Source organism: Kogia breviceps, chromosome 2 (genome assembly GCF_026419965.1).
Source record: "Kogia breviceps isolate mKogBre1 chromosome 2, mKogBre1 haplotype 1, whole genome shotgun sequence".
NCBI classification, from domain to species: domain Eukaryota; kingdom Metazoa; phylum Chordata; class Mammalia; order Artiodactyla; family Physeteridae; genus Kogia; species Kogia breviceps.
Genome location: NC_081311.1, coordinates 84,701,036 through 84,844,233, shown reverse-complemented (window position 1 = coordinate 84,844,233; position 143,198 = coordinate 84,701,036). Strand labels below are relative to the sequence as shown.

At 45.4% G+C, this 143,198-nt stretch overlaps 3 protein-coding genes and 1 long non-coding RNA gene across 12 annotated transcripts; 1 reads left to right on the top strand and 3 right to left on the bottom strand.

Annotated features, from left to right (window-relative positions):
- Window positions 1-28,378: 28,378 nt before the first annotated feature.
- Window positions 28,379-31,691, bottom strand: LOC131750866 (acidic leucine-rich nuclear phosphoprotein 32 family member E-like). Of its 3 annotated transcripts, none has more exons than XM_059053900.2 (2): window positions 31,310-31,691; window positions 28,379-31,159 (listed from the first exon to the last, which is right to left on the bottom strand). In XM_059053900.2, the coding sequence occupies exons 1-2, from the start codon at window positions 31,361-31,363 to the stop codon at window positions 30,566-30,568; spliced, it is 648 nt and encodes a 215-aa protein (XP_058909883.1). In that variant the 5' UTR covers window positions 31,364-31,691; the 3' UTR covers window positions 28,379-30,565. The 3 variants fall into 3 exon arrangements, with proteins under 3 accessions (XP_058909883.1, XP_058909882.1, XP_058909884.1); XM_059053901.2 differs by having other exon boundaries at window positions 30,615-30,880; window positions 31,038-31,691; XM_059053899.2 differs by having other exon boundaries at window positions 28,381-31,691.
- A 6,401-nt stretch (window positions 31,692-38,092) lies between these two features.
- On the bottom strand, window positions 38,093-45,970 carry LOC136793575 (uncharacterized). 4 transcript variants are annotated; one of them, XR_010839043.1, is made up of 4 exons: window positions 45,941-45,970; window positions 43,010-43,136; window positions 38,562-38,764; window positions 38,093-38,345 (listed from the first exon to the last, which is right to left on the bottom strand). It is a non-coding gene; the product is annotated as an uncharacterized lncRNA (long non-coding RNA). The 4 variants fall into 4 exon arrangements; XR_010839042.1 differs by lacking the exon at window positions 45,941-45,970 and adding an exon at window positions 45,225-45,657; XR_010839041.1 differs by lacking the exon at window positions 45,941-45,970 and adding an exon at window positions 44,208-44,317.
- RAB4A (RAB4A, member RAS oncogene family) lies at window positions 45,869-95,082 on the top strand. 2 transcript variants are annotated; one of them, XM_059053906.2, is made up of 8 exons: window positions 45,869-46,192; window positions 75,181-75,261; window positions 77,367-77,481; window positions 82,287-82,349; window positions 83,458-83,612; window positions 85,001-85,096; window positions 88,731-88,865; window positions 94,711-95,082. In XM_059053906.2, exons 1-7 carry the CDS (start codon window positions 46,162-46,164, stop codon window positions 88,844-88,846), a joined length of 657 nt encoding a protein of 218 aa, XP_058909889.1. In that variant the 5' UTR covers window positions 45,869-46,161; the 3' UTR covers window positions 88,847-88,865; window positions 94,711-95,082. The 2 variants fall into 2 exon arrangements, with proteins under 2 accessions (XP_058909889.1, XP_058909893.1); XM_059053910.2 differs by lacking the exon at window positions 88,731-88,865 and having other exon boundaries at window positions 45,989-46,192.
- Window positions 95,083-110,602: 15,520 nt separating this feature from the next.
- Window positions 110,603-129,380, bottom strand: CCSAP (centriole, cilia and spindle associated protein). 3 transcript variants are annotated; one of them, XM_059053897.2, is made up of 4 exons: window positions 129,247-129,380; window positions 128,022-128,453; window positions 116,134-116,402; window positions 110,603-114,384 (listed from the first exon to the last, which is right to left on the bottom strand). In XM_059053897.2, exons 2-4 carry the CDS (start codon window positions 128,401-128,403, stop codon window positions 114,208-114,210), a joined length of 828 nt encoding a protein of 275 aa, XP_058909880.2. In that variant the 5' UTR covers window positions 128,404-128,453; window positions 129,247-129,380; the 3' UTR covers window positions 110,603-114,207. The 3 variants fall into 3 exon arrangements, 2 of the variants coding, with proteins under 2 accessions (XP_058909880.2, XP_066881852.1); XR_010839040.1 differs by lacking the exon at window positions 129,247-129,380 and adding an exon at window positions 114,506-114,591 and having other exon boundaries at window positions 114,304-114,384; window positions 128,022-128,507; XM_067025751.1 differs by lacking the exons at window positions 128,022-128,453; window positions 129,247-129,380 and adding an exon at window positions 117,357-118,549.
- Between the last annotated feature and the right edge of the window lie 13,818 nt (window positions 129,381-143,198).

Below are 143,198 nucleotides of genomic sequence, written 5' to 3'. Positions count from 1 at the left end.
AATATGTACAAAACCTCTAGGAGAAAAGCTATGAAAAATGATGGAAAATTGAGTCAGAGAGAGGTTGATTAACCTACCTGAGTTCACACAGCTTATACTGGGGAAGGAAGGATATGAAACTAGGGAGCCCGGTTCTGACATCCATGTTATAACTGCCATGCTAGGCTGTCTTGCTGGTGAGGTTTGCTGGCATCTGGGTCCAAGGTACTGAAGATTTATACATATCCACTGCTCTCTACTGAATCTAAGATGTTAAGTATGACAGCTGGGAAGGACACCTGGGTTCATTGAGCCCTGCACTCCCACTTAATAGATGAGGGGGCCAAGGCCCCAGGAAGGGGCTTCCCTAGGTCACTAAGGAAGCCTCAGATCAATCTTAAACCTGGAAAGAGCACATATGCTTTTAGAGTGCCTGCAGCACTAACTACACCCTCATATTGGTGAGAATGGGCTTGGCCATACTGTCCAAACCACAGACCCTGAAATCTCAGGGGCTTACTGCAACAATCCACTTCTTGATCTCGTATGGTCTGACGTGGGCTGGACAGAGGGTGAAGCTCCTCTGTGCAGGGAGGAGGCTGCTTTGGGGGTTCACATCCCCAGAACATCTCAACACATGACCCTGGGATTCCCCATCCCCATCCCGACCTGAAGAAGGTCCAGCAGGTGATGCAAGGGTTGGTGCAACTTTGAATCAAGTTAGAAGCTCTCATTATTATGCAGGCCTGGACATTATAATCACCTCGTTGAGACGGAGTTTTGTGATCAGGAGTCACCAAAGGACCTTTGATTCTCTGAGAGAAACTAGAGAAGCTCGGGGCCTATGTAGGTGCAGAGGTGCTTTGCACGAGGCTTGGGAGACCAGGTTGGGAGGCACCAACCTTCCGTGGCCCAGGAAGACCTTTAGCCTTCATGTGGTTGTATGCTGTTGAATATCGACAGAGATGAGATATCATTACCGCAATGAGTTAGGACCGCCATCTCTGTCCACTCTGTCTTGGAGCAGGTGGCTGCAGAATGGGCTCCTATGTCCCTGAGTCAGCCATAGGACTGGCTGTAAGATATTCCTGGGAGCCGATCATCACCAGACACAAGCAGGAACTGATTACACACTGAAGTGACTACAAACCACTAAACCCAAATTGGATGAGTCCCAGCTCTCAGCAGGGTCCCAAAATAAACAGTCTAAACCCTGCCACGTGAGTGAGCAATGTGGTAAGGGGCCTACAATGTATTTTCAAACACAGGGAAGAGACACCAGAACACAAAAAATGCAAAATGTTTATTAAAAGCTTATTAAAACTTAAATTTGCCATTATAACTGCCACTGAAAGCTGTTTTGGAACATAATTACAGATTTCTGATGTGCATGTATATGAAAGAGATTTTCTTTTTTCATCTTTAAATATATCTACTCAAAAACTGAGGGAAAATCCAGATACAAATTGATGAAATAGGAAACAAAAGTGACAAATAGAAGTAAAGAAATTGTACTGACATTGAGCAAATTACAGCCAAAAGAAATTTCAGAACATACCCAAAACAGTCATTAAATAAGAAGAAATCAATTTCTGGTAGAAGTAATGGATTATAATGAATAGGCTCTTCTACTGTTTGATAAATCAACTAGTGAAGAGAAGTGAATCAGAGAATTCACTGGAACAATATTTAAATTTTTTGCTGAGTTGACAAAAATACTGTCATCCATGTAAATGACATAAAACCCCGGATACACCAACATTACTGGAGCTGAAAAATTAGCAGCATAACTGACAAATTAGTTAATGAGAAGAGCACTCAACATTAGTCACTAGCATGGGAAAACTTGAATTGACCAGTGATAGAGAAATAATTTATCCCATGAATAAATATTAATGGGAAGACGTAAAAAACTAGTTTCTAATGATTAAAACTCCTGCCCAATGTTTCTTATTCACTGGCAATAGGAAAATTCAGTAAGGAGACTGAATTTTAATTGAATATACAGAAATAATTAACTTGATATCCTTCAACATATACTAATCACAGTGAGTTACAAGACATATTAAAGAGTAATTTACAATAGAAAAAAGAAAAATTACTTGGGAAAAAAGCTCAAGAACTAGGAAAAAAATCTCTATAAAAAATTAAAATGTTACTGTAGGACACACACAAAAATAACCTGAGCAAATAGAAAAGCCTATCATATTCTTAGACTGGGAAACATCATACATGTCATTTCTCCCTAACCTACTATATAAATAAATAGCCCATAAGTTAACAATCCCTAATAAAATACTAACAAGATTGTTTAGATAAATTGATCCTAAGGATCAAACGCAGAAATAAGCAAGCAAAGCCGTCTGGACCTTTTCTGAAAAAGAAGGGTGATGATAGGTGAGCCCAGGTAGATATTGACATGGTGTAGTTAATCATTGGAATAGCGTGGTACCGATGAAAAGTAGGCAGATAAATAGGACAGAATTAAAAGTCCATAAGTAAACCCAAGCATAAATGAAAATGTAGTGTGTGAAAAGGACAGCACTTCCAACCAGTATAGTTAGGTATGACGTTGGGACAACCAGACAACCGTCTATGGAAAAATGAAGTGGAATTCACACTTCATGTCTTACATCATGTTTCCCTGCCCCAGGATGCCATCCCCGCTACTTGTGGATTCAGCTGCACGTCCCCATCTCTCTCCACTCTCCCGCATGGACCCCTGAGTACGGGCCTGTCTGCTGTCTCCCCTCTCCCTGGGCCCGGACCCTGCGCCCCTGTGGACAGATGGACACCCAGGAGGGGACGGGACTGGGACAAGCCCGGGGCCCTGAAGACATGTCACCATCCGGATGGTCCTGCCTGACCTCTGCGCCTGAGAGGGCAGTGTGTCTTCTGCAGGCCAGGGGCCTGGTTCCCGGGGCTCCAGGACAGACAGACGCGATTGTGCCCCGGAAAGCTGGGCTCCAAGCACCCAGCTGAGCTCACTTTAAACCACACGCTCTCATGAGTGGGATCCCAGGAGTGAGCCTCCAGTTTCCCCCCGGTGAATGATGCAGCCTCCAGCCTCCTGCTCAGGATCCAAGCGAGAGTCTGAAACCGCTGATTTCTCCGTTTCTTCCCACACCGGAAAGGCAGACGCTCTGCTGCCCGCTTCCCACCCCACCAGCCACCAGTCCCAACCCCGTAAGCCCTCTGCCTCTGTCTTTCTTTCCCCTCCCACTCCTGCCACTGTCGCTGGTTTTCTCATCTTTCTACTTCAAGACCAGAGCATTTGGATTTGCTACGAAAATATGCTTTTCCTGGCGGTTGCTTAGACCAGTAAAGATGGAGAGGGGCCAGGACCTGGGGCGAGTATCCAGTTCTGGCTGCCAGTTACCATGACCAGTGCTCCGCCCCTGTCAGGGAGCCTCTGATCAGGAGCCCTCACAGGGACCACACAGGCCTGGACCGGGTTTCCAGGGAGAGAGACATCAGACCTCAGGCTTCAGGCCAGAAGCGGGGGCATGGTGGGAGGGTTGAGATATGTGCTAACACAGTCACGGTTCTGGAAAGTTTTGCAGTGTAAGATTCTTTATATTTTTTCTTTAAAAAAGCCACTCAGATTTTATAAGCTACCACCCTATGAAACTGGTATTCATTCCTGTATAGACAGATAATACGTGTGTGTGCCTGCAGTAGGAGATACAGATAAACGATGCATAGGTACATAGACATGTACAGTATATAATAATAGTGTCCTCCAATGAGTTCTTTTAGGGAGAATCCAAATTTAAATAAAAACCATTACTTTGGAAAAGAATATAAAAGGAATGTATATATATATATATGCGTGTATATATATAACTGAATAACTTCGTTGTACAGCAGAAAATAACACAACATTGTAAATAAACTATACTTCAGCTTTTACATTTTTTAAAAGTTAAAAAAAACATTACTTTGACATTTCTGTTTGTTTTCAAGTAGGTGGGTGAGGTTCTATCAAGCTGACCAAACCATGGCTACTAAAGACCTGTGCTGAATCTTTTAAGCAAAATTCCAGATTGAAGGAAGTGTTTTATTCTTTCTCTCTCTCTCTCTCTCTCTCTTTTTGTTTTTAAGATTACTGGATTCTTTCTGGTTTTCTAATCCAAAAATCACTTCCCTGGCTTTCTCTTTACCAGACACAGGCCATGTGGTATAGAAATCTGTAGCAAAATGCATGGCCTTTGGCTGAAGCAGCAGAGGGCACCGTAGAACGACCCCAAGGCCGACCTGAGGACCAGCACCCAGAATGCACTGGGGGTCCCCTCTTACCCCTCCTCCAGATGTTACAGTCAGGGAAGAAATACCCCTCAAGCCAGCCACCTTCCCATCTAAGCTCACATTCGTTCTTTCCTTTTCTTCGATACACAGCCTCATTCAAGAATATAAAGACCATTTTTCATCTTACTAGTTATTCCATTTTAAATACTCTAAATAAATTGGCCAAGTGTTAAATACAGTCATTTTCCAACTTTTCCATAATAAATCAAAGAAAAACCTTGTGCTTACTCACCATACCTCTTCTTAGAAGTTCATGGGACATAAGCAGGATATTCTCATTGCGCCTCTGTTTCTAGAAACAGCCTGTGTTTTCTAGGCCAGGTAATAAAACCAGCAAGGTTGTGGGAACCCAGGCAAGAAAAGGACTCTAAGAAGTGACACAGAGAGGATTCCCCATTCTGGGGTGCCCTAAAAGCCACACTACTCCCCTTGAAAACCTCAAAGCTTAACACAACCCCGAGCCCCTCAGGGCCTTTCCAGAGCAGAGGTGAATCCGCCATTCCTGCCCAAAGCACACCCTTGGAGTTGGGGCCAGTGATCTGGGAGGTGACAGCTAGGCATCTGGTGGGCTTCTGAGAAAGTGATCACTTACTCTGCTCCCACAGAATGAGAAGCAAAACCTGAAACACCCAAAGCAGCTCTGTTTTACTGAGCCAAGACTTCATACGTGCTTTTCATACATTCTCTCATCTAATCCACAAAAATAAAATTCTGGAGGGCTGTTATGAAACAAAAAAGACACAGACAATAAAAAGTGTTGTCAAGGATGTACAGAAACTGGGACCCTTGTGCACTGCTGGTTAGAATGTAAAATGGTGCAGCCACTATGGGAAACCACATGACGGCTTCTCAAATAATTAAAGATAGAATTACCGTATGACCTATAGGGAGTCCGCTCCCGGGCATATACTCAAAAGAACTGGAAGCAGGGACTTGAACAGATATTTGTACCCTTGTGTTCATAGTGGCATTATTCACAATAGTCAAAAGAGGGAAATAACCAGATTAATGGATAAACAAAACATCGTATATACACACAATGGACCGTTATTCACCTTTTCAATGGAGGGAGATTCTGACACCTACTATAGCACGGATGAACCTTGAGGACATTAAGCTAAAGGACATACGCCAGTCACCAAAGGACAAATAATGGATGATTCCACTCATATAAGGTACCCAGAGGGGTCAAATTCAGAGACAGACAGTAGAATGGTGGTTCCCAGATGCTGGGGGAGGAGAATGGGAGTTAGTGTTTAATGGGGACAGAGTCTCGGTTTTCCAAGATGAAAGGAGTTCTAGGGACGGAGTGTGGTGATAGCTACTCAACATTATGAATGTGTTCAATCCTGTTGAGCAGTGTACCTCAAATGGCTAAGACGGTACATTTTTTGTTGTATATATTTTACAGCAATAAGAACAAAATCCTGGGCTTCCCTGGTGGCGCAGTGGTTGAGAGTCCGCCGGCCTTTGCAGGGGACACGGGTTCGTGCCCCGGTCCGGGAGGATCCCACGTGCTGCGGAGCGGCTGGGCCCGTGAGCCGTGGCCGCTGAGCCTGTGCGTCCGGAGCCTGTGCTCCACGACGGGAGAGGCCACAATGGTGAGAGGCCCGTGTACCGCAAGAACAAAAAAGAACAAAATCCTAAGAGTGAGGTGCTATTATTTTGCAGATGTAGCAACTGAGGCACAGAGACGGTGCGGTAAGTAGGAGGTACAGCCAGGATCCCCAGCACGCAGGCTGACTCGGAGGTCTGGGACCCAGCACTAACATCAGCCATTGGCCATGGACACCGACCACTGATCATGTACTTGGTAAGAAAAGTAAAAATAATAAATAAAAATATCCACCCTTGCTCCGGGCAATCAGGGGTCCAAGTGGCCTGAGGCTGTTGACGTGGTCTTCCCAGGGTGGCTGGTTCCAGAGACCAGCTCTCCACCCTATCAGTTATAATGTTGTCTTACTCTACACCAGGAATGGCATTTGACCCCAGAACTTACAAAGCAGGAGTAAATTCAAGTAATTCTTCAGTCAATTCCCTGATTTCCCATACTTCGGTCAAGTCATTCCCAACGTGGTCCCTCCTCACACACAGCTGTGCCAGCCCCTCGGGCAGTCACGGAAGGTGCCGTGTGGGTTGTTTGCCAGGGTCATCTCGAGGCTATTGAGACTTGCTCATCTCCAGAAGGTCACCCAGCACTTGGTGGCTTGATCAGTTTCCCTGATTGAGGGACAGGTGGCCGGGACCCCACCTGGTCACACCTCCCAGCCACGCACCTGTCTTTCCAGGTCTCAGTACTGGCTCTCCCCGCCCTCATTCCTGACGGAGGAAGGGGCCAGGGGCTGCACGTCTGCAAGCCAGCCCCTCACTCCTGCCCCAGGGCCAGAGCACAGGCAGCTGATGTCAGCTGTGGAGCTTAAAACCCAATGAAAGAGGGAAGGAGTCAAGCAGAGAACCTGAAAAGTAAACATTACAAAACCTCCAAAACCAGAAGGTCAGAGGCGCATTATCCGTGGGGACGGGCCAGCTATTTGCTCTTCCTCTGGACGGTGTGATGTGTATTTAACTGGAGGAGAGAGCATGACCTGATCATGTGTGTGTGCATGTGTGAGCGTGTGTATGCATGTGTGTGCGCGTGTGAGAGTGTGTGCGCGTGCACGTGTGTGTGTGTGTGTGCGCGCGCATAGACACATGGAAGCCAGGAGGGCTGGGGGCCTCTGTAGCCACGCAGAACACCCACTCTTTGTGTCACAGGCGGGCCAGCGCTCCAAGGCCTGTGACTGAACACGGGTCCAGTCATGTTTCCAGAAAGAAAAGAAGGAGGGGCATGAATCACCCTGTTAAATGCCTGCTCTAACTGGGCGGATGGAGGTCATTGGCTTTAAACATTTTAAGCAACAACTCACGGTAAGAAACACGTTTTGCTGTAGCCCCACGTGCACATACACACACTTCATAAAAACAATGCTCGCCCTTACTACAAGTGAGGTACTCTGATATTTTCTATTCTTATTTTTATACTGAATTTTTCATTGAGGTGTAACACACCATAATAAAGTGCACAAATCTCAAATGGAGAGCTTGAGGATTTTGTAGGGCTGCCAATCTTTTTTTTTATACATAGCTTTATTGAGATATGGTTTACATGTCACAAAATTCACCCGAAGTGTACAACTCAATAGTTTTTAGTATATTTTCAGAGTTGTGCAACCGTCACCATAATCTAACTTTAGAACTTTTAGAATTTTAGAATTTTCATCAGCTCAAAGAGAAAACTCACACTTAATATCTATTCTATTTTATTTATTTATTTTTGTAACGCTAGTCACAACTCACCAAATTTATTTCATTAGTGGGTCACAACTGCAGGTGATAAAACCAGTGTCAGACGTTTTACTGAAATATCTCATTTACTCCTCACAAGAGCCCTGAAAGACAGGTACCACTGTGCCCATGTCGCAAGAGAACCGAGGGGCAGAGTATCACAGGAATTCCAAGCTTCCAGCACTCACTAGGGACAAAGTAAGATGTCAAAGTAAGACGTCAAGGCCAGTTCGCAGGCTCATGAGAGCTGCTGTCCATTCCTGAAGGACCGGAGGGCAAACCAGCACCCTCCCCCATCACAGGGAGATACTGGACTTGGTCAGCAGGGTGACCTACTGCCCAAAACATATCACAATCAGAAAGGTTGCCTGACAAGCTAAATTCAAACTCCATTGACGCAGAACTCTGCGATGGCCTTCATAACCTGAGCGGGGCCCGGTGACGCTTACTACAGTGGGATTTGGGAGATGAGCTTAAGAAGCAAACTAATAACATAAAAAAAGCCTTCAGGGATGTTGCTGCCTCAAATTCCTTAAACAGATAGCAGACGCCATGTTTCAGAAGCTGCAATCCATAAAAGGTGTATCTATTTTTATAGCATTAAACTATTATTACCAGTAAAATTTAGAGCAGTTTCAATCAGACATAGGTTGAAAAATCCTCCAGAACGACTGGTGTACAATATGTTGTGAATAAGTACAAAGGACAAGTTCACATCCTCTCTTATTACCCAACCCCTCACCAGTGGGAGGATATGGGGTCTGAGGGATGGGGGGTGGGGAGCATGTACGTGTGAGTGTGTGTTTGCATGTGTGTGTGTTTGTGTGTGTGTGTTTGCATGTGTGTGTTTGCATATGTGTGTGTATTTGCATGTGTGTGTGTTTGCATGTGTGTGTGTGTGTGTTGAAGAAAAAGGGAGCACTCAATCCTCACCTCCACCCCAAATGACCCAGAAACTGGAGATGTGAAGCAACAGACAGAAACATTGCAGCCCAAGATGGTGCCACGACAAGAGTTATGTGGACACAGATGCCACATACTTGCCCACTGGCCTCAGGAGAGGCTCAGCCAAACACCAGGGGAAAGGAAAACCCAGAGGGCCTGGGTTCTGGATCTCTGACAAACTGAGCCAACCTAAGGTAATCAAGGCAGAGAGCTGAGGGGCAGGAGACAGGCTGGGGGTGGGGGGGAATGGTGCCGGCCAGCCTCCACTGCTCATATCAGAGCATTAATGAGCGTATCTTATCCTCTACCCTTGGGGCAGTAGAGGAGAGTGGAGGTCATTAGGGGAAGGAAGGTGTGTTAAAATGAGCTTTCCCAGGGCTTCCCTGGTGGCGCAGTGGTTAAGTATCCTCCTGCCGATGCAGGGGACGTGGGTTCTATCCCTGGTCCGGGAAGACCCCACATGCTGCAGAGCAGCTAAGCCCGTGAGCCACAGCTACTGAGCCTGCGCTCTAGAGCCCGTGTGCCACAACAAATGAAGCCTGTGCGCCTAGAGCCCGTGCTCCGCAACAAGAGAAGCCACCGCAATGAGAAGCCCGTGAACCACAATGAACAGTAGCCCCTGCTCGCCACAACTATAGAAAGCCCGCGCGCAGCAACGAAGACCCAACACAGCCAAAAATCAATTAGCTAATTTTTTTTTAATGTCAAGAAAGTACATAAGTACCTGCAAGAAAGAGGGAAAATAGTATTTAAAACCCACACTGTGGCCACTTCAGCCTTCCAGTATGAGGAAAGTAAATTTTTTAAAAAATAGAGTTTCCCCCTTCCACGCTAGCCCTATCCTGCTTCTAGATACCCATAAGTAACTAAACTGGGTTCCCTTTGGAGATCTCAGCATCTTGTTCCATAAGTGGAGCTCCTTCATCCATTCAACGAGCATTTATGAGCACTTTGTTCTGGGACAGAGGGCACGGAGCTGTTTCACTGTCCCCTAGAGACTCTCCACTGGTCTTCAGGGTAGTATTAAAGATGCTGGTGCACAAACAGCGTGAGAGCCTGCAAGCCCTGCTCCCACCCGGCACACAGCTGTGCCCGGAACTCCCCATCGCACCCGGGTCCAGAGTCCCGCAGAAGAGCAGGGGTGAGACGGGTGCAGGGCTGTGGAGGGAGCGTCTGGCCAGAGCGGGATCCAACTGGCTCACTGCAGCCATGTGCTCGGCTCATCACACACCGATGGCATGTGGCGCTTGACATCCCGTTGCTCTGGGATGGGACTGACATCTGTTTCACGGCCCCCGTGGCCAGGAGGGTTCCTGCTGTAAGACGCAGTGCGGGGTCAAAGGGCACAGCCTGATTCCATAAAACAGGACAGAGCTGGTCTTGGCAGGTTTGGGCTTCCCTTCCCCCAGAGGAGGGGACACTGACACTGCACTGCAGGCAGAGGGGGGCACCCAGAGTCCTTAGGACCCTCAGATCCAGGTGTCTCTACGGCCGGATATCCAAAGGATATGGGTTCTTTGAACTTCTCAAAGGTCTGGAAGAAAGCCTGGCTTTTCACAAGCTCTGCCGCAGGCTGTGTGTGGAGGGGCAGCCGATTAGAGGCAGAGGTCAGCGAGCTGCCATTCGGCTGGCCCTGCTCCTGAGGCCGGGCCATTGGGCGGAGCAGGGGCTCCCAGACAGAGGCAGGAAGCCATTGCCAGGAGCCCTCTTTGGGGACTCGTCCGCCTCTGACGCCCTCCCTGCCGTCCTCTGGTGGATGAAGGCCCAGCCCGGCTGCCCTTCACTGGGCACTGTGAGATGCCCAGGCGAGGCAGCACCGGCTCGGGGGCTTGGGGGAGATGGCACGGCCTTCCTTCCTGGTGCCCTGTCACCCGAGAGCCACACAGCTCTTTTGCAGGGACCTCATCTGAGATGGATGTCTTATGTGCCATGTTCCACGGGGTGGCCAGGGTGGGCGCCCTCGGATGCAGGACTTTCAGTTTCGAGCTACGATCAGCGCAAGTTGGTCATGTACCCACAGGGACCTCATCCCCCCACAGAGAGATCCAGGGCTTCAAATGGAAACAAACTAAACCTACCCTTGGTCAGAAAGCTTCAAGACCAGCCCCCCAGCTGCAGGGCAGCCCTGGCCTCACTTGGGTTTAGAGGACAGGACGCTTGGAGACTTCCAGACCTGTCCCAAAGCAAACCACCAGCGTCGACCCAGACCTGAAAGGTTCCCCGAGCCATGCCGAGCCTGGACGCTGTGCCTGACCCTCCTCTGACCCAACTGCCACCACCAGGCTCCTGGTGCCGTCCAGCTGCCCTGCTCCTAGCTGCCTGGCTGCCCAGGCCTGAGGAGGATGGATGACCCACTCACGGCCAGTGCTGTGCACCGGGCCGTACGGATCGCTCTCCTGGGGTTAGACTCTTGTGACATCCCCTCTTCCTGGCAGGGTGGGGTGGGGATGGGAAGAAGCTTATGGCTAATTTTGCCTTCCAAGTGACCAAGAGCCCAGAAGAGGTCTGCAGAACGCCGCTGAGAGGTGAAGCGAGAGCTGGAAGGGGTTACCTGGCCTTCCTTTCAGCACTCTGGCGGCTCGCCCCCTCCTCTAGGCCGTCTGGCCCTGTGGGATGGGCCGGGGGCTTCAGCATTACTGCAGGCGGCAGCCCTAAGCCTCACGCACAGGCAGAGGGAGAAGAGCCCTGGGAGAGGAAAAGGAGGTGAGGGGCCAGGAGAGAAGAGATCAGCGCCAACGGTCCGGCCCAGAAATCACCCTGGTGACTGAGATCTCTGCCAGCCACCCAGCGACTCCAACAGCTTGTCCCGCCCCTCCAGGGCCACCTCCCCAGTACCTAGGGGGCTGCAGCCCGAGGAAGCAGAGGCGAGAAGCCTCATCACGGGGCCGTCTGCCTGCAGAACTCTCAACAGCTACAACACACAGCCTTCCGCCTCCACAGCTCTGCATGCACAGGTGCGCGGCGGGGCCCCGAGCCAAGGGAGGGTCCAGTTCCCCCGCAGCGGGTGGGCTGGTGCCTCGGGACCCCGCCCCGGCCTGGAGCTGGGATCGGCCGCTCAGCGCCCCCTGCCGGCCCCGCCGAGCGCCGCGCACGCGGGCAGGAGCCGGGGCTCCGCGAGGACGCTCGCGAAGAAGCAAGGACAGCCGTGCTCCAGACGGCTGTGGGCTTGGAAAGCAGGGGAACGGTTCAAACGAGCGTTGATCCTAAGCCGCGAATGACCTTTCAGAGTGAAAAGTCTCGAAGGCAGGTGGACTGTGTCCCCGCAGTCTGAATTCAGGACACAAAAGACCAGAAATGACATCTAATCCTTGACTAAAAATAAAACAACAGTAAAAACCATACATCGATGGACAGGAAATGTCAACAGAAAGAGAATTTGGTCACTTTCTTGGGCCAGGTACTGTTCTAGGGCTTTGCCTTTGCTGTCCCAACCTGCACAGAGCTCCTGTGCAACGAGGCTGCTCGCAATTAATTCAGCAGCTGCAGGAGGGGGGCACAAGGGTGGGAAGCAACTTGTGCGAGGCCAGAGTGGCAGGGCAGGGCAGACACAGGGGTAGGGGCCCTGTGGGCAGAGCGCCTGCTTAGGGAGCGTTGGCCCCCGGGAGTGCAGAGACCGCGACCCCACCCCAGCTGTGCGGGGACAATGACCCCGCCCTGGATGCCAGCCCAGAGCGGCTGGTCTTATCTGTCTGCTGCTCCTTCCTGTTCTTAGTCCCCTGGTGACCAAAACCCAACCAGCCAACAAAGCGCGTGTGAATCCACAGCCAGGTGGCCGAAGTCCACCACAGCAGACAGGAAGCCCCAGATCCCCTCCCAGAAGGAGCCTTCCTGCCCCTGCGCCCTGAAGCCCAGGGAGGGGGTGAGCTGAGGACCCCCGGGCAGGCAGGGCAACTTTACTGCCGTCAGTGCCTTTAGGGGTTCAGGATTCGTCCTCGAGGTGCAGGGTCACCCGAATCTCCCTCTTTGGCTCCTAAGGGTGGCTGCTGCCAGGTCTTCTTCCCCACTTGATTTTCTACTAAGAAATGAAGTTGTGCCTACCTGCCTAGCAGGAGAGGTCAGTGAGTTCAGGGGGCAAAGTTCAGCCCAGCTGCCCTGAGCCCAGCTCTCCATGCTGCGAGGAGGGAGAACAGGTGACCTGGGTGGAAACTATGACAGGGAACACGTTTAAACCTTCAAACTGACAGCACCTGGGGACCCTGGCCGGGTTTCAGCCTGTCCTCTGCTCTTGGGGAAGGGAGAGGGCTGACCTTCGACGTGTCCCCATCTTACTCAAGGGCAGAGCAGAGCTTTGACAGCTCGCTGGGGCACAGCCATGCCAGGCCGTGCCAGGGACATGCCGGGAACAAAGCACAAAGGGGAAGGAAGGAACAAACCGGGCTTGTCCCCGGTTCAGAGAGTGCCGCTGTGTTTATCCAACAGGACAGAACTGTTGCATTAAAGACACATCACCACGACCACCAGCGTCAAATCCTCCCCGACCAGACCCTGAACGCCAGCCCGGGCCCAGGACTCTGGGCTGGTTCCTCTAGGGGCTGCAGGAGGGCAGGCGGCCTGGGCAGTGCCCACCGACCCGAGGACTCGCCTCCTGTCCCCTGTGAGAGCAGAGCAGGCAGGGGGCCTCCAGAGACCAGCTGGAAGAGAGTCTGCGGGGGTTGTACTGGTTTATGGGGGCCTTTCAGGGCCAGAGTGACACCGTCCACCCACAATCTACCTACTGCCAGTTCATATTCTCTGGGCTTTAAACCATGGTAACAGCCCTGCAGGAGCTATGAGCGCTTGGGGCTTCCAGGACCAGCTGGGCTGCTCGCCACCTGGAGGGGGGGCGCGATTGCACTGCGCTCCTTTCCCCCACCGGCTCAAAACCACACCCGGCTCCTTTCTCTCGGGCCTCCACTCAGGCAGATAATCAGCAGAGCAAGGGCCTTCTTTTCACCGACTTAGAAGCTTCCTCAACAGAAATAAAAATACAGAAGCTAGAAAAAAATGATTGACACGACAACTCACACTTACCTCGTATTACTAGTAAGCTTCAAAGCAAACACCTGCTACTGTCAACAGCGCAAATGCTAAAGCACTCGGATGGATGGCTGAGTTCTTTCTTTAAACAGATTCTACCAAACCACTTCAGTCTTGCTGGGCTGGAGAAATTTCTGACTGCCCAGGGAATCTGAGTGCCCACCCCAGCTTTCAATGCCAGACCAAACCTTTGAAGCCTACGGCCTCTTGTAAGAAAAAGAAATAAAAACGACAGCACGCTAGCAAACCTATTTGTTCTTGAGGATGCCACGATAGCTCGCTCTCCATATGGTAGCTAGAGTCAAGAGCATGAAAAACGAAGCAGGCAGAAGCAGAAATTAGGCAGGAAATGAAAACCAGGCTATCTAGCAACTGGAGGAAATCTTTAGGAAGCGATGTGACACGGAAAAGGGAAATGGGTGGGTGATTTCTTCTCTGAGATCAGAACTGCATTCCCCAGCTAAAGTTTAAGGCGAGCCATGCAATTACCAGACAGCCAGCAGGTGTCAATTATGCTCCCACTATGTGCTTGCCATTGTGTTTGGAATTAGAGGTTGTCTCTGAGATGATCTAGGCTCTTCTAGAAAAAGAAATCCAGCATTATAAATCTAAATCATCCAGAGATGCCCATGGAGCCCTTCCTGTCCTGCTTCTTCCAACAGAAGAGATTCTCTTTCTGACACAGGGAGGCCGGGGATGAGCTGTGATCCATCAATTCAACTCAAGTGAGTCGCTCAGGAGCCCGGGACTCACCTCGCTACCCCCAACTTGCTTTAAGTTGAATGGACTGTCACATTGCTGTTTTCTCCAAACCTCCAAACAGGAGATGAGGGCTGTGATTTCCTTCAAAGGGTACAGTGGGCACCAACACCTCCCGTAAAACGCGCTGCTTGAGGAAAGGTTCTAAGTGCGCAGCCCCTGATAGCCGCCTGGGGAGTTTGGTTTTTGAATTTTATTCTCTTATGATCAAAGTGGCGATTGGAAAGGGGGACATTGTAAAATGGGGCTCTGATGAGGACTCTCTGAATTTATATTCCAGCTGGCGAAAAACACACCTGAGTCATTGATAAACTCCACAATTCTATGATTCTACTAGCAATTGGAATGAATAAGAGACACATCATACCAAGAATAGTGAGATGAGCAACTACAGACAGCATGGGACCCAGATGAAGCAGAGGTCAGGGTGGGCAGGGATGAGCTTGGCCTTCTTGCTGGGGGACTGGGCTGACTTCAGACAAGAAAAGGCAAAGGCATCACTGTCATGGCACCATGGGCAAAGACGGGAAGTGAACATGAAACCAACAGGTTTCTGAGGATGTGCAATCTGCCCAGCAGGCGGGGAACGTTCACTGGAGGAGGAGACGGAGGATGAGGTCATCAGTTGTACGGGGGTCATTGGGGACCTATGAGGGGGAATCAAGATATTGAAATCAGTCTTCTACAAAGATTCATCAGGTATCAAAGGGTAGAAAGGATAGGAGAAAAGACAGAAGAGAGACAGAGAAAGTCTCTAGGAAGCCCGCACTGTAAGGTAAGAGCCCCTGGACAACAGAAAAGGCAAGACTCAGTGTCCAGGTGACCACGGAAGGCAGAGGGGTGGTGGAGACCTGTGGAGATGGTGAGCTCTGTGTTTCCAGCTAACTCGGTAGCACTGCCGTCGAAGCTTCTCTAGATGCCACCATGGTCACATTCAAATTCTGCCTTCAAATCAGAGTCTGATCCTGCAAGTTGGGGCCTCTCTGGGGGCTGTTTTCATAAGGAAAAATTTCAAGTGTCCTCATAGAGACCCCAAACAATCAGGGTTCAAGGTAGACATGGATTTCTCTCTCCTGTTATCGTCCACACATGATGGTCTCCACGTGATGGCCCGTGGCCCGTACGGCAGCCGCCCACGTCTCAGACCAGGTCCCGCCTCCCCAGTCACTCTGCCATCCCTGTGGTGTCTCCTTGCTGGCGTTCCCCAAACTCGCTGCTCCCCCCTCCATGGTCTGGGCGGCAGGATGGAAGAAGGGACGGAAGGAGAGAGCACCCCTTCCTTTTAAGGCAATGACCTAGAAGTTGCACCTAATAATCTCACTCACAGCCCTTTGGCCAGAGCCCAGTGTGTCGCCACACCCAGGGGCAGGGAACCTGGAAGGTGGAGTCGGGGTGCAGGGCAGCCCAGGTGAAAATCCCATCACTGTGAAAGAAGAAACAGATGGCCGTTGGGGGGTTGCCTGCAGCGTCTGTTGCAAAAGCACTTCACCTAAAGTAATAAACCAGACCTTTCTGAGCAGTGTGGAAAGAAGGGTTCCAAGAAAATGATGGAACCATTAACAGAAACAAGAGGAATGAGGAGTCAGCAAGTCAAGTGAGACGATTAAGTCATGTGGGGATGTTGTTTGTTTGTTTGTTTTACTGAAGTTGAGTTACAATGCTGTGTTAGTTTCTGGCGTGCGGCAAAGTGATTCACTTATACATACATTCTTTTTCACATTTTTTCCATTATAGTTTATTGCAAGACATTGAGTAGAGTTCCCCGTGCTATACAGTAGGTCCTTGTGGTTTATCTGTTTTATGTGTAGTAGTGTATACATATTAATCCCAAACTCCTAACTTATCCCTCCCCCCACTGCACCTTTGGTAACCATAGTTTGTTTTCTCTGTTTGTAAGTCTATGTTTTATAAATAAGTTCATTTGTATCATATTTTAGATTCCACATATAAGTGATATCATATGATATTTGTCTTTCTCTGTCTTACTTCACTTAGTATGATCATCTCTAGGTCCATCCATGTTGCTGCAAATGGCATTATTTCATTCTTTTTTATGGCTGAGTAATATTCCATTCTATATATGTACCACATCTTCTTTACCCATTCATCTGTCCGTGGACCTTTAGGTTGTTTCCATGTCTTGGCTACGGTGAATGGTGCTGCTATGAACATTGGTGTGCACGTATCTTTTCTAATTAGTTTTCGTCTTTTCTGGATATATGCCCAGGAGTGGGATTGCTGCATCACATGGCAACTCTAGTTTTAGTTTTTTAAGCAACCTCCGTACTGTTCTCCACAGTGGCTGCACCATTTACATTCCCACCACCAGTGTAGGAGGGTTTGCTTTTCTCCACATCTCTCGTGGGGATGTTTTCATGAGCCTCCCGAGGGGCACGGCTCCTCCATTTAGAGAACAGGCCCTGGAGCTCAGGGGAGAGGATGGGTTCGAAGACCCAGGTGACAGTCATGATGGCAGAGACCAGGAATGCCCTCCCTGGGACTGAGAGATGGGCCTTATCTGGGCCTGTCCAGCGGGCTCACAGTACTGTGGGCAAGTTCCTAGATTGTCTCCAAAATGACTCTGTAAATCCCACTCTCTGTTGGTGTTGCTAATTCCCAGTGGCACTTTTGATTAACCTTGGGGGAAAAAAAGGTCTGTATTTGAACCCTTGATTGACAATGACTTCTCATTACTAAGCAAGCTGGCACTTTCTTGATGCCAGTCCCTTGTCGCATGTGTGCACCCTGCTGGGGAGGAGAGGCAAAGACAAGAAGAACAAAAGCACTGAGAATTTTCAAGCCACCTACCGCAGCGCCAGCTGCCTTTTCTTTGGCAGTTGCCAGCATTTTTAAGCATCCGGAGTGTTTCATTCCCCACTGCTCAGTCATCCATTTTTAAAGTTGTTTGCGTCAATAAGTAGGATCGGGGTCAAGTGGATGGGTACCAGCACCTTCACCTGGTGGCAGAAATGGATCTCTGGCCGGTAGGAGTGAAGTTGGCTCCAGAATATAAAGTGGTCCCCTGTTCCAGGCTGCTTGGCAAAGTTCTAGCTAAACTAGGGAGCCAGCAGCCCACCCCTCCGGAAGACAGATGTAAATGTCAAATGCTGAAGAAATGTGGCAAATGTGGCCAAAGCGGGGACGGAGGCAGTGTTCCAACCCACAAATCTGCAGAAGGCTCTCAAAAATCACAACTGTAAGAGCACTATTTTGTCTGGTGACACTCCACACATCAAAAGATAAAGTTTTATATTGAATAATTTATGTCCTGGAGCAAGATCAGCAATGTCACACCGGATGTTTAGATTTACATGGGGTGCAGGGTAAACCAATAGTAAATGAAGTCCAGGCGATGCTTAACAGTTTGGGTTTCCTGCCAGCCAGCGAGGTACAGTTAGCAGAGAAGTGAAGTCATGCCCACTTTTAATAGTTTTGTGAACTAATGAGGCAAATGTAACAAAGAGGCACCTGATGCCTTTGCTTCCAGCACAGAAGGAAACTAATATTTATAGAGTACATAGTGCATTTAGGACACTTTATATATCATAAGGGTTGGATTTTGTTATTCCTACTCTACAGATGGGGAGCCTGAAGTTCTGAGAGGTTAAGTCACTCACCCAAGGTCACACAGCTAGTAAGCTCTGTGGCCAAGATACGAGCCCAAGTCAGTCTTCACACTGTAACTTACATGTGAAGAAAGGAGGTTTAAGAACAATCCATGTTGAATTGATTTCAGCTTAATATTGATGCCATGTCATTTTAATAGAGCAGAATAAGACAAAACTTATGAGTCAGGTATTGGATACCATTTTCTAGGATGAATGAGAAGTGGTTAAAAAAAAAAAAACACTGCCAAAAAGAAATGTGCAGCATAGACACGAAGAAGAATTCTTTATAGGTAGTAGAAAAGGATGAAAATCATCATAAAGGGACTATACCCAGAATTTTTTATAGAAAGTGTTGTATAAAATCTTGAACATACAGTGTTTCCATGAAATGTAATAGCTATAGATTAAAAAGATTAAAATATCTATTTTAAAACTAAACTAGCTGGAGAGGGTGTGGAGAAAAGGGAAACCTCTTGCACTGTCGGTGGGAATGTAAATTGATACAGCCACTATGGAGAACAGTATGGAGGTTCCTTAAAGAACTAAAAATAGAATTACCATATGACCCAACAATCCCACTACTGTGAATATACCCAGAGAAAACCATAATTCAAAAAGAGATATGCACCCCAAAGTTCATTGCAGCACTATTTACAATAGCCAGGTCATGGAAGCAACCTAAATGCCCATCGATAGATGAATGGATCAAGAAGATGAGGTATATATATACAATGGAATATTATTCAGCCATAAAAAGGAACGAAATTGCATCATTTGTAGAGATGTGGATGGACCTAGAGACTGTCATACAGAGTGAAGTAAGTCAGAAAGAGAAAAATAAATATTGTATATTAATGCCTATATGTGGAATCTAGAAAAATGGTACAGATGAACTGGTTTGGAAGGCAGAAATAGAGACACAGATGTAGAGATCAAACGTATGGACACCAAGGGGGGAAAGCAGGAGCCGGTGGGGGGGGGATGAATTGGGAGATTGGAATTGACATAAATACACTAATATGTATAAAATAGATAACTAATAAGAACCTGCTGTATTAAAAAAAAAGAAAAAAGAAGAAAAACAAAAAACAAGAGAAAAAAGAAAAAATAGTAATAAAAATAAACTAAATGAGAACAGAAAAAGTAAAAACATTATATGTGGCATCAAATTAGCTTCTTCAAAGATATATGAAACCTACCGGAATGCTTAAAATTCGAGGACTGAAAATACCAAAAGTCAGTAAAGGTCTAAAGCAGCTGAGCTTTCAGACACCGCTTGGTTGGAGGTTAAACTGGGCTTTTTTGAAAACTGTTTAGCATTATCTACTAAAGCTAAACATACACCTACTCTCTGGCCCAATAATTCCACTCCCAGGTAAATACCCAACACAAAGCAAGTGCGTGTGTCTGCCAGACACCTGGGCACCCGTGGCCAATAACTGGATACAACACAAATGCTTCAGTAGGTGGATATATCCAATCTCTTGGCTTTAAGGTCATCCATGATTTCCTACTGTTTTACTGATCCAACTTTATCCTCCGTTCCTTTTACTTAAAAGCTCACAGTTCCAAAAAGGCAAAGTACCTCAATAGCAGACCCGCACTGGGGACGGTAGGGAAATGGCGTGAATACGTTGGGACTTGTGCAGTCAGGACAGCCCGGGTCAGAGGATGAAGGATAGAGAACAAGACTTGGGAGTCACACTACTATATCCAAAATAGATAACTAATAAGAACCTACGCTATAGCACAAGGAACTCCACTCAATACTCTGTAATGACCTACATGGGAAAAGAATCTAAAAAAGAGTGGAGAGATGTACATGTATAACTGAGTCGCTTTGCTGTACAGCAGAAAGTAACACAACGTTGTAAATCAACTCTACTCCAATAAAATTTTTTTAAAAGGCTTGGGAGTCAGAGACAGAAAATTCACTACCCTGGGAAGGTTTGCCTGTGCTTACATTTCAAAGGGTAATAAAACCTGGATACACTCACTTCCATTCCAAAGGGCTATAGTAATCCAGGGACACCAGTGTTTTGATTTAAAGAAGGAAGCAATTCACCAAAGGGCTAATAAGCATATTAAAATGTCCAAGCTCATCAATACTCAAAGAAAAATGCAACAAAACCTGGTACCATTTTTTGCTTATCAATTTAGCAAAGAGTTTTTAAAGGTTTTAATATCAAGTGTTGGTAAAGGTGGAGGTAAGCCTTCTCACACGGGGTGAGCCAAAGATGTGTCGGTAATAAGTCATTAAATACCTGAATTCACACACACGCCTTGTCCTCTTTTTTATCACCATAACACAATAGTTTCTATGAAATACACTCCAGGTTCCAAAAAAACTGACTTATTAGCAACTTTTAGAAGCTAACATACATGTAAATTGGGAACTGCCCATTTACAACTACTGGCAATTTGGGATTCAGGATTCCTGGAGGAAAGCTGCCCTCAAAGTTTCCACCGCCCATGACCACCTCTTGCTACTGGTCCCGTGGCTGTAAAGTAGATCCATGCTGCGTTCCTCGATGGAAACAACTGATTGCAACAATGATGATGTCACGTGACCCCTTCGGGGCTGCTGTCTCGGGAGGGCTTGTGCCCTGGCCAGCAAAGCCTGCCCTAAGGTCACCGCCTGTCTCTGCCCACCTGCAGGGCTGTGACATTCACCCCCAACTGCAGCTCTCTGAGACCCCCCCCCACCTCCCCTGAGGGGCTCCTGCAGGACCACTCACCCACGTGAAAACAATGAAATTTTTCTTTTTTCTCCAAAGAAGGTGAATGTGGGAAGGAAAGGTGGATAGCGGTGTGAAGTGAAAAGGGCCGGAGACCAGAGGTCTGTGACTGGGAGGCTCTGCTCACTGCAGGTGTCTGGCCTGGTCCTGTGCCTTCAGCACATAGGTTGTATTCTTCCCAGTTGACTGTTAGTTAGCTGATCAAACCTCGGATCTTAATTTCTGTCATTGTTTGAGAATGAATAAACCTATACCTACCCATCACTAGCCTAAGAAAACCCCATTTTCTCCAAAGAAGAAAGGGAGTAATTTTTCGGTTCCTGAAGAAGGAATCCCTGAGGCCCCCCTAGGTGTGAACATGTCTCCCACATCTGGTTGACAAGGGCTCATGAAGAGGAGAGCCCAGGTCAAATCAGGGCCCAGGAACAGGCCTCTAGACCCCGGGGGCCAGCAAACTATGGCCCAAAGGCCTCTCTGAAAATAAAGTTTATCAACACACAGACGCCCTCATTTGTTGGCTATTGTCTATGGCTGCTTTACCCGCTACAAAGGCAGAGTGAAGTGCTACAAAGACAGAGGCCATGCAGCCTGCAAAGTCTAAAATATTTACTGCCTGGCCCTTTACAGAAAAAGTGTGCCAACCCCTGCTCTAGGCAGTGGAGCCATCCTTTGCCCCAGGCACAGTCCCCAAAGAGCTGCCCCAGCACCCACATCAGTTTAGGGGAGAAACCAGTGTGAGAGAGCCAAAGACAATTGAAGATCTTCAGTAAAAGAGAAGGCATCTCAAAAAAGTACATAAATTCATAAGCATATATAATTAGATATACAAAATTATGGTCCTACTGTAAAGTTTTCACCAGGACCTAAATCGAGTACATCTGTTACAAGCCAGCAGCCATCATAAAGACTATAGTAAGAATAACAAGCCACCTTAGTTTCTAGAGTGACTCCTTGTATCAAGTTCAGAACACTGCCTTCTACTTTTTCATCCACTGTCACAGCATATACAAGAGCTGTTAGACTTCGTTCACAGATGAGAAAGCAGATTAAGCTACAACAAAATTGGAATTGAGGTTTCTTAACTTCAGATAACGCTATAGTTTTTCATTTAATAAGACTTTTTGTGAGTGAATGGGGGTATAATTAATGATTACGTTCAGGCAACAGGTATAAACCATAACTGTCCCCAGCACACAATTATTCTCACTTAAAAAACTGTAGTCCAGAGAGAAACTGGAATAAGGAAACTTCAGTGTATATGATTTTCAGCAAATCAAATACCACCAACCAATTTCTTGGGACTTTGGAATGTAGAAAACAGAAAAAAGAGGTGGTGATTCAGAAACCTCACAGGCCCAGAATCCTAGGAAATGTCTAAGCTGCCCAGTTCCAGGCTGGGGCCACAAAGCAATTAGCCCATCAACTTGGCACTGGAACTTCCAAAGCAGGAAGACTTCTAAGGAGGAAAGTGGGGGAGGCCAGGGAAGGGAAGCAATATCTGTTAGCCAGAGGCACTCTGAAATCCAGCAGCAGGGTGAGGAAGGAGGCAGGTCCACAGCTGCAAGCTTATATTCTTGGGGGTCAGGTGGTACCGGCCTTTGTTGGCTATTTATCTTTGTATCTCTTCCTGTCACACAGGAGACATCCCATAAATGTTTGATGAATGTACAATTGGTTGAATATATTTCCTTGAAAGGGACTTAAGCAATAGAATTACCAGGTTCAATATTGGAACAGCATTTGTAGTCATACACCAAGGCTTCAGAAGCCTCCACAACTTGTACGATGATGGAGGTGGTAGAGGTGATGGTGGTGGAGGTGGTAGAGGTGATGGTGATAGAGGTGGTAAAGGTGATGGAGGTGGTGATGAAGGTGGTAGAGGTGATGGTGATAGAGGTTGTAAAGGTGATGGAGGTGGTGATGGAGGTGGTAGAGATGACAGTGATAGAGGTGGTAAAGGTGATGGAGGTGGTGATGGAGGTGGTAGAGGTGACGGTGATGGAGGTGGTAGAGGTGACGGTGGTGGAGGTGGTAGAGGTGATGGTGGTGGAGCTGGTAGAGGGGGTGATGGTGCTGGTGATGGATAATTTGAAACAGTCTAACATACATGCAGTTGGAGTTCCAGAAGGAGTGAAGAGAAAGAATAAGATGGAAGAAATATCTAAAGACATGATGCCCAAGAATTTCTAAAATGATTGAAGAACCTCAGATCCAAGAAGCTCAGAGAACCGCAGGCAGGATCAACACAAAGAAAAATACACCTGACACATCATAGTCAAACTGCTGGAAATGAAAGCAAGCCTTTCTGTGTCCCCTGTTTCTTATTTGCAGGAAAAAGGCTTCAGACTCCTAGACCTCCCTGAATACCAAAAGGAAGATCCAAACAGTTACTAATCAAGGATTTAAGGGGAAGCAGGAACAAAAGAGGAATAGTCAAGAAACAATAGTGCAGCAATTAAAGCAGGATCCTGGTTCCTCTTCAAGGAATATACATAACAACATCTTTGAGTTCTTCTCCAGGAACTAAGGCCCTCACCCAGGTGAAGGATGGTAACTTCAGGCTGAGCACAAGATTCCTGGAGCCCCACCCTGTTACCTCATTAACAACCAATCAGAAGAAAGTCACATACCCTACAGCCTTCACCCCAAATTCTGCCTATAAAAACCTCTCTGAAAAGCATCAGGGAGTTCAGGTTTTTTTGAGTATGAGCCACCCATTCACCTTCCTCAGCCCTGCAATAAACCTTTCTCTGCTCCAAACTCGATGTTTCAGTTTCTTTGGCCTCACTGTGCATCAGGCACATGAACTTGCATTCGGTAACAAAAACTCAAAGATAAAGAACAAAATTGTGAAGGCAGCTAGGGAAAACAGTTACTTATATAAGGTAAGAAATGATAAAAATTATAGCTGCCTTCCTGAGAAACTATGGAAGCCAGAAGACAAAGTGTAACAGGGAAGGGCAAAATCTGACTCCATGTTGGATCTGTTTCTTTTACTTTAACATTTGCTTTTTATTGCTTTTGTTATTATAATCACTAAAAGGTTGCTGTTGGGCTTCCCTGGTGGCGCAGTGGTTGAGAGTCCGCCTGCTGATGCAGGGGATGCGGGTTTGTGCCCCGGTCCGGGAAGATCCCACATGCCGTGGAGTGTCTAGGCCCGTGAGCCATGGCCGCTGAGCCTGTGAGTCCAGAGCCTGTGCTCCGCAACGGGAGAAGCCACAGCAGTGAGAGGCCCGCGTACAGCAAAAAAAAAGAAAAAAAAAGGTTGCTGTCTATAGCAGTAAGCATACATGATGGCCTGCCACAGGGAACCCAGCCCACCTGTGAATGGCTGCAGAAAAGAAGAAATTAACACATCCCCTCCCTGATGCAGGCCAAGCAAGGAGATATCTTGCAAGATTAATGGCCTTTTTACTTTACTTCCTCACCTCCTCCCCCTCTCTGTTCTATAAGAGAAACTGGCACGCAGACCCCAATAAGATGGTTATTGGGGACACTAGTCCTCCATCTTCTCGGTCTGCCGGCTTTCTGAATAAATTCATATTCCTTGCTTCACCACCTTGCCTGTCATGCAGTAAGCAGAGTGAGCTTGGACTTGGTACCAAGATGAAATACATCTTTACAAGAATGAAAGAAAAAGCTTATCAACCTAGAATTCTATACCAAGCAAAATGTCTTTCAAACATGAAGGCAAATTAAAGATTTTTTTCAGACAAACAAAGGCTGAGATGATGTATTATTAGCATACCTGCTGTATAAGAAATGCTAAATTTCTTCAGGCAGAAGGAAAATGATACCAAAGGGAATTTGGGATCTCAAGGGAAAAAAAGAAAAAGTAAGAAGAGTGACAGATAGGGTAAATATGTGGGTAATTTTTTTTAATCTTCTTCTTTAAGACATAAGTTTTGACTATTTAAAGCAGGGGTTACAAACTATAGCCTACAGGTCAAAACCTGTCTGCTGCCTGTTCTTGTACATAAAGTTTTATTGGAAAACAGTCATGCTCATTTATTTACTTCTTACGGTTGCTTTTGTGCTACAATGGCAGGATTAGATAGTTGCAATAGAGACTATACAGCCCTCAAAGCGTAAAATATTTACTATCTGGCTCTTTACAGAAAAAGTTTGCCAACCCTGGTCTAAAGCAAAAAAACTCCAAAGGATTATGGGATTTATAACATATGTGGACATAAAATACATAGAAATAATAGCAGAAATGATGAAAGGCAGAAATGGACTGTTGTATGATTCTTATTGTAGGCCCTAAAGAAACCACCAAAGAATAATAATAAAACAAACCCTTGGAAACTGTGTGAGATAATATTTGTTGTTTCAAACTGCTATATCCTGGGGTAAATTGTTGCACAGCAACATGACTAATGCAAAAGAAAGAAAGGAGACAGCCTGAGGGCTGCAGGTGGGGATTATTTTCTTTTGTCTTCACTTCAGATTCGCTTCCTCGCCCCACCCCCCAGCACCTTGCCTGTGCTCAGGGACAAGACTGAGGGGAGAAAGAAACTCAGTGAACCCACGTAGGGAGGCCTGGGGGGACGCGTCTCAACACAATCATGAGCCCCACCTGCTGGAAACAGGAGCCCAGGTCCTAACATTTGAGGTTGTCAGGGTAGGGAGGTCACTCATTCATTCAGCAGCGTGTACTGAGCACAGGGCAGTCAGTGCCAAGCTGACCCCTGGAGATACAGGAAGAACAGCAGACCCAGGGCCTCTTGTGACATTTCCAGGCCAGCGCATGGAAGTCCCGGACCTCTCCCGTGTCTAGTCATGAGCACGCAACAATCCACAGACTGGGGTGCTGTTCCAGATTTCAGGATGGGCGTCTCAGCTGCTGGCTGCCTCCTGGTTCAAACAGGGCTCCACAGCAGTAGAAGGGCGAGCGTGTTTTATTTTCTAGATCAGGACTTGATCACAGTATCTTTGGAGGCAGAGACATGTCCAAGGACTTGATGGGAGGAACCAGCAGGAAACAACCCAGCACGCGGGCTACTGGCTGCTCACTCTCCCCACCACAGCACCCTGGGGTCCACACAGGCCCAGGCGCTCGTCTCCTGGAGAAGAGACCCCTCCCTGGCCCCGCTCGGGTCCACACACCTATCCCTTTGTGCTCCAGTTCAGCTGCCAGGGCGCGAAGAGTATGCTGAGCCCAGACACTGGCGGGGACGTGACAGGACGTGACCGCCCGCCTGGCACCAGAATTCAGGCCACCCCCTCTGCCCGTTAGCATCAGATCAGCGTCAAGACAAGGCTCAGTCTTGCTGAGTAAATGCTGGGCAGCCTCATGTCCGGCCCCAGCTTCTCCCACCGGCTCTGGCCTCGTTGATTCCAAGTCTACCCCCATCACCCTGCCCCCTTCACTCTCTCCCTCCAGCCTCTCCCCAGTTCCTTCCCCACTTGCACGTGGCCCTTGGCTTCAGTTCTGCATGTGCTCACCCGGCCGCTCACCAATCACGTGGGCCGTCGCATCTCCCGGCGTGTTGGTTGGCAGCTCCCCACCAGGGAGCGTTACACTCCAGAGGATGGAGGGCCACCACGGTTCCAGGGAGGATCTCGAGGTTGCCCAAGAGCCCAGGGGATGAGCAGGTGGCGATGCAGTATCTTCTGAACCATGAGAGCTGATCTCGTCACCCACGCCAGGACCCACGGGTGGAGACCAGAAATGTGGGCATTGCTGTGAAGGGGTCTGTGTACCTCAGACAGCCCTTCACTGATGTTGTAGGACAGCGACAGAGGAGCGGAACTCCTTGTTGCTCCTCGGATAAGAGAAGCACCTCTCTATTTCTTAGTAGTGACAGACATTGAGAGACACAGGAAGGGAAGTCTCTGGCATGCCCGTTCCCTCCCACAAATCTTCAGTCTCCTGGAGGCAGCTCTTGCCACCACGCACAACCAGAGGATATTATTGGGAAGTCCTAGTAACTGTCTGCAGTAACTGTCACACAGGGATTTCTGCCGTCATCCCTTATGATAAACGGAGCTTCCTATCAAAAAGTTATACACACCTCAATGTTCATAGCAGCACTGCTCACAATAGCCAAGATGTGGAAACAACCTGAATGTCCATTAACAGATCAATGGATACAGAAGATGTGGTACATACATACAATGGAATATTACTCAGCCATAAAAAAGAATGAAATAATGCCTTTTCCAGCAACATGAATGGACCTAGAGATTATCATACTAGTGAAGTAAGTCAGAAAGAGAAAGACAAATGCCACATGATATCACTTAGATGTGGAATCTAAAATATGACATGAACGTATCTATGAAACAGAAACAGACTCACAGACATAGAGAACAGACTTGTGGTTGCCAAGGTGGAGGGAGGGGGAGAGAGGGAAGGACTGGGAGTTCAGGGTGAGCAGATGCAAACTATTACATAGAGAACAGATAAACAACAAGGTCCTACTGTAGAGCACAGGGAACTATATTCAATATCCTGTGATAAACCACAGTGGAAATGAATATTTTAAAAGAATGTATATATAATATGTATAACCAAATCACTTTGCTGTACAGCAGAAATTAACACAACATTGTAAATCAAAAAATTTAGAACAAGCAGAGCTTCCTATAGGCAAGTTCATGTGTTCTAACAGTCAAGTCACTTGCACAAAGCACTACAGTATACATCCCTCTACTCCTTTTCTTCAAGCTTCTTAAAACTACATCAGGACCAGCTTCTGTAGCCCATGCATTCAGTTAGTCAAAATGATTTGTTCAGCCCATCGATTCCTGAGAGTTCAGGTTTTACGAACAGGAGTCAACAGACATTGGGCTATGGCAGCTCAGGATAAGAGCCAACCTGCCAAGTGACCTGGAACTTGGTGGGTTTGTAGGGCTCCCTCACCCCCATCTGTGAAGCAGGCAGAAATCAAGCCGAGTTTGGGGACAACACTGTCCTCCAGTCCAGGCTGTGGGGCTGCCTTACAGATGAGGGACCTCAGCAGCGGGGTCAGACCTCCCTCAGCAGCCACTCAGGCAAATCCAGACGGAACACCAAGAAATTAGAGGGGAAACGAAGTGCTTTTCTTCACCAAAGTGCAGCATTAAAGTTTTAGTGTATCCATTCCAAAAGCAAAAAGTATAGCGATGATCTATTCTGTGTCTGGCATTGCTGGGTGCCAGAACTGCAGAAAAGAGTACCCTGGATTACAGCCCTGAAGGAACTGACTCTCTGCCTGGGATGAGCATTACAGGACTACCAAAGACTAGGGACACCTGTTTTGTAGGGCAGAGGACATTTAAGCTGGACTTTGAAGGATGCATAGGAGTTTGCCAGGAATAGAAAAGGGCAGCAAAGCCCTGGAGAGGTGATCAGGTGTGGCAGGTTTGGGGATTTGAGTGGAGTAATCAGAATATAATGGGGGTTGGTATCACATGAGGTGGGAAAGGGAAGGGCCAGATTATGACAATTTTATGCACCGTGCTAAGAAGCTTGTGTTTCACCTTTTTTTGATAGCCTGGCATTTAGTCTGATCACAAAATAAAGATCTCCTGACGCTTCACTAGAGCTTTGCTTCTAAGCTTCATCTGTTCTCTTAAGGATGAAAAGTGGCTTTCTTCACTCATTTCTTTCTTTTTTTTTTTTTTTTTTTTAACAACAAATCTTCAATTTATTTGAAGCAATTCAGTTTCAAAAACTTTAAGTTACAGCAGTCACAGAAAAAAAAACACGCAACAGTCAGAAATAATAAAAGAATAATCAGGAGTACTGCATTTTTTTGTTTGTTTTTAACACTGTCATGGCTTTATTCAAAACACAGTTGCACAAAAGTATTAACTTCAAAGTTTTTAAGGAGGGTTTTGAGGAATTCAACACACTATATACATACTGCCATACAAAGAGCATTAAAATAGGACCAAAAACTTCTACAAAATATAAAACCCACCCTTACTTATTTGCATGAAAATACCACCCACAAAGCTAAGTAAGTCTTAAAAAGTTTTTTGGAGGCTCTAAGTGTTGTTTTCAAACCAAAGAACTCTCATTTTGATTGCACAATAAGATGATTGATAAGAAAGTCAATATATAGATTTAACTTTTAAAATAAGTATTTTATAATCTGGCATACTACGTAATGAGAACCCTTAACAGACTAAAACAGGGCATTATAATTGTTAAAAAGGAGTAAAATGTTAGCCTTTTGGAGATTCCAATCCCCCCACTAAACTTATCCCAACAGTTTTATTTCAGTCAGTTATGCAACTTTTTTAGTTTATCCACAAATAACTTCATCATTTTTTACTTTAAAACCCCAAGTCATACTTTTAAACCAAAAAAGAAGCAATACTATATTCAGTAATTTAAATGTGTCCCAGTATGAAAGTATAACTTCAATTAATTTGCTGATACTAACTTTTTAAAAACTTACAAATATTCAAAACAAAGGGGAAAAAATTTTTAGATAGCCAAGGTTAAGAAAGCAATTGCCTTGAACATGGAGCCTCCACAACAAAAAAAGATGTACTTGCCTACTCATAATATTATATTTAGTAGCTGTATAAGGAAACACAGTTACCCCAAATATTTTTCTATTTTTAATGGACATCCACCTGAAACCAAATCTTAATTTTAATACTGATTTAGTTTCAAATATTTTTCCAACTGTCCAGTATATTTCAATTAAATGCTATATCTGGTAATGCTTTAAAACTGTAGAAAGAATAATTAAAGGTTCTACTCAGGAAAATTAGAAATACTTTGCAGAGTGGTATCTAAATCATTTGGGAAGCTAATCTGATTTGAATGTTTCATTAATTATCAACAGGCAATTGTTCTGACTTTTGAGGAACACACATGCTGCTTCCAAGAGCCTCCTCTGCTTCTTTTCTTTCTTCATCCTAATACAGTCTGTACATCTTGTCAAGAAAGAGATTTACAGTAAGCAGAGTCTGTTGCATAAAACTGTATTGATAATAATATTCGTATTTCAGAAAATACTCAATTTCTTTCACTTAGCTTGTTTAAAGCTAAGACAGGTCTGAAAAGGTGGTTGAGGTATAAGACAAAGCCATCTTGGGTATCCATAAGTTTCCCAACTCTTTTTTGAGAAGAGGGGAGTGAAACAAGAAAGGGAGGTGATCATAAAAGAATCACTGAGAGGAAAACAAAGAATGCACACTTAAAACAAAACAAAATAACAACCGTTGGCAGGTCATGATCTTCGATTTAAGAAGAAAGGGCTCTCCTACATGTCTCTGAACTCAGTATAAGCAATTTTTCCTTGAAAACTAAAATCTTCTTAGTCACCTGGCTTAAAAGGTTTTAGAAGCCTTCACAAAAGCCATCAACTATATTGTTGAATAGAACCTTTACTATTCTGCTCCTACTTTCCAAGCTACTCATGTGACAAAAAAGCACCCAAATACCCTCAGCCAAAAAAAAAGTCACTGCCTTCAAACTAAAGATCTCTGGGTTGCCTCTAAAAAAATAACCAACTTATCATTCAAGAGACTATTTTCATTCCAGATTCCAGCCAACTGTGATTTCAGTTAATTTATAAATAACTTTAAAACCCTATGAATGAAATGCACCATATTACACCTGTGTAAAAGCAATCATGTTTTAATTATGCTAAAAATGACTAACACAGTGAGCTTTAATTAGAAAAATTAAGATTCTAAATAAATTGCTAGGGAATTTCACAATGGGGTCAATGAAAATTTGTCTCTACATACAATATGATCATTAACAGACTAGTTAATCTTATTTGGAATGGTAAGGCAAAAATAGTAAAACCACACTTTTCCTATAAAAAGTTACATATTATCTTCTGTAGGGATAGCTATCGTACATGAAGAAACAAAGAAGACGTGATCACTCTATTGCACACCCAGGAACATTAGGGAATCTGGTCTTAGAATGATCTAGTCATCTTCTTCCTCACCATCATCTTCAGCATCTCGTTTCCTCTTTTCCCCACGAAGACCTTCTTCTTCCTCTTCTTCTTCTTCTTCCCCTTCTTCAACATAGTCATCATCATCTTCTTCATCCTGAATTTCTTCTTTCATTAAGTATGAGAGGCCCACCTCCTCTTCTCCCTCTCCCAGTTCTGAGCCTGCTTCATCTTCATCCTCATCCTCATCCTCGTCCTCCTCTTCTTCCTCTTCCTCATATCCTTCAGGTGGACCAGCTTCATCTTCCTCTTCCTCTTCATCATCTTCATCTCCATCTTCATCATCCTCTTCTTCTGAGTCTGGTGCTTCATTATCCTCCTGGTCAAATCCATCTAAGTACGTGATTTGCTGTAGCAGTTCAAAAATACTTTCTCTATAATCTTCCAGGTTTGTGATCTCACAGTTAAACAAGTCAAGACTCTTCAAATTTTTAAGATTTTGCAGAGCTTCTACTGTACTGAGATCTTTGATTTTGTTTCCACTCAAATTGAGGTAGGTAAGGTTTGGACATTTCTCTGCCAGGACTTCCAAGCCTCCAGAAATTATATTGTCACTAAGTTCCAACTTTCGAAGTTTATTTAAGCTGGGCAGCCGGGCCAGTGAACTTAGTTCCACATTAGCCATACTCAGAAACTCTAGTTTTTTAAAAGTATCATTCAGGCCCTCAATTTCCCCATTGACACAGAAGCAATTATCAAGGACCAACTCTGTCACCTCCTCCGGGGCTCTGTCCCTTAACTCCAGGTTAATCCTCTTCTTCATCTCCATGTCCTCCTCCTGCTCTTCTGCTACTACTCTCCTCCCTTACCTTTTCCTGCCTTTCCCACTACCCCCCAACCCTAAAATTTTAAAAGGTTTGGAAATGAATGAAAAGAAACGCAAATATAAACGCCCACCACCACCACCAGATAGGTGTGGGGGAGAAAGAAGGGAACAGCAAATGGAGTCCAAGGAGTTGGGACTCTAACTCAGCTGCCCCCACCTCCTTGTCCACACACTCGCGCGCGCACTCACACGCACACACATACACACACCCGCAGTTCCTTCCCCTTCAATGGCTGCTCGGAGACTGAGCCTCCATGACACGGCACCGCCAACCCCCTGGCTTACACTCCCACTCATTTCTTTACTTTCATTTTTCATTTTTTTTAACCTCTAGCGAAGGTGAGAGGTTTTATACAAATCTGAATGCTCATGGCTATTGTTATGCAGGGGAAGCCCAAAGGCACTGCAAAACACAGCAGAGAGGCCAGTTTCCTGGGGACAAAAGGAACTGTGTTAGATCTGACCGTGGGGCTCTGGCACCAGGGGCAGCTGGGAGGGAGATAAAAGTGCAGAGTCAGAAACTGAGCTGAAATCGACACTAATAGCAGCAGGGAGCCCAGCGGCACGGTCTCCACAACGTGTCTCCCACGATGCAGAGGCTATACATCCACTCAATGCACAGCAGGTAATGCCGTGCTTCACAACCCCCTTCCTCTCCCTCTCTCCACTCACCGGCACGGCTGTAATACCAGCTGTATATACGGCAGCCTCCACATTGTGTTCCTCTGACCTGACCTCACCTGACTCGTGCTTCCACCTACCTACTCGGCATCCCCACTCACACTTGATAGATCCTGGTCTCCACATCCCTCGTGAGGCAGATTCTATCTCCCAAAGGTAAGCACCAGGATATTCTCCATTCCCTACGCTCCTCTACAATGCGATGCTGACACCCTCCCACGGATAGCCGGGTCCGTGTCCCCTCCCCTTGAACCTGGCCGACCTTTGTGACCCCCTCAAGCGGTAGAGGACAGCAGAAATGAGCTGAAGGACTTCTGGGGCTGGGGCCCAACATGCCACGTGCTTCCAACCTTGTCTGGGGAGCCTCAGTCTTGGAGCCCAGCCCCCAGGATGCATGGGGGAGGTGCGACGTGGGGTTTCTGGCCGAAGGTCTCAGCTGAGGGTCCTGCCGACAGCCAGTATCAACAGCAGGCACATGCACAGGGCCTCAGATGGTCCAGCCAGCGTGTGAGCCGCAGCGACCACTAGGTCCCCTCTGAGCTCTGCCCACGCAGCAGACTCGTGAGCACAACTGACTTTGGGACGGCCTGTCCCTCAGTGAGAGACAGCTGGAACCTCCAACCTGCTCCCCCCTCAGGCTCCCTTTCTCAGATAATAGAACCGTCCTTTACCCCACAGCTCAGGCCAGTACCAGATGCACTGTTGGCTCACTTCTCACGTCTCAGATCCAGATCCAGTCGATTCTACCTTCAAAATACACCCAGGGTCCATCCACTTCCCATTACTTCATTGCCCCACCCCCAAGCCTCCATCATCTCGGGGGTTGGTGGCAATAGCCCCTGCTCTCCAGCACGCGGGGCCACCCTCCCTTCTTCCACCGTACATATCACTCCTGGCATACTCCACATTTACTTATTAACTCCCTCGAGTTCTGTCTGGAGACAGGAGGCAGGAACGTGGCTTTGTCCACTGCTGCAGCCCCAGGAACAGAACGGAGCCCGGAATTGGTGGGCATACGGCGAATGTTTGCTAAGCAGGTGAATGAACAGAGCCAGCAGGAAAGGGGCGCTGTCAGCACAGATGTGAGTGAATCAGAGGAGCCCACCTCTGTGTCCGCCTCCTTAGCTCAGACTTTTTTTTTTTTTTTTTACTGGACAACACAACCCAAACTGACTTCTTTCTAATATGTGGCCTTGGATCAGCCATATCTCAGCTCCAAGATTTCCCTTTTCTCCAAAATGGGAATGCTAAACCCGGTCCTTGCAGAGGGGCCTTTGAAGGCTGAGCAAGAGTATGAAAGTCCCCGCCACAGAGAAGACACTCAGTGTGATGTTAGCATTCTTGTTGTTGTTAAAAGTAAATTGGGGTCAGATTAGGATGTGCTGAGGGGTTTTATCCTGGGGCAGTGGGAGTCATGAAAGGATTTTAAACAGGAAGTTACACAATTAGATTTGTGTTTCACAGAGATCGCTGTGGACCTTGAAGCCTCCTGAAACTCTCTCTAGGACATTCTGTGTACACGGATTAAGTACCTCACTGGAGGGAGGGTCCATAGGTCTCTTTAGGTCTCAGTGAGTTTGCAGGCCCATAAAGGTCAAGAACCACTGGGAAGGGAAGAAGATGGTGAGGTAGGCAGGAGGGTGCAGTGGGACAGATGAGGAGGTGCCATGTCATGAAAACACTCAAGCAGACCTCTGAAGAGGACTGTAGTGAGGCCCTGAGGCCTCTGGCCAGCAGCCACGTGAGCCAACATCCTGGAAGTGTGCCCTCGGCCCCAGTCTAAACTTCAGATGGTGCAGCCTCACAAGAGACCCCAGACCAGAAGCACCTAGTTAAACTGCTCCCGGTTCCTGAGCCACAGAAACTGTATGCAGTAATACACAGTTATTGCATTCAGGCCCTAGTTCTGGTGTAAGTTGTCACAGAGCGATAAATGACAGATTCCTTTACCTCTGCTGGGCATCACTGCCTTTGGCTCGTTTGATAATCCAGTTTCCATGATATTCTCCTTTATGATACTTCCCTACATGGACCAAGGCAAACTGACATCAGAGCCTAGCTCTTAGCCTCTGCACTGCACGACCTCCCAGCTCCCCTCGCATAATAATGTAACACTTGCACAGAGCTCTACAGCTTACAAAATGCAGCATCACACTTCATCCTCATTGCAACCCTGGGGTCAGGAAACACTTTTGCATTTCTCCATTTCCTAGTTTAAAACAATGAGGCTCAAAGAAACTGAAGTGATTTGCCCGAGGTCACAGAGGTGGTGCGTGGTAGCCGGAATTCAAAAAGGTCTTCTGACTCCAAAGCCCCGCCTCTCTCTATTAGTTTGCTGGGGCTGCCGTACTGAAATAGGGCAAGTGGAGTGACTGAAAACAGTAGAAATGTATTCGCTCACAGATCCAGAGGCTGGAAGTCCAAAATCAAGGAGTCGGCAAAGTCCTTCTGGAAGCCCTGAGGGGAAATGTGCCCCACACCCTCCCCCAGCTCGTGGTGTTGGAGGCAGTCTTGACCACAAGTCCCCTGGTTTGTGGCTGCACCATCTAATCTCTGCTGCATCCTCACGTGGCCTTCTCTCCTGGTGTGTCTCTCTCCTCTTCTTATAAGGGCAGCAATGTTATTGGATTAAGAGCCCACCCTGAAGACCTGATCTTAACTTCTTAGTTACATCTGCAAAGATCCTGTGTTCAAATGAGGTCCCATTCACAGGTACCAGGAGTTAGGTCTTCATCATATCTTTTGGTGGGGGGACACAAATTAACCCAGAAAACCTTCATAAATTACATTCTTTCCTAGTAGACAATCCATAGACAATGATACAACTGGGCCTAAACTGGGAATTCCTGGGATTGTCCTTGCTTTGCCCCCAAGTGCAGCCCGGGGCTAGTGCAGCCTGGGAGAGTCCACAAAGTGCCCACCAGGGGGCACCACTTGACCAGACAATAACTCCCAAATACCTATGGGTTTATTAAATTCCTTCATGAATTGTTTCTCAAGTTTATTTCTTAAATTATGATCTTCAAATTTGCTGGTCCAGAGAGATTCAAGGATTTACTGGTTTTCCAATCACAGATTTCCGAGCAGCTTTGAAACTCATTGCACCCACGCTTGCAGCCATGGACTTGGAGCCACCCTGCGCTGGTAGGTTTTTCAGGCAGACAGTGGGTCTCCTCGGTCCTTAAACTGGGCACTCCCTTGGGATAAGCTCAGTTAGAGGAGCCAGGAGCCCCCACTGATTCTGAGATTCAAGTGCACAGAAAAATGCATGGAGGAGTAGGGTGGCTGTCCCTCCAGGACTGGCTCAAGCTCCTATCTCGCTAAGGTAATTTCAACTCTCAGCAAAGTTGCCCAAGAGAAGTCTGCTTTGGCCACCACTTCCCCGTGGGCCCCGTCTCTCTATCCTCCTTCCTGCTCAGACACATGTGCCACAAAGTTGCCCCCAGACCCACTGCACATTGGTTCCCAGAGAGCCCTCAAGTTCCAAGACCACGTCTCCCACAAACGAAATCTCCAGTTCCCTGAGGGTCCTTAGTTATGAAAGGTCCCTGTTTACTCACACGCAAAGTGAAACCCACAGAAGCAGCTTCAGAATAAGCATCCCTGGGTCCTGGGCCCGGGTGGCTCACCCATGCTGGGAATGCTGGTGGGCAGCCTCCGCACAGACTGGGGGCTCCCCTGGGACGCCGCAGAGACTCATCATCATCTCCGTGGCCGTCGGTACTGTTTCCACACAGGTGGTACCAGCTTTCACTCATCCCACGCACACCTGGGGGCCTCTGAGAAGTGCTCCAGCGCTCCGACTGGGTCAGAGGCTCCAGACTCCCTGCCAGGCTGACACTGAGCCATCGCTCAATCATGGGGTCAGGAGAGTAAAAGAAAGAAAGAAACCGAAGAGATTGGGCTTTAAGAAGGAAATGGACCATCTCAGACCTCAACAGAGGGGATCAGGGAAAGTCCCGAGTCAAGAGCCTCCTGAGAAAGATGAGAGAGTGAGGAGGGGGCCCTGCAACCCACCCGGTCGCCCCGGCTTTGACGGCTGGTGTTGGCTGCATCCCTGGAGAGAAGCTCTGCTGACTCGGGCAGTGGTGGGGAGCCCTGATGGGGAGGGAGCAGTCCCCAACATGGATAGCTTGAACTTTAGCCCATGGTGGATTTCCAACCTGTCTATACCTCTAACCAGAGGACTAGCTCCCAGCAAGACGTCCTCACTGCCAGACACAAAGGCCCCGACACTCACCGCATTTAACCTTCCATTCAGCCTCTGCTGCCCTCCATTCCATGTCCCAGAGGCAGTCGGTGCCTGAGTCCTTTAGCAACGAAGCGCTACCCACCCCAGCCCACATCAGGATTCCTCACGTGTGGGGACCACCTGCATCAGAAGCCTGAGATGCTTGTTAAAAAAAAATGCAGATCCCTTGGGCTTCCCTGGTGGTGCAGTGGTTGAGAGTCCGCCTGCCGATGCAGGGGACGCGGGTTCAAGCCCCGGTCCGGGAAGATCCCACGTGCCGCGGAGCGGCTGGGCCCGTGAGCCATGGCCGCTGAGCCTGCGCGTCCGGAGCCTGTGCTCTGCGACGGGAGAGGCCACAGCAGTGAGAGGCCCGCGTACCGCAAAAAAAAATAAAAATAAAATGCAGATCCCTGGGCCCTGACCCAGGATCGGTGAATCAGACCCTCTGGGGATGGGACCAGAGTCTGTGCTTCTGCCAGTCTCCCAGGGGTTCACAGACTCTGCAGAAGCCTGGTCTGCACATCGGAGAAGAGAGCGGGACCTGTACTGACACACAGCATTGCTGTACTGTATTTACGGCTCTGTGGAGCATTTGGGTGATTAGAAGTGTTATTCATGGGTTGAATGGTGACCCCCCACACTCGTATGTTGAAGTCCTAACACCAGGTCCTCAGAAACTGACCTTCTATTGAGGATCAGGACTGTTGCAGATGTAATTGGTTAAGATGAGGTCGTTAGGATCATGAGGACTTAATCCAATGTGACTGGTGTCCTTATAAAAAGGGGAAATTAAAACACACAGACAGACAAAGGGAGAAGACCACGTGAACATGAAGGCAGAGATCACGGGGGTGCCAGGGACCACCAGAAGCTGAGAGCAGCGGAAACAGACCCCCCTTCCCAGCCTCAGAGGGAGCCAGCCCTGCCCACACCTTGATCTTGGCCGAGTTGCCTCCAAAGCTGGGGACAGTAAATGTCTGCTGTCTAAGCCCCCTGCTCTGTGGTCCTTTATTACAATAGAAATGGTATTGGCTACAGTTTGGGTCCAAGTAAAGATGTGGAGACCAACAGAAAGGACAGAGTTTGGAGGAGGGAAAGCAGGCTGGAAATAGAGGATATGGTGGGTGTCCTCACAGTAGAAAAACCCACCCCAATCTCATGGAACATATTATATTTTCCCACGGGAAAACCAGTAATCTTCTATCAGAACTTAAAAATTAGCCTAGAGAATATTTAGAAAGAGCATGAAAGAGCTTTTGGGGTGACATGAAGGTTCTATATCATGATGGTTGTGGTTGGTTTTTTACACAACTGTGTAAAATTTGTCAAAACTCATTGAATTGTACACAAAATTGATGACTTTTGTTGCATGTAAATTATAACTCAGTAAAACGGATTAAAGTGAAAAATCAGCCCAGGAAAGAAATTTCTGGTTAATTTTGTTTGGTGGTGATTAGAGAGAAAATTCAAGAAAAAAAAAAAAAAAAAAAACACTTGTTTGTGCAAACCATCTTTTAAACAAGAAACCAGGCTAAAAGTAGGCCATTTGATTTGAAACACAATATGGAAAAGAAATAGAAAAATAGAAGAAAGATAATTCTATAGCATTTTTATCAAAAATGAAAACACATGTATTATAATATCCTCAGGCAGATAGTTAATCTGATATGGAAAATATAATAAAAAGAAAACAAAACCGAGAAAATTTTCTTCTCCTTTTTAAAAATATTTATTTATTTATTTTAGGCGGCATTGGGTCTTCGTTGCTACACGTGGGCTTTCTCTAGTTGCGGCGAGCGGGGGCTACTCTTTGTTGCAGTGCGCGGGCTTATTGCGGTGGCTTCTCTTGTTGCAGAGCACGGGCTGTAGAGCGCAGGCTCAGTAGCTGTGGCGCACGGGCTTAGTTGCTCTGCAGCACGTGGGATCTTCCTGGACCAGGGCTCGAACCCGTGTCTCCTGGATTGGCAGGTGGATTCTTAACCACTGCACCACCAAGGAAGCCCCAGTCTTCTTCTTCCAAATTAAGAACAAAAATTCAAAGAACTCGTGAGTAATCCCTGAATACAAATGCTGTTAAATGCAGAAATAAGCAGAGAAGCGTTCCTATTAGAACTAATGGACGGTTCACTGGTAAGTTTCAAATTACAGTATGAAGGCGGGGAATGACCACATCACTGAAGTGTACCCGTAGCTCCAGCCTCGACTGAACACTGTGCACTGTGTACTCACATTGAGCATTTGCAGTATGTTCCGCACACGTAAACAAGTCCATGTGCTTTTAGAGGAGGTCCAAAGCCTGGAGCTTGGTCATGGAGAACAGGATGTTAACTGCAGCGTTGGTTTCTATCTCACAACCGGAAGTGCTTCCACTCACATCTCTGCACATTCAGCACTGTGGTGCCCGAGAGAACCCGGGTTTGGTGCGTCCTCAGCTGTAAAGGAGGGTGAGGGGAGCTACCTGGGCAGGTGTTGTGAGGGTCAAGGGAAGGGACAGAAAGCACCCAGACAGGCCATCGGTTTTCTTAGGTTCCCCTACTTTAAACAATCTAATGCCTTTTCAAGTCACACCTCTGTGTTTTGGATGTTTTTATACTGCATTTTTTTCTCTTACATATTATAGATAAAAAGGACACATGCCTAGTTGAGTTTGGCTTTAGAGAAAAATCCCAACATTGAGACATACTAGCAGTGAGAACTGGGGCAAAATATGTAATCCATCTAGACCTTTGTTTCCTAATCTACAAAATGAGATAATACCTACCTTATGAGTTTGTTGTGAGGACTAGGTTTTATAATACATGTAAAGCACTTAGCACTATACCTAATGTTTAATTAAGTCTCAGTAAATAGTATTAGATTATACTTTTAAATGGCTTTATTACAGCCTTTCCACAATTACATGGTGGCATATGAAACTACTGACTTTTAAATTTCCCATAAATCAACAAGTTTAAAATTAAGTTTATTATATTAAACTAAATCCAAATTAATAAAGAGCTGCTGAGTTTTATTTCAGTCATTCCTCCTTCAACAGCTACTTAATTATTGAGGGTTTTGTATGTGCCCAATACAATTTTAGGCATGAGGTCAGAGCAGGGTAGAAGACAGATAGATACCTCCCCTTTCCTTACAGAGCTTACAGCCTAGAGGGGAGCAGATAATATACTAATAAATGATGTACGGGGTAGATGCTGGGGGGACCAAAGGAGGAGGTGTGTGAAAGGCTGGGGAGGAGAGGGATCACTATTTGATGTCTGCAAGGGAGGGCCTCATGGATGAGGTGACATACAAGCAGAAAACATGGAGGCTCTGGGGGTACAAGCCACAGAGACGTCTGGGCAGGAGCATTCCAGGCAGAGGAAAGAAGACGTGCAAAGCCCCAGAGGCCAGAGCCTGCTTGGTGTGTTCAAGACACAAGAAAGCCTATGTGATCAGAGCCATGAGACTAGTGGGGTGGGGGGTGGGGGGAGGAGAGCATCAGAGGAGAGACAGAGCCCTGGGAAGTGATGAGAGGAAGGGTTCTGAGCAGAGCGTGGCCACCCACCCCCCCCCCCCCCATCCCTGGCTGCTTCAAAGGATTGTTCTTTTTGTTTTTATCTACATTTTAATAGGTTCCCTCCAGCAGCTGTGGGAGAGCAGACAGCAGGGAGGCCAGGATAGATGCAGGGAGGCCAGTTAGGGGCACGTGGGTGAGGGGGCAGCACAGAGGACAAAGGTGATTCTGAAGGTTGAGCCAGGGGGGACTTGCTGAGGGCCAGAAACACGGACACGAGTGACAGAGGGAAGCTGCTGACTCCGAGGTTTTGTCCTGAGCAAACTGCCATTTGCTGAGATAGGAGAGCCTGCAGAGGGTACAGGTTTGCTGAGAACTTTGGATGTTTGGGTTTTATTTGGTGAGTATTAAGAAACCTAACAGGTGTTCAAGTAAGAGATATCAAGTAAGCGATTGTATACAGAAGCCCAGGCAAGAAGGAGATCTGGCAGCATCAACTTTACCAGACATTTAAAGCCCTGTGACTGGATGAGATCAATAATGAGGAAGTGAGTGAGGATAAGAGATCACAGCCTGAGGAGGAAGCAGCACCCCTGAGCTGGGCAGACAGAGTGCGAGTCCTTGGGCCCAGTGAGGAGGGGGCAGAGCTGTGCAGAGAGGGGGTCAGAGCCTCCAGGGATCCCTTCATCTATGGACCCACACAGGCCTGCGAGGAAGCTACCTGGGGCCAGGGGAAGGGTCAGCTGCGGAGAGTGGAGGGGAGAATCCCCAGCACCCACCCAGGGCCCAGGAGAGCGCTTAAGTCCAGAACCACAGTGGGTCCTCAAGTTCAAGGACACTGGGTGGAGTCGTCAGAAGGGGTTGGCCTCAGTAATGGGGCAAAATGCTGCTCTGGGCCCCCCACAAAAGCTTAAAAACAGGACCTGAAAGCATCAAACTCTTTCCAAATAGCTTAACTGTATCCCAGAACAAAGTGCAACAATACTTACATATATAAACAAAGTAAACTTCTCAATGTCTGGCATCCAATCAAAAATTATCTGGCATGGAAAGCATTACTCATAACAAGGAGAAAAGCCAATCAATAGAAACTGCTTCAGAAATGACTCAGATGATAAAATTAGTAGAAAATGACATGAATACCATTATTAAAACACATTCCATAGGTTCAAGATGCCAGAGGTGAGACCAAGCACTGAACATGGTACACACACACCAAGGTGAACTTCTAGAGATAAAACTACAATATGTGAAATGGAAAATACACTGGATGAGGTTAACAGCGGATGAAATACTGCAGGAAAGATTAGTGAGTTTAAAAGCAGGGCAATAGAAATTATCCAAAATGAAACACTGAAAGAAAGACTGGCCAGAAATGGAACAGAGTAGCCGTTAACTGTGGACAAATTCAAGCACCTGATACACATGTGATGCAGTTACCAAGGCAGAAGAGAGGGGAGGGGCAGAAAGACTATCTTAAGAAATAATGGCTGGAAAAATTCCAAATCTGATAAAAACTATAAACTCACACACACACACACACACACACACACACACACACACACACACAAAAACAAAACAAAGAAATGTAATGAAACTGGAGGACAAAAACCATGAAGAAAACCACACCAAGGCACATCATAGCACATCATAATCAAACTGCTTAAATCAGAGATAAAGATAAAATCTTAAGAGCAGGCAGTGATACTCCAATAAAGATGTTTAAAAAAAAAAAAAAAAAGAGCAGGCAGTGATAAAAAGACACCGTGCATACAAAGGAATAAAGCGAAGAATGACCGCAGACTTCTGATCAAAACCAACATAAGCCAGAAAACATTTTATTAGGGGTAAAAAAAACACATTAATTTAGAAATCGAAACAGCAAAAATATCATTCAAAAACAGAGATAAAAAAAGATTTTTTTAGATATACAAGAGCTGAAAGAATTCATCACCCACAGAACTGTGCTTCAAGATCCGCTGAGGGAAGTCCTTCAGGCAAAAGGGAAATGACAGCAAGTGCATTCACACCAAGGGCTGAAGAGTCCTAGATATGCTACCTATGGGCTTAATATGAGATGTTGGGTCTTATTGTTTAAACCTATTGAAAAGGGAATTTGCTGGAAAATGTGCTAAAAACATACAGTGGAATATACAGGAAGGAGATTCTGACACGTGCTTCAACATGGCTGAATCTGAAGGACATGACGCTCCGTGAAATAAGCCAGTCACCAAGGACAACCGTGTGACTGCATTCACGTGAGGTCCCCAGAGCAGTCAAGTTTACAGACCAAGAAATGGAATGGTGGTTGTAGGGGCCAGGGGGTGAGGGGAATGGGAGTGGAGGGTGCAGAGTTACATTTCCACAAGATGGAAAGAGTTCTGTGGATGGAGGGTGGTGATGGTTGTACAATGTGAATACAGGTGACCCTTGAACAGTGCAGGTTTCAAATGCGTGGGTCTAATTATACATGGATTTTTTTCCATAAATACACAGTGGACTCTCCATATTCATGGTTTTCGCATCCACAGATTCAGCCAACCATGGATTGAAACTTCTCTCTGTGGTTGGTTGAATCTGTGGCTGTGGAACTACGGAAACAGAGGGCCAACTGCACCATACCATCCTATCTAAGGGACTTGAGCATCCATGGATTCTGGTATCTGCAGGGGCTGCTGGGACCAATCCCCCACGGATACCAAGGGACTGAATGCCTCTGAACTGTACTCTTCAAGTCAGATGGTTGAGATGGTCAGTTTTATGTGTATTTTACCACAATTTTAAAAACAGAGGAAATTGCCTGCTTAAAGCAAAAATAATAACAGCATATATGGGGCATATGAGAAATATGGGGGTAGAAGATCCACAGCACCATGGGTGGGGAGAATGGTGGTGAGCTGCTAGGAATGGAAGGTGGACAGTGATGAGGTGAAGACCCTATTATAAACCCTAAAGCAACCACTCAGATAACCTCACAAGCAGTTATTCCTAATAAGCAAACAACAGGTAAAGTAGAATCATAAAAAAAAAAGCTGCTTCTGTCCACCTTAAAGGCCTGAAAGCAGTGACATCCCAGTAGTAGAGACCACAGGTATACACAGATGCCAGAAATTATCAAAGTGTGTGCTTTAAATGTCAGTTATACTTCAGCAAAGTTGTTTAAAATAAAAGCAGGATGAGCTACCTGCACAGGCGAGACCTCCTGGGCTGGGGGGATGTCACGTCTCTCCACGTAGCCCCTTCTCTCCTTCTGCAGCAGTAACGACATTGTGTGCTCTGACACTAGGTGTGGCCACGCCACTTGCTCTGTCCTGCAAAATGTCAATGAAAGTGACACCCGTGCACGTGGTGCCGTGTCCTCCTCCTGCCCAAGAGACAGCAGGAGCGTATGTGTAGCTGAGACTTGGGGCACCCTGGGTCTACCCATGCCAAGTGGAGCTGAGCCTCTGCCAGCATGAATGCAGCAGGCAGTCTGAGTGAGAGATGAACTGCACGTATGTCGGGACACCTTTGTTACTACAGCTAACTTAGCCCATTCTAACTGAGTACCCCGACAGCACACAGGTCCCATTACAGTGGAAGTTTTGCTTGGCACTAGAAGGCAAACCTGTCCATTAGCCTCCGAGGTCTCTTCCACCTTGAAGACATGAGTTACGTGTCACAAGTGTCAGCAGCCTGGGTGTCTAAGTAAGGTACCTTTTCAAGCCTCCACCGACCTGTGCAGAACTTGGTGCCTTCTCACAATATCACCCAGACATTTCTGAGTCCCCATATACTCAAACACAAGTCGGCTCCTGTTCTTCACCTCCTTCAGTTATCAAGGAAAATCACAGTGACACAGAGGACTGTGACCAGTGCCCCCCACCAAGACTGGCTGTGCCAAGAATGCCACGTCCCTTTGTTCCCAGTGTCTCCACTCCCCAGAATGTCAGGGTCATGCTGGATTCTCACCCCGAGCCCTTTCTAAGGCTCCCCTCCAGGGGACCAGGCCGCAATTCTAGGTCTGTCCCTGCATCTAGGAGCCCATCTGTCCCCACTGGTTCCTCCACAGAGATACCACTGCCCCTACCCATGTGGGCCTCTGCCAGTCCTGGGGAACAGGACTCCTTGTGAGGCTGGCAGCCCCTGAAGCTCCTAATCGCTCGTTAAATGTGACACACTGCCAGGGAGCAAAAAGGAAAGTACCAGGTGCTTCCAGGCCCCACTGACCTGAGGAGGAGTGGGCAAGACCTATTTTGGAAGAAACTCCCTTCATTTCCATTAGACAAATTTCCGATGTGCCTAGGATTTTGTAAGGCTCCCCTGAAGAGAAAGGAGAAAATAACTGGAGAGAACACAAATTAATTTTGCAGTAAGTTTCCCTTCCACACAATCAACAGTACCTCAGAATCAAAGCAGTCTCCAAGAATATTTAGGAGAAATGTATTTTCTCTCAAAGATCCAACGTTGCTGAGATGCAAATCATCTTTCACATTATTATTCAAAGAAGTTTGGCTCCTTCCAACCTCAGTTCTTGAGTACTTCCCTTTCAAGTTGTGATATTTGGCTTTATATTTGCAAACTAAAAGAAAAATGGCTTCTCTGGGTGGTTTTTCCAAAACAAATAGTCTTTTCCACAGGCCTATCTAAGCATTCGTTTTCCACAGTAAAGAAAACTGCTCTCAGCTTTGAAACAGTCAATTTCTGTTTCTATCACCCTGTCCAGGTTTCACAAATCATGCGGTCCAGTTTCGATAACTCAGTGATTCCTTTCTTATTATCCACAGAAGTTCCTGACAGGAAGAAAGCTTAGATGTAAAGAATGGGATCACTGTCTTTCTTCTGAAATAGCTCTAATCAGAGTCAGTCTGCTATACTCAGGAGTGTAAATCAAACCTAACCTGCAGAAAGCCAAATGAGAAAACAATAAAGTGTCCCAGCCACTGAACAAGGGATATATACAAAATAATTCCAGGAAACTACAGTTCTCACCACATTTCAGCATGGGGCCTCCTCTGTGATTTAGAAGCAAGGATATCTATTTTCTGCTAGCATCAGAGAGAAGAGTAAAATGCCGAGCCAGATAGCCTTTGGAGGGGAGTGGAAGATCTCAGGGAAGGTCTGATGCCAATTTGGAGGACAGAGCCAAATGGGCTTGAATAAAATGCGTTTCCTGGCATTTTCCCCACCATCCAAGTCACTTGGGAGCTTGGCCAGGGCATATTTTTAGTATTCTACTGTGTCTTTTTAACAAGGTTGGGTCTTATGAGATACCACGTGGCCCTGATCATGTTCCGATGGAGCAAAATCTCAACCAAAAATCTCTTCTCAGTAAATGTTTATCGCTGCATTTCCAACAGAAGGGGATTCTGAATTCAGTTGTGCTTCTTAAATCAAAATACTCAACCAACGACTCGTACCCGTAGAAATGCGTCCGCGGCTGAGAGCCCAGAGATGCTTCCTGCCCAAAGGCCACATTCCCTAAAGTGAGGTGCAGAGTGGCTGACGTCTAGTCTTCTGGGGACTTTTTGGAACCGGTTCTGTCAGTTTCCCCCAGGCGCCAGCTCGGCCCCAGCGGCGACGGCCCGGCAGGTCAGCCTGCCTCCCCGCACGCAGGGCTGGCCTCCAGCTGGACACCTGGAGCCACGCACGGCCTCCTAGTTACACATTCACCCCGTCCCCGGGTTGATCATTCCAGCGCGGAGGAAGTCTTTCCCCGGCCGAGCGCCCCAGATGACGACGACCACGCCTTTACCGAGGCGGCCAACCTGGCAAAGCGCGGCCTTCCTCGCCAGTGCGGGCACTTTGCCTCCTCTGCGCGAGAAAGGACCCCGCTGTCCCAGCCCTGTGCCCACCCCGTCACCCCAAGGCCTGCAGACCACCCGCCTCTCGCCGCTCCCCCGCGCCCCGCCCTCCCCGCGCGCCGCCCCGGCTCCTCGGCGCCCATCGGCCCTCCCCGCCCCGCCCTCCCCGTGTGCCGCACCCCCGCGCCCTGCCCTCCCCGCGCGCCGCCCCGGCTCCTCGGCGCCCATCAGCCCTCCCCGCCCTGGCCTCCCCGCGCGCACGCGCGACCACGGCGGGGGCCGGGCCTCGCGCCCCCTTCTCTCCTCCCCTGCCCCCTCCACCGCGTCCCTACCGGTCGGGGGGCGGGGCCGTGCGCCTGCGCGGAGCGGACAGTCTGGCGGGGCCGCAGCCGCAGGGTGGCAGGCGGTTGCCGTGGGGACCGCGGGCCCCTCCCTCCTCCGGTCCTCTGCTCCTGGCGTTCCCCACCAAGGCGCGGCCGACGACCCGGCTTCCCTGCCGCCGGCCCGGCGGAGCTGCAGACGGTGCCCCGCGAGAGGCGGAGCCGCTCCCAAGATGTCGCAGACGGCCATGTCCGAGACCTACGGTATGAGGCGGGGGCGCGGGCCGGGGCGCGGTGGGCCCGGGCTTGCGGGCCGGGGTGGGGTGGGCGCGGGCGGCGGGGCGCGGATCCGAGTGCCGGGGCGCCGGCCGGCCAAGTGTGGCCAGTTTACGTGATCTGCTTCTCCGAGGGTCCTCTTGCTGGTTGTCCGCGTTCACGCCGGTGGGGTTTCCCTTTCTTAGTCTATCAGTAGTCAGGGTTTGGGAAGCCAGTTGGAGACTCGGCTCATCTGCGATATTGTCCCTAGCAAGGGATGTGAAGGACTTGAGGCGACGCCTGCAGTGGAGTGGGCTCCTCGGCTATTGCACTCTGAGCTTTCCTAGATTGGAAGTCTTCCTTTGCACTGAAATTACAAGGACTTACCGATAGGCAAGTTCATCCATTTCTGTTTCCAGAGACTTTTCAGGCTGCGTGATGGCTCTTTATAAATGTGTCTTTTTAAGACCATAAGCACCTCCGAAGCACAGCCCAGTCTTCTTGATCTTTGCTTCCTCTGTAGCACCCACGCCTGAAGGCACCCAACAGAGATTTTTTTTTTAATAAACGAAAGCCTTCCCAATTCATAAACTGTGTGTTTGTTTTTGTTTTTGTCCTGCGTGGTAAAAATAAGCAACATAGTACACTTCTGCTTTGTATCAAGGTTGATGAGGTGTTCACCAGTCTGGAATCACTCTCAGATGTGTGCATTCTCAGATTAAGTCTGATTTGGATTTTACAGTCCCAGGGAGGGGCTCAAGTTCAAAACCAATCAGCCATGTCTCCTCCGTGTGTGCTGGCATGTTGCCACCTTTCCCATCAACAGATAGGTGTGGGCCGGCGTGGTTTCCAATACTACAAGGTACCCACCGGCACTGCTCTGCTCTCAGGGAGTTTACAGTCCAGGGGGGGATACAGTGTTAATCCAGGTATGATACTAATGAATGTTAAAAACTTCAGGCAGGAGTTCTGAAGGAATGTGGTCTCTGAAAGTATGTTAGAAAGAAACCGGACCCAGATCCGGGCCAGGGAGGCATTAACCAGTGTGCACATACCCAGGCCGTGAGGGATCCAGGGTCCCTATAAGAGGAGTGTGGTTGAGGGCCCTTGGCCCCTGGGCATTTGCTTCACCTTCAGCCACTCCTGTGACTGGTACCTGCCCTGTTCTTGGTAACACTGGGAGCAGGATGTTTGTTCCTAGAAGGCTTAGGAAGTCCAACAGGACGTCCCTGGCTTGTAAGGATCAGTGTCGTGGGAGCTTCTGATGCTACAGCACCTGTCACATCCACGTGGCCTGCCTCTGTCTGTAGAGAACCACAGTCAGATTTCCTAAAGAAAATCCATTTCTCCAGCAAGTTTTGGTTATGCTTTTTCTTTTTCTTTATTTTCAAGTGCCCCTTTCCCCACACTTTGTTTTTTCCTCTGACCCGGAGAAGGAGCACATGGGAGGGGCAGAAAGTCCAAGTAAGAAACCAAGTGGAGTTATGAGTTAGGAGGAATATGGGAAGACAGAGATTTTGTTATTCAGTTGTCTCATATGAAACGATAACCTTGGTAAAATCTGGCATCTCCACTTCAGACAGAGCTCGTCAAGCGTCACAGGTTAACTGATCAGATTCTGTTCATCAGGCTATGACCTTTAGTGTTATTATTTCATGGTACCTTCCAAATATGTTTTTTACTTTTTTTTTTTTTTTTTTTTTTTTTTTGCGGTACGCGGGCCTCTCTCACCGCTGTGGCCTCTCCTGTTGCGGAGCGCAGGCTCAGTGGCCACGGCTCACGGGCCCAGCCGCTCCGCGGCATGTTGGATCTTCCCGGACCGGGGCACGAACCCGTGTCCCCTGCATCGGCAGGCGGACTCTCAACAACTGCGCCACCAGGGAAGCCCTGTTTTTTACTTTTAACTAACTGAATTTAATCCTTCCCTCTAATAGAAGAAACTCATAGAAAATTACATAGAAAATTAGTTTAGGAACAGCAAGTGTGGCACTTGAAAGTGCCAACCCCAAATAAAAGTCACCCAAAACCAAGTCCTAAGCTATCACCTTCACTTATCATTGGTAGATTGGCACAGCATTGGTTCCCAAAAGGAAAACAGTCAGGTTCCCTGCTTCTGGACGTTCACCTATTAGGTAGCTGGTAAAGGAATGTTTGCCTAATCTTTAAAACTCCTTTGTACTCTGTGCTCATTTTCTCTCTTCTGGAAAAGCAGTCTCTGTAGCTTGACAGGTATATGATGAAAAATAAAGAACCACTGCTTACCAGTATGCTGTTAATGAGCTCTGTCTACCTGCCTTTTCGCTTATTAAAGCAGTATTTCAGCTGCCAGTAACTGAATAGTGTTCAGTATTTTGCTTCTCTGAAAGCACCAACCACACGAATAACATATGTTATGTAATACTTTACTTAATGTTGTAATACAACATTGAAACCTCGAACACATAGGTTTCTGATTGAAATCCTACCTCGGAATATCCCTAAACCGAAACAGTGTTTCCCAGACATTGTTAGATCCACAGCATTCTTAACGCTCTGGCCACTTAGTATGGCTTGGGGCTTCCCAAGGAGCTCCAGATTGGCTGATCACAAATTGGCTTTAATTTCTGATCCCAAGATTTGTGAGACAAAACGAACGAATCGAATAGGTAGTATCAAGCAATGATGTTCAGAAAAGAGCTGAGAAGCGTTAAGTGGTATAGAACAGCGGTCCCCAACCTTTTTGGCACCAGGGACCAGTTTTGTGGAAGACAGTTGTTCCATGGACGAGGGGGCAGGGAGGGCTCAGGCGGTAATGCCAGCGACGGGGGGCTATGGGAAGCGGCGGATGAAGCTTTGTTTGCCGCCTCTCACTTCCTGCTGTGCCGCCCAGTTCCCAACAGGCCACGGACGGTAACGGTCCACAGCCCTGGGGTTGGGGACCCCTGGTGTAGAAGATGCTAGAAATTTAAAAAAAAAAAAAAAAAGTAAGGGCTGAGGCAGTTTGAGAGTGAGGAAAAGTCTAAGCTAAATCTCTCTACACACTGGACTTTATGCATTCTACAGTGACAACAATTTATGAAGCCAGAACACAAATTGTTGGTCATATACTAGTTTTATTATTGATACAGTATACTCAATATTTTTAGTTTGTGCTTTATTTTGAAAGTATTACAGCATTTGACGTATAACTTTGAGAATTATCAGGACATGTTCTTTTTAGAATGTTATCACTATAGGCTGCTGCGGGTTGAATTGTGTCCCCTAAAAGGTGTGTTCGGGTCTTAAGCCCGGGCAACCTGTGGATGTGACTGTATTTGAAAATAGGGTCTTTACTGATGTCATCAGGTTCAGATGAGGTCATGTTGGATTAGGGTGAGCTCTCATTCAAAGACTGGCATCCTTATAAGTTGAGAGGAATTTGACAGAGACACATGGAGGCAAAATGTGATGTAAAGACAGGCTGAAGTCGAAGTGATGTGACTACAAGCCCAGGAGCACCAAGGATGGCCGGCAGCCACCAGAAGCTAGGAAGAGGCAAGGAGGGGTCCTTCCCTGGCATCCTCAGAGAGAGCCTGGCCCTGCCAGCACCTTGACTTTGGACTTCTAACCTAGAACTACGAGACTACCAAATAAGCCATCCAGTTGGGGGCATTTTGTTACAGCAGCCATAGGAAACTAATACAAAGGCGTTGGTAGCCAACATATGTATGATTCAGGGAGAAATTCAGGCTTGATAAAGCAAAGTGGAGTGAGGAGGACGTTCTAGGCAAAGGAAATAATGTCTTCAGAGTCATCTGGTTCCAATGAAGTATAAAAAAAAAAAAAAAAAAAACCTGCTGTTAGGGAAATCACCTAAATTGCCATTATTGTATTTTGTTAGACAGGGCATGTAAAAAATGTCAACAAAGGAAGCATATAACATCAGAATAAAGGACATTTCTCTAAATTGAATACATTTATCATTTTAATTCTTTTTCTCACCATTGAAAATTGGTAAACAAGAACCAAAGTTTGGGGTATACTACAACCGTGGTTCTCAACTGCATGTGCCCCGAGCCCCCTGGTGTGTTAAGATGTAGATTCTGGTTTTGCATATTCACTTCTGCACCTGCCCAGCTCCCAGGCTGTGCATGCACTGTTGGTCCAAGGACCACAACTGCATATCAGGACACTTCTGTACAATGCCTCCAGGCCATAGAACTTTGAAAATAGTGTTCTTTGGAAAATCAGAAGTTTATGAGAATTTTTCATGGTCATTTGAACTATAAAGCATTCCAGTCCTTGCCTGTCATTTGCCTTTCTCTGAAGTCTCCCAAATATTTCTAGCCACATCAGTCCCTCAAGCTAAATATCTTGTTTTCAACTCCCTACCTACCTATTGCATGTGGATGGCCTGGAGGTAGCCTGCCCCATGTCCCAAACCCAACTAATTACCCATTGCTATTCCCCAGGTACCCATTTGCCTAAGAGATGATCTTTGCTCTGAATATTTTTTTGGTATGAGAAGAAAGCTGAAATTTCTTTGATTTTTTTTTTCTTCTAAACCATCTGTTAGAGATTGCTCAGACTGATGTAATAGATTTTTCCCCCATTTCTAATAAATTCATTAAAATACTCGCCAGTGGAAATAGTTTGAGGGAAAACCTTTGATTCCTCTGTGTCCTGTAGCACTTGTCTTTGGACATCACAGCTTTCTCTGCCAGTCTCATCTTGGTAATGGACTGAGTTCCATGTGTTTAAAGAAGGCTTTTGCTTCTCTGTAGCTGTGAGTATGAATCAAAAGCTACAATGATGTGCGGGATACTATTGTTTAAAGGCGGATCAAGCAAGGCAGATGTAAAGGATAGGGTACTACAGCACAACACATAAGTCAAACGAACACTGTCTGTGTACAGATTGTCTTCCTTTGTAATCCCCACTAAGCTTTCTAAACAAAAAGTTTACATTGAGAGAGATTTGGCCAATAAATAAATCCCTGATGATGGCGGATGTGATACCTTGGGGAATCATGCTTGACTGCTCTGCCACAGCTACATGCAGCCCTACACTACTCAGAACAGTAACTGCTTATATGACAACACTTAGTGACCTTGGCCTTCTAATTCTTTCTATTTCTCTTATATGCTGTGTTCTGGGCAGTTAAGAAGTCTTAAAAAGCAGCTAATATTTAGAAATGGTGAGGAGGGACACCATTCATAAAGTATTGATACTTTATGAATGAGACGATGTATTTTAGAGGGAGGTTTGTCATTTTTCAAATGTGAATTTTTAATCTTCCAGAAGAGACTGCGGACTTAAAAACACAGCATCTTTCCCTCCTTTGTTGTAATTTAAAATACTGTTAGGTGCCATGCGCTTGCTTCGTTACAGAAGTTTCTCTGGTTCACTTGCTTACACGGGTTATGATCGGAAGTCCTCATAAAATAAACACCCAGCTTTGCTGCCTGTGGGGGCTGGCAGATCCCTTTTGCAATTCAGTCAACTCTTGATGGTGGCAAAGCACATCTCTCAAGACTAGAGCGTAAGCTCTTTGAAAGCAGGGCACTGCTTGCATGACTTTCTGTCCCCCGTGCTGTGACCAGCCCCTGGGAACGCTGAACGAGCCTTCACTTTGATTCCACTGGGGAGGTGGTATGTTTTCCTCTCAGTTACAGGATGTGAAGCAAAATGCCAGGAGGCATAGAAAAGCTGACTGGAAGGTGTAGTTTAATTCTTTTCTTTATGGTAGCAGTCTACCAGTTTTTTACATTGTATGTAATATAAATGCAATTCTAATTAAAACCTCTCCAAAGAGGTCACACAGGCATCCTTTTTTGAGAATGGACTTCCCTTGGGAAGTCACATCTGAAATCAGCTCCCAGCAGTTGGAGTTGAGGGCTGCAGAGGCACCATTGCTTTGCTTCTGGGGCAGTGCCCAGTTGAACGTGACCGCAGCTGCAGAGAGAACATGATGGTCATACGGCAGCTGGCCGGCCTGCAGGTACGAGAGCCCAGAGGCAGGCCTTAGTGTGTCCATCAGGCGCTTCAGGGAGGCTGGCGCCCTGCCCTGGGGCACCCGGGCAGACTTCTGCCCAACCTGGGGACAGACACCAGGTGACCGGAATCTGTGTTCACCAAACATTCAAATGCCCGGCCCTTGGTGGTTATTAAATACATTCGTTGAATGCGCTCACCTGGTTCTAAATCCATGTTCACTTAACCACCTTCTGGTTATAAATCGACTCTACGTGATCAAAACTAAAATTTTTTAGAAATTATGCTTAAAGGAAAATTTCTGTTCAGTAGATGCTAGATTGCTAGCTCTTTTGGTCATTTTCTCAGGTGGAAGGGTTCCAACTGCAAGTGGCATAGGTGATATGAAAATGTATATATATTTTTCATTTTATTTTATTTTATTTTTTTTTTTTTTGCGGTACGCAGGCCTCTCACTGTTGTGGCCTCTCCCGTTGCGGAGCACAGGCTCCGGACGCGCAGGCTCAGCGGCCACGGCGCACGGGCCCAGCCGCTCCGCGGCACGTGGGATCCTCCCGGACCGGGGCACGAACCCGCGTCCCCTGCATCGGCAGGCGGACTCTCAACCACTGCGCTACCAGGGAAGCCCTATATTTTTCATTTTAGAGTACTTTATTCAAGGATTGGTCTGTTGGAATTCATTCTAGTGCACTCTTCTTGTTGAGTTTGAACATGTATCTTTGAAAATAGCTATAGATGAGTTTTCAGGGCTGGTTGATTCAGAAGCTCAGCCATGTCAGCAAGGACCTAAATTTTTTTGTTTAACATCTTTATTGGAGTATAACTGTTTTACAATGGTGTGTTAGTTTCTGCTTTACAACAGAGTGAATTAGTTATACATATACACATGTTCCCATATCTCTTCCCTCTTGCGTCTCCCTCCCTCCCACCCTCCCTATCCCACCCCTCTAGGTGAGCAAGGACCTAAATTTTTAACATCTCTCTCCTCTGGCTGTATTATCCTCATCCCCTGAGTCATATAACGGCCACTCTTTGTAATCTGGGTACCCTTCCTTGTTTACATCCATAGAAAAGAGGAGTGCTTTCCCATGTTTATGAAATAAAGTCCACGATCCCCATCTGATTGGGCCAGGTTAGGTCAAGTGCCTGCCCTGGACCAGTGACAGGCAGGGCAATGCCTTGCTCTCTTTAGCTGAAACCTGTGTTTCTAATCCAGCCTCAGGAAGGGAGGAGGGGCCTGGGAATCGGTTTATAAAAAGAGCGTCTGTCCTGGAGTTCTGGGGTCCTGCTTCCCGGGGTTACTGTGGCTCCTTGGGGGAAGGCTGCTAGGCAGACAGCATCCACCGCAGCAGCGCCTCCTCGTGTGCAAACAATGTCAGCCGCGGTTCGGTTTGAACTCGTTTCTTCCAGTTAGCGATCTTCCTGAAGTAGAGGACAGACTTAGATGTCCCTTGTCCAGTGGGGGCGACCCAGCAGAGTTGTGGAAAGAGCACGGACCTCCGCCGTGGGCGAGCAGAGATGGGAACCCCTGATCTTCTTAGGAAGAGTGAAATTCCTCTTGTTATTTTGCAGACACAATATACTTGCCTTTGATCTTAGCTCTCATTGTCTTTGTGAAGCTGATAAAAATATTTGGTGTTTTGAAGACTAACATTTACCTTCAGAACCACTTTGCCTGCACTAATACTTGGGGGGAGGGAGCGGGGAATGGAAGTCAATTATTTGGTGGCCATTGCTATTTCCCCACTTTTCATAAGTTAGCACCTTGAGTAATTTTGTCATAAATTTGTACGTAAACTAGGATACTGTACCTGTCACATACCTTTATAAAAATGAAGTCCTTACTTTGGATTGTCTTTTTAATATTAAAATCCGTAGGGACCTTCATAGCCTAGACATTGATAAAACTTTGTTGGTGAAATTGATATTAAAGTGTGTTTTGTTATTGCCTAAATAAGTTCAATAAATGTTCACAACTACAAAGGCATTATGAGTTAAAAGTGACCTTCTCTGCATTTCTTCCGGTGTGTATCATTTAGTAACAAAGTTAATTTTCCCTAGTGACATTTCCCAAGAACAGAACAGTGTTATTTCTAGCTGTTAAGTGACTAAAGAGGCTTTCAGGTCAATATCCTTGAATGAGATTCTTCTGGTATTGACCTATTACTCTGTTTCCATTGTACCAGGAAATCTTTCCTTACTGAGAAACCATTGGTGTGTCAGCCTGAATTATAACCCTCATCTCTGAATTATAACACTAATCTCAATATCTTTAAATGAGGTTTTTCTGGTATTGACCTATTATTCTGTTTCCATTGTACCAGGAAATCTTTCCTTATCGAGAAACCATCGGTGTGTCAGCCTGAATTATAACCCTAATCTCTAGATGAAGGGTGAAGTTAGAATAATCTACACAAGGTAGATTTGTATTCAGTGTCTAATCCTCACCAGGACAGGGTAAGGTAAACACTGGGGCGCACTTCGGATGAGGAAACTCTCTGAGAGGCTAGGTGTGTGCTCAGGGTCCCAGAACTAGGGTGGTGGGGCTCAAGGGTAATCAAGCCCTTTCTCTCCTTTCCTTTTCCAAACAGAAATCTTTCTCCTCCCTTTAGTCTCTGGTCAGTGATGACCCCCTGGATATCATTGCTCTAGTGCATGTGCTAGACAAACACTGGATGTTTGATACGAGTCAGAATCTATCTCTAACTCAGGACACATTTGGGAGGTGGGCGCGGAAGCCTGTACCTTCTCAACTAATGCCGGAGACCTTTCCCATTCCCAGGGGTGCTTTCATTTCTGTGTAATCTCTAAAATTGCAGATACTATTACCGTACTCGAGGCTTGCTCCAGAGTTGTAGTTCAGAAAGACACGTTTTCTGTATGAATCCTCAAATACAAAAATAACTGTTCAACATTTCTCTTTTTATTACCCTAGTTGGAGTGTTCTCTGAAACATTTTGACAAACAACTTGCCCTTATTTCTTCATATAATTTTATTCTCTCGTATACCTCAGATTTAACATTCTACTCTTTAAAGTATTCAAACTTGTTTCCTGGTTAAGGATAATTGTTTTTTTATTAGGTCTCTTCGTCTCTGTCTGCTTCACTGGCTGCCAACTTCCTTTTCTGGGTAGTTTCTGCTTTAAGAGAAGAATTCCTTTTTTTTTTTTTTTTCATATTATTACATCAAGTAGGTATCACCTAAGAACTTGCGGCTTTGATGCTGGGTCGCTGGCCAGACTCACTCACCTGCGAAGGAACCTCAGGCCCCCGGTGGGTCTGACCCACATAAGCGTGTCCGCACGGTCTCAGGGCCTGTCCGTGACCTTGAGCAGCCCTTGGGGTCTGTGCTGGGAATGCTAAACCCACGATGTCACAGCCCCTCTCTGCCGTCATGTAACCCAGGCTCAGGCAAAGCCCCAGCGCTGCTGCCAAGAGGCAGGCTGCTTGCCGTCTGTCCCATGCCATCCACAGGTCACCACTCTCCTGCCACCCAGACCGGCCACCTCGCCTGAGCCAACGCTTGATTCCTCCTGCCCAGTAAACCAGCACTGTTTCTTTTGGAAGTACTACATGTCATCTGAAGTTCTGTGTGGTACTTTGTCCTCCTTGTTGCTGTTCCCTGGTGTCCTCAGGGCTGTTCCTTACCCCCCAAGATCCCCTGGTCTGGGGTCCCGCTCTCCACTACAGCTCCTCGTGCACCCTGGGCCACGGCAGGGTCCCCGCTTGGATTCTCCGTTCCTTGATGTCATTGCCTGTCCCCTTCAACTCCTTCTCTTCTGCCCCCACCCCGAGGCACTCACGTCCCCGGCTGCTCTCTGGACCTTGTCGTCACACGCCCCGTCCTGATCACCTTCACCCACTCTTCCCCGTAGGGGCTCTGGGCTCCCGGCCCCTCCAGCCCCCTCTTTTCGGGGGATGAGCTGTGCCGCGCACGGCCTTTCCATCACCTGTTCCTCCCTCAGCTGCGCTCCCGCTGCGACCCCGGCCCTGGTTCCCCACCGTCGGCCCTGCCCGCTGCCCTGCGGACAAAGCCCTTCTCCGACTGAGATCTCTGCATCCGGCTGGGTGCGCGGGCTGCCCGCCACCCTTCCCTCTCTCCTGGCCGGTCGCTTTTCCTCTGCATCTGCTGTTTTAAACCTTCATTGATCTCCAGCCCTAAGCTCACCTCCACTAGGTGGCAGGAAGAGAAAGGTGCCGCGCTGAGGAGGCTCCCTGCCCTCCCGCCCCTCCCCCAGCCTGTCTTCACCTCCAGGCCTCACCTTAGCCCCGGTCCTGCTGGCTCAAGAAAGGAGGTCTCTGTCGCGGCGGAGACTAAGCCCTGCCTCCTGCCTCACACCCCATCTCTCAAGCCTTAGGGTCGTGTGTCCCCAGTCATCCCTTTTCTCCTGGTCCCTTCCCCCGCTGCCGGCATCCACACTGCACTCTCCCCTCACTGACCTGGCCCTTCTTTCCAGCCCAGCCAAGCTTCTGGGCGGAGCTGCCAGCGCTCTTTATCTGCAGCCTCGCGTGCCCCGTCTTTCGGCAGCCCACGCCCGGCCCCAGCTCCCGTGACCTGGTTCACCCCGGGGTGCTGGGGGTTGACCTTACCGAGCTTCCGTTCACAGCACTTAGAGGAGCCACCTGCCTAGATCTCCTCCATGGTCAAGGGCGTTTGAAGTGTGGTCTCTGAATCTATACCCACAACATGGATACGTCCTCAGAGCCTTCAGGCTTTCTTACCTCGGTTGTTGGTATCACTGACCAGCTGGTCCCTAAGCCGGAAACCCAGGACCCCTTCTCAGATGACCCACTGTCCCAGCGCCTTTTCTGCCAGGAAGTGGAATACTTGGAACGAATCCTGCAGTCAAGGCCGTCAGCCACCTTTGCTTCCTTTCTGACCCCCGGAAACCTTAAAAGCAGAACCAGTGCTTGGAGAAACAAGGAAGGCAGAGGTCATCTGGTCTACCCAGTATGACTGAATTTTCTCGAAGGCTGAAGGTCCGTGGTGGGGCAGATGTGCGGGGCTGTTAGTGCCCCTTCCTGGCCTCGTGCCCGGTTCCCCGTCACCCGTTATTGTCCCTGTAGCCACAGTCATACTGTAGCACGTGCTACCGATCTGCTGTGGTCCGGGAAATTGGAGGTCGCTTGAAGTGAGTGTAAAAACAAGTCAGTACGATGTGAGAGAGTGGCAGGGACATATACACACCACCAAATGTAAATTAGATAGCTAGTGGGAAGCTGCCACATAGCACAGGGAGATCAGCTCTGTGCTTTGTGACCACCTAGAGGGGTGGGATAGGGAGGGTAGGAGAGAGGGTGATGCAAGAGGGAAGAGATATGGGAACATATGTATATGTATAACCGATTCACTTTGTTGTAAAGGAGAAACTAACACACTATTGTAAAATAGTTATACTCAAATAAAGATGTTTAAAAAAAAAAAAAAAGTCAGTAGGTTCCAAATGAGGTTTCCCCCATGGGGTTAATCCTTTGGCTTTGTGTTATAGCTCCTTCAGTGGAGGCCATGTTTTCCTGATCCAATTTTGTCCGTGTTCCTCAATGACTGACTTTTGCCCAAGACTGGTTTCTAATTATTCAGTACCTTTCCTGTTACTTCATTTAACATTTCTCATGCAAAATGAAAAATACATTAGTAGTGTATATCCCTTTTAGGCTTTCTGTTTGGGGATATGGTCTTTCCCCCACCCTCAAGCTTGGCTCATTCTGAGGAAACCCTCATAATTATCGTAAGTTGGTTGCAAAACATTTCTTTGCGATTTTGAGCAAAGTGGCTTCCACTCTAATAAAACGACATCAGAGCCAACGGAGGCAGGCGTGAGTTTTAGCTCACAACTCGTTATCTTATACAAGCTAGGGGTGTGCCCTACACACCCCTCCATAAATCACTCTGTAACATGCCTAGTTACCTGCTCCTGGTCAGCCTTTTCTGTAGCTGTTAAGCACTGTACACTTGTCATATAAAACATGCATGATATGCAATGTGTATGTCATCCAACTTCCAGCAAGGAAAGAGGGGGAAAAAAAACCCAAAACCACAGATCGTAAAAACAAAAGAAATCAGTAAAGCCAGCGAGCACACTTTCTACCGGACCCATGGATATGGGCCTCGTGAGTGAAAGCCTCACTGCTGTGAAAAACCAGCCAACCTCACGCCCTGAGGAGAGAGTGCCAGGTTTTGTACATGACGCCACTCAGCTCCGAGGAAGCCTGTGAAATCCAGATCCCCTCGTCAACAGGAGTTTAATGGAAACTCTCTGTAAGTTGGATCCTTGTCGCCTACAGGGAGTAAGTCAGTGCCCGTTGTGGTGCTTGGTCGTGTTTGTGTCAACCAAACACATGTATCTCCAGACAGAAGATAACAGGACACACAGCCTCGCATCTCACCTGCCGGTCCCTCCCTCTGGGTACCACGTCCTTCTTGAAGCACACCCTTAGGTGGGCCTTTCGGTGTGGGATGTGCAGAGTCAACTTACAGAGTCACTGTCTGATAATACCGCCTATTCTTTTATTTTTTTATAGAACTTTTTATTTTGAGATCATGATAGATTCATAGGTTTAAGAAAAAATGGAGATCTCAGAGACCCTTTCCCCTGTTGCCCGCAGTGGGAACATTGTAAAACAGTCTTAAGATAACCAGGATTTTGATGTTGCCATGGCTACCGATACAGATCACTTCCATCAGCACAAAGATCTCTCCTGCACCCTTTAAAGGCACATACTCTTCCTCCCTGCCCCCACCCCTCCCTAGGCCCTGGCGACCGCTCCTCTGTTCATCTGTTTCAGGAGTGTTCTGTAAGTGGAATCATGCAGTGTGTAATCTTTGGGGATTGACTTTTTCACACAGCAGAATTCTCTGGAGATCCATCCAGCTTATCGCATGTGTGAACGGTTCACTCCTTTTTATTGCTGAGTACTGTTCCTTGGTCTGAATATACTAATTTGTTGAACCAGTCACCTGTTGAAGAACCTCTGGGTTCTTTTCCAGGTTTTAGCGATTACAAATAAAGCTGCTACAGACATTCATGTACAGGGTTTTGTGTGAACATAAGTCTTCATTTTTCTGGGATAAATGCCTGGAAGTGCACTTGCTGAGTCATCTGGTGGTTGATTGTCTAGTTGTTTTGAGAAACTGTCAAGCTATTTTCCAGTTCACTGTACCATTTTATATTTCTACCAGCAATGTATGAGTGATCTGCGCGTCCTGGCCAGCATTTGGTGTTGTCACTACTTTTTATTTTAGCCTTTCTGTTAATGTGTAGTGATACCTTATTATGGTTTTATTTACGTTTTTCTAGTTATTGGCTAATGACCTTAAACATATTTTCATGTGTTTATTTGCCATTTGTATCTCCTTTTCAGTGAAATGCCTCTTCATGTCTTATGCCCACTTTCTAATTGGGTTGTTTGATTTTTTAATTCATTAATTAATTATTGAATTATAGTTGATTTACAATATTGTATTAGTTTCAGGTATATAGAAAAGTGATTGATTTATATATTTTTTCAGATTATTTTCCATTATATGTTATTACAAGATATTGAATATAGTTCCCTGTGCTATAGAGTAAATCCTAGTGGCTTATCTATTTTACGTATAGTAGTTTGTATCTGTTAAGCCCCACTTCCTAATTTATCCCTCTCCCTACCTCTTTCCCCTTTGGTAACCATAAGTTTGCTTCCTATGTCTGTGAGCCTGTCTCTGTTTTGTATATAGAGCCATTTGTACTATTCTTTAGGGTCCGCATACAAGTGATATCACAATAATATTTGTCTGACTTACTTCACTAAGTGTAACATTCTCTGTGTTGCTGCAAATGGCAATATTTCATTCTTTTTTATGGCTGAGGAATATTCTGTTGTACATATACACCACATCTTCTTAATCCAGTTGTCTGTTCATGGGCACTTGGGTTGCTTCCATATCATGGCTATTGTACATAATGCTTCCATGAACATTGGGGTGCATGTATCTTTTCAAATTAGAATTTTTTTGTCTTTTCTGGATGTATACCCAGGAGTGGGATGGCTGGATCATATGGTAGCCCTATTTTTAGTTTTAGAGGAACCCCCATACTTTTTTCCATAGTGGCTGCAAAGATTTACATTCCCGTCAACAGTGTAGGAGGGTTCCATTTTCTCCATACCCTCTCCAGCATTTGTTATTTGTAGACTTTTTTTTTTTTTTTTTTTTTTTTTTTTGGTAGTATGCGGGCCTCTCACTCTTGTGGCCTCTCCTGTTGCAGAGCACAGGCTCCGGACACGCAGGCCCAGCGGCCATGGCTCACGGGCCCAGCCGCTCCGCGGCACGTGGGATCTTCCCGGACCGGGGCACAAACCCGTGTCCCCTGCATCGGCAGGCGGACTCTCAACCACTGCGCCACCAGGGAAGCCCCTAGACTTTTTTTTATAACATCTTTATTGGAATATAATTGCTTTACAGTGGTATATTAGTTTCTGCTGTATAACAAAGTGAATCAGTTATACATATACATATGTCCCCATATCTCTTCCCTCTTGCGTCTCCCTCCCTCCCACTCTCCCTATCGCACCCCTCTAGGTGGTCACAAAGCACCGAGCTGATCTCCCTGTGCTATGAGGCTGCTTCCCACTAGCTATCTAATTTACATTTGGTAGTGTATATATGTCCATGCCACTCTCTCACTTTGTCCCAGCTTACCCTTCCCCCTCCCCGTATCCTCAAGTCCATTCTCTAGTAGGTCTGCATCTTTATTCCCATCATGGCCCTAGGTTCTTCTGACTAGTTTTCTTTTTGTTTTTTTTCCATATATATGTGTTAGCATATGGTATTTGTTCTTCTCTTTCTGACTTACTTCACTCTGTATGACAGACTCCAGGTCCATCCACCTCATTACAAATAACTCAGTTTCGTTCCTTTTTATGGCTGAGTAATATTCCACTGTATATATGTGCCACATCTTCTTTATCCATTCATCTGTTGATGGACACTTCGATTGCTTCCATGTCCTGGCTATTGTAAAAAAGAGGTGCAGTGAACATTTTGGTACATGACTCTTTTTGAATTATGGTTTTATCAGGGTATATGCCCAGTAGTGGGATGGCTGGGTTGTATGGTAGTTCTATTCGTAGTTTTTTAATGAACCTCCATACTGTTCTCCGTAGTGGCTGTATCACTTTACATTCCCACCAACAGTGCAAGAGGGTTCCCTTTTCTCCACACCCTCTCCAGCATTTATTGTTTGTAGATTTTTTTTATGATGACCATTCTGACCGGTGTGAGATGATATCTCATTGTAGTTTTGATTTGCATTACTCTAATGATTAATGATGTCGAGCATTCTTTCATGTGTTTGTTGGCAAGCTGTCTGTCTTCTTTGGAGAAATGCCTATTTAGGTCTTCTGCTCATTTTTAGATTGGGTTGTTTGGGGTTTTTTGTTATTGAGCTGCATGAGCTGCTTGTAAATTTCGGAGATTAATCCTTTGTCAGTTGCTTCATTTGCAACTATTTTCTCCCATTCTGAGGGTTGTCTTTTTGTCTTGTTTGTGGTTTCCTTTGCTGTGCAAAAGCTTTTAAGTTTCATTAGGTCCCATTTGTTTCTTTTTGTTTTTATTTCCATTTCTCTAGGAGGTGGGTCAAAAAGGATCTTGCTGTGATATATGTCATAGAGTGTTCTGCCTATGTTTCCCTCTAAGAGTTTGATGGTGTCTGGCCTTACATTTAGGTCTTTAATCCATTTTGAGTTTATTTTTGTATATGGTGTCAGGCAGTGTTCTGATTTCATTCTTTTACATGCAGCTGTCCAGTTTTCCCAGCACCACTTATTGAAGAGGCTGTCTTTTCTCCACTATATATTCTTGCCTCCTTTATCAAAGATAAGGTGACCATATGTGCGTGGGTTTATCTCTGGGCTTTCTATCCTGTTCCATTGATCTATATTTCTGGTTTTTGTGCCAGTACCATACTGTCTTGATTACTGTAGCTTTATAGTAGAGTCTGAAGTCAGGGAGCCTGATTCCTCCAGCTCCGTTTTTCTTTGTCAAGATTGCTTTGGCTATTCAGGGTCTTTTATGTTTCCATACACATTGTGAATTTTTTTGCTCTAGTTCTGTGAAAAATGCCAGTGGTAGTTTGATAGGGATTGCATTGAATCTGTAGGTTGCTTTAAGTAGTAGAGTCATTTTCACAATATTGATTCTTCCAATCCAAGAACATGGTATATCTCTCCATCCATTTGTATCATCTTTCATTTTTTTCATCAGTTTCTTATAATTTTCTGCATACAGGTCTTTTGTCTCCTTAGGTAGGTTTATTCCTAGATATTTTATTCTTTTTGTTGCAATGGTAAATGGGAATGTTTTCTAAATTTCACTTTCAGATTTTTCATCATTAGTGTATAGGAATGCAGGAGATTTCTGTGCATTAATTTTGTATCCTGTTACTTTACCAAATTCATTGATTAGCTCTAGTAGTTTTCTGGTAGCATCCTTAGGATTCTCTATGTATAGTATCATGTCATCTGCAAACAGTGACAGCTTTACTTCTTTTCCGATTTGGATTCCTTTTTTTTCTTTTTCTTCTCTGAATGCTGTGACTAGAACTTCCAAAAGTATGTTGAATAAGAGTGGTGAGAGGGCTTCCCTGGTGGCGCAGTGGTTGAGAGTCCACCTGCCGATGCAGGGGACGTGGGTTCGTGCCCCGGTCCGGGAGGATCCCGCGTGCCGCGGAGCGGCTGGGCCCGTGAGCCGTGGCCGCTGAGCCTGCGCGTCAGGCTCCGCAATGGGAGAGGCCACAGCAGTGAGAGGCCCGCATACCACACACACACAAAAAAAAAGTGGTGAGAGTGGGCAACCTTGTCTTGTTCCTGATCTTAGTGGAAATGGTTTCAGTTTTTCACCATTGAGAACGATGCTGGCTGTGGGTTTGTCATATATGGCCTTTATTATGTTGAGGAAATTTCCCTCTCTGCCTACTTTCTGGAGGGTTTTTATCATGAATGGGTGTTGAATTTTGTTGAAAGCTTTTTCTGCATCTATTGAGATGATCATATGGTTTTTCTCCTTCAATTTGTTAATATGGTGTATCACGTTGATTGATTTGCGTATATTGAAGAATCCTTGCATTCCTGGAATAAACCCCCCTTGATCATAGTGTATGATCCTTTTAATGTGCTGTTGGATTCTGTTTGCTAGTATTTTGTTGAGGATTTTTGCATCTGTGTTCATCAGTGATATTGGCCTGTATTCTTTCTTTGTGACGTCTTTGTCTGGTTTGGGTATCAGAGTAATGGTGGCCTCGTAGAATGAGTTTGGGAGTGTTCCTCCCTCTGCTATGTTTTGGAAGAGTTTGAGAAGGATACGTGTTAGCTCTTCTCTAAATGTTTGATAGAATTCTCCTGTGAAGCCATATGGTCCTGGGCTTTTGTTTGTTGGAAGAGTTTTAATCACAGTTTCAATTTCAGTGCTTGTGATTGGTCTGTTCATATTTTCTGTTTCTTCCTGGTTCAGTCTTAGAAGGTTGTGCATTTCTAAGAATTTGTCCATTTCTTCCAGGTTGTCCATTTTATTGGCATATAGTTGCTTGTAGTAATCTCTCATGATCCTTTGTATTTCTGCAGTGTCAGTTGTTACTTCTCCTTTTTCATTTCTAATTCTATTGATTTGAGTCTTCTCCCTTTTTTCCTTGATAAGTCTGGCTAATGGTTTATCAATTTCGTTGATCTTGTCAAAGAACCAGCTTTTAGTTTTATTGATCTTTGCTATCATTTCCTTCATTTCTTTTTCATTTATTTTTTATCTGATCTTCATGATTTCTTTCCTTCTGCTAACTTTGGGGTTTTTTTGTTCTTCTTTCTCTAATTGCTTTAGGTGTAAGGTTAGGTTGTTTATTTGAGATGTTTCTTGTTTCTTAAGGTAGGATTGTATTGCTTTAAACTTCCCTCTTAGAAATGCTTTTGCTGCATCCCATAGGTTTTGCGTCATTGTGTTTTCATTGTCATTTGTTTCTTGGTATTTTTTGATTTCCTCTTTGATTTCTTCAGTGATCTCTTGGTTATTAAATAGTGCGTTGTTTAGCCTCCATGTTGTTTGTATTTCTTACAGATTTTTCCCTGTAATTGATATCTAGTCTCATAGCGTTGTGGTCGGAAAAGATACTTGATATGATTTCAGTGTTCTTAAATTTACCGAGGCTTGATTTGTGACCCAAGATATGATCTATCCTGGAGAATGTTCCATGAGCACTTGAGAAGAATGTGTATTCTGCTGTTTTTAGATACAATGTCCTATAAATATCAATTAAGTCCATCTTGTTTAATGAATCCTTTAAAGCTTGTGTTTCCTTATTTATTTTCATTTTGGATGATCTGTCCATTGGTGAAATTGGGGTGTTAAAGTCCCCGACTATAATTGTGTTACTGTCGATTTCCCCTTTTAAGGTTGTTAGTATTTGCCTTATGTATTGAGGCGCTCCTATGTTGGGTGCATAAATATTTACAATTGTTATATCTTCTTCATGGATCGATCCCTTTATCATTATGTAGTGTCCTTCTTTGTCTCTTGTAATAGATTTTATTTTAAAGTCTATTTTGTCTGATATGAGAATTGCTACTCCAGCTTTCTTCTGATTTCCATTTGCATGGAATATCTTTTTCCATCCCCTTACTTTCACTCTGTATGTGTCCCTAGGTTTGAAGTGGGTCTCTTGTAGACAGCATATATATGGGTCTTGTTTTTGTATCCATTCAGCCAGTCTGTGTCTTTTGGTGGGGGCATTTAATCCATTTACATTTAAGGTAATTATCAATATGTATGTTCCTATTACCATTTACTTAATTGTTTCGGGTTGTTCTTGTAAGTCTTTTCCTTCTCTTGTGTTTCTTGCCTAGAGAAGTTCCTTTAGCATTTGTTGTAGAGCTGGTTTGGTGGTGCTGAACTCTCTCAGCTTTTGCTTGTCTGTAAAGGTTTTAATTTCTCCATCAAATCTGAATGAGATCCTTGCTGGGTAGAGTAATCTTGGATGTAGGTTTTTTTCCTTCATCACTTTAAATATGTCCTGCCACTCCCTTCTGGCTTGTAGAGTTTCTGCTGAAAGATCAGATGTTAACCTTATGGGGATTCCCTTGTGTGTTATTTGTTGTTTTTCCCTTGCTGCTTTCAATATGTTTTCTTTGTATTTAATTTTTGAGTTTGATTATTATGTGTCTTGGCGTGTTTATCCTTGGGTTTATCCTGTATGGGACTCTCTATGCTTCCTGGACTTGATTGACTATTTTCTTTCCTATATTAGGGAAGTTTTCAACCATAATCTCTTCAAATATTTTCTCAGTCCCTTTCTTTTTCTCCTCTTCTTCTGGGATCCCTATAATTCGAATGTTGGTACATTTAATGTCCCAGAGGTCTCTGAGACTGTCCTCAGATCTTTTCATTCTTTTTTCTTTCTTCTGCTCTGCAATAGTTATTTCCACTATTTTATCTTCCAGGTCACTTATCCGTCCTTCTGCCTCAGTGATTCTGCTATTGATCCCATCTAGAGTATTTTTCATTTCATTTATTGTGTTGCTCATCATTGCTTGCTTCCTCTTTATTTCTTCTAGGTCCTTGTTAACTGTTTCTTGCAATTTGTCTATTCTATTTCCAAGATTTTGAATCATCTTTACTATCATTATTCTGAATTCTTTTTCAGGTAGACTGCCTATTTCCTCTTCATTTGTTAGGTCTGGTGGGTTTTTATCTTCCTCCTTCATCTGCTGTGTGTTTTTCTGTCTTCTCATTTCGCTTATCTTACTGTGTTTGGGGTCTCCTTTTTGCAGGCTGCAGGTTTGTAGTTCCCGTTGTTTTTGGTGGCTGTCCCCAGTGGCTAAGGTTGGTTCAGTGGGTTGAGTAGGTTCCCTGGTTGGGGGGACTAGTGCCTCTGTTCTGGTGGATGAGGCTGGATCTTGTCTTTCTGGTGGGCAGGTCCACGTCTGGTGGTGTGTTTGGGGATGTTGGTAGCCTTATTATGATTTTAGGCAGCCTCTCTGCTAATGGATGGGGCTGTAGACCTGTCTTGCTCTTTGTTGGGGATAGGGTGTCCAGCACTGTTCGTTGCTGGTCCTTGAGTGAAGCTGGGTCTTGGTGTTGAGATGGAGATCTCTGGGAGATTTTCACCGTTTGATATTGCATGGAGCTGGGAGGTCTCTTGTAGACAAGTGTCTTGAGGTTGGTTCTCCCACCTCAGAGACACAGCCCTGGTGCCTGGCTGGGGTGTCAAGAGCCTTTAATCCACATGGCTCAAAATAAAAGGGAGAAAAAAATAGAAAGGAAAGAAAAGGAAGGAAGGAAAGAAGGAAGGAAGGAGGGAGGGAAGGAAGGAAGAAAGGAAGGAAGGAAAGAAGGAAGGAAGGAGGGAGGGAAGGAAGAAATGAAGGAAGGAAGAAATGAAGGAAGGAAGAAAACAAGAAAGGAAGGAAGGAAGGTGGAGAGGAAGAAAGGGAGGAAGGAAGAGAGGAAGGGAGGAAAGAAGGGAGGAAGGAAGGAAGAAAGGGAAGGAGGGAAGAAAGGAAGAAAGAAAGAGAGAAGACAAAGTAGGATAAAGTATAGTTATTAAAATAAAAAATAATTATTAAGAAGAAAAATTTCTATTAAAAAAAACAGAAAAACGGGTCAGTCTAACCCTAGGACAAACTGTGAAAGCAAAGCTATACAGACAAAATCTCACACAGCAGCACACACATACACACTCACAAAAAGAAAAAAAGGGGAAAATAATAGTATATCTTGCTCCCAAAGTCCACCTCCTCAACTTGGGATGATTCATTGTCTATTCAGGTTTTCCACAGATGCAGGGCACTTCAAGTTGATTGTGGAGCTTTAATCCACCTCTCCTCTGTTAACACAGCTCCTGGGGTTCAGCTTTGGACTTGGCCCTGCCTCTGCATGTAGGTCATCCGAGGGCGACTGCCCTTCGCTCAGACAGGACTGGGTTAAAGGAGCAGTTGATTCGGGGGCTCCAGCTCACTCAGGCTGAGGGGAGGGAGTGGCACGGGGGCGGGGCGAGTCCGCGGCGGCAGAGGCCGACTTGACGCTGCGCCGGCCCAAGGCGCGCCGCGCGTTCTCCCGGGGAAGCTGTCCCTGGATCCCGGGACCCCGGCAGTGGCGGGCTGCACGGGCTCCCGGGAGGGCCGGTGTGGAGAGTGACCTGTGCTCACACACAGGCCTCTTGGTGGCGGCAGCAGCAACCTTAGCGTCCGACACCCGTCTCTACTGTCCGTGCCAACAGCCGCGGCTCGCGCCCGTTTCTGGAGCTCCTTTAAGCGGCGCGCTTAATCCCCTCTCCTCGCGCCCAGGAAGCAAAGAGGGAAGAAAAGGTCTCTTGCCTCTTCGGCAGCTCCAGACTTCTCCTGGACTCCCTCCTGGCCAGCCGTGGTGCACTAACCCCTTCAGGCTGTTTTCACTCTGCCAACTCCAGACCTTTCCCTGGGATCTGCCCAAGGCTCAGTTCCCAGCCCCGCCCGCCGCAGCGGGTGAGCAGACAAGCCTCTCAGGCTGGTGAGTGCTGGTCGGCACCGATCCTCCGTGCAGGAATCTCTCCGCTTTGCCCTCCGCACCCTGTGGCCGAGCTGTCCTCCGCGGTTCCGGAGCTTCCCCCTCTGCCACCCGCAGTCTCCGCCCGCAAAAGGGCTTCTAGTGTGTGGGAACCTTTCCTCCTTCACGGCTGCCTCCCACTGGTGTAGGTCCCGTCCCTATTCTTTGTCTCTTATTTATTCGTTTTTCTTTTGCCCTACCCAGGTATGTGGGAAGTTTCTTGCCTTTTGGGAAGTCCGAGGTCCTCTGCCAGCATTCGGTGGGTGTTCTATAGGAGAAGTTCCACGTGTAGATGTATTTCTGATGTCTCTGTGAGGAGGAAGGAGATCTCCGCGTCTTACTCTTCCGCCATCTTTAAGCCGTCTCCGTGCAGTATTTTTTATCATAGAAACCCTTTACATGTTTTTGTTAGATTTATGCCAGAGTTTTTTTTTTCAGTGATTTCAAGTGGTGTTATATTTTAAATTTTGACGCTCATGTGTTTGTCATTAGTATGTAGAGATACGATTGATTTTTATATTATACAATCTGGACCTTGCTGAACTCACTTATCAGTTAGAGGAGGGTTTTGGGTTTTCTGTTTTTTGTTTTTGTTTCTTTTTTTCATTCCTTGGATTTTCTATGTAGACAATCATATCATCTGCCAATAGGAACAATTTTATTTTTTCCTTTTTGATCTGTGTGTCTTTGTTTCCTTATGCCTCACTGCACTGGCTAGAACTTCCTGTATGATATTGAATAGAGTGGTGAGAGCGGACATTCTTACTTTGTTCCTGATCTTAGCAGGAAAGCAGTCTTTCACTGTTCAGTGTAAGGTTAGCTGTAGAATTTTTTAAATGCTCTTTATCAGTTGAGGGAGTTTCTCTCTGGTGCTGTCTTTTTTTGTTTTTTGAGTGTTTTTATCATGAATGAGTGTTGACTTTGACGAATGCTTCTGCTGCATCAGTTGATATAATCGTGTGATTTTTCCTTTTACCTTGTTAGTAGAAAACTTACATTGATTGATTTTCAAATATTGAACAGCCTTTCATCCCTGAAACAAAGTCCACTTGGTCTTAGTGTATAATTTTTATATATGTAAAACTGAATTCTTTTTGCTAATATTTTGTTAATGTTCGTAAGAGATACTACTCTGTCATTTGTGTTGTTTTAAGGCTGTCTTTTTCTGGCTTTGGTATCAGGGAAATACTAGCTTCATAAAATAACTAGGGAAGGGTTCCCTCCTCTTCAGTTTTCTCAAAGATGTTATATAGAGTTGGTGTTGATTCTTTTTTAAAATGTTCATAGAATTCTCTAGTAAAACCATCCAGCCGAAATGTTTCTTTTTTGTTAGTTTTAAAATTACAGATTCAGTTTCCTTAAGTTATATGGCTATTTAAGTTATCTATTTTATTGGCTGAGTTGTACTACTTTGTGTTTTTGAAGAATTGGTCCGTCTCATCTAAGAAGTCAAAGTATGTGGAACTGTTCTTGTTACTCCTTTGTTACCCTGCTGGGTCTGTAGTGCTGAAATTGGCTATGTGTGTCCTCCCTTTGTTGTTGTTGTTGTGAGTCTTCGTTACATAAATGAGTTAAAGATGGCCCTGCATGTTGACCTCTCTGTGGTGTTCTTCACAGCAAGCTGAGACGTTAGTTCAAAGCCTTGCCAGCACCAGACTCCATTCTTACACACTCAGTTGCTTTAAATATAGCCCCAATACGCATATTTTTAGCCATCTAGAGGCTGCCTGCTTTGAATACCCTATGAAGCCGCACTCTCGTCTGCACACTTTTGCTTAGACACACTCTGGGGCTGTGACAGGCCTCTAGCAGGTGCTGTCTGGCTTCCGTCCCATGCAGTCAGTCAAAGTGCTACTCAAACGAAGGTGGGGTGTGCTGTGACCATCTCAAGGTCCTGTCTTTTTCCTTGATCTGCCCCCAGACCTTGAACTCACCAGTTTTGCTAGAAGTTTATCAATTTTAATGATTTTTTCAAGGAACCAGTTCTTTGTTTTATGGATTTTCTTTGTTTTTCTGTTTTCAGTTTCATTGATGTCTGCTCTTTATTTTCTTCCTTCTACTTGCTTTATTTTGCTCTTCTTTTTCTCTGTTCTTGAGGGTAGGAGCTTAGATAATTGATTGAGACTTTTCCTCTTTTCTAATATATGCATTTAGTGCTCTGAATTTTCCTTTCAGCATTGCTTTAGTTGTAACCGACAAATCTTGATAAGCTATATTTTCATTTCCATTCAGCTCAGTGTATTTTTCTATTTCCCAGGAGACTTCTTCTTTAAATCATGAGTTATTTAGACATGGATTGGTTCATATCCAAGTATTTGGAGATTTTCCTATTGTCTTTATATTATGAATTTCTAGTTTGATTCCCTTGTGGTTGGAGAACACATTTTATATGATTTCAATTCTTTTAAATTTGTTGAGGTTTGTTTTATGGCCAAGGGTATAGTCCATCTTGATTTACGTTCCATCGTCCCTTGGAAAGAATATGTGTCCCACTCTTGTTGAGCAGAGTGTTCTGTAAATGTTGATTCCATCCTCTTGGTTGACTAAGCTGAGTTCTTCTGTGTCTTTGCTGATTTTCTGTCTAGTTGTTCTATCAGTGTTGAGAGAGGGGTGTTGAAGTCTCAGCCATAATCGTGGGTTTGTTTCTCCTTTCAGTTCTATCAAGCTTTAGTTTGATGTACTTTGTAGCTCTGTTTTTTGGTGCACACATTGAGGCTTCGTATGTCTTTTTGGTGGAATACCCTTTTTTCATTATATAGTGACACTTTCTTTCTCTGGTCATTTCCTTTGCCCTGAAGACTGTTTTAGCTGATAATGATAATGATTTACTTTGATTAATATTTGTGTGATATACCTTTTTCCATCCTTTCACTTTCACCCTGTCTGAACATCATAACTGAAGGGAGTTTCTTGTAGGCAGCTTATAGCTGGGTCATGTTTTTTCAACTAATCTGCCAATCTTTGTCTTTTACTTGATATATTTATATAGTTTACATTTAATATAATTGATCTATTAGAATTTATTTTTGCCATTTTATATTTTTGGTTTTTGTTCTATTTTTCATTTTCCTCTTTTCTTTTTCTAGTCTTTCTATGGTTTATGTGAACATTTTTAGAATTCTATTTGATTTACCAATAATGTTTTTGAGTATATCTCTTTGCATTGCTTTTTTAGTGGTTGCTCTAGTTATCACATTATATATACATATCACAGTCTACCGGTGTCATCATTTTACGTTCGAGTGAAATATAAAAACCTTGCCTTCTCTTCCAGGCATACCTTGTTTTATTGTGCTTCACAGAGACTGCGTTTTTTTACTAATTGAAGTTTGTGGCAACTCTACATTGAGCAAGTCTGTTGACATTTTTCCAACAGCATTTGCTCACTTTGTGTCTCTGGGTCACATTTTGGTAATAATCAAAATATTTTACACTTTTTCATTATTATTATATTTGTTATGGTGATCAGTGATCTTTGATGTTCCTGTGGCAAAAAGATTATGACTTTCTGAAGGTTCAGATGATGGTTAGCGTTTTTTACCAATAAAGCATTTTTTTAATTAAAGTATGTACATTGTTTTTTTAGACAGAATGCTATTGTGCACTTAATAGACTACAAGATAGTGTAAACATAACTTTATATGCACTGGGAAACCAAAACATTTGTGTCACTCACTTTATTGTGATTTTTGCTTTATTGCAGTGGTCTGGAACTGAACCCGCAGTATCTCTGGGGTAGACCTGTGCATCTGTTCACCCTCCCCCACTAGTAAGCTATCCCTGGCCAGTTTGCCACCTTCTCTACACTTTTCAAAGTCTTCTTATGTTTCTTTTATATGTAGTGTCTAGGGTTCTAAGTTGTCCTGAGCAGGCAGAATGGGGAAAAGTACTTCTACTCCATCTTCTTGGAAGCGGAAGTCCACCTTGGTGTTAAGGATCATTTTTTGCACGTTGAATTCTACATTAGACAGTTCCTTGTTTTTGTGCTCCTGCCCCAACACTGTGAAGATGGTGACCTTTGGGGTTAAGGAACCTCGTTTCTTAATAGGGAGTTTTTCCTTTCTTGCTGATTGCTTTTACAGTTTAATATTGACTCTATCTCATTATCTGGTTTGTTTGTTTGTTTCCATTCCAGAATATGTACTAGACCTATATGTTGGACCTTTTCCTTCAATTCTGCATTTTTCTTAAACACTCATATTTTCTCTCTCTTCATTTCTCTGTTCTGCCTCCTAGTAATTTTCTCCAGTCTGGATTGCAGTTCACTAATTTTCCCCTTAGTTTTGTTGATTCTACTCTTTAACTCATCCATTGACTATTTATTTTTAATGACTGCAGTTTTTATTTCTAGACAGACACATTCTGGAAATCTACCTTTTTTTATATCATTTTTTATGGATTCACCTTTTCTTATGGATTCAATTCCTTTTTTATGGTATTAATCATCCTGAGTATACTTTGTCAGGTTCTTTTTTTTTAATCAAATTCTTGAAATTGTAATGTCTTTGGATTGCTGACTCACTCATGATGGATTGTTTGAATGTTTTGTAATTTTAGATTTTGAGGATTGCTCATCTTCAGAGGAGCTGTAAGCATGGGACTCCTATGTATCCCGGTTTGAGGATGTGTCCTTCCAGAGTCATCTGCGTTTGCATCTTCCAGGCATCCTGTTGATATCACTTTCTAAGGCCATTTTTATAGTTTTAAATTTCTTGACTTGGAGGTTCATTGTCAACATGTTTTTTAAGTTTGAATTTCACACTCACCTGTGGAGCCAGCCCATGATAAATCTTCAGAGGGTAATGTTTTTCTGCTGATCCTGCTGAGAGGTCGGGCAGAGTCAGAGAAGGTTCCTTGTCCTCCTGAGCTGGTGAGAGGATTTTACCAGCCTGTCCTTCACTTGTTCAGATTCAGCTCTCTACTCCTTCCTTCATGTGGGCACAAGCTCTTGAATCCTGTCCTACAGATGTTAAAACTCAATACTGACAACCCTCCATCTGGGGCCCCTACTGCTTTTTCCAGTTCCAAGCGTCTAGAGATTTCCTTTTCTTTCCTGAAAGGTCAGCTATGTATTTTTTTTAATATGATATATCTTTTCCAGCATTTCTAGTTGTTTAGTAATTAAATATTTTTACATATGGAAATTACACATCTTACTTGTCTTTTGTCCAGCAAGTGCAAGTCAGTTGATATGTTACCCTTTTACCTGTTGAGGTTGTGGTATAATCTGGAAAGCGATTACCATAATAGAGTTCATTTAAGGAAAACTTCCAAAGCAGAAAATAATAATGGAACAAGCATTAAGCCAAAGTCTGTGCTTAGATCTATGAATTTTTGTTTCAGGATTAGATGGATTTGTGAAACTCCTTTTACTATGTGCATATAAAACATGAGAAACATTCGTATTTGTATATATAAATTATTTTTGCTCTCAAGACTTACTTTTGCCTATATATTGGCAGCATCTTTACCTGGTTCTCATCTTCCAATGTTTACAACCTATGCAATGTATTGGGCTTTATTTCTTAAATAGAAGAGGATATTGAACAAGATTGAGAAATTTCAGTATTTTCATTTTAACCTGGCAATCTTAATTTCTTGGGCTGTAAAAGCTGTTCAATGACAGTGATGAGACTTATGTATTTTATTTTGTATGTGTGGTAAAATATACATAGCATGGGATTTGTCATTTTAAAATCAACAGTTCAGTGGCTTTAAGTACATTCACATTGTTGTACAACTATCGCCACCATCCATCTCCAGAACTTTTTCATCTTCTCAAACCGATACGCATATCCATTGAACCCTGACTTCCCGTTTCCCCTCTCCCAGCCTCCTCACAACCAGCCTTCTACGTTCTGTCTCTGTGAGTTTGACCACCCTGGGTACCTCATATAAATGGAATCTTCTGGTATTTCTCCTTTAGTGACTAGCTTAGTTCACTTAGCACAATCAAAGTTCATCTATGTTATAGCATGTATCAGAATTTCCTTCCTTTTTAAGGCTGAATAATATTCCAATGTATGTATATATCACATTTTGTTTATTGTTGATCCGTCAATGGATATTTGGGTTGCTTCCATCTTCTGGCGACTGTGACTAGTGCTGTTATGAACACTGGTGTGGCATGCTTTTTTTTTTTTTTTTTTAGCAGTAAGTGGACCTCTCACTGTTGTGGGCTCTCCCGTTGCGGAGCACAGGCTCCGGACGCACAGGCTCAGCGGCCATGGCTCACAGGCCCAGCCGCTCCGCAGCATGTGGGATCTTCCCGGACCGGGGCACGAACCCGCGTCCCCTGCATCAGCAGGCAGACTCTCCACCACTGCGCCACCAGGGAAGCCGTGGCATGCTTTTAAAACAGGCAGTGAGATGCATAAAGCTGTAGGTATTTTTAAATGGTAACAATTGTTAATAGCACTATCCTACAAGTTTAATTGCCTGTAACTATTTGAAAAGCATGAGAGGTTGAATAGGCTTGACCTTTGGGTGATAAGGAATGTAGTTCTTAGGAACAGGGCTGGACCAAGCACCAGCAAACAAATTGACCATTTGTGCTTCACTGGGTGGGCGGGGCAAGAAGGAGTCAGGGCTGGGATCGCGTGGTCGGGTCTGAAACAGGAGTGTGGAGGTGACACCTTCAGAGGTGCCCCCGACAGAACAAGGAATGTGGAGCAGGGCCACAGGATGAGCCTGGAAGCCGGGGGTCAGCAGACGTGGGTCGGGGTCAAAGTGTGAGGGTGGAAAGGGGCTTGGTGCCTGCAGCGCTAGGCTGAACAGAACTAGAGTTCTTCGCCAACAGAAAAAGCAGAAGGAATCACCAAGCCAGTGTCAGGCTACCGATGCCCCATCATTCCGATTCACAGATTCCATTCTAGAAAGCCTCTATTTCCAGTTTATGGAAAGTAGGATCCCAAATTAAATCTATTCCCCTGTGTAAAGAAGAAGTGAAGAGCTCTCTCTATATTGAATGGGACAAATATCACATGCGGAGTACTGACCCAAACCCCTGGGCTTAGGCCGGCCTTCCCAAAGGTCATAGACACAGGAATAAAGGCAAGGCCACAGCAGTCTGCAAGCGCAGGGAGAACTTACACCTGTTTTTAAAAGAAGAAAGGAGTGAACTTCTCAAAGCCTATAAGTCTACCAGGTGTTTTCTTTTGTACAGAAAAATTGTAATTTCTAGGCGATTTTTGCTTGTCACTGTGTGTGTATTTATTTGAATAGCAAAGAGATTTCAGTCATTGCAAGAGGAATTTTCAAACTTCCAGTATCAAAAGAAATTGTCCCCAGAGCAGTTTGAAAAGGCACTGGGTTAGCATATTAGCCATATATCGAAAAGGTGGAAAGGTAAGTCAGTGTGTTTATTGCCATTTTCACAAAATATTCAGTTACCTCTTTTTTCTTTTATATTAACTGAGATTTCATTAAATTTTATGATTGTAGTCTAAGTTCACAGCACCTGTTCTAAAGTTATGTTTCACAGTCTCTTTTTGTTTTTCAGATTTTTTGTTTAAATTCTTGGTTATTGGGAATGCAGGAACCGGCAAGTCTTGCTTGCTTCATCAGTTTATTGAAAAAAAATGTAAGTGATGTCACATGGTCAGTGTTTCTTGCATGTCTTCTCCCAAGGGCGTGCCCTTGTGCAGATTTGTTTAGGACAAAACTTCCGAATATGTTTTCAGGGAAAATGTCATAGTTTAAGAATATTTTTAAATGACATAAAAAGTTTATGTTATTAAACGTTTAGTAATCTGATTTTTTATTTAGCATTTCAGTTTCGTAGTGGGTCATTGTTCATTATGTAGTGAATTGTCCTGTACATTTTCCAGATACTAAAATACAGTATGATGCTGTGGAATTCTATTTCCTGGCAGGAGTGGCCCGAGAACCCTAGTTGTACATTTTGGATAAGATAGCATTTGGTCCCCAGCGGCCTTGTATTGTCCTTAAGGCAGCTATTGTCATCAGTACTGTTTTACAGGTAAATAAACAGAGGTTTACAGGACTTGGTGTGTGCACTTGGGATGGTCACCTAGTAACGGTGCATGTTAGACTCAAACCCAGGCCTTTCGACCACAGAAAATATCTTGTGCTGTTGACTTGCCCTGTGTTGGTGAGAGAGTTTGAATTTTGTATTCCAAGCTACTGTAAAAGACGGTTGGTTTAAAAGGCCCTTAAAATAAGCCGTGCTTATATAGTAATGGAAAGAATTGTGGAGAATGACCTGTCTGTCTAGAGGTAGTCAGGTGAAGGCCCGAACACAGAAAATTAATCTCACTTAATGAAGTGCCTCTTAAGTAAGAATGCATGAGATGCATTAGGTGGCGGGCAGTAGAGACAGAGGCAGCAAAGGGTGTCCTGGGAAAGCACTCTGAAGAATAAGATTCCAGAAGTGTTTTTTGCTGCTTCCATTTCCATCGACCAGGAGCTTGTTGGAACCTTCATGTAGTGACACGGACCCAGCGTGGCTCAGTCCCTCTTGAATTTGACAGGCGTTCACCCGCTGGGCGGCCTGGGGTTCTGTACGAGTTACCCAGACTTTGCATTGTTCCATCTCAGAAGAGGGGACGCTGCTGGTCCCCGGCCTCAGCAGACACTCTCCCTTCACATCTCCCCTCACCCCTCACGATCACAGTAATGATGTAACGAGGCTTCACTGTATTGCTCTTGTAGCTGTGTCTTAATCAGGATGCCCTTGGCCTTTCGTTACTGCCTTTGAAGGCTTTTACTGCCAGGCTGGCCCAGTAGCTGGACACCAGCAGATGTCCACTCCAGTCTGCACTGTCTGGGCCTGAGACAAGCTGCTGGAATCAGACCCTTTCCCCCCCCAGGCCCCCAGGGAGCAATGAACCCAGCTGTCAGATGGCGCCCTGGTTTCTGGTACAATTAAACTTTATCCTATAGTTATAAAATATAAACCAGTCAATGGACTAGGTAGCCAAGATATTTGTTTTTTCTTTTCCTTTCACGTCACAGAAATTTTCTTTTATAAGACAGCTTATCCCAGTTGGGTTTAGCAAACTACTTATTTTGCCAGCCTCCCTGCCCATTCAGACAGTATTCATTTCTCCAGCAAATGCATTCCAACTGATTGCCACACACAATACTCGAGTCCATGAAAGTCAACAGCTGTAATGTGCATAGAGGTCTTGGTTTGGGGTGTGTTTGTTCTGAGTTTTTTACTTTGTCTTTTCTTCTTTTTCCCTTAGTCTTTGGTGAGCATCAAGTTTCTTTCTTGGGCTACGGTGCTTTTCCTTCCCTTTACTTTTATTTCTTTAGAACGTTTGTCCGAATAGTTGAAACTATCGTTGGCCAAGTTGCAGTCTGTCACTAAGCAGTAAGCGCTCCAAGATGGTGCCCAGTATTTTGTGCAGTTGCCATTCATGAGAACCTTAGCGGTGGTCAGGTAGATATGGTCTTATATGGCGTGGCCACCAAGCCTCAGCTTTAAATGTATGGCTTGTTTAGGTGTTTTGAGAAAAAGCTTTATTGTCTCTTTGAGAACAGGAACTGTGTGTATTCTGTTTAAAACAGTGAGTGCTTATTATCATCTGACTGTTGGAGAAATGAATGGCGACAGTAAATTACATTTTCTATTGACAGAACTCTTGATTTTAATGTTACTTGTATAAATCTATAAGCCTGTTTCTCTAATGTTCTAAAAATAAATTTCTTTTTCTTTTTCAGTCAAAGATGACTCAAATCACACAATAGGAGTGGAATTTGGCTCAAAGATAATAAATGTTGGTGGTAAATATGTAAAGTTACAGATATGGGACACAGCAGGCCAAGAACGATTCAGGTAGCTTTTTCTCTAACTTAATAAAAATATTTGAAAATTGGGTTTGAAATAATCAATTATAGTCTCTTAATGTACATGGTCCCCTCCTCCCTCCCCCCACCCTCAAGATTTTAGAAAGGTTCACCTCTGGAAGCTTTAAGACAAGCTAAAAGTCAGGTTTTCTCCACACAGCATTGATTTACGAAAGAATACATTAGAATCTCTTCCAAGTGCATGTGTCCTAATTTGGAGACTAATTTATTCTTTGGGACCTAGTGGTATATTAGGAGGTCGTGGCATTGCATATTCCACAATTAACTTTTAGATTAAAATCAAGGCAAAGTAGTAGCACAAACAATTTTTCTCTATATTTCACTTTAAAAGGAGAATTTTTTAAACCCTCTTTGAGGGTTGGTTTTGCTTTACATTAAAACATTCCACAGAATATTCTCTCCTCAGCACTTGCATTACACTGAAGTCATAATCAACGTTTGGAATGATGACCGCAGTCCATAGCAGATAGGTTCCATGTTTGATATTCTGTAACTACTAAAGCAGGAAAGTAGATTAATATTTTAGTTGTGTTTTTTTGAATAGATACAGGAAGTCAAACAGAACAGATATTCACAGTTTCAAAATTCAGTTAAATAAAACTCAATCCCAGTGCAAGCATTTCACTTAAAGTCAGGTATAATATTTTAAATGCTCAATAATTGTTTGCTTCAAAAGTATCATAACTAGACTTCAGACAATATTACTATAAAGCTATAGTAATCAGAACAGCATGGTAGTACTTCCCTGGTGGCAAAGTGGTTAAGAATCTGCCTGCCAATGCAGGGGACACGGGTTCAAGCCCTGGTCTGGGAAGATCCCACATGCTGAGGAGCAAGTGGGCCCGTGAGCCACAACTGTTGAGCCTGCACATCTGGAGCCTGTGCTGTGCAACAAGAGAGGCCGCGATAGTGAGAGGCCTGCGCACCACGATGAAGACTGGCCCCCACTCGCCACAACTAGAGAAAGCCCTCGCACAGAAACAAAGACCCAACACAGCCAAAAAAATAAACAAATAAATAAATTTAAATAAATTTAAAAAAAAAAAAAGAATCTGCCTGCCAAAGCGGGCAATGCAGGTTTGATCCCTGGTCTGGGAAGATCCCACATGCCGCGGAGCACGTAAGCCCGTGTGCCACCAACTTCTGAGCCTGCGCTCTAGAGCCTGTGAGCCACAACTGCTGAGCCCATGTGCCACAGCTACTGAAGCCTGCATGCCTAGAGCCTGTGTTCTGCCACAAGAGAAGCCACTGCAATGAGAAGCCCGCACACCACAATGAAGAGTAGCCCCTGCTCGCTGCAACTAGAGAAGGCCCACGTGCAGCAATGAAGACCCAACGCAGCCAAAAATAAATATATAAATTTATTTTTAAAAAAAGAGAAAGTCCCTTGGACAGACTTAGAAGGACTTCCTTATTTAAAAATAAAAAAAAGTGTGGTACTGGCAGAAAAATTGACATATGGGTGAGTGGAACAGAATAGAGCTCCCAGAAATAAACGCACACACCGATGGTCAATTAATCTTCCACAGAGGAGGCAAGAATATATAATGGAGAAAAGACAGTCTCTTGGATAAGCGTTGCTGGGAAAACTGGACAGCTACATGTAAAAGAATGCAATTAGAATACTCGCTAACACCGTACACAAAAATAAACTCAAAATGGATTGAAGACCTAAATGTAAGACCAGGTACTGTAAAACTCCTGCAGGAAAAGCAGAGGCAGAACGCTCATTGACATAAATCGCAGCAATATCTATTTTGATCTGTCTCCTTAAATAATGAAAATAAAAGCAAAAATAAACAAATGGGACCTAATTAAACTTAAAAGCTTTTGCAGAGCAAAGGAAACCAAGACAAAAAGACCACCCTCAGAATGGGAGAAAATATTTGCAAACGAACCAGCTGACCAAGGATTAATCTCCAAAATATACAAACAGCATGCAGCTCAATATCAAAAAAAAACCAAACAACCCAATCAAATGATGGGCAGGAGACCTAAATAGACATTTCTCCAAAGAAGACATACAGTTGGCCAAGAGGCACATGAAAAGATTCTCAACATCACTAATCATGAGAGAAATGCAAATCAGAACTACAGTGAGGCGCCACCTCACACTGGTCAGAATGGCCAACATCAAAAAGTCTACAAACAATAAATGCTGGAGAGGGTGTGGAGAAAAGGGAACCCCTCCTATGCTGTTGGTGAGAATGTAAGTTGATGCAGCCACTATGGAGAACAGTATGGAGGTTCCTCTGAAAACTAAAAGTAGAGGCCCAGCCGAGGGCAGGGATAGTGAGGCAAGGGCTGGAAAGACAGAAATTATGTGAAAGTCTGCCAACCCTCACCCTCTTCCCCCACCTCTTCCTTAGCTGCTGGCAGCCAAGTGAGTATGTCTCAAGCAGGAGAAATGATTCTTATCTGCAGAAAAGTACCCCCAAAGAAAAGGCTTAAAGATACTAACATTTTGGTTTCCCCAATGAAATCTTGAATATAAATAATCAACCAAGGATCACCAGACACTTGATGAAAGTTTTTAAGATAAGAGAAAGAGCCCAAAATAAAGAAAATAGAAACTTTCAGGGAATAGACAAAAACTAAAACTACAGTATCCTCCCAAATAAGAGTAGATATTGTATTCAGGGAATAAGAACAAAATTCCAATTAAAAAAGAGCAATTAAAATAATATATTAAATATAGAGTAGTGCTTTTCCAGAAAGTTAAACAGTAAACCTGAGAAAGGGAAGAGACAACATTAAAAAAATCATACAGAGTTAGTCCAGGAAGCTCAAGGCCTGACCAGTTAAGCCTTCCCGAAGACAGAAGAGCAGAACAGTAAAAGAAACAATTGAAGAAAACTTTCCACTAGAGGAATGAGACTCTGTAAGATTCCACCTTACACCAAACACAGATGAGGGGGGAGAATCCAGACCAGGGTCTGCCACGTAAAATTTCAGAACACCAGGGATGAAGTGAAGATACCAGAAGATTCCAAGAGGGAAAAGCAAATCACATATCAAGAATCGAAAATGAGAATTGCACTGGACTATTCAGCAGCAACACTTGGAAGCTAGAAGATAATTAAAGCCTTGCCTTCAGAGCTCAACATGAAAAATTTTTTTTTCCAACCTAAATTCTAAACTCAGCCAAACTATCCATTAAGTGTGAGAATAAAATCAAAATACCTTCAGTTATATACAAGAATGGAGGGAAACAAAGCTTGTCTTTCATATATTCTCTCTTAGAAGCTTCAGGAGGATATACTTCACCAGCACAAGGGAGGAACCAAGAGAGGAAAATGGAGCAACCGGGACCCCAGCCTGGGGAACAGGGAGGTGGTGGGAGCTGTCTGAGCCCCACTTCTTAGGGGTCCTTAGGGAGGTTCCAGGCTGTAGGCACGATCGATTAGATCACTGACCATTGGTGGTCGAACTTGAGCCCCAGTCCCTGAGCGCCAGGGCCTTGTAGGCCTCGAGGAGGACCTGCAGGGTGGACTGAGGGACACAGGTGACAGAGGGGACGCACGTGGCAGGGGTCCAGGCAGAGCTGGTGGTTCGGATCAGGACGGTGCTGGTGAAGGTGTAGAGACGTGCATGGTGTAGGACCTGACCAGTTGGTGAGACGGGTCCTGACTGATGTGTCCACTGTGGGACACGTTGCATCACATCGCGTAGTGCTGGGCGCAGAGTGAGTGGAGAGATTTCTGGCTGTGTAAACAGAGTGGGGGGGGGGCCCTCCAGGAGGGGCCTGTAGGCCGGGAGCCAGAGTTCTGCCTGGCACATGTTGTCTGTGACGCGTTCATTGTGGTCACACGGAGTTGCCGGGCTAGCGGATGGCTTTGGCGGAAGTAGGCCGAGCTGAGGATGCAACCGGAGTTGAGAGCGTTGGGGGAAAAGAGAGCCCAGGACCCAGCCTGGGGGAAGGAGCTCCAGGACCAATGGGGCAGATTCCGAGGAATGCTCCAGAGTAGCTGGTTCGAGAGGAGACCGGGAGGGAGTAGGGCTGCGGCCTGGGGGGAGGGGGAGGGGTCCAGGCAGCGGGGGAGAGGGCAGGCGCCGCGGGCTCGGTGGAGCTGCTGTGTCCACGGAGCTGGCAAAGCAGCTCCTGAGAAGTCTGGGTGCGAGAGGGGCCCATGATGGGACCGAAGTGGGAGCGTCGCGCCGCCTGCCTGGCTCTCGTCCAAGCTGGGGGGTGCCGGAGCCCACTGTATTCTGCTAGTGGGGCAATCTGACACGCAGGGAGAGAGTCGAGATGCAGGGAGAAGGTGTGTTACTGCAGGAGCAATCCTGGAGCTTGTGGGCACGGGTGAGATGCACTCGGGTGGGGGCTCGCGGAAGACAGGTGAGGCCACGGGGGTGGGGGGGGCGCGGGCAGCGCTGCTCCTCAGCGCTGTCCACAGGAAGGCACGAACCCCGGGCGGGCGGAGGGGCTGCCGAGGGCTTCGCGCCCTGTGACCCTGGGATGCCCCCTTCCTGCCCCTCCCCCGACGTTCTCAAAGGCACCCTCAGCTGCACGGGGCAGCCTCACGCCCTCCGGGGAGGATCACTCTCTTCGCAGCCTCACGTCCCCACCTCCCTGTCGCTCCTGTGACACGATTTCAGGCGGGACAGCCCTTCGTGCCCATGTTCTGATAACTTTGAATCATTTCTCTTTAAAGCCACCTCCGTCCCTGTGTTGTGGTTTCCAAGGCAAAAATGGGTGTCTGCTGTGGGAAGATGGTGCTCGGGGGGCACGGGCTCTGCGTGGTGGAAAGTGAAAGCCTGTAACTCTTCCAGGTCTGTGACGAGAAGCTACTACAGGGGTGCGGCAGGGGCGCTGCTCGTCTACGACATCACCAGGTAATGACACCCCTCACTGGCCTGTGCTCCCCGAGGTCCGAGCCTCCCCACGGGTGTGGCAGGGCTGTGGGTCGGGAAGCCCCTCAGCCCCTTCCCTGGGGGTCTTGCGGGTTTTCGAAGCAGCCCCTTCCACCACTTTCCCATGTAAAGCAGCGCGTTCCCAAGCTTCAGATAGATAAGCATCCCCAGTGTCCTTGTTTCTTAACATGATGTTTTGATACCTTCCTTAAGGTTTGCAAAGTGAAGCTTTGCGTGTGGTAAATTATTAGCAGTAATGGACCTCCATCAAGCACAGGCTCTAGGCTGGGGTGGCCTGGGCTCGAAGCCCGGGTCCCGTCACCAGCGGTGTGAGTCCTCCGGTGAGGCGCTCCGCTGTCTGGACTTTAGTTTCCTTGTCTGTTCCAGGGAGTAATGACCACGTAATAATACTCGTGGGTTTGTTGGGCGGTTGATTGGGTTCATACAGAGCTCTTAGCCCATCGTAAGGATCTGAGTGCACTGTCCTGCATGTAGCTATCACCCAGGTATCACAATTAAATTAAATTTAAAATTCAGTTCCTTGGTCAGTCCTTAGAGTATACGAGGATTTTATCCTTAGATAGATGACGGCTGAAAACAGTCCTGGACGTGGATGCACCTGATCAAGTCCTGGCTCTGCCACTGGCTGCTTGTGTGCCTTTGGTCACCTTAGTCTCTCTGGGCCTCAGGTTTCTTGAGGAAACAGGAGATAATAAGCGTCTGGGTCACAGAGTCCTTACAGAGAATCAGTGTGTTAACTTCCTGGGAAGCGAAGTACCCGTGTGTCACACGGATTAGCCTTAGGTCTTGCTCACGTGTTGCATGAACCGAGAGCCCAGTAAATACTGCACCCTGCTTGGGCAAACAATGGACGGCAAGCTGTCTGACTTGTGGCCCCATTTTCATGCAAACAAGGTGAAATGCACCCTGTGGGTGTGCCGTACACCTGGGGCCTCCACCTCACCTGAGTTACCTTAAAGGCTGTGGGCATTGCCCTGCGTGTGTAGAAGCGCTGTGAGTGGTGTGAGTGACTGGAAAGAGTTGCTAGCTTTATAAAATACATGTACTATTTTCACAATCTTATACGCAGCCGAGAAACCTACAATGCGCTTACTAATTGGTTAACAGATGCCAGAATGCTCGCGAGTCAGAACATTGTCATCATCCTCTGTGGGAACAAGAAGGACCTGGACAGCGACCGGGAAGTCACTTTCCTAGAAGCCTCCCGATTTGCTCAGGAAAATGGCAAGTGGCCTTTCACCTGTCACACCTGCTGGAGGTCTAAGATGCAGCCGTAGTCAGGAAGTGTGGGACTTCCTATTGTTTTCACTGTACATTAGACTCATTAACATAGTTTCACCCTATTGCATTCTGCCTAAGAAGGTTCTATGATGAGGGACTTCCCTGGCGGCCCAGCGGTTCAGACTCTGCGCTTCCACTGCAGGGAGCGCAGGTTCCATCCCTGCTCGGGGATCCCGCCTGCTCCTGGTGTGGCCAAAAAAAAAGGTTACTGTGATGATAAAAGCTAATCTCTTAGCATTCCGTGGTGACTTTTCAGTCTAGGATCTTTGAATATCACAGATCTTGGTTCAAAGTGAAATTTATAACAATCTTTAAAGGCCCTAATCAGATGATGTCATCTTTCATAAAATGTAATTTGAAGCTAGGTTAGTGAAATATTAGATGTAAATAGAAAGGGAAGCAGTAGAAGACATACTGGGCTAATTGGCTGTATTTCACTTACATTAAATTTAAGTCAACTGGCTAAAGATGCCTTTGAAACGTCTCTGAATTTCCGTATAGAATACATAAGGATGACACATAAAATTAACGGTTGCTTATAGACAGCTGAATGAGAAGAATTCAGACATTTTTAAATTACTTTAATTTTAGAAGCAATCAATAACTAAAATATCCTAATATCAACTTTCAGTTGGACTCCAGGACTACCAACTTACACTCTCACAAACGAGCAGGTTTTCTGCTAAGAAAATAAACATGTGATAAAAACATAAGCCTTCATGAGTTTGTCAAGAAGATGTTTAGAAATATGCAGGCTGAGAATGTTAAAGCTCGAAAGGAATTTATCTGTCATTAGATGAAACTCATTTTTACCAGGAAGAAAACAAGGGTCTGGAGAGGTTGTGGTTTGCTCACAAAAGCAAGGCGAGCAGCCTTCTGCTGCATGAGTCACCAGCTGGTGAATAAGAGGGCTCATGCGTGTAAGAGCCCTTCACTGTCAGGGCGGCACACCAAACGTCAGCACTTGTAGGTTGTATTTGTGGTGACGTGAAGACTGTTGGAAAGGCAACTGCTACTTTGTCTTACATCAACACCGGGTGCCTTCAGCCAGCCTGCTTCCTTACCCGCGTCCCGCTTGCTTAGTTTCTTCAACGCCTTTAAGTGCTAGCACAGAATACTAGTTACTTTTCATAGAAAGTTAGATTTCTTCTAATATTTAAAAAAAATATTTTGACATTTATTGATTTCCTATTTGCAGAAATACCTGGTTTTAAGTACTAAATTCTATTTCGTCTACTATTCTAAGAGTGTACTAAGCTGGCAGTTATGAATCGAATAATTGTGATTGTCTTCTAAATGTGGCTTCGTGTTTTGTTTGATGTCGATTTTAGAGCTGATGTTTCTGGAAACGAGTGCACTAACCGGGGAGAATGTGGAGGAGGCCTTTGTACAGTGTGCGCGGAAAATACTAAACAAAATTGAATCAGGTAAAAGGCTTTCCATTAATAAACTTTGCTTTAGCATAGTTTCCTCTCTAGCTCAATAGTGGCCTCTCTCCCCCTGCCGACCTGCAGTCTCCAGTCACGGGCTTGAAGGTCTTGTCCGCGGCTGAGGTGGGAGCCCACGCCTCCTTCACAGCGGCCTCCTTGGCCCCAGTGACGGAAGGGACAGAGTCAGGGTGTCAGGGCGTGTTTGCTTTTAGAACCCCACAGCCTTTGTTGGAGCCATCACTTCAGGAAGAACGGACCTTTGTCCGCGCTCCGTCAGCACCTCGGACTCTGCTGGGCCAGCGGTCGTGGGTGATGGAGAGGCACCAGCCATGTGCCTTGACGTGATCTGTGGGCACCTCGCAGGGCGCCGCTGATTTAGATCAGGCATCGGGGAGATTTTACTCCCGAAGCTCACTGAGCGTGCCTCAGTAGTAACCTGTCTCATCATTGTTCTGTGTGCTGCTTCAGTGAAAATAAATTTACAATACCCCCAATTTAGGCAGCTGACAAACTAATATGTAGTTGTCATTTATTAGAGTTACTTTTTATTTAAATATCACCACAATTATATGTGGACGTGCAGTTTTTAATTGATTCATTCAAATATCTGAATGCCTAGCCTTGTCAGGTGCTGGGATACAGAAATAAATTAATCACAACCCTTGCCCTCCAGAAACTGCCTTTCCTGGGAAGCAGTCAAAAGATAATTATAATACGGTGTGGTCGATACAGTAACTGAGAAGCGCACAGGATCTTGGGGCACACGAAGAAGGAGAACCTACCTGTTTAGGAGATGATATCAGGAAGGGCTTCCAGGAGGAGGTGGAGACTGAGCTCAGGCCGTCAAGTGTGAGGAGGAGGAGGCGGGCCAGGGGAGTGGGGCGGAGGGGAGGCCAACAGGGACAGCAGGAGTGGAGACTGGGGGAGAAGTTGAAGTTACTAGAACAGAAGGACCACAGCAGGGAATGGCAGGAGAGAAGGCTGAGGAGAGGTGGCAGCCAGGCCAGCGATCGTGATCCGGGATCTCGAACTTCACCCTGTCGTGACCGAGTCTCCACCCTGCCTGTATGCTAGAGTCTCCTGGGATGCATGAAAGTTTGAATTCCAAGACCCACCTCTAGAGATGCTGAATGACCTCAGCATCAGATTTTAAAAAACTCTCTCGTGTGATTAATTCTGATGTTCGTCCGAGATTGAGGACCACAGCGGTACGGGTGGGTGGCCCTTCAGGGGCGGGGGCAGTGAATGCTGTGGTCAGATTGCAGCCGGAGGCAGGTCGTGTGGTGGTGGTGGTGGGGGTCACATCAGGGACATACTGAAGGGAGCCCAGGGCCGATGGCCAGGATGGCAACTAAGGCATGTTTGAGTAATCCGAAAAAAGATGCCTGGTTAAAGCTTTATCAAGGACCAGTGGCGTCGTGACTCAGATGCTAAATAGCAGGGCGGGGCCGTTGACTCTGGAGAGGGGGCTGAAGAGGTGGGGTCAGGAAGAGAGGAGGAGCTGGGGGTAACTAGATGTCACACCTGGGTAACTCGGCGACCCAGAGGGTAAGCCGGCTCCAGGGAATCAAGGTGGCTCTGTTTTGGAGGGTTCCCTGGGCAGCGTCACTGGAACAAACACAAGGAGGCAGGCAGGAAGCCATGGGGGAATCCCTGGCTGGCAGTGTCTGCTTGGGAGCCGTCAGTCTGCAGGAGCAGTGGCAGCTCTGGAAGGGAGGAGATCATTCAGCGATCAGTGGAGGGTGGGGAGAGCCGTGGCCCAGAGCGAAGGCCTGGAGACCAGAGGACGAGAGAGAGGAGGAGGGGCAAAGTCAGAGGTGTATGCAGAGACCCGCGAAAGTGGGTATCACTTTAGCCGAGGTCCAGCCAAAGGGTCGTTCATTATCAAATGCACCAGAGGAAAGTCTCATAAGCTAAGACGTGAGCTGAAAAGTGTCCCGTTGGGGCGGCAGTAGGAAGTCACCGGTCATCGTTACCAGCCGAATGACAAAGGGAGCAGATGGGCACCAAGAGGAGGGGTGAGCAGAGCCTGGCGCCTCCCCGGAGGAGGGTTAATTTAAGGAGAGGTTTCAGTGACGGAAGAAGTCTTGGCTCAGTGTCATAAATGACGGGAGAGAAGAGAGAGGAACGGAAAGGAGAGAGGCGGGAGGGGGGCAGACGGAGAAGGTAGGGGCGGGTGAGGTTGTGGGAGAGCGTCAGGGTCCCAGATGGAGGGCCGGTCTCAGCAGGAGCAGGGCCACTTCATCCCTCTGTGGTCTTTTGATCTGAAAACAGCATCAAAAAGTTACTCAACCTGGTACAGAACTGTTATTTTTAAAGACTAGAGCATGAATAGTTGCCATGAAAATTGGTGTCATGTTGAGTATTAGCAGGCTGAACATGAGCTTGTATTTAGATTACCTTCCCCCTTAGGTATCCACCCGTGAATACAGTGTGTGTGAGTTAATTCATATAAAGCTTGCAGGATCTTTTTCTTCTGAGATCATCCAAATCATAGTTAACATCAGATGAAAAACTATAAGGATATGTTAGAATTCTTCAGCAGTACTTTTTTTTTTTTTAGATTTTATTGAAGTGTAGTTGATTTACAATGTTGTGTTAATTTCTGTTGTACAGCAAAGTGATTCAGCTATACACATATATATATTTTTTCATATTCCTTTCCATTATGGTTTATCACAGCATATTGAATATAGTTCCCTGTGCTCTACAGTAGGACCTTGTTGTCTATCCATTTCAGCAGTACTTTTTAATTTTAGTTTTCTGAAGAGGCAGTACTTTCATATGGTTCAAAAACCATTATTTTCTCCCCTCCTTTTTACACAAAAGTTAGCATACTATGAGCTCTGCACTTACTGTACCTACCAGTGATGACAAATCAGTATTTAGAGACTTCCATATACATATATATGCTAATGTACATGTACACACATAATGTGTGTGTGTATGTAGTGTTCAATTTTGTGTATCTCCATAATTTATTTAACCAGTCTACTTTGGACATTTGAGTTGTTGCCAGTATTTTGCTGTAACAAAAAATGTTGCAGTAAATAACCTTTTGTATATCATTTCACATGTCTGTGAGTGTGTGTATAGGATAAATTCCCAGAAGTGGATTTGCTGCGTCCAAGAACACAAGCATTTGGAAGTTAGGGAGAGGCTGTCAAATTCCTCCATCGGGGTTGTAGCACTAGAAGTGAATGAAGGTGTTTATTTAACTAAAGCCACACCCACAGGGTGTATTATCATACGTGGGTTTTTACCAGTCTCATAAGTGAAAAATGGTATCTTTGTGGTTTAATTTTAAATTAAATCTTTGTATACATAATATACTCACATAATTCCAAATTCAGAAAGTGCAGAAGAGGATACAGTGAGTCACCCTCTATTACCCCGTCTCTTGTCCCTTATCTATCTAGAGCTCTTTCTTGAAGTCAGCCATTATTACCAGTTCTTTATGTATCCCTCCAAAGAGGTTTTTATGCCCATACAAGCAAACGTGTATTTTTTCCTCTTTATTCAAAATTGTGTTGTATATACACAGTGTTCTGCACTTTGCTTTTTTCACTTAATATATTGTGGGGATCACAGAAGCATGAAAACTTTTTCTAAAGACTTGCTTGGTCCTCAGGTGAGCTGGACCCAGAAAGAATGGGCTCAGGTATTCAGTATGGCGATGCTGCCTTGAGACAGCTGCGGTCTCCACGACGCGCACAGGCCCCGAGCGCACAGGAGTGTGGCTGCTGAAGCAGCACAGGGTGCACAGGTAGGTCCCTGCGTCGTGGCAGCCCTGCCGCCTTCAGCCTCGCCCTCTGTTTGCTACCCATAGCCCCACCCACACAGGCTTAGAGGTGGAGGCTGTCACTGCTTTTTGCAGCCGCATTATGAAAAGGAGATGTGATTGCATAAAGGATACCATAAACAAGACCAAAAGATAACCCTCAGAATGGGAGAAAATATTTGCAAATGAAGCAACTGACAAGGGATTAATCTCCAAAATTTATAAGCAACTCATGCAGCTCAATAACAAAAAAACAAAGAACCCAATCCAAAAATGGGCAGAAGACCTAAATAGACATTTCTCCAAAGAAGACATACAGATTGCCAACAAACACATGAAAGAATGCTCAACATCATTAATCATTAGAGAAATGCAAATCAAAACTACAAAGAGATATCATCTCACACCGGTCAGAATGGCCATCATCAAAAACTCTAGAGACAATAAATGCTGGAGAGGGTGTGGAGAAAGGGGAACACTCTTGCACTGCTGGTGGGAATGTAAATTGATAGAGCCACTATGGAGAACAGTATGGAGGTTCCTTAAATAGAAATACCTACAAATAGAACTACCATACGACCCAGCAATCCCACTCCTGGGCATATACCCTGAGAAAACCATAATTCAACAAGAGTCATGTGCCAAAATGTTCATTGCAGCTCTGTTTACAATAGCCAGGAGATGGAAGCAACCTAAGTGTCCATCAACAGATGAATGGATAAAGAAGATGTGGCACATATATACAATGGAATATTACTCAGCCATAAAAAGAAATGAAACTGAGTTATTTGTAATGAGGTGGATAGACCTAGAGTCTGTCATACAGGGTGAAATAAGTCAGAAGGAGAGAAACAACTACCATATGCCAACACATATATATGGAATCTAAGAAAAAAAGAATGTCATGAAGAGACTAGGGATAGGATGGGAATAAAACACAGACCGACTAGAGAATGGACTTGAGGATATGGGGAGGGGGAAGGGTAAGCTGTGACGAAGTGAGAGAGTGGCAGGGACATATATACACTACCAAACGTAAAATAGCTAGCTAGTGGGAAGCAGCCGCATAGCACAGGGAGATCAGCTCGGTGCTTTGTGACCACCTAGAGGAGTGGGAAAGGGAGGGTGGGAGGGAGGGAGATGCAAGAGGGAAGAGATATGGGAACATATGTATATGTATAACTGATTCACTTTGTTGTAAAGCAGAAACTAACACACCACCGTAAAACAGTTATACTCCAATAAAGATGTTTAAAAAAAAAGAGAGAGATTCTCGGCAGTGAGAATCTCTGCTCACACATTCTTCTCAAGCTCACATGGAACACTCGCCAAAATGGACCACATCCTGGGCCATAAAACACACCTGAACACATTTAAAAGAATAGAAATCATCTGGTGTCTGCTCTCAGACCACAGTGGGATTAAACTAGAAATCAGTAACAGAAAGATAACTGGAAAATCCAAAATACTTGGGGATTAAACAACACACTTCTAAATAACACATGAGTGAAAGAAGAAATCTCAAGAGAAATTTAAGAATATTTTGAACTAAATGAAAAAACACAACTTATCAAAATTCTGGAAGATTCAACACAAACAGTACTTAGAGTGAAATTTATAGCGTTGAATGCGTGTATTAGAAAAGAAGAAAGGTCTAAATACCATCATATAAGTGTCTACCATAGAAAACCAGAAAAAGAAGAGCAAATTAAAGCCAGAGTAGGCAGAAGAAAAGAAATAATAAAAATTAGAGCAGGAATTCAATAGAGAAAAATCAGTGAAACCAAAGCTGTTTCCTTGAAAAAGACCAGTAAAATCAGTGACTCTAACCAAGCTAAGGGGAAAAAAAAAAAAAAAAATATATATATATATATATATATATATATATATATATATATAAAACTAATATCAGAAATGAAAGAGGGGACATCACTGCAGATTCTATGGACATTAAAAGGATAATAAAGGAATGCTGTGAACAACTCTGTGCCCACAAATGTGGTAACCTACATGAAATAAACCAATTCTAAGACACAATTTGCCAAAACTTATACAAGAACAAATACACAATCTATTAAATAAATTGAACCAATAATTAATAATCTTCCAAAACAGAAAGCACCAGGCCCACAGGGGTTCACTGGTGAATTCCACCAAAGATTTAAGGAAGAAACTATACCAATTCTCTTCAGTCTCTTTCATAGAACAAAAGCAGACAGAACAGTTCCTAACTCATTCTGTGAGGCCAGCATTACCCTAATTCCAAAACCAGACAAAGACATTACAAGAAAAGAAAACTATACACGAGTATCTCCTGTGAACATAGATGCAAAAATTCTCAACAAAATGTTAGATTGAATCCAACAATGTATAAAAAGAATTACATCCTTCTAAGTGGGAATTATCCCAGGTATGCAGGGCTGGTTCGACATTCCAAAATCAATTAATGTAATTGTCACATCAACAGGGAACAAAAATCACATGATTTCATCAAGAGATGCAGAAAAACCATTTGACAAAATCTAATATCCATTCACAATGAAAGCTCTCAGTAAAGTAGGAATAGAGGGGAATCTCCTCAACTTAATAAAGAAAATCTACCCCAAACCTACTGCTAACATCCTGCTTAATGGTGAGAAAGTTGAAGCTTTCCTATTAATATCAAGGCAAGGAGGTCCCCTCTCACCATCATACTGGAAGTCCTAGCTAATGCAATAAGAAAAGGAAATAAAAGGTATACAGACTGGGAAGGAAGAAATTAACTTTGTTGGCTGATGATAATCTGTGTAGAAAATCCAAAAAATCCACAAACTCTATATAAATGATTATATAGCACAGTTGCAGGATACAAGGTTAATATACAAAAGTCCATCACTTTTCTCTATGCCAGCAATGAACAAGTGCAACTCGAAATGAAAAACACAATACCATTTACATTAGCATCCCCCCAAAAAGGAAATAGGTAGAACTCTAACAACATCTATATGAGGAAAACCAAACTGATTCTGAAGTTTATGTGGAGAAGAGACAAAAGACCCATAATAGCCAACACAGTATTGAGGGAGAAGAACAAAGTTGAAGGACTGTAACTAGCCAGCTTCAAAACACTATAAAAGCCGCAGTAGTCAAGACAGTATGGTATTGGTGAAATACTAGACAAGTAGATCAATGGAACAGAATAGAGAGCCCAGAAATACACCCACATACTGATGTTTGATAAAGGAGCAAAGGCAATACAATGGAGCAAAAACAGTCTTTTCAACAAATGGTGCTAAACAACTGGATGTCCATGCAGACAAATGAATCTACATACCAGACCTTGTACCCTTCACAAAAATTAATGCAAAATGGATCACAGACCTAAATGTAAAATGCAAAACTATAAAACTCCTAGAAGATAAAAGAAAATGTAGATGACCTAGGGTATGGTGATGACTTTTTAGACACAGCTCTAAAGACAATCCATGAAAGAAATAACTGGTAAGCTGGACTCCATGAAAAATAAAAACTTCTACTCTGCAAAAGACAATGTCAAGAGAATGAGTAGACAAGCTATAGACCAGGAGAAAATATTTGTGAAACACATACCTGATAAAGGACTGTTAGCCTAAATACACAAAGACCTCTTAAAACGCAACAGTAAGAAAACAAACAACCCAATTTAAAAACAGGCCAAAGACCTTAACAGACACCTCACCAAAGAAGATATCCAGATGGCAAAAAGTATATGAAAACAGTCCATATCATATGCCATCAAGGAAAAAGCAAATTAAAACAATGAGATATCACTACAAGCCTATTAGAATGGCCACAATCCAAGACACTGACAGCACCAAATGCTGGTGAGGATGTAGAACAATAGGAATTCTCGTTCATTGTTGGTGGGAATGCAAAATGGTGCAGCCACTTTGGAAGACAGCTTGGCATTTTCTTATAAAACTAACCTTAGGACTTCCCTGGTGGCGCAGTGGTTAAGAATCCACCTGCCAATGTAGGGGACATGGGTTCGATCCCTGGTCTAGGAAGATCCTACATGTGGTGGAGCAAGTAAGCCCACGTGCCACAACTACTGAGCTTGCGCTCTAGAGCCCGCGAGCCACAGCTACTGAGCCCATGTGCTGCAACTACTGAAGCCCGCACACCTAGAGCCCATGTGCCACAACTACTGAGCCCAAATGCTACAACTACTGAAGCGTGTTCTCCTAGAGCCCATGCTCCGCAACAAGAGAAGCCACCACAATGAGAAGCCCGTGTACTGCAACAAAGACCCAGCGCAGCCAAAAATAAAAATTAAATTTTAAAAAAGTAATGCTTAAAAATAAATACATTAGCAAGACGTTTATAATCAATGTTTAACCTGTCAGTCGTATAACACGGGTAAAACCATTAGGTAGGTAGATAGATAGGTAGGTAGATGGATGAAACTAAACATATTCTTACTGTATGATCCAGCAGTCTCACTCCTTGCTTTTAACCCAAAGGAGTTGAAAACTTATGTCCACACAAAAACCTGCACATGGATGTTTATAGCAGCATTATTCGTAATTGCCAAAGCTTGCAAGCAAACAGGATGTCCTTTGGAAGGCAAATGGGTAAACTGCGGTCCATCCAGACAATGGAATATTATTCAGCACTAAAAAGAAATGAGCTGTCAAGTCTTCAAGGCATATAACTAAGTGAAAGAAGCCAATCTGGGGATTTCCCTGGTGGTGCAGTGGTTAACACTCCACGCTTCCAATGCAGGGGGCACAGGTTCAGTCCTTGGTCGGGGAGCTAAGATCCCACATGCCATGCGGTGCGGCCAAAAAAAAAAAAGCCAATCTGAAAAGGCTACATACTGCATGATTCCAACTATGTGACATCCTGGAAAAGGCAAAACTATGGAGACAGGAAAAAGATCAGGGGCTGGGGATAGGAGGGATGAATTGGCAGAGCACAGAGGATTTGGGGGAGAGTGAAAATACTTTGTGTAATACCATGTGATGGATACGTGTCATCATTTATTTGTCCAAACCCCTAGAACATAGCACACCAAGAGTGAATTGTAATTTAACTGTGGATTTGGGGTGGTTATGAATTGTCCGTGTAGGCTCATCAGTTGTAACAAATGTATCATCTGGTGGGGACGCTGATCATGGGGGAGGCTGTGTATATGTAAGGGCAGGGGGTCTTTGGGAACTCTGCCTACTCTTCCCACCTCAATTTTGCTTCGAACCTAAAACTGCTCTAAAAAAATAAAATCTTAAGAAAAAAATCCTAAAGCAACCACTGAAACAACACAATGAAGAGTTTTGGTTAATAAGCCAACATGGGAATTAAAATGGAAAAAATACATAATTAATCTAAATAAATCCAAAAGAAAGGAAAAGAGGAAAAAAAGCAAGTAAAGAATAGATGGGGAAAATCTAAAACAAATAGCAAAATGCTAGATTAAACCCAGCCTTACCGATTAAAAAACAATTAGCTTCTCTGCTTGAAAGAATGTGTAGGAAAACCCTAATGTTCTTGCTCAGAAAGGAAAGTTGATGGCAGTGATTGAGTTAGAGGTTCTTCTCCCTTTATGTCAGTGACGAGTCTTCTTGTGGGTTCATTGATGTCTAAATGAATGTGCCTGTAGCTAAGGCTCATTTATAAAATTTGCAAGTAGAGATTTTAACTTTCCAAAGCTTCCTCTTTTTTATGTACAGTCAACATTGTCTAACATGCCTATAGGTAAGTTTAAATAAAAATTGGACGTATTCATTCACTAGTTCCCTTTGTGACTTTAATCGATGTTTGTTTGTACATTTTTAGTTATGCATATTTCTAAATTGTTCTTAATATTTTTTAGGTGTTCATACAGTGGTATTTGGGACACAATTGTTGGAGCTTGAAGAAGTTGTTTGTTTGTTTGTTTGTTTTTTTTAACCACCATCTTTTTCTACTTTAAATGGAAGTAGATCCTTGTGCAAAAAAAATAATTTGGGTTGTTATGCAAGCTAGTAGATGTGGCACAGCAAACGTATAATAAATCCAATTCAGTGGACAAGACCATTAAATGTACACATGTATGTAAAAATGTTCTGTTCCGTATTCGCCCTTTCACCCTGGTTTGAACCCTGGCTGTGTACTGTATATATGCTAGTCCAGTACGTCTCTGCAGCATGGTATCTGATGTATGGTATGACTGATAGAGCATTGCACTAAATGCAGTCTAACACTTTATCTTTTTTTAATCGTCTGAACTAAAATCTGTTCATTGTGAGGTGTGCTTTGATCCTTGTGTTGGTTATATTGCACAGTTGGTTATGTTTATGACCTGATATTCAGAGACTCTCGCATTGATCGCCAACGCAGTGCTTCGTTCACTCCATTTACCACAGTCCACAAGGTGTTATGTGAGCCACACTCGAAATACTAGATCAGTAGTTACTCACATACCAAAATAAAATGAAAAATGGAGGTTTTCCATGAACTTGACTGTCCAGCACCCTGTTGATTTTAATTTTTTTTTTTTTTTTTTTTTGCGGCACGCGGGCCTCTCACTGTCACGGCCTCTCCCGTTGCGGAGCGCAGGCTCCGGACGCGCAGGCTCAGCAGCCGTGGCTCACGGGCCCAGCCGCTCCGCGGCACGTGGGATCTTCCCGGACCGCGGCACGAACCTGCGTCCCCTGCATCGGCAGGCGGACTCTCAACCACTGCGCCACCAGGGAAGCCCCACCCTGTTGATTTTAAGGCATCTTCATCAGATCAGCTCAGGAAGTAGAGCTGAGCACCTGCTCTGTCTCGGGCACTGTAATCAGTACTAACGACGCTGGTACCTTTAACCAGACTCCAAGGCAACCGGTCTACTCTCAGCATCTGGTCAGTGCACTCGATGAACCACATACCAGGAGCTGCTCACCTGGTCCCAGTTCGCTGAACCACCTGGTCTCCCTGTTAGAAAACACATCGTTTGCTACTGTGCTTTTTCCGGGATTCAGTATTAGAGCCTCGCTGCCTCTTTTTAGTCTTTTATTGTTTTGTGTTCATTTTAAGGCAACCCACTAAATCAAGTTAATTTTAAAGGGACACCACTAAGAAGTTTCTGTACAGCTTTTGCCTTATGACAGTTAATCAAGTTAACGTTTTTAATTCACATGAGTTATATTGAAGTCTAATATATATTGTATTACAAAGACCTGTTCTAATATTTTAAATGTTTATGCAAAAAATATATAGTAGAACTTTTCTTTAAAGTTAAAATACAGTACTACTTAAAGCTGAAAGGTTTTAAAGCATTCTTCACCTTATATACGTGTTCTTCCCCTGTGACTTTTAGCTGCAAACTGGTAAATTTCATTACCTTTAAGTTGGAAGCTGCCTGCTGCTTTTGTTGTTTTGTTTTAACCAACAGCACAGCAGCACTACAAACTCTGGGAAGTGACTCGGATAAAAATATCAGGATATAGCTGTTTGAGGTACTTTAATTTTGCTTCTTTTATGTCTTGAATATTTGATTTTGAAAAGTCAGAATATGAAGCGAATTCTCAGACTGAACTGCTTCTTGAACCTCGCTAGAAGAATGTTTCATTCAGTATCTCATTTACAGTGGGTTTGCAAGCTGCTCGTTTTTGAACAGCTTTTTGCATGGGGTAGGAGCATGTCTGTTTGACCACATCAGTTTATTCAAATGCAGAAATTTTTTTAATAAGATAAATGTTAAGTTGACTTATAAGTGAGCCTGTTAATTAAACCGCAGGTACTGCATATAATTCCACATCCCTTGGCCAATAAAAGTTGCTGGAGAACCAAACCATGGTGGTTCTTAATAAGGGCCTTTAGGCAAAATGAAGAGGGGAGAAAATGTGGTATTTGGTCCATGGAGTGTTTCCCAACACCACCAACCAATCCTCTGATTCTTCACACACCAGATGGGTTCTGTTCTGACCCTGTCTCCCCGGAGATGGCATCAGATCCCAGAGTTGTTAAGGGCTGAGTCAGCATCACCACCACTACCTCCACCCGCCCCCAGACACACACTGCAGAGGCCAGTCACAGGTCCAGGTTGTTACCTGTGCTTCTGACCTACCAGCACAGGTTCAGTGCTGAGGTTACGCCAGCACGAAGTCTGAGGTTCCCACGACCCCCTGCTTGCGTTTGATTAACTTCTAGAGCAGCTCACAGGACTGAAAGAGTTTCCTTAACGAGATTACTGGTTTATTGCAAAGGATATTAAAGGATACAAATGAACAGCAGACGAGCAGATACACAGGGCCAGGTCTGGAAGGGCATCGAGCACAGGAGCTTCTGTCCCCGTGGAGTTTGGGGTGCACCACCCTCGCGGCACATGGATGTCTTCCCGTTCACCAACCCGGAAGCTCAGAAGCTCCTCGCATCTTGCTGTTGAAGAATTTTTCTAGAGCTTAATCTCCAGCATCCCCCTTCCCTGAGGCCAGTGGGTGGAGCTAAAAGTTCCTTCGATCTTTCTGGTGACCAGCCCCACACTGAGGCTCTCTAGGGGACACCCCTGAAGTCAATTCATTACCATAAACTCTGCTCACAAGGGACCCCTAAAACTCAGGAAATTCTAAGGGTTTTAGGAGCTTTGTGTCGGGAACCAGAGATAAAGACCAAATATATCTAGTAACAAATGTTATGTATGTATTTCCCACAACTTACTAAGTTTTCAGGATGCTCTTAATTTACGTATCTAGAAAAGCATTTTCTCAGTCTTCCTAGAAAAAGATTATACACTCCATCTAGACTTGAGATTATATTCTTTCACAGTCCAGCATTTAAGTGAAAATGAAAACATCACAATTTGGGATACTGTGACGGTTTTTTGAAAACATGTTACTTGTGACTTATGTAAGAGTTTTTGAAATCTTTAAGAACATTGATTCCTAGCAGATCAGTATCATTCATAGTGAAGAAAATGCTAAAATTAGTCATTTAAATGATTTGTAATTCATACCATGACACAGTAGATGGTTCTTTATTTTCTGTCAAATTTGTCCTTTTTTTTTTTTTTTTTTTTTTTGGAGGGGAAAATTAGAGGGCCTTTAAAACACCTGTAAAGTTTAAAATAATTTTTTGTGCTAGTTATAAAGTGATTTCTCTTTACTAATCAGTCTACCTATGCACCTACAAACAATCTGAGTTTATCCCAGTTGTTGCTTGGTTGCCTCCTGACTGTATTTTCTTCTTTAAGGAGTTGCTTTTAGAATTGTAGAGGGATTTATCTGAGAACGCTCGACTTGCCAGCTTCAGGAAGAGGAGTCATTTGTTGGCCATCAGGTTTTGAACATACACAAGTATGGAGAAAATAGCACATAGAACCACTATATCAGCTAGCTTCCACCATGGTCCACATTATGCTAATCTTGTTTATCTACTGTACCTTTGCCCCACTTTTTTTATGCTATAATATTTGGAAACACCCAAAACATCTGTCATTTCACCCAAAAATAATTCAGTATGCATCTCTGACAATATATTTTTTTAATTTTATATAATCAACATACCATTGGGAACTTCATAAAAGATACTGTTACAAGCCAAGAATGGCTATGGTTTTTTTCTTGCAATTATATACAGTTGTCTTTCTGGCATGTATTGAAGAAGCAAGATGCACATCTTTAATCCAGTATTACAGGAGGTCACTTCCCAACATGTGGCTAATTGTACTGGAAGTTCTGTCCCTGAGCCCAGGGGACAGTTGTACCTTCAGCAGGGACACGGGGCAGCCAGCCTGCCACCCACAGCCAGCGCAGCTTCAGAGTGGTGGGACCCCTCGCCGAACTGGTCGTTAGACCTTCTCAGTATCCCACTTGCCACTGTAGTGATGTGAGGCACACGTAATATAATCATCTCAGCATGTCGACATGAAGGATGTATTGAACTTGACCCACGCATCTCCAGAAGTTACCCTAACCAAGTATGAAGTGGGTCAAGCTTGCAATAATGTCAGTGTGCTCTTTCATCCTAGAGGACGTTGTCCTTCACCTATACTGTGGGAACTGGATGAAAAATAGATAAGCCTGTGCTCTGACAGCTCCTTTCCCTAACTTCTTGATGTCATGTGTAAATTTCATTTTAAAGAAAAACTAGCATCTTGAGAAAAACACTAAATTGCTGAGTATGTCACGTTCCAAAATGCCATAGAAAAAATTATGTTCGCTAAATATTTAAGGGCCAACTAACTCTGTATGAGAGTAAAGTGCTAAGTTCTGTATGCTGGGTGGGGAGCCGTCAAATCATTTTACATTGACTAGGAAAATTTGTGATGTGATTAATTTGGTGTAAGTCCACCACACCATTCTCCTTTCCAGAAAAGTCACCATGTTGGTTTCTGTGGCCATAAACATCTGTCACGTGCCCTCATGCTACGCCTATTTCCTGGGGAAAATGGTGCTTTTATAGGACACTCTTGTGTTTCTCTGAATGCCCCTTGCTTTCTTAGCACCTCTCTGCCTTTGCATGGACTGTGTTCCGTTGCCCTCACCTGTAATGCACCCTGCAGGCGGTCCAGGCCTGTCAGGCTGCAGCCCTTTGTCCTGACGGGTGCAGCTGGGAGCCCCCAGTAACCCTCTCCCACTCCTGACACGTGCAGACACGCTGCTCCAGTCCTGCGCTGTCCTGACCTTGCTTTTGGTATTGGTCACGTTGATCTGTAGACTGTCTTTGTCTTCTCTACCTGGGCTGAGCCTTCCCTAGGAAAGGGCTGCCTTCTGTGTGCCTAGGGCCTGGCAGATAGAAGGGACTCCAGTGCTTGTGGAAAGGACAAATGATCAGAGTCAGTTGTGTCCCCAAGTCCTTCTAAAGTACCTGGATATCAAGCCTATCCACCGCAAGATGCCTGTTTTGCAAAATCTCCCAAAAGGTGGTTATATGATCCTGCCCAGTCCCTTCCTTTCTGGGAGGGAGTTTTCATAACTCCTAGAGCTCACTTTCAAATGATATCACCAAGATGGTGAAGTCGGAAGACCCCGGCCTCCATCCCCCCACCGACTCCCAACAAAGGTCAACAATTAGCTATCCACAGAGAAAAACAGCTCTAGGAGAACCCGGGAGTCCACTTAAGAAACTTCAGCTGCTCAGTGGAACAAAAACCTGAAGATAATCACACAGAAAGGGAAGGAAGAACAGCTTCATTTTGTCTCTATCATCCCATCCCCCAGGCCAGCACTGCTCAGCACCAAGAGGGAACTCCCCAGCTAGAAAGAGTTCTCCTCCCCAGGAAAGGGGTGGTGGTGGTGTGAGCGACTAGCTTCCCCAGCCTTTTGGGGCACCACACAAAGGACCTGTTCAGTTTCACCCCACCTAGAGACCAGCAAAGCTGAGACATAGAGCAAAGTGTCAGCCATGCAGCTGGAACAACCATGGTTCCTAGTTCCCTGCTCCACAGAGGAGCCTGCCAGCTTTCAGCAGGTATCACCCCAGGGGTACTCCCGTTCCTGGGCACCTGCTGCCTGAGTCCCTCCCCATCCTCCCCGGCTCCACCAGAGCCCAGGATCTGCACGGGCAGCCTGCCCAGGCCTCTGCAGCTGCATAGGTGCGAGATGCCCACCTAGGCCCCTGCGGCTGACCCCCGCGGCCGGGTGTGCAGCGTGGCCATCCCCTCCCAGCTGTGCACCTGCACACCCCCAGGCTGATCCCCGTCACCAACCTCCGCTGTTGTGTACACACCTGTGGGGACATTCTGCAGCTCTAGGAAAGTACACCACCTGCCAGGGCCCCTGCAGCTGCCGTGGGCCCACGCTTGGCCCAAGCCCTTGTGACTGGCCCTGTTCCCCACCACTATGTGTGAGTCTGCAACCAGCCCCTGCCACTACACAGGCACCTGCAGCTGGTCTCCACAGCCAGGTGTGTGCACACCTCCAACTCTAGCCGTCACTGCTTCCTGCCCTGTGCCCGAGCAGCTGAACCTGGAGGTGCCACTGAGGAACCCACTGACCCTTGCAGCCACTGCAGAGCCCGCACAGTGCTTGCCAGGAACCGCACAGTTGATGCTGTGACCCTCAGTGGCCTGTGGCACAGTATCCCTCCCACCCAGACTACCCCCTGACCCTGCACTTGGAATACTGCACCACTAGGCCTGGGATCACAGCACACGCCAGCATGCCCCCTCCTGCAGGTGAAGGTCTTTCCCTAGACCAAAGTCAGCCCATAAAGTCTGGAAGAGATGGCTGCTTCTTCAAGTGCACAGATACCTATTCATAGCAAGACTTCAGGGCTCACAAAGAATCAGGGAATCCTGAGACCACCAAAGGAACATGGCCAACTTCCAGTAACTCTCCCCAAAGAAATGGGGACACGTGAGTTGGCCAACAAAAATTCAAAATAATGGTTCCAAACATGCTCAGAGAGCTGCAAGAGAACCCAGATAAAACCACTTAACAGAGTCAGGAAAACAATACAAGAGCAAAATGCTCAGAGAGCTACAAGAGAACCCAGATAAAACCACTTAACAGAGTCAGGAAAACAATACAAGAGCAAAATGCTCAGAGAGCTACAAGAGAACCCAGATAAAACCACTTAACAAAGTCAGGAAAATAATACAAGAGCGAAATGCTCAGAGAGCTACTCTCAGAGAACTGGATAAAACCACTTAACAAAGTCAGGAAAACAATACAGGAGCAAAATGCTCAGAGAGCTACAAGAGAACCCAGATAAAACCACTTAACAGAGTCAGGAAAACAATATAAGAACAAAATGAGAAGTTCAACAGAGATAGAAAACATAAACAAGAACCAAACATTTTGGAGCTGAAGAATACAACGACAATGGAAGAATTTAATACAGAGCTTCAACAGCAACAGAAGAAAGAAACAGTGAGCTTGAAGATATGTCATTTGAAATTATTCAAAGAGAGAAGCAAAGGGCGGGGGGGGGGGGTTGATGAAAAGCCTCCAGGACTTACAGGACACCCTTAAGAGACAGTCTACACATGACTGGAGCCCTGGGAGGAGAAGAGAGGGAGGGAGGGAAGCTAGTTTAAAGAAATGATGGCTGAGAACTTCCCAAACCTTGGGAGGCATTTGGAGTCCCAAGTTTCAGTCCACAACTCTCTTTCCAAGACACATGGTAGTGAAACTGTCTAAAATCGTAACTCTCAGAGCAGCCTCTTCCTTTGCGACTGTTGACTTCAGTGCCTAGTTACCCAGTTGTCTTGTTTTACATTCTAGGGTTAAGAGCTTTGCTGTTTAGGCTGCAGGTTTTGTTGTTTGGATCAGTATCTCTTGGGAGCGCTGTCTGTGCACTCTTAGTTGGCCTCTTGGTACCTGACGGTACAGCCTGTGGGCAAAGCAGGCGTCCAGACTGCTGTGCTGTCCGTGTGCACTGACCAGTCACTTGAGGCTGTGAGAAGCAATGGAACAGACGATTTGTCGATAAACGTCTGCTTTCAGGCCTAGGCCTGCTCAGCTGTCCAAGACTTGTAGGATGGGCCATAAATGCTTGCGGTGAAATGTGTTGAATCTCTCAATTCTGTTCATTACACACACTCTGTTACAGTTGACAGGTCCTCACATTGAAGCAGAAGCCAGAGCTATAAAAACTCAGTAACTGCCACCTTTTCAAAGCAGTAGGAGAGGAATGGCAAATAATAGTTTTTCCTACGCTAATTTTAAGATGAAATGATTTCACCTGAAGCTTTTAAATTCGGTTTTCTATTTAGGTTGTTTATACATGTTTTTACCTGATTCTTCAAACTTTAGCCCTATCTGAGCCGTGAGAAATACACTTCTGCACTTGGAGAAATCCAGTACCCAAGTGCTGCATTGGTTGTTCAGTGTGTCTCCGATCAAAGCATAGGATTTCATGCCCACTTTTCTTTTCTTCTTTTACAGAAAGACATAGTTTATTGAGGAATTACTGGAGAATTTGTTTAACAGATTCCTCATTTTTACTACTGTCATTTGAAATGTCTATCGTAAAGCCTCGAAGGGGCATAGCACTTTTTTACAACTTAAAGGTGTTCTCACATTTGACATCTGATTTAACCTTCAAAACAGCCCTTTGCAGTGTGGCTCAGAGTACAGGGGCCCGAGATGCAGAAGCCAGGGCTGCCACTCCCAGGAAGTGGACAGCAGGCCCCGGGGGACAGCCCTGTCTGTGTTCTCCACAGCAAGGCACAGTAGGACAAGGCACCGGGATTTCTGTTGACTGGCACCTTTTTTTTCTTCAAAATTCATGGAAACTTCGAACACACGTGTTTACTGGAATTTCAAGGACTATAAAGCATTCTTATTTTAACTGGTAAGAGTATTTTCCATGTTTAACATAGCTTTAGTGCCAAGTTGTTGGAGGTGGGAAATAAGTTGATTTCATCACTGTGAAACCATGCTTTGATTTAAAAAGAAAAGAAAGAGAAACCTGCAAGCTTGATAACTTGCCTTTCTGTCCCTGCCTTCAGTACACTGAAAATATTATCAATTAAAAATGCATGACTGCAAATGCATGCCAACTGGTTTTCGAATGCTTGTCAGTCATTTTGTATTTGGTGGCCGAAGCTGTACCGAAGTCGCCTGTGAGTCGGATGTTTCTCCGTGAAGGTGAGGCAGTGCCTGGGGGCCTGTGCCCTGGCTGTCACCCTTCGCCCGCAGGAGCATCTAATGTCTGCAGTTACCGTGGCAACACTCCTGTGCTGTCTGCCAATAAACTGACCCGGCTGGCCCTCGCCTGTGCTGATTCTCTTCTCTGTTTATCTGACTGAGTCCTTGAGCAAGCATAGAAGAAAAATGTCCTTAGGTACTCGGATTTTTTTTTTTTTTTCGGTACGCGGGCCTCTCACTGTTGTGGCCTCTCCCGTTGCGGAGCACAGGCTCTGGACGCACAGGCTCAGCGGCCATGGCTCACGGGCCCAGCCGCTCCGCGGCATGTGGGATCTTCCCGGACCGGGGCACGAACCCGCGTCCTCTGCATCGGCAGGCGGATTCTCAACCACGGCGCCACCAGGGAAGCCCTCGGTTTTTTTTTACTTGATCTGTAACTATCTGATTACTGTGCTCTGGCCTTCCCGTCTTCCTCTTTTTGTTTCCAGGAGTAATGTTGGCTTTAAGCACTCGCCCGTGACTTCAGGCTTTTACCCAATGTAGTTACGTTTGGGGATCCATGTAGCGGCCTCGGCTTTAGGCCGGGTCAGGTGTTTGTCCGCGGGGACGTCGCGGTGAGATGGCGTCTCAGCCGTTGTCACAGCCGTTCTCACAGGGTGACGTCACACAGCAGAGCACTCGGCCGGGAGGTGTCGGGCTCCATCCATGAGGGAGGGGGGTGTGGCGCCAGGCCGGAGCGGGGAGCTCTTCAGGAAGCAGGCATTTGGTCCTGAGCCCCAGGATTCCTCTCAAGCAGCAGAAGGCAGCGCAGAGACAGAAGAACCTCAAGTTCCCTTGAAATCCTCGAGTGCGACAGGCTGGCTGTCTCGGGCCCTAGTCAACACCTAGGTCATGAAACCAATAAAAGATTGGATTAAGGGCAATGTTCGCTGTCACAAGCGGTCACTCTTAACTGGTTCAGACTCCCGGTCACAGCCAACACGGCCAGTGTCTGGGGTTTAAGTTGAAGCCACACTCACAGCAAGATCCCAGGCAGCAGGCGCAGTGTCCCCTGCCCATGGGCCGCCAGCCTTCCTGAACCCGTGCACACGTGAGCAGAGAGCGTCGGCTGGGCTTCCAGATGCTCAGGGCTGCCCGCACTTCCCTATCCTCATTCCCCGCCGCCGTAGGAGCTCCAATGGGGGCAGCTTGCGGATGTGCCCCGTCGGCCTGGGATGCTGCGCTGTGGTCCCCTGCCTGGGCCCATGTGGGCAAACGCTTAGGAGCAGAATTGCCAAGTCAAAGATGTGCTCCTTTTTAAGAGCCATAAAGCCAAACTGCCCTCCAGAGAACTTGTGCCAAGTTACCCTCCCACTAATAGTGCAGGAGGTCCAAACTTAAATCCATGCTGTATGTAAGAAAAAGCCATTTTTTAAAAAAATTAAGGTTCATATTTTATATTATTACATTTTAACCTTTGCCATACATACCGTGGCAGTCACGAAGAAGGTGTCCTTTAATCTATAAACAGCAGTCACAGGCAACAGGAGGACTGTTGTTATGAAGGGCATACCGCGGGCATCCCTGGGAAATCAGTCCTGCTGTGGAGGAAAGTGGAACAGAGTCTGTGTGTCCCAGTCAGCACACATGGAAAAGCCAGCAGCCTGGCCCACCTAAGCAAGCCCTGGTCCTTCTGAAAAACTCGATAAGCTTCTATTGTTGGTGTAATCAAGTTCAAATTTTATTCCTAGGAAAGGTTAGTTTTTTTGGTGGAAATACAGGATTTACACCTCACTATCCAAAAATCTACGTGTTTTGAATATGGTAAGGTTCAAAGTACCCTTCCAGCCAGGTTCAGGCCCAAGAGGAGGGGGCTGCAATTGCTGGCCCTACAGGCCCCTAGCTGGCTCTGCCGTCAGCCTAGCTTAACCACACACAGCTTGGAGTTTTCAGGGGGAGACATACCTTCAAAGAGTGGGTATTCAGTTTTGGGGGTTTTTTTTTTCCTGTTTTCTCTAGGATTTTAAAAAATAGCTAATACATTCTTACATGTGAAAGATAAAAGCAGTATGGACGATCACCCTGAGGCCTCCTTGCCTCTCCCTCACCCCCTCCTCCCCCCACACCTACAGTAACCACTGGCTAGTGTGTGTATCCTTCCAGAGTTCCTTGATGTGGATAAAGGTATTATTCCTCCTCCCTTCCTCAGACAAAAGGCAACGTGTTACACAGTCTTTTTCCATCTATGCTGCATCTTGGAGCTCTTGGCACGTCTGGGTACATTGAGAGCTTTCTCCTTCTTATCGAAGGCTGAATAATGTTCCATTGTGTGAATATGCCATGTTTTCTTTAGCCACTTCCTTGCTGATAAACAATTGAGTCATTTCCAATTCCCTGGTTCTTTTGAAGTAATTCCAAAATACATGATTAATGACAGCATCGTCAACTTGCATCTTCACCCACATTTCTGTCTCCTTCCTTCACTCATTAGAAAAGGTAACAGCATTCCTCCCAGTTCAACCCCTTTCCTATGTAGAGGCAAGAAGCATTTACAAAATTTGATGGAAGGGGGAAAAAAATCCAGCAAGAAATGTGAAAGACCTTTTTGATGAAAACTTTATTGAAATAAATATAAGAAGACCAACTTAAATGGAGACATACTCTATTTGGGGATAGAAAGAGTCAATATTATAAAGATGTCAGTCCTCCAAAATTAGTAAATTCAATGCAGTTTAATAAAATTCCCAAATGGAATGTTAAAATAGAAATCGACAAGCTCATTCTAAAGTTCATATAAAAAAGAAAATTGCCAAGGAAAGCAAAGAACAAGGGGGGGGTGGGTAGGGAGACTTGCCATACCAAATACTAAAATGCACTGCAAATTAAGTTAAAACAATGCTATGAGCTCAGGTGTAGACCAGTTGATCACAGAAGAGCAGCGTCTAGAAACTTACCCTTGTATCTGTGGCAATTTATGAAAAAGTATGATGTGACATTTTACATCAGTAAGAGCTCTTCACTGGATGGTGTTAGGGCCTTTTTCTTCCCATTTAATTGAATTTTTTTTAAAAAAGGTTGGATCCCTAATTCATATTCACCAAAAAAGTTAATTCCAGTTGGATTAAAGATCTAAAAGCAAAAGGTAAGATTTTTTTTAAAGGCATTGGAAGAACATAAGAATTTTTTTATGGCCAAAGGGTGTATCTTTCTGTAGGTGATTCAAAATACCCCATAAAGAAAGGGCTTGAGGTTTGACTCTGCAAATTAGTACTTTCTATACAAAAGAAAGCATACAGTCAGCAACGGGCTATGACAAAGCATTTGTAACACGCTTGACACAAGATTCGGGTCAGATAGATAATACAGAGATCCTAGCTAGTTAAACAGACATACCAACTGGGGGGGCAGGGGGAGGCAGTGTGCTTTTCTAGTTTTCCCAAAATAATTTTAAGCTTGGCAAAGCACATAAATAAGCCATTCATCAAAGAAATAGATGACTGATCATGAAAAAGAAGGTAACCTCACTAATAGTAAGTGAAATGCAAATTCAGATAATCAGGTTTTATTCCTGATATTGCTAACATATGGCTTGTTCTTTTTTTGTCAAGCTTGCTAGAGGCTTATCAATTTTACTAATCTCTTCAAAGAACCAGCTTTTGGCTTCATTTGGTTTTGTTATCAATTTTATTGATTTCTGCTCTTTTTCCTTCATTCTGGAAGATGTGGGCTTACTTTTGTCTCTTAAGATGGAAGCTTAGATTATTGATCTGAGGCCTGCTTTCCTAATATGCTTTCAATGCTATAAATTCCTTCTAAGTACTACTTTCTTTAACTGTGCCCACGAATTTTAATATATTGTAATTTCATTTTTCTTCCATTTAAAATATCTTCTAATTCCTCTTGAGACCATCTTTTTGGTGGATTATTTATGAGCAGGTTGCTTAATTTCCGACTGATTTGAGATTTTCCTGTCTTTACTGATTTCTAGTTTAATTCCATTATAGTCAGAAACATACTTTGTATGATTTTAAATTTTAGGTTATTTTAACCACCAGGATCTGAACTGTCTTGATGAATGTTCCATGTGAACATGAAAATTTTGTGTTCTGCTTTTGCTGGGTAGAGTGTTCTAGAAATGTCAGTGATTTGGTTAATGGTGTTGTTTAGCTCTTCTGTGTCTTCACCAATCTTTTGTCTACTAGTTCTGTTACCGATAGGCATGTTGATGCCTCTAACTATAATTGTAAATTTGTCTGGTTCTCCTTTCGGGGGTCAGATGTTCCTTCATATATTGTATTTTGCCTCAGGACAGTCTTCTTTGTAGTTTTAGCCTTTTTCCCAGAAGATCAGCTTAATCTGCCCTTTGTAGCCACTCTGTTTACTTTTGTAGTGCGGCTTTCCCCGTGCATGCAGAGAACCCTTGTTGGAATTGCATTCTGTCATTTTGTAGGGATGATGTCTGCCGTGCTTCCCACAGGAGCCTGCCAGGTTTTAGGAACGTTCACGTGCTCACACTCATTCACTCTGGGCTCGGATGCTTGTGTGTTTGGAAGCTCTTGTTAGGTTCTCAGGAAAAATCCACTGCTATGTCTCCTCCATGTGTCTCCTCCACTCTTCCACCTCTGACCCCAGGTGAGTGGGAGCTTCCCACACATCAAGCAATCCTTTGACAGCAGCTGGGTGTCCTACAATTCAGCTCAGTGCTGACACTGTCTACCTGGAGACAGTGGCAGGTCCCAAGGGTTAAGGGCTCAGCCCCACAAGACTGCCCCCCACCCCAACTTCAGACGCCAGTCACAGGTCCAGGTTGTTACCTGTGCTTCTGACCAACCAGCTGTAAATTGGAAGGTCCCAGGACCCCCTCCCTTGGGTTCAATTAATTTGCTAGAGCAGCTCACAGAAATCAGGAAAACAGTTTACTTACTGGATTACTGCTTTATTATAGAGAACATAACTCAAGAACAGCCAGATGGAAGAGATGCATGGGGCATGGTACAGGGAAAGAGCGCACTTTACATACTCTGTGGCTACCACTCTCCTCACACCTCCATCTGTTCGCCACCCTGGAATCTCTACGAACCCCGTCCTTCTGGGTTTTGCGGAGGCTTCATCACATAGGTGTGAGCGATTAAGTCATTGGCCATTGGTGATTGACTCCATCTCCAGCCCCTCTGTCCTCCCCAGAGGTCAGGGATGGGACTTTCAGTCTCATCTCCCAGAAGTCTCTGGGAGCAGAGACTTCTGCTCCCAGCTGGTTTCCCTGGCAACCAGCCCCCATTCTTAGGGGCTGGCCAAAAGTCATCTCAAAAGGTGTGCTGGGAAGGGGCTTGTTATGAATAACAAAGCACTCCTTTCACCTTTCTGGCTCTGGAGCTGTTTCAGGAACCGAGAACAAAAGACCAAACTCTAGAACTGTTGTTCTCATTCCCCGTGTTCCCAGTTTCCTTTTGGTATCACTTCTCTTCTGTCTGAAGCACATCCTTTGACTATTCCTTTAAAGGTCTCCTGGCTATCAATTCTTAGTTTTCCTGCATATGAGTATATCCTTATTTCTCCCTCATTCCTGAGGGATATTTCACTGGATACAGAATTCTGAGTTGACAGTTCTTTTCTTTCAGCACTTTAAGAAACGTGCCAGGGGGCTTCCCTGGTGGCGCAGTGGTTGAGAAGCCGCCTGCCGATGCAGGGGACACGAGTTCATGCCCCGGTCCGGGAAGATCCCACGTGCCACAGAGCGGCTGGGCCCATGAGCCATGGCCGCTGAGTCTGCGCGTCCGGAGCCTGTGCTCCGCAACGGGAGAGGCCACGACAGTGAGAGGCCCGCGTACCACAAAAAAAAAAAAAAAAGAAAGAAAAGAAACGTGCCACTTCCTTCTGGCCTCCGGAGTTTCTGATGGAAAAACGCACGGGCATTTGAATTGTTGTTCCCTTGTAGGTCATCTTTCATTTTTCTCTGGCTGCTTTCAAGATGTCTGTTAGTTTTCAAGTTTTCAATGTATCTAGGCTTGGATTTCTTGGTTTATCCTGTTTCAGCTTACTTGGGAGGTTTTTAGCCATCATTTCTGCACATGTGTTTAAAGCACTGCACTCTTCCTCTTATTCTTCTAGGACTCCTATAACACAACCCGGAAACTTTTTCTTCAGTCCTTTTTTCTCTCTGTTGTTCAGACTGGATGATTTGTATTGATTATCTTTATTTTGTCATCTTCAATCTTCTATTGAGTCTATCCAGTAAGGTTTTTAAAATTTCAGTTGGAGTATTTTTCAGTTCTAATATTTTCATTTAGTTCTCCTATCATGTTTCTCTACTGATAATTTCTATTTCAATGCTTATGTCAAGAGGGTGATTTCTCGTTTGAACTTTTCAATAATAGCTTCCGTCAAGCCTGTGAGGGCAGTGACTGATTGTCTTTTTCCATGAGAGCCATTTTCATGGTTTCCACATGCTGAGTAACTTGGGATTGAATCTTAGGCATCTGAATATTACATGATGAGACACGACCGAGTCCTGTGGAGAATGCTGGTATTTTTGTTTTAGCAAGTAATCAACCTATTTAGGCTTAGGCCCCAAGTCCTGTGGGTGTCGGTTCCAACGTCAGTTCAGTCTTCAAAGCTTTGGCAGTACTATTGGGACCTGCCCCACGTGTACAACACCTTGTGGTCAGTCTGAGGCCCGAGGAGGGGTCTGACAGTCAGGCCAGTCTCAAGGGTGCCTGGTAGGCTAATTAGGATCAGCTCCACGGGGGGACATGTGAACAAGGGGAGCAGGGGGGGGAAAGCTGGGGAGTTACAGAATGTGTATATTATTCCATATTTGTGCAAAAAAAAAAAGAAAAAGTGTGTATGTACCCCCAAGTGCCTGGAAAAAAGGTCTGGAAGTTTACACACCAAACTTAACACTGGTTTCCTCTAAGGAGAGGGGTAGAATTTTGGTGAGGGGGTGGTACTGAAAGGAACCTGCACTTTTTACTCTATAACTTCTCTTTGAGTTACTTTACCCATGCCCTATCACTTTTGTAATTTTCAAAACAATAAGAAGGCGTGAGGGAAAGACTGGGGAAAATGTGGCATTTCATGCAAAGTATATACACAGAACGTGTCTTTTCCTGGATGTATCGAACGTATCTTGTTAAACATTTATCTAATGAAAAATCCATTTAGGGGTCAATGTGATCATCCACTTTCTTCAACCATTTATGTGCTAATCAGAATTATTTTCCACAGAAGTTTCAGCCTGTAACATTAATGAATTTTATTCACATTTTTCCAAGTAACTGCAATATTCAAGACAAGCAAAAAGCAATACATAGTTCTTAGAAAACACAGCCCCAAATTCCCACTGCCTGAGCCCTGTGATGGTAAGCGCCCAGCCTTTGTTCTTCAGAATGTTAAAGTGAATGCAGTGCTTAAAATAAACATACAATAACAACACTGGGAGACTGTTCTTAAATACAGTTTTGCTAATTACAAAAGAAATCCAAAAAGAGGCCTCTACTGTCTTCACTCAGGTGTCCTGACTTTCAAAATGGAAATAAGTAATAGACGAGCAGCTTTTCCCCCCTCTCACACTAGCAGGCTGGAAGGGAGCAAATCTGGGCCCAAAACCTAGACATCACTCCTTGCACAGAATTTGATATTAAGCACACACCTTACATTGAAGAGCTCCCTATTCATCCTACTGTACAAAATCCATTTCAAAAACAAGGTCACACTTTTAGGATCACTTTTTAAATATTATTTAGCTGATCACAAGACTATAGTAAGAACCTTATGAGTCAGGCATTGACAGTTTGATCCCAAACCAACTACAGAAGCAGACTGTGTAAATATTAGCACCATTTTTAATCTACTCCAGTAAAATGTAAAACTATCCGCTAAACCGTTTTCTACTGAAGCAGTCAACAAGGAAACTTGTTTTCACTTCTAACATATGCTTGGCCTCTCTCCCTCTTTGCCAATAATACGTTTGAACACTTTATCAAGTACTAACCTTCCACCGGTAAAAGTTTACGCCCAGCACAGCCTTAGAACTCAAAAGCCATCTTTCTTTTGTGCAGTTTAGTTGGTTGAGTTTATGTGACCCAGTGTACACACCTTTCAGGTTACTAGCAATTTACATTTGATGAATCAATGACAAAGCTATTTCATAAGAAGCACCACAAACGTGTGCTTAGTACCTTACAAGTTAATTCAGATAACCTATGCCCTATTTTACTTTTAGCAAACTTGAAAAAATGTATATATGTGCTTGGACATTTTCTGACAGTAGGGGAGTACAAGCATTTTGACACCTCCTAAATAAGAGCGATCTTTTAGGTTTTAAAAGAAAGAAAACGGACAGGTCCCTATTTAGTTCTCACTCACCTCGGTCCAGTGAAGGTATTCAGGTGTTACTCAATATTCTATTATTGCTTTTAATAAAAGTAACACAGAAAACATGTTTATGGCAAATTGGTTTAATTAAGAACTTAAAACCAAAATTTTAAAAAGAGTCTTAAGTAGCAATTATTTTATTCTATATTTTAAATATCACTGGATTCTCAGTTTCAAACTTTTCAACATGATAGGTAATTTTAAACTACCTTGCCATTTTATAAGTTGTCCAAAGAAATGGGAACATGATCACATCAGTTTCTAGAATGAGAAGGAAAAGGTAGGACATCAAATTGTTACAACTTAAAACATTTTGTAGGCTTAAAAGATAATCTTTACCCCTAAAGAGAAAGAAAAGTAAAGAAACCCTAACCAACTAATGACTTGGACATAGGAAGGGGACTCACAAGTACTTCATATTGACTCATTCATTGTTCATGCACATTAAAAGTACTTTAAAAATTTTGTTCATTTGTCCTCTACTTAAAAATGGGGAAAAATTGGCCAGTATTGCCCTCTAGGTTCTTCCAGATCTGCATCTGGAGTTTGCAGTAATAAGTAAGCACATTGAATATGGGTCTGTTTTCTAAAGGAGAGAGTCTGGCTTGCTCAGAACCTCGAAGGGTCGGGTTTCTAAGACAGTCCATCAGTGTGGACCCAAGCTACTCCCCTCGGCCTCTTCCTAAGATTGTCAGCTGCAACGGGAATGGGATGCCAGAGCCAGTGGCTGAAACCGAACATGCAGAAAGTGATTTTAAAGAAACAGTTTCCACCATCACGACGCCACAGGAATTTCATCTTTAGGTACCTGCAATGTTTAAGGACTATAATAACAGCAAGATTCACCAGAATCACTAGCGAGGTTGTTTTGGACAACACAGAGACCTTCTTCATACTAAATATACATCGCAGTGACCAGGAGAGCTCACAATGTATTCACCTAAAAACGATGCAAATATTTTTAAAGTTTTTTTTTTTTAAAAAAGCTCATGATTCTTCAGTGTGAGTTTGCAAAACTTAATACAGTTGTGTAAGATGATACTGTGTGAAGATTTTACATGGAATAAAACATTTGTGTTCTAAAAATTGACCATAATACTTCAAAGACCCAGAGTAAAAAATGTCAAGGAAATGCTCAAACTCACATCAAACATCAGATTTTCATTCACACATCTGCATGTGCTAAGTTGGCAAAGTACTTCCTTCTCTCCTATGAGGAGTTTACCATTCATCCTTCCTGCAGATTCTTTTCTCTCCTGGATGAACACCAATGTTTCTCAAAATCACTTTCTACCACAAAAGCCAATGTACTAGAGACAAGGAGCACCTCATTTACATACATCTCTGCCCACGCACACACCAGCATCCTCTCGCATTAGGTTCTACACGAGACCCACCGGCTAGGAGCCTAGGAGGAATGTATTTCAACCGAAAGTCTGAACAATGTACATCATCAAGGCTTGGTCACTGGTGAGTTCTATGGAGGAGAAAGTAGGGTTGGTCCACATCTCTAATGGGTATCTTAAAATCTGTCCCTATCCCCAATGAGCAGGACAATTAAATGCTAAATGTCATTGCCAAACTATGAGAAAGGCGGCAAAAGTCCGCAGTGGTTGTGTGTCAAAAGGCCAGACTGCAGCGAGTGAACGGTACCCCATTATGTGTTCTTAAAAAATCTCACAATAAAAAGTGACAGTCTTTGACTTAAAAGAAACCAGTACTACTTCTAAACACACTGCACTGGCACCTTGTTTACTGGAATGCGCTCGAACTATTAAACTATTAATAAGTGCCTAGATGACAATTTAAAGAGAAAAGATGACCCTCACCCAGCCCAGTAATTCTTAAATTCTTAAATATCACAGTCCATATGAAGTGGTGCTGAACTGAAATGCAAAAGAAAGTTTGTTAGGAACTACCAAAGCTCTACTTTCACTATACATGGAATCCATACTAGCGTTGAAACTCACTTTTAATTTGATATTCTTTCACAAAGAAATCTACACATAAGGAAAATAAGTCTTCTGCCGCAAGCTGGTGTGATCTTACCAGCTATGGAATCTCAGAAGTCGTTCAGAACAGGAGCAACACAGGCTCCACCTAAACTGAGGGAAGATACTGAAGTTAAGAATCTGTAAGCCATTTAAAGGCATCTGGTGTCAGTATCTTAAAAGATTAAGATGCTTTAAAACAAAACCCTTCTAAGAATGTCAAAGATTTAGGGAATTCTCATAAGTAACCAAATGTCTATGGCTTTCAACTGTCACCCTACTGCTGAGGTAGGTGACCAGGATTCATCAAAAGAGACAATCCTTTGGAAATTCCCTAAGAAAAAATCTTGCATAATCAGTTGGTTTCTTAAACCTGTGTCCAGTTTCTTTTGATGGCTTTTGTTTTGTTTTTGCTTTCTTTCAATTTACACTTTTTAAAAGAGGTTGTCTGAGCAACTGTCCCTGCCCTCAAGCTCTGGCGGAGTAGCATCTCATATACTCCGTCATCCACGGGTTCTCCGACGAGGCAGGCTTGGCCCGCCTGGTTCTGTCCGCGTGGGCGGAGTGAGCACGCTGCCTCTGGGCCGCCAGCCGCCTCTTCTCCACCTGCCTTCTGCTCTTGGCTCGCAGCGCCGATTCATGAATCTAAGGGAGTCAGAATAAACGCACACTCACTCACGTGGCTTTGGCACTAATTTTCCAGAACAATTTACAATGAAGCTTCCCCCACGTCACCTGGAGCAGGGCAGAGGCAAGCCAGACTCACCATATTCAGGACTTCTGTGTATAACGGCTTCTCCAGAAGAGCCACTGCCCTGGATTCTGTCTTACCCATCGTCAGCAATAAAGAAACTAGGCAACAGAAAATGTCCACCGGACTACATTTCAGATATAAATGGTAAGCAACTAATCTGCAGGTGCCTCGAGAAAGTGGCTCTGGAATATTACTGGAACTGCTTAGCATTAAGCATGGATCAGTATTCCATTGAAGGAATTTAAATGTTTTACAGGGACTTCCCTGGTAGCGCAGTGGTTAGGAATCTGCCTGCCAATGCAGGGGACACAGGTTCGAGCCCCAGTCCGGGAAGATCCCACATGCCGCGGAGCAACAAAGCCCATGCACCACAACTACTGATGGCCGCGTGCCTGGAGCCCGTGCTCCGCAACAAGAGAAGCCACCGCAATGAGAAGCCCGCGCACCGCAACGAAGAGTAGCCCCCGCTCGCTGCAACTAGAGAAAGCCCGCGCGAAGCAACGAAGACCCAACACAGCCAAAAAATAAATTTAAAAAAAATACTTAAGGATTTTACCAGCTAAGATGTTTAATGAACCCTGTTCCAACTTAATCCCACCAGGTTGCCAGAGGACGGCTCTGTTGTCTCAAATATCAGTCTAAACAGCACCATCTGCTAGGGCTCAGAAGTCTGTTCGGTGAACACTGGATCCTGGTATTTAACCAGAATTCAAACAGCCTGAACTTTCTGCTTCTTTTCATTCCCTCTTTGCTTCGGGCTGGAGTGACGGTGTTAGTGCTAACACAGTCATTGCTTTGTGGCTCCACACATGAGGCCCCCTCATCTGCCATGTCCTCAGGCCTTCACACAGGGACACTCCAGGGCTGAGTCCGAGGAGAACCAGACCTCTGGGGGATGGACGAGCAGGGGAAACGCAATCACTCTAATTTAATCCAAAGAGAAAACGAGAGTCTATGGGCTTCCCTGGTGGCGCAGTGGTTGAGAGTCCGCCTGCTGATGCAGGGGACACGGGTTCGTGCCCCGGTCCGGGAAGATCCCACATGCCGCGGAGCGGCTGGGCCCGTGAGCCGTGGCCGCTAAGCCTGTGCATCTGGAGCCTGTGCTCCGCAACGGGAGAGGACACAGCAGTGAGAGGCCCACGTACCGCAAAAAAACAAAAAACAAACAAAAAAACGAGAGTCTAGATAGATGTCAAGGATGCAGGAGATGTGATCTAACAGACAGACAGAAACAAAGGGGTCAAGGGGATGGATACCAGTTGTCAAGGCTGACAGACCAGGAGCCTCTCAGGAGGCCAGAGGCAAATCTAGAAGGGCAGCCGCCAGCCCTGACCATGCCCCTCGCTGCACCTCCTGGCCCCCCAAGAACTTGAGAACCCCGAGTCCTGGCACTTCTCCACCTGGCTTAGTGTCAGTAAACCCTTCCAGGTACCAGCAAAACCCCCTGACTTCCAGGCAGCTAACATCCTGCATCCTGTTTGCAAATCAGATGCCCAGTTGTAGGCTTTCCTTGGGCCACCTAAGACCTACCATGTCCCAAAGCATCACAGTGACCACAGGATATGACAGCCAATGACAGAAGCGAGACCATCCCCCATCCTCCAGGGGGAAAGCAGAGAAGCCCGTTCACTGGCACCCACCTCATGCACTGGGGCAGAAGCACAGACGTTGTGAGTCTTTTGGCTTCCTGTATCCATCTGTTTTTCTCCCCACCCATAAAGGGCAAACGGATGCTTATGTTCTTTTATTTTAGCTGATGACCTTTGAGGACTCTTGACGGCTCTCCTACTTGCTCTGGCAGGTAAGGCACTTGGTGGTTGTTGAGGTTCGGTACTGCTGGGTAATTTGTCAGGCTCTCTGGTCCTGATCTGTCGTTCAGGTTTTTCTTTTATGTCTTTCACTGGCAGTGCTTTTTGAAAAAGGAGATAAAACAAGATGAATGCTTTAAATTCCGGTTTACATATAATTACATATGATTTAAATATTTGGGATGAAAAATTCATAATGCTTAATGAAGTCAGTAACTTTTTCACTTATACCTCAATTCACAAGTTTCACTTAAAACGGAAGGACAGAAACATGTTAGTATAATAATTTTCAGTCTATCCCATTTTAACATCAACAATAAATACACCAAGATTGAACCAAGCCTATTCAAAAGTAAAAACTATCACTCGCATTCTGAGATTAAGCATCTTAATTAAATGCTAAAAGCTAGAAAGCAACTCGGCCTAATGGCTTTCCCCATGATAAGTCCAATCATCTTATCGTCTTGCTTCAGGGGCAGATCTGGACCTGTGACAATCATTCAACAGCTGCAAAAGGTTAGTTTTCAAATTACTCAACTGGAGTTCCAGGACTGCATTTCTTTGTGATGCTCCATGATTATGGAAAACGCTCCTCTCAGTTCTCCTGTGCTCCTTGTAAGAGCTGGCCAGTGACCTTATCTTCAAAAGCCCTCCATCACAATAGGGAGGGTTTCCATAGCTGCTCACACACACACACACACACACGCACACGCACACGCACACGCACACACACACACACACGCACACACGCACGGCTAGGCGCCCCCAGTGTGAGGAGCTGGGAAGGGGGCTCTTGTTCTTGACGTGAACCAGGGCCCCTGGTCTACACAGTCCTAAATCTCTCAGCGGGGCTGGGGAAACTCCACTGGGGAATAGATGGCCCACCTGAGGTGAACTCAGATACTAAGAACACACTCCAAAACGTAACTATTTCCCTTAATTACCCTTCATGGCTTTCCATTCATTATTTTTATAAGCACTTTATGATCTTGTAAAGGTTGTAGACTTTGTGTAAACCCCTAGTGAGCCTATGTTTCATCTCAGACTAAACTTACGTCCGAATAAGAGCTCCTTGTGCATCCAGGCTCCACTTCACGGACCCCCTTGTTCACATCTGTGGGAAACCCCTCGTTTCCGAAGCTCCAGAATTTGGCTCTAGGCGATGATTTTCCAGGTTGCTATTCCCAAATCCCATCACTTTGAGGACACACTCGGGTCCCTCACTCCTTTAGTGGATCCTTCCCTGCCGACATCCATGTCCCCGTGGAAGTAGAGGCCCTCACACAAAATGCATACATGTGAACCCTGACAGATCACCGTCATTTCTGTCTTCAGCAATGACCCTGATCTACCAAATTGTTTCATTTATTACTAAACATTTTAGGGAGCAGACAGCCTGCGTCCAACCCTGGGGCTCAGTGCTTCGCACCCCCATGCACCACATCCATAAACCCAGCCCTGTGCTGCCTGGGGATGAGGTGAGATGCCAGCCTTCCACTGTATCATGAGAACCCAAATCCACACATCACTCACACAGTCCTCTGAGTGATGTGTCCATACCCTTGTCCTCTTCTAGGAAAAGAGGAGAGAGCCCATCAGGACCAAGACGACAGAGAGTAGAGGGGGACCAAGGCTGGTATAGTCACAACAGAGAGAGGGGAACAACCTAAATCACCTCCATCGATTCATTTCCCTTCCTTCTCTTCCTCTAACCCACGTGGGGAGCCTGCCCAGAGAAGACAATAATGATTTGGTTCAAAGGACAAGGTCACGCCAGCCACGAAGAGGTTAGGAAAGTGAATTCCAGAAAGAGGGACTGGCTGTTCAATGGCCTGGACAGGAGAAAGAATATACGTAGTTCAAAATGAAAGGCACACAGAGAGCCTAGGGATGAAGGCACGGGGCAGGGGACGGCGTGTAGCAGCGGGGAGGAAAGGCTTTCTGTGCCAAACTCAGAAGTTTTATTTTTTCCTGAAAATGAAGAAGAATCACTGAAGGACTTTAGGCTGAAAAATGACATGGTCCTATTTGCATTTCGGGAATGAGGTCTCTAGCAACGAACATGAAGGACGGGTTAGATCAGAGTGATGGGGCCAGAAAGGAGAGCTAGGAAGACATAGCAGAGTGTGGGGAGGGGAAGGTAGCCCACAGTGACGGCAGGGGCAGAGCGGTGAGAAAGACCAGAATAGCGCCCACCACACCTGGCCGGTGCTCAGCCTCACCCGGGCACCTGTGAACTGCACACTGATCAGAGCACAGCGCGGAGAGCCCAGCGGCAGAGGGAGAGATGGCCAGGGGAGCCGGCGTCCTCAGGGGCTGGGAGTGGCTAGTCATGCTGTCCTCCAGCAGAAGGCCGCCAAAGGATGGGGAAAGGGTGCTTGACGCCTCGGGTGTGAGACGCCCCTGGAGCCACCAAGAAGGTGACAGCTGGACCCTTAATCCGGGGCCAAGAAGAAAGCGTGGAATCAGAGGAGGTCCTGAGCAGGCGGGTGGGGGCCGAGGCTCAGACGGAGAGCAGGTCCCCCAGCGGGGACACGGAGTAGGCGGTGGGAGTGAGGGGGAAGGGGGCTGAGGGCAGCCCGGGGCTGAGATGGCAGACGGGGGAGCCGGGGAGCCAGGGAGAGAACAGCCAGCAAAGTCGAAAAGCTTCCAGGAGAGAAGCCAGAGAAGGACTCTCAGAAAAGGAGAGAACAGTGAACAGGGCCAAACACTACAGAGAGGGCAGGAGCATGCAGAAGAAGAAAGACAGGGCATTCTAGGGGCACCAACTACTGTGAAAAATGAACAGCTGCAAGGGTGTACTGCGCGGCCCAGGGAATACAGCCGACACTTTGTAACAATTATAGATGGAGCATAACCTTTAAAAGTGTGAATCACTATGTTGTACACCTGAAACTTATATAATATTGTGAATCAACTATACCTCCACCACAAAAAAATAGGATGGTAACTTTTATGTTAGGTGTGTTTTACCACAATTAAACATAAAGTATTCAGTTTTGGGTTTTTTTTTTTAAAGAAAGACTCAGCACTGGGCAGCCAGGCTGTCTCATGGGGGATGTAGGGGAGCATGGTGGGGGAGGGGTGGGGAAGCAGGTCACAGCAGGCTGCAGAGTGAAGGGTAGGGAGACCCCAATGCAGGTAATGGACCAACTCTCCTCACCACGGAGCACTAAAAGGGCTGACACTAACAACAGCAGGGTCCACAAGCACCCAACACTAAAAGCAGCAGGGTCCACAAGCACCCAACACTAAAAGCAGCAGGGTCCACAAGCACCCAACACTAACAACAGCAGGGTCCACAAGCACCCAACACTAACAACAGCAGGGTCCACAAGCACCCAACACTAACAACAGCAGGGTCCACAAGCACCCAACACTAACAACAGCAGGGTCCACAAGCACCCAACACAAGAAACTAAAATCCTCTCCGGAGAGCCTAGGCCTCAGATTATTCCTACAGATAATCTTCCAAACACAACAATGAGTGTCCTGGGACGATGACCAGGCACACAAGAGACAAGACAGTAAGGAAGGCCCAGCAGGAGCGAGAGACTCGGGATAATGGGATGATCACTGACCATAAAACAACCGTGTTCACACTCTGTACTTAAAGAAAAAACAAGCTCAAAAATATCTGTAGTGGGAGACAAAAGATGGAAAACACAGAAGAGACAGAACTTATAACTATAAAAGTAATATTTATAAAACTCTTGAAATAGTGCCTGGTACAAGATAAGTGTATACACGTATATGTTTCAAAATCCTATTCAAAGTTTTAAATAAAGATACTTCCAGACAGACAAAACAGTGTTACCACCAGTTACTGCGAAAAATTCTAATACCCCCTTTCTCAGTAACTGAAAAATAAACTCAGTCTTGATTTAGGACTATGTTGTGCAATACAAAAGCCATTAACCACATGTAGCTATTAAATATAAGTTTAAATTAATTAAAATTAAGTAAAAATAAATATTCAACTCCTCAGTTACACCAATCAGAGTTCAAGTGCTCAATTCCCACATGTGGCTCAAGGCTACCACGCTGGATGGTGCAGACAGAGAACCTGCCCCTCATCACAGAAAGTCTGATTGAACAGATTGATTTTTTTAAATTATTTGAACAAGAATTAACACATTTGACCCAATGGGTATATACAGAACACTGCACCCAACAACTGCAGAATATACAATTTTGTCAAGCACGTGTGGAACATTTACAGAAATCTACTTATCCAAGCAAGGTCATATGCAATTAAGCTAGATACAACAACAAAAATAAATTACTTTTTTAAATCTCCTGTTTTGAAATTTAAAAACTTTTTTTTAAATTGAAGTATAGTTGATTTACAATATTGTGTTAGTTTCGCGTGTACAGCAAAGTAATTCATATATATATATATATATATATATACACACATTCACATACATATTTTTTTCCAGATTGTATTCCATTATAGGTTATTACAAGGTATTGAATATAGTTCCCTGTGCTATACAGGAAATCCTTGTCACTTAGCTGTTTTACATATAGTAGTTTGTATCTGTTAACCCCATGCTCCTAATTTATCCCTCCCCCTAAAAACATTTCTAAATAATGCATGGGTCAAAAACAAATCATACAATTGCACAAAAATGTGAATGTACTCAATGCCACTGAGCTATACACTTAAAAATGGTTAAAACGATAATCTGTGTTGTATTTTATGACAATTTTTAAAAATTAAAAAAAAAATAATGGTGATAGAAGGCATTTCTTTCTTAATCCTGTTCCTATTAGAAATGTTTCTACAGTTTCCTCATTAAACATGATGCAGTTGGGCTTCCCTGGTGGCGCAGTGGTTGAGAGTCTGCCTGCCGATGCAGGAGACACGGGTTCGTGCCCTGGTCCAGGAGGATCCCACATGCCGCGGAGCGGCTAAGCCCGTGAGCTATGGCCACTGGGCCTGCGCGTCCGGAGCCTGTGCCCCGCAACGGGAGAGGCTACAACAGTGAGAGGCCCGCATACCACAAAAAAAAAAAAAAAAAAACATGATGCAGCTAAAGCAGTAATCAGAAGGCAATGTATAGCCTTAAATCAATATTTAAAAAAAGGGCAGGGGAAAAAAAATCAATGATAAGCATCCATCTTAAAATGTTATACAAATAAGCATTAGGGGCTTCCCTGGTTGGCACAGTGGTTAAAAATCGGCCTGCCAATGCAGGGCACATTGGTTTGAGTCCTGGTCTGGGAAGATCCCTCATGCTGTGGAGCAACTAAGCCCGTGCGCCACAACTACTGAACCTGAGCTCTAGAGCCCACGAGCCACAACTGCTGAGCCCATGTGCCACAACACTGAAGCTCGTGTGCCTAGAGCCTGTGCCCCACTACAAGAGAAGCCACCACAATGAGAAGCCCGCACACCACAGTGAAGAGCAGCCCCCGCTCACCACGACTAGAGAAAGCCCGCGGCCAAAACAAATAAATTAAAAAATAAAAAACTAAAATAAAAGTAAGCATTAAAAAATTAGAGTAAGGAAAAAAGATCATGAAGTAATAAACATATAATAAAGAAAACCGACATAGCCAAGGGTTAGTTTGGGGAAAAAATTAACAGAATTCACAAACCTCTAAGACTAATAAAGAAAGTGAAAAATAAAAATAAGTAAAAATAGAGCAAATGGGGTCAGCAGGCTAAATGTGCACTGGCGACACATGCATATAGTCCCTTCCTCCCAAAACCCCACGAAAGTGAAGAAAGAAAGGTATAAACCCACAGGACAAAGAGCAAGGAGGCGATGACGTCAGACAATTTTAGAAGATGGAAAGCGACGAAGGGATAGAAGTGACTCCCAGGAAGGAGCAGGTTGATGCTGAGTCCCGGCAGGAGAAGGGCCCAGGGCACAGCGGAGCCCCACAGGAACTGGCACTGAGGCACCAGACTCCCCAGAAGGCTGGTGCGGCAGACTGCCTTCCCAAAGGTCCGGCATCCATCGGTGCCCCAGGCGGTCCTCTGACAGTGTCGTAAGAATGTGCCTCTGCTGAGAACCAGGGTCCATGCTGCTTCCCCTTGAAGCTCGGAAGACTTTTGTGAGCACAGAGTGGGGTGAAAGAGGTGCCCCGTGGCTCCGGGCAACAAGTCGTAAAGGGCGATACAGCAGGTGCCCGGCCCTCTCTCAGGAACGCTCGCCCTTGGAGGCCAGCCGGCACGTGACGAGGAGGGCCAGGAACCTGAAGATGTCACCTGCAAGTGTCCTAGCAGACGGCCGCAGTCCGAAGCAGCAGAGACAAGGCACATCCGGCGCCCGGGGCCAAACTGCAACCCACAGAATCCGTGCGCAGTAATAAAGTGAGAACTGGAGTCCGAAGCACTGGTTTCAGGGTACTCCTGCTGTGCAGCAGTGCCTGCTTCTTCAACAGTCCTTCCTCTGCTCCGCAGGCCAGGCGACCGCCCTGCCCTCGCCCTAGAACGCAGGTGCCCTACAGCCTGAAGAGGGAGGACTAGAGGGCACCAGGCACAGCGGAAGTAAGGGGGCACCTTCCTGAGAACAGGATGACGTGCTCAAGAACGGGATCCCCTTCTCCCTTCCCCCAACTCTGCTGCTGGGAAGCTGACAGCCCGGCTTGTGCCCTCCCAGGCAGGAGGATGCAGGGGCACTGTCTGAGAAGCTGACACTAGAGAAACGGGCAGATACTGACACTGGCGGCCCCCAGAGAAACAGCGGAGTCCTCCTGCGATTACGGTCACCAGCTCCCCCAGGAACACAGCTCCCGAAAAGCCCTTCAAGCCTCACTCTTAAATATGGGCAGACAGGCTAAGAGCAAGCATTCAAGTACATCCTTTAATAAGAAAGAGACCAAAATATAGAGAAAAAGACTAGGCTGGGAATATAAGAGAGCTCTCAAAGGATATTTATGGCTTTGGGGTGGGGTGGAGGGGGGGTGTTAAAAGAAACCCAGAGAGAATAGGATGCTATTTAAAAAAAAATTTTTTAAAGAACACTTGGGACAGAAAAGTAAAAGTAATCTCTTTGAAATTAAAAACCAGAATGGTAGAATTTAACATTTCTCTAAGAAATTTGGAAGATAAAATTAAAGAGTTCTCCTGGAAAATAGAACCAAAAATTCCAATATCAAAAAATTTTTAAATAAAAATGTTAGTGGTTTGATCCAGGAAGTATACCATCCAACTAAAAATAATTATAGAAAGAAAAAATGAATAGAGTGGAGGAAATTATTTTAAACAGTACTAGAAAACATCACGGAACTGAAAGAAATGTTTCCAGATTTAAAAAGGCCCACCAACTTGCCAGCCTAATGAATGAAAAATGACATACACATAGAATTTTAGAGCACCTAGGATGAAGAGAATGACCCAAAACTCCCCCACCACCACCACCAAAAAAAAGAAGGGAAGAAAAGAAAAAGAAAGAAAGAAAAGAGGTCAAGTATACAAAATAAGCATCAGAATAGCATGGTACTTCTCAACAGTAAGACCTAAACCTAGGATTCAACATAATAATGCCTTCAAATACTGAAATTTCTAATCTAGGAAGTCTCTATCTTGCCAAAATGGCAGTCCAGCCCTTGGATAAAGGCATTTTCAGACTGCAAGGTGACAAAATGCTTACTCCCCTTCAACATCTCTCCACCAAAAGGAAGGGAGACTTGAGACTTGTGAGATGGGGCCGCATAAAGGCGGTTAGCGAAAGGGATACTCAGGCAATCAGTGAAGAGAAGCCTCAGTCTGACAGCTGTGTCAGGTCTGGACAGCATAAAGTCTAAATTAAAACAGGAGAACCAAGGGTTCCACAAAAATGTCTCCAAGGAAAATAATGAAATGAACAGAACACCTAATGTGCCTGGCATATGACAAGTTTTACAGTACTACCAGACTCTTTCAGGCTGAATGAGTGACGGCAGTACCAAAGACAAACAAACAAACATAAAAGTAAAGCAATGATTAACTCCAGGGAAAACATAAATTATAACCAAGAAAATGTAATCAGCATGTACTACATGGATTACCTGCAAATAACATTTTCATAGCCCTGATCATCCAAACACAGAATAGTGCTTTAATGAAACAGTCACATAGTTCATACTGTGGGACAAAGTAGGTGCTGCTATGTGTCTAGGGGTGGGGATGGCCAAGCTAAGATCTCGAGCCAAATCATCATAAATATACTGACGGGAAGTCAATATATAATGTTTAAACTTAAAAAGCCAACATTAGTCTGAATGAAAAGAGTGTTGCCCACAATATGCTGAAACGAAAGGTAGAGAGCTGGAAGGAGGCCCCTAGGGAGTGAGGGGCATGGGTGGTGAATGGGTCAGGATTATTTTTTCATTTTAAGCCTATTTTTAAAAAATTATGCATATGTATAACTGGTTAAAAAATAAAATTTAATTTACAAAGAAATGTGAATATGAAGAAAGGAATTGGAGACATTCTAGACCCTCTTTGAAGCACACTGCTACGGAGAGAAGGGACTTCGCAGGGAACGAGCACCTCCACCCACACCCCCTACACACAGGGAACTTCCCGACAGCTTCTTATACCCATTTCTTAAATAAGAACGAGAAGCCAATGATCATTAGACATTTGAGAAAAGCTTCTAACAGGAAATGCAGGATTACAAGGAAAAGAAACAAATTCAAGGAGACGGAGGGGAAAGACTGTGCTGAAGAAACACGCAAGAAGAAAATGGACAAAAAACTCCTACTGATATTCTCAGCAAGATAAGAGAGGATACTATATGCTCGAATCAAGAACAAAATACTATCTTTTTTAAAGAGGTATAAAGAGAGGGAGGGAAGGAAGGGAGGGAGGAAAACCTAGACAACAATTCAACAGCTCTTATATTAAAAAATAAATAGGATCCCACAAATGAAAAATGTAATCGAAGAGTTGGAAGATGAGGTTGAGAATATTGCCCAGAAAAATAGAAGGAAAAGACAGATAGAATGGGGGCCGGGGTAAAAAATTATAGGATACATTTGTGAAGTATGACATCCAACTAAGGAGTTCAAAAAGAAAGGAACAGGAAAAAAAAAATAGAAATGAGAAAACAATTCGAGAAAACTTCCCAGAATTACAAAACATGAGTTTGACTGCAAGGACCCCTGAAAGCACATTGGAGGAAAACAGGCCTGGATCGGGAAACTTTTCAGAACACAGAGGACAAAGAGAAGACCTGAAAAGCTTCCCGAGGCAGGCGGGGAACATGTTATCAACAAAGAATGACACGGGAGTGTAATGGCAACATCAGAAGTTCCAACACTGGACAGCAACGCCTCCAGATTTTTTAGAGACAAATACTTCTAACCTAGAATTTCACGCTCAGCCACAAACTACTGAATAGTGAGGGTAGAATCTTTTGACATGCAAGGTCTCAGAAAGTTAAACCTCTCACACACCCTTTCTCAGGAAGGTACTAGAAGATAATCTTTGTCAGGAGAGGGTAAACCAAGAAGGACAACGATGTGAGAGCCACACAACAGAGGGTCCTACCCAAGAGAGAAGCCAGGGAGTCCCTGCGGCGGTGGCCAAGGGCCGTCCCAAGATGCAACCAGGCCAGATGAAAGTAGGTCAGAGGCCCCGGGAAGGACGTCTTAAGATGGGGAGGGTGACAGTGAACCTGATGTGTCTGTGGTGTTGCAACAGAAAGAAAAGGGAATCACGGCAAAAACAATATAGAGCAGCTGTGAGCCACCTTTCCACAGGCTCTAACTGTGAATCTAACAAACTCTATGATGACAGTACTGAGAGGGTGGGGATAGGCCATGTGTATGGGTTAGGAGATCACTAAAAAGAATTAAAGCCAATAGATGGTGCTAACAACTGAAAAAGATCAAGAAGTATCAATAAAAGCCATGTTACCTGGAGAAACAGAAATACATGTCAAGGAACACCAGAGGAATGGGAAGTGGCCACCTAGGGAATAGGCAATTGGTGGGTAGGGGAGCTGCTGTAGCTGTACTCAGCCATATAGAGCTACACGATTCTGTGCGTACACATGGCTTCAGTAAAGACAAGGGCTAAGCGCTTTCGTTTTATAGAGACTCAAAAGCGTGCTCATCATTCCAGAAAGACTGTCCACTTAAAAACAAGGACTTTCAATCCTGCCAGACACAGGGATAGACAGGGGCTGTAACAGGCATGAGCAAACCAAAAGATTCTGGGATTGGGAGTCCTGAAAGCAGAAGCATCCTTTCTTCTCCTGGATGCCTAAACCAGAAGTATTAGCAGAGAAAAAGTCACTACCTTAGGCACTGGGAGGATATAGTGTCTCTAAAGGAAATCAAAATAATCACGAGCTCTTGCAAACACAGACCCCGTCCATACTACAGCGCTGTCTAAAAACTGTATTTATATACGCATGGAAATAACTGACAGCTCTTTTGCAAACAATGAAGGGGAAGAGGCGGGGAGAGAAAAGCCCATTCAGTCTGATAAAGTACATCCGATAACTGAGCTGGTAGATCAGTGCCCCCTCACCCTCTCCACTTTCTGTTACGCGAACTTCTAGCAAAGGTTAGGAATAGCTACTCCCAAGTAACATGAGGATGGAGGGGCAGCTCTGCCACAGATGATGAACTGAGAGTAGCTGAAAATAGTATAACAAGACTCAATTTCCTCTGCGTCTCACAGAGAAGCTAGGATGAGAGTCTGACTGAGTACCACTTGCAATCTGGCAAACAAAAATAAAATCACTGATCGTTTATCCTGAGTTTCATCTATAAAACTGAGATAAAGGCTATGGTCCCATCTCTTAGAATTGTTTTGAATGTTGAATGAGAAAATACATATTCTAAGATCAGCGACTGGATGCGTGACAAGCTCTCAGTACCTTTTAGTTATTTTGCTCACCAGAGCTTCTTTCAAACTGAGCGACGCCGGCTGGTGCCTGGCCCACGTTCGAGTATCAGGAAGAAGCCGGGGGCTCCTCCAGGCTGTATCTGGGGCATCCACTCAACTTGGCCCTTAGCACCAGTGACCAGCCAGCCCGCCTCACACGCCGAGAGTCCCCCCAGCTCTGCGCTCCTCCGGGCAGGCGAGAAGGCACGGGGCCCCGGCAGCAACTGCAGATGCACCGCCCCTAAGAGCCATTTTCCAGCTGCCTCTCCTCCCGCTCACAGCAGCAGCCGGAGGAGGGGAGGCGAGAAGCGGAGGGAACCAGGCACTTAACAAGGATGATCTCCCACCAGCCGGGAGTTACGCAACAATCTGCGCAAAATATTCCTTAGGGACAGCGCGGCGAGGTCAGGGAGTTAACACAGAAAACAACGGCCCCATTCACAAGACAGAGCGCTTAGCTCAGTGGTTCCTAACCTCTAGCGGTCACCTTCAAGAATCTGATGAAAGCTGGGCGCCTTTCATAAACAAACGGGCGCTCAGAAATAAACAGATGGGAGTTCAGTGGTCCGGAGGCCACCAAGGCCACCAGATGAAGACCAGAGGACTTCGCCAGGGACACGCCAGGGACACGTCAAAGGCGTTCACATTGGGCTCAACCCAGAGCCACCTCATTACGGAATAAAGGGTGGGAGGGCGGAGGCGGGGCAGCCACCTTCCTTATTTTGTCAAGGGAGGCGTAGTCTCCGCCTATCCAAAATACCTAGATTAAATAAAATCAAGGAAGCGCCTGCTCTGAGCGCTGCGACAAACAGCTGGGCGGTTCAGAGGAGACCCAAGAGCAAATCCAGTCCCGCGACCGGGGCCCTCCCCGGCCAGGTACCTGGCAGCGCCGAGTCCTCCGCGTCCTCCGCGTCCCTGGCCTCCGCGTCCCCCGCGGCCTCCGCGCCCCGCTCCTCCTCCGGGGCCGCGCGCGCCCGCTGCTCCGGCTCCTCGCGCGCCGCTGGCTCCACGGGCGGCGGCGGCGAGGCCGGGGCGCACTGGGGCGCGGGGGCCCCGTTGCCCGAGGACGCCGACGACGCCGAGTCGTCCGAGGCGCAGGCCGGGCCCCAGTCGTCCCAGAGCCAGGGCGCGTGCGCCTGCTCCAGCAGCCGGCGGCCCAGGCGGTAGTGGAGCAGCGCGCGGTAGCACGGCCCGTACTCGTCCCAGCGCGGCTCCTGGTAGCGCTTCATGTACTCGCTCTTCACGCCGCTCCCCGGGGACATGGTGCCGCCCGCCGGCCCCGAGTGCCCGCCGTTCCGCGCCGCGCTGTCGCCTACGGAACCCACGGCACGACAGAGAGGCGCGCCCCACCCCTCCACTCGCCCGGCCCGCCGCGACGTTTAAACCCAAAGCCCCGCCCGCACGGGGCGGGGCGTGGGGCCGGGAGCGCGGGCGGGGGCGGGGCGGGGCGGTGGGGGCGGGCACGGCGGGGGCGGGCCGGGGAGGTGGGCGGGGCGAGGGGCGGAGGGAGCGCGCGGCCTGCCCGGGGAGGGGGAGGGGTGGGGAGGGGGAGGGGAGGGGGAGGGGAGGGGGAGGGGTGGGGAGGGGAGGGGGAGGGGTGGGGAGGGGCGGGGGAGGGGGGAGGGGAGAGGAGGGAGAGGGGGAGGGGGAGAGGAGGGGGAGAGGAGGAGAGGGGGAGGGGGAGAGGAGGGGGAGAGGAGGAGAGGGGGAGGGGGAGAGGAGGGGGAGAGGAGGGGAGGGGGAGGGGAGGGGAGGGGGAGGGGAGGGGGAGGGGAGGGGGAGGGGAGGGGGAGGGGAGGGGGAGGGGAGGGGGAGGGGAGGGGAGGGGGGGGAGGGGAGGGGAGGGGAGGGGGAGGGGCGGGGACCCGGGCGGACGGCCCCAGCGGGGGTGTGGGCCGAGCGTCCCGTCTGCGGGACGGGGGTGTTCAGCCGGGAGGGCGGCTCCGGAACTCAGAAACCAGAAGCCGCTGGAGCCCGCGGATGGGCGGTGGAGGAGGGAGGCGAGGGAGGCGGAGGAGGCGTGGGCGCGGGGAGCGGGGCGGCCTCGGGGTCCCAGAAGAGCCCTCCGAGCGCGGCGTGCGGGCGGGAGGGTCGGACCCGCTTACCTCCTCCGTGCGCCCCCGGCCCCGCGGCGTCGGCCGGTCCTCTGCGCGCGTGGCGCAGCAGCTCGGAGCCGCCCGCTCTCCCCGCGCTTTCCTGCCGAGCAAGATGTCGCCGCCTGCGCGGTGGCCCGCGCTCCTGCAGCAGCCGGGAGGACAAGGCGCCGCCTCAGTCCCGGGAGCAGATGCCTCCCGCGCTCCCGGGCCCCGGGCACCGGCCCCCGCCTCGCTCGGTGTGGGCGACGGCTTCGGCGCTGCGCGCGGGGACGCGGGCGACTCGGCTGGCCCGGGCCCACGCCGCCGCAGGACGCGTCCGGGAACGAGGCCGCCCCCCCCAGCCCGCGACGTTCTGTGTTCTCTTCCGGACACCTGCGCTGGTCGCGCTCCCCAGAAACAACCCCAAGTCCGCACGTTGGCTCTTGCTTCCTTCTACCTGTTCACAACACCTGTTACTCTGGCTTTAACCCCTTTTCAACGCTTTGGTACAACTCCTTTCTCGTCTACACCCCGAACGTTTTTGAAGCTATTGATTCAAACTGCCAAGCCACCCTCTCAGAGACTCGTTTGCACAGAAAACCTTGGCGGACTCAGTTGCGTTGTGCTAAGTATACAACGTTGCTCTGGTTGTTACAGTTTCCAACGTGGCTCCATAATGATTCTTCCACTTTATTAAAAGGAGCCTGGATACATTAGTAACAAAAAAGATCTGAAAGAAAAGAAGTTCGGGGAAATCAAAACATTAGCAATTGAAAAAAAGGCCCGGGCCGCGATGAGTTACCTGGTTCCGGCTTCCATGCTGGATTTCCACCGACTCAGGGCTGTTTTCCCTTCTGTCTCCTGTCTCTGCATCCTGCCCCGCCCCCATCATAGCCAAAAGATCCAGAGGTAGACGCTGGGCCAAGCCTGTTCTGAGAACTTGAAGTTAGTTGTCCAGAAGTCATTAACATTGTTAATGGCAGTTTTCTGGAGAGACACTTGTGACCTCCTACTGTTGACACCCCCATGGTGGCCCTGACTTCTCCTCCTCCCCAACTTTACCTTCTGTAGCTTGAAATACCCCAGGAACCTTCTAATGTATCCCCCTTTTATTTAAACTGGTTTCCCATGGTTGCAAACAAAAGAACCTTAATATATTAATAACGTGGGGGAAATGACGATGTGCAGTTACACGAAAAATTCAGAACACAATCTGTTTGCTAGCTTTGGTTGCATAATTAATCACCTATTATGGTTTAAAACAGCTACGGTGTATTACTTCTCATGAGTCTATGGGTTAGCTGGACCGTTCCTCTGCTGCTTTAGACTCATTTAAACAGTTGAGTTCAGCTGGAGGGAGAGTTGGGCTGGAAGGTTCAAGATGGCCTCACTCACACACCTGGCACTGAGGCTGGCTGTGGGCTGGGCTGTCTTGATCTCCTCCTTCCGGTCTCATCCTCCAAGATGTTAGCCTGGCTTCTTCACCTGGCCCTTTCTTCCAAGAGGTCAATAGCAGAAGTTGGAAGGCCTCTGAAGGTCATATACATCTCTTCTGCTGCATTCTAATGCTCAAATAAGTCACAAGGCTAGCCCAGATCCAGGGAGAGAGACATTCCACCCCTCCACAGGAGTAGCTGCAGCAAACTTACATTGCAAAGGGGCATGCATACTGGATGGAGGAATGTTCGACTGTATCTTACAGTCACAACCACACACGCACAAAGTATATAAGGTATGGTACCATTTTTTGTATAACTGAAAAATAGGGTTAGGAATGATTTGTTTTGTTTTACTTTTCCCTATTTTGCACAGTTAAGTGTATTACATTCATTCTAATTTTGTAAAATATTATTAGTCAGGGCTTCTCCACTTGGAAGTGACAAAAACCCGATTCAACTAGCTTAAACAGAAAGAATATTTATTGGCTCCAGCAGACCTAGACCCGGGGATCCATCAATGTCACTGGGACTCTACTTCTTTCTCTTGATTTTTTGACCTCTGCTTTCCTGGGGGGTGATGGTGGGAGGGGGGCTGGCCTCTTCTCCCACTGCAGTGGACTTCCTGCACACAGCTGGAGAGAGTGCCACTTGTACCCCAAGCTTATGTTGTCTTCGCTGAGGACCACCAGTGAAAGAGAACTTGTTACTATTCCAATTATAGAGACAGATTCTTCAGTCACATGCTTAGCTGTTGCCAGGGGTAGGAGGTGATGTGATTGGCCAGGCATGGGTCATGTGCCTATCCCTGTAAATGGGGATAGGGTGGGAGGCTGAAATTGACAGAACCACAGGGCGCAAGGAAGAAGTGGCTTCCCAGAGGAAGGAGCAGTAGGCAGACAAAACAACATATGCCCATCTGTATATTCATCTTTGTGTCTGGAAGAATAACATGATGAGAAAGATCTAATTTGACAGCATTTGTGAGGGGAAGTCTTCTGGGATCTATTTGACCATAAGTAAAGTATAGCTGTTAAGAAATTGAACACCATCATAAGCAGTAACTACAAAGTTGTATTTCTATATCAGGGGAGGTAAACCTTTCCTCCAGAGAATCCTCTGTTCATACGGCACTGAAGGACTGCCCGTGTGGATGACGGTATCGATTTGTCCTGCAGGTAGAATCAGGACAAACGAGCAGAGATTACAGGACACAACTGTGGCAAGTGTTGTGGACTTGCAACTGGTTTCTGAAGCAAGAGGGAAACTTTAGGCCTAAGGAGGTCACAGAAGAAACAGAGAGAGTAGAAAATGGGCAGGCACCAAAGGAACCTCAGAGGCTGGGCAGCAGGGTCCCCGCATGGAGAGGAGAGGACTTTGGTAGAAGGAGCCTTCAGTGAGAGGCAACCCTGAGCGGGCCCCTCCATGAGGGAGAGTCGGAGCCAATAGAAAGGAAGGTCAATGCCGGACTCCTGAAAGATCATAGAAAGATCATAAGAGGTTTGCTACCTAGACATACAGATTCCATATAAGAAGCCTGCTACTGACTAAGTCTGGCAGCACTGGGCTGGCAGCCTCACAAAGTGGCGAACCCCGCAGGCTGTCCTCCTTCTGGGGTGCTGGGCTGAACTTCCTGCACTCCCTACTTCCAGAGCCCTGGCACTGTCACTCCCTCCCCTCAGGGTGCCCTCCCATCCTGTGTCAATCCGTATCCTTCTGAGCCAAGGGAGGCGATCTTCCAAGAGCTTCCCTGACTTCACCCTTCCTTGCTCCTAAGTTGTGCTTTCCATGTCATATGCTCGCCTCCTGCCTCTCCTGACCCCTCCCAGCTGGTGCTCCCTCCATCAGCCTCCAGCTTCCCATTCGTCTCTGCGCTTCGCCTCTCTCTGTCTCTGTCTCTCTCCCTCCCTCCTTCCCTCCCTCTCCCTCGCCTTTTCCCTCTCCTTCTCTCTTCAAACACAAACAAGACTCAGGAGTCCCCTATCCCCTCTACCCTTTTTATAAACCCATCTCCCAATGTGGAAGCTACAGATGCTATATTTCCCCCAGCCTCCCTTGCAGCTAGAGTAGTCCTGAGACCTAAACTCTGCTAATCAGATACTCCTGCCCCCAGGCTTAGAATCAGGGTCTGCTGGTGCAGAGAAGCAAGGACCAGGAGGGTCTTTCTTTGGCTGAAATGCCAGTTTCAGAACCGAGTTCCTAGAGCAGCAGTGGCCCCAGTGCTTTTGCAGAAATGCCAGCGTCCAGAGCCAATGGTGTCAGGGATGCAAGCCCCATTGGTCTCCGTTGATGTTCTTCCTCTCAGAGCCCCAGACCTCTTCCAGAGATTCTGGAAGCCACCCAAGTGACTTTTAAATATGTGTCTTTTCTGCTGAAATGAGCAGAGTTGATTTCTCTGAGAGCAGTCGAGCACTTCGTTCTATACACTGGTCTGTCCTGACTCCTTCCTACTCTCTGATGGGCTTCCGGTTTCCTTAGCAGCTTCCTATTCCTCCTCCTCCTCTTTCTTAAGCTAAGGATTCCTCATTCTTTCCTCCCCTCTCTCCGCCTGCCATCTCTGCACAAGGGACCACACAGCAGTGATTACTGCTCTATACCGAGGCATCAATACCTACATGGCCCCCACCCTGCAGACCACCGTGCAGCTCACTGGCCATTCTCCCCTGGTGCATAGCTCACCAACAGCTCATGTTTGGTGTTCATATTTACCATCTTGCTCTCCCCACCTATCCCTTTGTCTCCTTTCCCCATTTCTGTTAACGGCATTTTCATTCAGTCACAGGGACAAAACGTCAGGGTCATCCTTGAGCCTGGCTGCCCACATGCAATCGCTGGCTAGGGCAATCATGTCCGTCAGATGGTGTCTCACGTGTCCATCCCCCCTCCCCTTATCACCTTGGTCGGGGATGAGGGCACACTCACAAGCATCAAGCCCCCTTCGTGGCCCTGCAGAGAGCGAGGACCTGATCCAAACAAGGGGTCTGCAGCCGGAGCAGGCCCGGCTAGTTACTGCACCCTCAGCCCCGCCCCCATGCACGACTGCTGGGGAAGCCACTCCCATGACCCCAGAGGGGGCTGTGAGAGCCACAGTCTGGTCCAGACTGCTCAATGAGGGCAAAGAAAAATAATATTAAAACCAACAAATCCTCAAGTGTAGCTCAATACTATTTAACTGCTCTCTTTCCCTTCTTGTCCACAGTGGATGTAGCCAGGGACCATCATGTAGAAAGATACATAGGAACAGTTCACTTCATGTGGACAAGGTCTGGGCAAAGCCTTTGTGTCACTGGATTAGTCCTGGTGGTCATAACCTTTTGTCTCAAGGCCATACCGGCTACAGGAAAAAATCAAGAATATGCATTGAAAACAATGAAGTATTTAGCTTGAGTTCGTTCCTACCAAGAAGCCTGAGGGAAATACCCCCAACTTGGTAGCCTGGAGCCCTGTTCACGGGAAGATGGTTCCCAGACAGCAAACCCCAGCCTCGGTGCAGAACACACTCTGTCTATGCAGCAGTGAGGGTGTCCAGACCCCCGCTTATCTCAGGGGCTTCTGGAGTCCCTCACTTCCTGAGAAGAGGCAAAGAGAGGCTCTGGGCTGGCACTCGCTGACCACAGACCTTGACCCGGGCCACCAGCTCAGCTCTTCCCTGAGAGGCTGCTCAGCCCTGGGACGGGGCTCTCAGGTGAAGACCCCGTCTCTGTCCGATCGGGCCACTATAACAAAGTACCACAAGTTGGGCAGCTTATCAGCAACAGACATTTACTTCTGACAGCGCTGACATCGAGGTGCCCGCCGGCACGGTCGAGTTCTGGGGAGAATACGCTTCCTGCCTCTCACAGACTGGGCCCTCACCTGCTGGGCAAAGAGGCCAGGGAGCTCTCTGGGGCTTTTGCTCTTAGAGCGGGAAAATCCCATTCATGAGGGCTCCACCCTCAGCACTGAATCACCTCCCAGAGGCTCCACCTCTTAATACCATCACCTTGGGGAGTAGGCGTCACGTATGAATTTTAGGGAGACGTGGACATGCGGCCCATAGCAACACTTGTGCTCTGCCCTTCCTCCGCCGCTGCCATTTCTTACCTTCTAGGGCCTCGCCTGCACGGCCCCCCAACTCTCCCCCTCCCTCCCCGCCTCCACTTCCAGCAGTGCCTCTGTCTCCCTCCAGAAAACTCCCCTTCCCTCTGCTCGGTCCCATCTAACAGAGAAGCCAAAATATCCCCAATTACCTGACCACTCGATAATAAGCCATCAAATCCAGAAAAGCAGTGTGATTACCATGGCAATTCGTCAGAACACGGAATTCTACGTGTGTGTCCTCTGGCAGCATCCGGAACGCCTGCTTTGAGGACATGCCCAGACTCAATTCCGGCTGTCTTGCTCCGCGCTGCCGAGTAGTGCGTATTTTTGAAGGCGTTCTCGGCCAAACTGCCCACACTCCATCAGCCGGGCTCCACGCACATCAGGATACCGATCACTTTCTGAGGCTTCAGAATATTCACGAGAGGCTGACATTCTTACTTGAGCAGCACAGACTCCCTCCGCTTCAGGTTTTCCCCCTAGAGAACAGCGCCAGGCTGGGGGAGCAAGAAAGTATCCTTCATAGAGGCTTGCTAAGGAATATGCACTCTTTCCATTGCTCTAGGATTCCAAAGTCTATTTTTTTTTCCCTTGCATTCCAGCCAATTTACTAGAAAACAGTGTACTTCAAGAGCACTGCTCTGGCCCCTCACAGAATTGCTTTTTCTGAATTGCACTTAGTGTCAGGGCATCAGCTTTCCTGAGGCACTGGACCAGAAACAGGCAGACGGAACTGTTAGAGCCATGAAGGGAGGTGACCTGGTCCACGCCTCGCCTGTGACCCCGTGTGACAACTCATGGCAGAAATTCATCTCGGGCTTTTATTGACAAGCTGACTAGTTTTTTACATTTTGGACACTGGAAATTCTGGGGGGCTTTTGTGTTTTTTTGGTTTTGGTTTTTTTCTTTGCTTCAGCTGCTATAAAGTATAGAGCCAAATTTGTGTCCCAATTTTGTACATTAACACACCAAAGTTGTATGCTATTTTGTATTTTTCTATTTTCCTCACTCTGATTTCCTCTCTTACGGATTTGATCCTTTTGTATCATGTGTATTTTGGAAGCTGACTTAAGTGCTTTTTTAAATGTTTGAAAATTGTTATCTATTTTCCAGAATTCATGTAAAATGTGAACTTTTTAATTCAATGAGACTTGCAGGAAATGTGTAATATAAAACTACACAGATCTCATATAGATATATAAGATACATAAGATATATTAAATAACTTAATTGGAAATCAATATCTAAATATACGTGAATACTGTATATGTATATATGTATATCTATGCATTATACCTACATGTATATACACACATATACATATATATGTATGCATAAATGAATCACTTCGCTTTATATATGAAACTAACACAGCACTGTAAATCAACTATACTTCAAAAAATAAATATATATATGTGTGTGTGTGTGTGTGTGTGTATGTATGTATGTATGAATCCTTTCTGAATTGGGGATGGGTATAAAACTCCCCGAGTAGAAGGGTAAAAATTAAAATGAATAGTTTGCATGTCTACTCTTCACATGACAGCTGCTATTACTTTAAGGTACTCCAGTGAAGTCAGGGCAAAGCTGGAGAATAGAGACTTGCCATACAAACATCCCCTCCACCCGTGTAGTACTCAGCTAGCAATAAACGCCATAGTGGAGCTTTATTGATGTAATCAGTATCCTTTTCCAATGCAGCATTTGGGATAGTCAGCTTGGGAATATTGTTATTGGACTAAAGATGTGATCTGGAAATCTTTTAACCATGGGCATCTTTGAATGGAATGAGGACAGGCTGGTGACATCAGGGACCTCACTGTCCCAGGCCATGACATAGCTGCTAAATTCCAATGGAATTCAATTCCATGCACGTTGCTGAAAGCTTTCTGTGTGTCCAGTGCTGCGCTCAGAGGAGGAGACCTGAAAGACCCAGGTCCTGCCGTGGCCCAGCTGTGCTGAGTGCAGGACTCCGGTCTCAACCTCCAGACTCAAAGTTCAGTGGCTCCCAACTTTCGGGGAGGTCCATACTCTCTTGGGAATATAATACAAGCTGCGGGCTTTCTCCCCAGAAAAAAATAAAGGTACACACAAGACATTTGCATGCCTGTCAGCCTCTCCCTGTGCTGGCTTATGGATCCCAGAACAAGAGCCCCTATCCTGTATTCAAGAGGAAAACAATATATGATTAGCTTTCTAATAGAACTGGCATCAAATGCCCACTATATATCAGACATTTTCCTTACATTGTCTCAATTAATTCTCACAGCAACTCTTTGAAATAGAATCTACTATTACACCCATTTCACAGATGAGGAAACTGAGGACTAGACCTAATAAATAACTTGACCAAGATTACACAACTAGTAAGTAACAGAGGTAGAACTGGAACTCAGTATGGCTGGCTCCAGAGTTAACACTCATGTTGCTAGAAGGGACCGATTAAGACAAAAGGAATTCGACAGAGGAATAATCAGCCAGGCACTCTGAGACAGAGGGAAGAGAGGGTGCAGACAATGAGGTGTGGGGGTAAGTATACAGGACACTGGGGCCAGGTTGCATGAGTTAGAATCTTGGCTATGCCACTAACTCCGTGACCCTGGTCAAGTAATCTAACTTCTTTGTGCATCAGTGATCTTAGGTATAAAATAAGCTTAACAGCAGTTCTTGTGCAGATTAGATAAAATTATAGTTTATGAAGTAGTTAGAACTGTGTCTCCCTTTAATAAGCAATCGATAGATGGTAGGTCTTTTTATTAGAAAGCAGCACAGCAGGATGACCCCGGGCCTTGGGGATGAATCCAGGCCCATCACGCTGGGCCCCCATTGAAGGGCTAAGTGTATCTAGGACGCGTGTTCCTCCTGTATTTGTAAGTCATGCCAACAACTTTGGGGGGATTACACTGTATGAATCTGCTCAGGCTGCCATAACGAAATACCATAGATGGAGTGCTTAAACAATGGAAACTTACTTCTCACAGTTCTGGAGCTTCTAAGTTCAAGATCAAGGTCGGGCATGATGAGACTCTGCTGAGAACTCTCTTCCTAGCTTGTAGATGGCCGCCTTCTTGTTGTGTCCTTACGGGGTGGAGAGAGAGCTCTGGTGTCTCGTCCTCTTCTTATAAGGACACCAGCCCTGCCAGATCAGGGCACCCTTATCGCTTCCTCACAGGCCCTAACTCTAAACCCAGTCACACTGGGGTTGGAGCTTCAACGTTCGCATCTGGGACTTTGACGGTTTTGGAGATCCCATTGTGACGTCGAAGTGGATCCAACTTTCAGAACGTCATTGCCCGCAAAGGTGCACCTCCTAGGCCAGGTGAGCCCAGGAACATATTTTCTTGGTGCCTGGAGTGAATCCCAAGTGGTAATAGAACTCACCTCTTTGACTCTCTGTTTCTCTGCACTCCACCCCTGTCCCATGATTTTTGGTTCTATTTCTGGTCCTTAGACTAGTTTGTTTCTGGTTCTGATCTGCACATGGGCAATAATTTATTCCCCACTGGCAGCGATGATTAGGAATCTGGCTTTATGGTCTAAGCATATAGGAAGATGATGAGAATCTTTCTCTGCCACATGAAATACAGTAAAGACTTGGGGTTAATAGTCTTTGTGAGGGTGGGGTGCTTAATAGTCTCGTCTGTCTTTTTATGAACTCAAGTCAATCACGTAAATATTTCATGCACACCATAAATGAGATCAGTTCTCTGAGGTATGGACTTGCTCTGCTCTAAACTACAGACCCTGGAAGTTGGATTACAGCAGAGGATGATGGTCTAAAGGATGTTGGTGGAAAGGACTCCACCAGAAACTTCTAATGATCGATAGCTCAAGGAATAAATTTATGGCTATAGACTTCCAAGCTGATGCTGCTTAGACAGTATTCAATATCAGAATTGGTGTAACTTGTAAAAATGCAAATAATTGTTATTGTGGTAAAATATACATTACGCAAAATTTACCATTTTAATCGTAGTGACATGAAGTGCATTCACATTGCTGTGAATCTCATCTCCAGAACTTTTTCATCTTCCCAAACTCAAACTCCATACACATTAAACACTAACTCCTCTTTCTCTCCTCCCCCAGCCCCTGGCAACCACCATCTGCTTTCTACCTCTATGACTTTTGACTATTCTAAGTCAAATTCTACCTCAAACAAGTGGAATCACAGTGTATTTATCCTTCTGTGACTGACATATCAATTAGCATAATGTCTTGAATGTTCATCAATTTTGTAGCATGTATTAGAATTTCCCTCCTTTTTAAAGCTTAATAATATTCCACGTTTTATAGACCACATTTTGTTCATCCATTCGTCTGTCAATAAACATTTATTATATAATATATACTATTATATATTATATAATATATATTATATATTATATATATTATATATTATATAATATATAATATATTTAATATAATATATTATATAATAGACATTTGTTGTTATCACCTTTTGGCTATTATGACTAATGCTGCTGTGAACATGGGTGTACAAGTATCTGTCCAAGTCCCTGCTTTCAATTCTTTTGAGTGTATACCCAGAAGTGGAATTGCTGGGTCATATAGTGATTCTGTGTTTTATACAGCAGCTTCACCATTTTACAATCCCACCAGAGATGCACAAGGATTCCAATTTCTCCACATCCTTGCCAATACTCCTAATGGGTGTGAAGTGGTATCGCATAGTGGTTTTGATTTGTATTTCCCTAACAGTCATTAATGTAGACTGCAAAGCATTTTTTCATGTGCTTATTGGCCTTTGTATATCTTATTTGGAGATATGTCTATTTAACTATTTTGCCTATTTTTAAATCGGGTTGTTTTAATTGTTGTTAAGTTGCAGGAATTCTTTATATATTCTGGATATTAAGCCCTTATCAGATATATGGTTTGCAAATATTTTCTCCCAATCCATGGGTTGTCTTTGCCCTCTGTTAATAGTGTACTTTGATGCACAAAATTTTAAATTTTGATGAAGTCCAATTTATGTATGTTTTCTTTTGTTGCTTGGGCTTTCAGTGGCATAGCCAGGAAATTGTTGCCAAAGCTAATGTTATGAAGCTTTTCCGTTTTCTTCTAGGAGTTTTATAGTTTTAGCTCTTACAGTTAACTCTTTGATCCACTTTGAGTTGATTTTTTGTGTATGGTGTAGGGTAAGGGTACAATTTCATTCTTTTACATGAAGGTATCCAGTTTTCTCAGCATCATTTGTTGAGAAATCTGTCTTTTCCTTATTGAATGGTCTTGGCACCCTTATGCCAAGGTTTATTTATGTGAAAGGGTTTATTTGGGGGCTGTCTATTCTATTCCACTGATATATATGTCTTTATGCCAGTATCACACTTTTTAAAATTACTGTAGCTTTGTAATAAGTTTTGAAATCCGGAATTGTGAGTCCTCCAACTTTGTTTTTCTTTGTCTGATTGCTTTGGCCGTTCAGGGTTCCTTGAATTTTAAGATGAGTTTTTCTATTTCTGGAAAAATATCATTGGGATTTTGATACGGATTGCATTGAATCTGCAGATCATTTTGGGTAGTATTGGCAACTTACAATATTAAGTCTTTTCAATCTGTGAACAAAGGATGTCTTTCCATTCATTTGTGTATTCTTTAATTTCTTTAAGCAATGTTTTATAATTTTCAGTGTACAAGTCCTTTGCCACCTTGATTAAGTTTATTCCTAAGAATTTTATTATTTCTGATGCTATTGTAAATAGAATTGTTTTCTTAATTTCCTGTCTGGATTGTCATTATTATTATATAGAAACACTATGGATTTTTGTATGTTGATTTTATGTCCTGCAATTTTGCTGAATTCATTTATTAGTTCTGACAGGTTTTTTGGTGCAATCTTTGGGGTTTTCTACATATATGATCATGGCATCTGTGAACAGAGATAATTTTACTTCTTCCTTTCTAATTTAAATGTCATTGATTGATTGATTGATTTTGCTTAATTGTTCTGGCTAGAACTTCCAACACTATTCTGAAAAGAAATGACAAAAAATAGGCATCCTTTTCTTGGTCCTGACCTTAGTGAAAAAGCTTTCAGTCTTTCACCATTGAATATGATGTTAACTGTAGCTTTTCATATATGGCCTTTATTATGTTGAGAAAGTTTCTTTCCATTACTAGTTTATTGAGTCTTTTTATCATAAAAGGGTGTTGAATTTTGTCAAAAATCTTTTTCTGAATCAATTAAGATGATCATGCGATTTGTTTCCTTCATTCTGTTAATATGTATTACATTAATTGATTTTCATATGTTGAGCCATCCTTGCATTCTGAGAATAAATCCCACAATCCCTCTTGGTCACAGTGTATAATCCTTTTAACATGCTTCTAATTTTGGTTTGCTAGTATTTTGTTAAGGATTTTTACATAATATTCAAAAGTAAAGATGTGTAGTTTTCTTTTCTTGTAATGTCTTTGTCTGGCTTTGGTATCAGAGAAATTCTGGTTTCATAGAACAAGTTAGGAAGTGTTCCCTCCTCTTCAATATTTCAGCACAGTTTGAGAAGGATTGGTGTTAATCCCTCTTTAAATGTTTGGTAGAATTCACAAGAGAAGCAATCTGACCCAGGGCTTTTCTGTGTTGGAAGATTTTTGATTACTGATACAATCTCCTTACTAGTTAAAGGTCTATTTATATGTCCTATTTCATTATGATTCAGTCTCAGTAGGTTGTGTGTTTCTAGGAATTTGTAAATTTCACCTAGGCTATTCAATTTGTTGACATACAACTGTTCCTACTACTCTCTTATAATCCTTTTTATTTCTATAAAATAAGTAGTAACGGCCCCACTTTCATTTCTGACTTTCATAACTTGACTTTTCTTCTCTCCCCTTTTCTTCCTAATCGATTTAGCTAAAGATTTGTCAGTCTTGGGCTTCCCTGGTGGCGCAGTGGTTAAGAATCTACCTGCCAATGCAAGGGACATGGGTTCGAGACCTGGCCTGGGAAGATCCCACATGCCGCAGAGCAACTAAGCCAGTGCGCCACAACTACTGAGCCTGAGCTCTAGAGCCCGCAAGCCACAGCTACTGAGCCCACATGCCACAACTACTGAAGCCTGTGCGCCTAGAGCCCATGCTCCGCAACAAGAAAAGCCACAACAACGAGAAGCCAGCACACCGCAATAAAGAGTAGCCCTGGCTCACTGCGACTAAAAGAAAGCTCGTGCACAGCAACGAAGACCCAACACAGCCAAAAATAAATATAAATAAATAAATAAATTTATATAGAAGAAAAAGATTTGTCAATTTTGTTCATCTTTTTCAAGAACCACCTTTTGGTTTCACTAATTTTTTTCTATTGTTTTTCTATTCTTTATCTTATTTATCTCCACTCTAGTGTTTATTACTTCCTTCCTTTTGTTAGCTTTGGGTTTAGATTTTTCTCCTTTTTCTCAACTGTAAAGTTAGGTTGTTGAATTGAGATCTTCCTTTTTAAATGTGTAAACAGCTAGAGATTTCCCTCTTAGCATTGTGTTTGCTGCCTCCCATAATTATGTTTTGTTTTCATTTTCATTTCTTGCAAGATATTTTCTAATTTCACTTGTAATCTTTTCCTTGACCCATTGGTTGTTTGAGAGTATTGTTTAATTTCCATATATTTGTGAATTTTCCAGTTTTCATTTTGTTATTGACTTCTAGTTTTATTCCATTGTGATCAGAAAAGATATTTTGTATGTGGCTTAACAGAAATAGGTACAAAATAATTTTGCTAGTATCACTCACAAATTATTGTTATCCAAAGAATTTTGTCCTGTAGAGACGCAAATGATTTATACCTTAGAGAAAAGAAGACTCCAAAGTTATTATTCTACTATAGAACATTAACCAATTTGTATGGAACTTTGTAATCTTCTTCCAGCATTCTTTCTGTGCCTATAAATACTTCTGTGTCTCCCATAACCCCTTGAAACAGCTCTCTCAGCTCACTGGCTCCTTCAATCATGAGTTAAATAAATTTTTGGCTTGTGTTTAATCTAATAAACAAACAAATAAATAACTCTAACAGAAAATTGGGATATAATTAGGTCAAATAAAAATGTTTATCAGAGACAGGAGTAACTTGTTCATATTTGGAGAAGGGGAAAAATCGAGGAGAGAAAGGGGCTAAAAGTGGGATAAATGAGACCTCACGCACAGGCAGAGGTCTTAGCCTTGTGGAGCCAGAGTGTTGCCCATTTTCTGAGCCTGGAGAAAAGGAGAAAACAGGTATGTGAAAGGGAATCGAGTAACAGTGACAAATCAACTGCAGATTTGAGGCTGCTGACATTGTTCTGCATCTCATCGTGCTTTCTTTTCAGAACCCTGGGAATTGGCAACCACGACCAAAATAGCAGTACTGGTCAGAAGCCGGGTTAAGCCTTGAACACTCTGTGGTCAAAGGGTGGTAACCCTTCCACAACTCCCTCCACTTGTGCTCTGGTGCATGTAACATGTCACATG

Bases quoted from the DNA above. Each gene is read 5' to 3' on its own strand.
- CCSAP (XM_059053897.2), bottom strand. From the start codon at position 128,403: ATGTCCCCGGGGAGCGGCGTGAAGAGCGAGTACATGAAGCGCTACCAG. The intron at 116,403-128,021 runs GTACCTGGCCGG...TTTTTCAAAAAG, and splicing joins GGAGGACTCGGCGCTGCCAG to CACTGCCAGTGAAAGACATA. The intron at 114,385-116,133 runs GTGGGTGCCAGT...TGACTCCCTTAG, and splicing joins CTTCTGCCCCAGTGCATGAG to ATTCATGAATCGGCGCTGCG.
- LOC131750866 (XM_059053899.2), bottom strand. From the start codon at position 31,363: ATGGAGATGAAGAAGAGGATTAACCTGGAGTTAAGGGACAGAGCCCCG.
- RAB4A (XM_059053906.2), top strand. From the start codon at position 46,162: ATGTCGCAGACGGCCATGTCCGAGACCTACG. The intron at 46,193-75,180 runs GTATGAGGCGGG...TTTGTTTTTCAG, and splicing joins GGCCATGTCCGAGACCTACG to ATTTTTTGTTTAAATTCTTG. The intron at 85,097-88,730 runs GTAAAAGGCTTT...CTTGGTCCTCAG, and splicing joins ACTAAACAAAATTGAATCAG to GTGAGCTGGACCCAGAAAGA.